General features: G+C 44.3%; 1 protein-coding gene across 1 annotated transcript; it reads left to right on the top strand.

Moving 5' to 3' along the window:
• The first annotated feature begins 59,907 nt into the window (after positions 1-59,907).
• Positions 59,908-104,124, top strand: MTDH (metadherin). Its single transcript, XM_077493075.1, has 12 exons — positions 59,908-60,469; positions 76,037-76,138; positions 77,882-77,966; positions 84,741-84,890; positions 86,836-87,051; positions 87,250-87,339; positions 91,580-91,678; positions 94,131-94,255; positions 95,515-95,634; positions 98,336-98,446; positions 99,637-99,790; positions 101,323-104,124. The coding sequence occupies exons 1-12, from the start codon at positions 60,104-60,106 to the stop codon at positions 101,391-101,393; spliced, it is 1,689 nt and encodes a 562-aa protein (XP_077349201.1). The 5' UTR covers positions 59,908-60,103; the 3' UTR covers positions 101,394-104,124.
• The last annotated feature ends 40,055 nt before the right edge of the window (positions 104,125-144,179 follow it).

The following is a 144,179-nucleotide window of genomic DNA, read 5'->3' on the forward strand; positions in this document are numbered from 1 at the left end:
CAAAGCATTGCATCAAAAATTGTAATTAAACGCCCCTGTTAAACAGGGGCAGAAAAATTGGGCCTTAGGCACTGGTGCTGGTGCCACCACACTACAACTTCTCCCATATACTCTAGTTTTATTGCAGGAATTAGCCCTGCTGCAAAGCATTGCATTAAAAATTGTAATTAAACGCCCCTGTTACACAGGGGCAGAAAAATTGGGCCTTAGGCACTGGTGCTGGTGCCACCACACTGCAACCTCTCCCATATACTCTAGTTTTATTGCAGGAATTAGCCCTGCAGCAAAGCATTGCATCAAAAATTGTACTTAAACGTCCCTGTTAAACAGGGGCAGAAAAATTGGGCCTTAGGCACTGGTGCTGGTGCCACCACACTGCAACCTCTCCCATATACTCTACATATCAGCGGAGGAGGAAGAGGATAGACAATCAACATAACAAGACAGTCACTCAGCATCAGCATAGGTAGTCTTGAAGGGATGTGATATTGCAAAAAAAATTATTCGGTTACATCAGCTTCAGGTGTTTGGTAGCTGTGGGTGATCCAAGACTGATTCATCTTGATGAAGGTCAGTCGATCAACTGATTCGGTGGACAGGCGCACCCTGTGATCGGTAACAAAGCCACCAGCAGCACTGAAGGTGTGTTCCGAAAGAACGCTGGATGCAGGACATGCCAGTAGCTCAATTGCATACTGTGCAAGCTCTGGCCAGTGATCCATCCTCAAGATCCAGTAAGCCAGAGGATTTTCGGTGGGAAAGGTGTCCAAGTCTGACCTTGCCCCTAGGTATTCCTGCACCATGTAAATCAGGCGCTGGCGATGGTTGCTGGAACCGATCATACCTTGGGGCTGCGGACTAAAAAATTGTCTGAAAGCATCAGTCAGACGGCCACCTTCTCCACCGCTCCTTCTGACCGATGCCTCAGCAACACGTTGTCCAGGACCAGGAGTTTGTAACCTCCCAGTCTCTGGGAACGCGTTGCACAGACCTTTCTGCAAGGCCTCCCGGAGATGTCTCATCCTCTGCTCCCTCTGCGATGGCAAGATAAGGTCGGCAACCTTACCCTTGTACCGTGGATCAAGGAGAGTGGCCAGCCAGTAATGGTCCCTCTCCTTGATCCGAAGAATACGAGGATCCTTCCGCAGGCTTTGCAGGATCAGGGAGGCCATGCAGCATAGGTTAGCTGAGGCATTCGGTCCGGAGTCCTCTGGGTCACTAAGGACAACATGATCCGCAGCTACCTCCTCCCAGCCACGTACAAGTCCATGTGTTTCTTGGGACTGTAAATCATCCCTACAAGACTGCTGCTGCTGATGCTGAGTGCCAGCCTCCACCTCCATGCTGACACAATCATCCTCCTCCTCCTCTTCCTCCTCCTCTTCCTCCTCCTCATCCTCTTCCTGTGTGATGGGTGGCACAGCAGGAACACTGTCTGGATAAAGGGGGCCTTGAGAGGCAAGGAAGTCCTCCTCTTCCTGCCTCTGTTCTGCCTCAAGTGCCCTGTCCATTATTCCACGCAACGTATGCTCCAAGAGGTGGACAAGAGGTACAGTGTCACTGATGCATGCACTGTCACTGCTCACCATCCTTGTGGCCTCCTCAAACGGTGACAGGACAGTGCATGCATCCCTGATCATGCCCCACTAGCGTGGTGAGAATAAACCGAGCTCCCCTGACCCTGTCCTGGTGCCGTAGTCGCACAGGTACTCATTGATGGCCATCTACTGCGTGTGCAGCCACTGCAGCATGGCCAACGTTGAGTTCCACCTGGTGGGTATGTCACATATAAGGCGGTTCTTGGGCAGGTTCAACTCCTTTTGGAGCTCAGCCAGCCGAGCACAGGCATTAAATGATTGGCGGAAATGCACACAGACTTTCCTGGCCTGCTTCGGGACATCCTGTAAGCCGGGGTACCTGCCCAAGAACCGCTGCACCACCAGGTTAAGGACGTGAGCTACACAGGGTACATGGGTCAGTTGTCCCTGTCGGAGGGCGGAGAGGAGGTTGGTGCCATTGTCGCAAACCACCATTCCTGGCTTAAGCTGGCGTGGCGTCAACCACCTCTCGGCCTGCCCCTGCAGAGCTGACAAAACATCCGCCCCAGTGTGGCTCCTGTCCCCCAAACAAACCAGCGCAAGCACGGCATGGCATCGTTTTGCCTGCGTACTTGCGTAGCCCCTGGAACGCCTACGGAGCACCGCTGGTTCTGAGGACAGAGCACTGGAAGAGGCCATGGAGGAAGAAGAAGAGGAGGGGGTGGAGGAGAGAGGTGTGTCACAACCAATAGTAGAATTTTGGAGGCGTGGTGGCGGAACAACCTCCAACACTACTGCACCTTGTCCTGCATCCTTCCCAGCTGCCAGAAGAGTGACCCAATGGGCCGTGAAAGACAGGTAACGTCCCTGTCCATGCCTGCTGGACCATGAGTCAGCGGTAATATGCACCTTACCGCTGACCGCCCTATCCAGCGAGGCAAGGACATTGCCTTCCACATGCCGGTAGAGAGCCGGAATTGCCTTCCATGAGAAAAAGTGGCGTTTGGGGACCTGCCACTGAGGAACCGCACATTGTACAAACTCACGGAAGGGGGCCGAGTCTACCAACTGAAAAGGCAGCAGTTGAAGTGCTAGCAATTTAGCCAAGCTAGCATTCAACCGCTGGGCATGTGGATGGCTGGGAGTGAACTTCTTTCGCCGGTCCAGCAGCTGGGGCAGGGACATTTGCCTGCTATAATCGGACGTGAGTGTACTGCTAGCAGAGTGCCCGGAAGCACTTGGCTGTGACACACCTAATTCTACACCTTCATTCCTCTCAGAGCAGGTTTCAGAGAGGACTGAAGGTCTAGTGGGGTTGGAGATGCCAGCTGATGAGGAGCAAGGAGAGGTCCGCTTTGTTCTTTGGTGTGGGTCTTTGAGGTACGCTTGCCAACGAGCTGCATGGCAGGTCAACATATGTCTGGTCAAGCATGTGGTGCCCAAGCGGCTGATGTTTTGGCCACGCGAGATACGCTTGAGACATATGTTGCAAATAGCAGCGGTGCGATCTGATGCACTCGTCTCAAAAAAGGCCCACACCAAAGAACTTTTAGAATAACGCGCAGAGGCAGCGCCCTGCAAAGGCGGAGCTCTGCGGTGTGATTCAGTCGGTGTGCTGCCCCTAAGCTGGCCCCCGGAAGGCATCCTGCCTCATTGGACATGTGCCTCCTCCACCTCTCTCCTACCAGGCACCCACGTGGAGTCAGTGCCCTCATCATCCCCTCCCTCTTCATCGCTGTAGCAAACCTGGCAATATGCTGCAGCTTGTGGAACATGACTGCCAGATTGCTGTCCTTCTTGAGCATCCCCTCTCTCTGCATTTACGCTACTGCCTTCCTCTAGCTGAGTGTCATCATCAGAGCCTACAAAACACTGGGCATCCTCATGGAGCATGTACCCAACACTGTGCTCAAAGAGTTCTGGAGACTCCTCAGGAGGACGTGGTGGGTCTAGGGAAGGAGTCACTGATGATGACATTGAGAGGAGGGAAGACGATGCGTTGGCAGCTGCTTTGCTAGTACCCTGAGACTGGGTGAGAGAGGATGAGGAGGATGAAGAGGGCTTGGTCATCCACTCTACCAAGTCATTGGCATGTTGCGGTTCAACATGTCCAGCTGCCGAAAAGAAGGACAAGCGTGTCCCATGGCCACGTGCTGATGACAATGCACCGCGTCCACGACCAGCACTGTTGTCTTTAGACATAGAGCCTGCTTGCCCTCTTTTATCGGCTTGCGCCTGTCTGCCTCTCCTTGCTGGCCTTCCAGACATGGTAATGGCCTGAAGGGAGTTGGGTAAAACAGCAGTTGGGTAGTGTATATTGTGCTGGAGGCACACAACACCCACTAACTCCTGCAGATGCCTTTAGTATAGAACACCAGAGATAAAGGGGTATACTGTAATGGAGTTACACAACACCCACTAAGCCCTGCAGATGGCTCTATTAGAGAACAGCAATAAAGGGTAGATACAGGTGTATATTGTGCTGGAGGCACAAAACACCCACTAACTCCTGCAGATGCCTTTATTATAGAACACCAGAGATAAAGGGGTATATACAGATGTATACTGTGCTGTGCTGGAGGCACACACAACTTCCAATAACTCCTGCAGATGGCAAGTGGGCTCAAATAGAGAAGAGCTATGTAGGTGGATATAGCGGTGTGTACTGGGTACAGAGCACGCAGACAGCACGCACAAGCTCCTAACACTACTGACTGCAAGCTCTATTATAAAAGATAGATCACTAGCTATATAGGTGAGGTGAATATAGCGGTGTATACTGCGGTCAGGGCACGCAGACAACAACCACTACACAACAGCAAGATCGAAAATCGGCCGATAACGATCGGTGTATACTGTGTTGAAGGTACACAGAACACCCACTAACTGCTTCAGACGCCAACACACTACACAAGGCCGCCGCGCTGGCGGCCTTATATAGTGTGGGGCGTGTACTACACAGCCTGAGCTATGTTTGGCCACAGGCATCCTGCCTGTGGCCAATCATGGCTCTCCTCGCTGCTGGCGCTGTGATTGGCCAAGCATGCGGGGTCACAGTGCATGCTTGGCCAATCATGAGCCAGCAATGCACTGCGATGACGCAGTGCATTGTGGGCCGTGAGCGCCACACGAATTTGGCGCAAACGGCCCATAATGTTCGGAATTCGCCGAACGGGCGAACAGCCGATGTTCGAGTCGAACGTATGTTCGACTCGAACACGAAACTCATCCCTATCGGCTAGTCTCGGCTACTCTCGCAGTCCTGCCCACGTGACTGTGAGCGGAGCCGAGACTAGCCGAGTGTACTCGGCTTTGTGTATGTTGGCGGTGCTCGCTCCGCTCCGCTCTGCTCACAGTCACACCCAGTCCCGCCATTGGACCTGTGTTATGTCCATCATATGGGCGGGACTGGGCGTCACTGAGCGGAGCGAGCCCTGCTGACATACACAAAGCCGAGTACACTCGGCTAGTCTCGGCTCCACTCACAGTCACGTGGGTGGGACTGCAAGAGGAGCCGAGACTAGCCGAGAACACTTGGCTTTGTTTATGTCAGCAGCGCTCGCTCCACTCCCAATCAACGGAGATCAGTGCCAATTTTAAATTCCTGCAATGAAGCTGCAAAGAGACACAGGGCTGCAAAGACACTGGGCAAGGCTGCAGATGGACACTGGGCAAGGCTGCAGATGGACACTGGGCAAGGCTGCATTGATGGGCATTTAAATGTAAGTTTTTTTTCCTTAAAATTCCCTCCTAAACTTGGGGTGCGTGTTATACGCCGACAGGTGTTCTACGCCTATAAATACGGTAGTTAACTTTAAAATTACTCACTGCTCCAAAACAGTTAAATTCTTTAATAAGGTTTGTTATGGTCACTATCGGGTTAGTAATATACAACAGTGTAGACTGACATTTTTTATTCTTTCCTTAACCCGAGTCCCTTTAATAGCCATATTTTTACGAATGTCTGTGGTCAAATGTTCTATTACTAACACATACTGTATAACAAAGGGAATAAAGGACATCCCTGTTGGGTACTGTTCAAACCATTATAGGGTCTGAAAGAATTCCATTTGTAAGCACTCTGGCACTCAGGTTATAGTAAAAAGCCATAATTTTCTGACGTTGAGGGCCTATTCCCGATTGATTCAGGGTCTCTTCAAGAAAACACTACCCCACCCTGTCAAATGCCTTTTCAGCATCTATTGAAAGAAGACCGGATGGGATGGAGTGTTTCCGAGCATATTCCATTAATATCCATTCAACGTATTATCTATAGCCTCGCAACTCATTGTAAAGCCTACTTGATCTAAATGAATATGGCAAAATAGGTGTAAGTCTATTTGCAATCATTTTGAATTTCTAGATATTTTCCAGTACTGTGACTGTGCTCTCCGTCCAAAGGCTGTTAGTCACAGATGTTAAAAAAGAATCCCAAAAAATGAATGACTTCATTAACCTAACAAAAATTAACTATATCTGTATCAGTAGAAAGGTTACCATTCTAACAAACTTTCAAACTCAGGGTTTCTAAACCACGGTTCCTCCAGAGGTTAGGGGTTCCTTGAGCAATGACCAATTTCTGTCTCTCAGATAAGTTCCCAATGACGCCATTGATATTTTTGTGCGAGAGGAGAGAGGAAAAGAAAGAAGGTAACCTTAATTTTTGGGTGAAGGTCTGCATTATGGCCCCTTGCACACAGGGCCATCCCCCTTCCGGGCATCCTTCCCAGCGTTTTAGTGCACCAGAGAGACAGGTGTAGCACCAAGCCCTGCTATCTGCAGGTGGTCAAACCGGCTTCTGTTTACATCATGTTTGGCTGCCATTGGACACAGCTGATCACATGGTAAAGGGCCACTGTGATTGGCTCTTTGCCCCAATCTGTGATCAGCTGAGTCCGAATGACTCAGCAATCACAGAGCGCACCGCCTGTGCACCGCAGGGGGCACAATCATGGAAGGATGTCATGACACTCTCTCGGCAAAGTAAATCTGCCCTGTAGCCGGCTTTCGGCTATAGCGAAGGCAGGAAGTGGCAATTTTTACATAGTTACATTGATCTAGCTTAGCACCACTACTACACTGATCTTCACTTGCGTCCAGGGTCCAAGCAGCTCCTCTGCTGCATTATGAATGCAGTAGGTCAATCGATTTGCATGGACTTCATTCAGAAATTCTCAGTGAAGACAAAGCATTCTTTGATTGGATGAGATGGAGGCAGTAACATCATGATCTCCACCTTGTTTATTCGGAGAACACTTTGCATTCATTGAGAAAATGCAAAGTGTTCCCTGAATTGCTCCCATACCAAGTTAGAGACCTCCTGTATTCAAGTAAGCAGTAGGACAGCCGTTTGGCACTGAGTCCAGAAGCTACTGGCAATCACTGTAGGAGCAGTACGTACTACAGTGATTTCCAGTCTCCACAAGGATCCCATAGACAGCATGGAACAAGGAATGCTAAAAAGGAACAGTCCCACATCCTTGCTCCAACATGCCCACTCTCCACCCCATCCACCCTTGGACATAAAAACATCTGGTGCATGTGCAATTATCTTTTAGCTGGGAGAAAGCAGGCAATTGGGCACATGTGTAGTGCAAATTCCATGCCAACCATGGACAGCTGGAGCACGGGGGAGGAAAATAGGCGCATGGCCGTAACCCATTCTACAACATGTATTAGAAGTGGAAGGGATACAGTACTACATTCCTCCCTAAACACTGGATGTACCTGTCCCACATTGCCCACAGGTACGGTTCTTACATACTTACATTAGTCCAAGCTGGACATACATAACAATGAAAAAAGTGCCATACCTAACCTTCAATTTTATGTGCAAATTTATATAAGTAGCAATTGACAGCTGGAATCTGATTGGTTCCCATGTGCAATATAGACACCAGTTGGGTCCAGTGCTCATACAATTATATAAAAAAATAGGCCATTTACTGTAAATACCTCATGAAGCCTGACTGGAAAACTTCCTGGATGTTGCTAAAGGAGGCCTAGCTATTACTATTCACCTCCACCATCATAGAGCTTATCACTTGTGGATGAATTTGATATCACTGCCCTTCTCGGTGGTGCTGTTTTGATTACCCTTCTTGAAGGATTATTCCTGTGTTTGTGATGTCGGGTCTGCCATGTTAAAGGAAGCACTTGTAGACCACTCTTATTAGGGTGTCACATCTGTTCCGGTAAGCAGAGCATGAGAGTGGACGGTCTTGAAAACGTATTTCTGTCACGGCTTGTGGGACTATAAATCTTTATTTTCGTCCTTTATATTTGGGCTGTTTCAGTTATTTTTTGGTCACATGTTTATAACCTTTTATGCAGTTTAATGTACTGATGTTTATTTTAACCACTTCAGCTCCGGAAGGTTTACCCCTTCATGACCAGGCCATTTTCTGGCATACGGCACTGCGTTATTTAAACTGACGATCGTGCGGCCATGTGATACTGTACCCAAATAAAATGTGTCCTTTTTTTTCCCACAAATAGAGCTCTCATTTGTTTGGATTTTATCATCACCTCTGCAGTTTTTATTTATTTGCGCTATAAACAACAACAACAAAAAACTGACAATTTTGAAAAAAAAACAATATTTTTTACTTTCTGCTATAAAACACATCCAATAAAAAATAAAAAATAAAATTTCTTCATGAATTTAGGCCAAAACTTATTCTGCTACATATTTTTGGTAAAACAAAAATCCTAAATATCTAAAAAAAAATGCACTGTCACTGTGCTAATGATACTGGCTGGGAAATGTTTAACTTTAGGGACAATCAAAGGGTTAACTGTGTGCCTAGCTTCTGTTTACTCACTGTGAAGGGGGGAGTGCTTTGACTAGAGAAAGGCAAAGGTCCATGTTCTTGCTTAGCAGAAACACAGTATCAGTACCTTCCCCTCTGACAGAATGACAATCTGCGTTTCTACATAGGCAGATTGCCTCTCTGTCTCAGTACTGTCTAATCGGTCTGTGCCGGCGGATATCGAGTCCATGGTATCCGCCGCTGGGCTCCCACTGTGTATAATCACAACAACATGCCGACAATTCATTATAGCCGCGAGTGATTTTAAATGACTTTATTTCCTGCAGAAATTACACTTTGTGAAGGGATAGTTCTAAGCACGGGAAACATGCGCCCCTTCACAGGTATACAATAGACACCCCCCAGGTATGAAATTTAAAGGAATATTACACTTTTATTGCATTATTAAAATCACTGCTCCCGAAAAAACTACAGTTTTTAAAACTTTTTTTTGCATTGATACATGTCCATTGGGGCAGGACCCAGGTCCCCAAACACTTTTTAGGACAATAACTTGCATATTAGCCTTTAAAATTAGTGCTTTAGATTTCTCCCATACCCGTACAGGGTGTTCCGTGGCTTTTCGAATTTGCCGCAAACACCCCAAATTGTTCACTGTTTGCCGAACAGACAATGTTCGAGTCGAACATGAGTTTGACACGAACTCGAAGCTCATCCCTACCTGGGACCAGTCTTCCATCACTTTCCTTGATGTGATCATCCACAGGGATGAAAATGGCCTACTTAGCAGTAGTTTATATAGGAAGCCCACGACCGGTGACTCCATATTACACGCCAGTAGCTTTCACCCACAAGCGTTAATTTCGTCCATCCCCTACAGTCAGTACTTGAGGATCAGGAGAAACTGCTCACACAATGAAGTGTTTAGGAGAGAGGCTGGTCTACTCAAAGGAAGGCTTCTAGCATGAGGCTATTCTAATACATGCCTGAAGAAAGCATTTAATAGGGCCTGCACCAGGACATGGTGTGACTTTCTCTATAATCCCTCCTCAAAAAAAAAAACAAGAAGAATCCAATTTCAATCATAACCAAATTTTCAAGTCAACATAAGACAATTAAGCGTATTGTAGAAAAATACTGAAATGTCTTGACTTTGGACCCCACTGCAGGTCCCTTTGTGCCAGACACTCCCTCCTTCACTTTCAGACAAGCTAGATCCCTCTGAGACCAGTTGGTCTCCAGTGAATTTAGGGCACATGGACGGAGAGATCCCTGCAAATGCACAGGAACTTTCACTTGCAGTGGATACAACTACTGCCAGTTTCTCAATACATCAAAAAATATTCTATTACCCAACGGTGAGCATTATAGAACACAACACTATGCTAATTGCCAAAACGCCCGGTTTGGTGTATCTCCTCCTCTGTGACTGTGCATGCTTCTACGTAGGCAAGATGAAACAAGAGTTCTGGCGAGGAGCCTATCACCATATTGCCTCAATGAGGGAGTGTAATCCAAGTCTCTCCCTTGGCAAACATGTTACTGACATACACAATGGAATTTTTCCCCAGAATCTCCTTCCTAATCCTCGACTGTATAAATCCAGGTATGCGGGGAGGGGATTGGAATAAGATTCTATTGCAACATGAACACAGGTGGATTTTCCACCTTTATGCCACCAAACCACCTGGCTTAAATGGATCTATTTTCTTCAGACCCTTCCTGGAGGATTTCTCTTCAGGGGGATCAGAGTGGGAACCAATTGACCCTATCTGATCAACGATTGGCCCCTTGGGATAATAAACTATTCAAATCTTGCAGTCCCTTAAAGCATAGCTTTCTTTGGCAATGCTATGTACAAATCCCTGAATTCTGTTGATTTTTATGTATTTCGTCCCTCCCCTTCAGCAGTGTTGCAAATTTTCTAATTTGTGTAAATTTCTCAATGTTTAAAGATGTTATTTGCCAGTTAATTTATGTTTAGGATTGTATAGCTAAATGATTCTGAGTTCTTTAACCACTACAATACAGGGCACTTTCGCCCCCTTCCTTCCCAGCCCAATTTTCAGCTTTCAGCGCTCTAGTGCTTTCAGTGACAATTGCGCGGTCATGCTACACTGTACCCAAATGAAATTGTTATCATTTTGTTCGCACAAATAGAGCTTTATTTTGGTGTTATTTATTCACGACTCCGTTTTTTTTTTTTTGCGATATAAGCGCAAAAATAGCGGAAATTTGGAAAAAAAACAATATTTTCTTTTTTCTATTTGAAAAGAAATCCAATAAAATCAAATTTTGTCATAAATTTAAGCCAAAATGTATTCTGCTACATGTTTTTGGTAAAAAAAATTCCGTTAAGTGTATAATAATTGGTTTGTGTGATCACGGACATATGTACGCAAATGATCATGTACATATGTGTGCAGGTGATCACGTACATATGTGTGCAGATAATCATTGGGACATGTGATTTTAGTGGGACATATGTGGGGGACATGTTTTTATTATTAGGGACATGTGTTTTTATTATTTGGGGACATGTATGTTTTGGGGACATGTGTGTTTTGGGGACATGTGTGGGGACTGTGTTTGTACTGTGTGATGTGTTGTGTGTTTACACTACACTGATGATCAGTGAGTAAAAAGCTGTAAAAAGCAGCCCATACTCACTGATCATCAGCCGGCTGCAGCGTTCTGCTCTCCTCTCCTCAGCGGTGACTTCCGTGTGAGGAGAGGAGAGCCGATTGCCTAGCAACCGGCTGTTTGTTTACATCACATGACGGCCGTGATTGGACACGGCCATCATGTGATCAGGAGGGCCAATCACAGAGCCCTCCTGCCGATCTGAGATGTGCCGTGTCCGGGTGACACGAGCACATCGGGATCGCGCCGCTGCGCGGGCGCGCGGGCGCGCGCGCGCGCGATCCCGCTACTCCTGAATGACGTTCCTGAACGTCCTATCAGGAGTAGACGGCTCCCACCCGGCCGTATATATGCATTGGCCGGGTGGGAAGTGGTTAATCATATTGTAATTTTTTACCATTATTGATCTATTAGCATATATGTGGTCCGTTGTCCTTTGTATTTTTTGTATATTCTGTTAAGTAGGGATGAGCCGAACACCCCCCGGTTCGGTTCGCACCAGAACTTGCGAACGACCCCCGCGTTCGGTACGAACGTTAGAACCCCATTGAAGTCTATGGGACTCGAACGTTCAAATTGGAAAGTGCTAATTTTAACGGCTAATATGCAAGATAGTGTGCTAAAAAGGGTTTGGCGATCTGCCTCCTGTCTCAGGGGACATGGGTCACTGCAAAAAAAAGTTTTAAAAACTACCGTTTTGGCGGGAGCACTGATTTTAATGACGATTAAAGTGAAAAAAAAAAGTGAAATATTCCTTTAAATATGGTGCCTGGGGGGTGTCTATAGTATGCCTGTGAAGTGCCACGTGTTTCCCGTGTTTAGAACAGTCCCTGCACAAAATGACATTAAACGGAAATAACACCATTTAAAACTGCTTGCGGTTTTAATGTTATATCTGGTTCCTGCAATATGGTTGAAAATCATTCAGAAAAATGGCATGGGTAGCCCTCCCTGCCCATTACCAGCCTATTTGGGTCTTGTACGCATATTAAGGGGAACCCCGTACCCATATTAAAAAAAAGGAAATGCGTGTGGCCCCCAGGCCCTATATACTCAGAACAGCAGTATACAGGCGGTGCAAACAAGACAGGGACTGTGTAGGTTTGTTGTGTTAAGTTGAATCTGTTTGTCATTTTCAACCGGTACATTTTTAAAGTGTAGCTCCAGTCCAAAAAAATATCTTTAAGCTTTTTGGAAAACATAGGGAAGGGTTATCACCCCTGTATAATTTGTTTTGTCGTCCATCTTTTTTCATCTCACTTGCTGTTGTCTCCTTCCGTTTGCAAGTAGGAGATGTTTGTAAGTTGGATGTTTGAAAGTAGGGGCCTGCCCTATATGCTCTGCAGAAATGGCGGAACAAGGTGTTGGTTTTGCAACAACATTGTAAGCCCTCAAAGTGACTCTTGGTGGCCGCTGGAGCGCCTTGCTGTGAACGATTATATCAAGAATTGTAATTACATGCCATTGTTGAACAGTGGTAGAAAAATTGACCTTTGGTGGTTGTGGTGCTGGTGCCACAACACTATAAGTCCTCACAGTTACTCTGGGTGGGCACAGGAAGGGGCCCTCCTGTGAAATATTATATCAAGAATTGTAATTACATGTCCCTGTTAAACAGGGGCAGAAAAATTGGGCCTTAGGCACTGGTGCCATCACACTGCAACCTCTGCCATACACTCTAGTTTTATTGCAGGAATTAGCCCTGCTGCAAAGCATTGCATCAAAAATTGTACTTAAACGCCCCTGTTAAACAGGGGCAGAAAAATTGGGCCTTAGGCACTGGTGCCATCACACTGCAACCTCTGCCATACACTCTAGTTTTATTGCAGGAATTAGCCCTGCTGCAAAGCATTGCATCAAAAATTGTACTTAAACGCCCCTGTTAAACAGGGGCAGAAAAATTGGGCCTTAGGCACTGGTGCCATCACACTGCAACCTCTGCCATACACTCTAGTTTTATTGCAGGAATTAGCCCTGCTGCAAAGCATTGCATCAAAAATTTTACTTAAACGCCCCTGTTAAACAGGGGCAGAAAAATTGGGCCTTAGGCACTGGTGCCATCACACTGCAACCTCTGCCATACACTCTAGTTTTATTGCAGGAATTAGCCCTGCTGCAAAGCATTGCATCAAAAATTGTACTTAAACGCCCCTGTTAAACAGGGGCAGAAAAATTGGGCCTTAGGCACTGGTGCCATCACACTGCAACCTCTGCCATATACTCTAGTTTTATTGCAGGAATTAGCCCTGCTGCAAAGCATTGCATCAAAAATTGTACTTAAACGCCCCTGTTAAACAGGGGCAGAAAAATTGGGCCTTAGGCACTGGTGCCATCACACTGCAACCTCTGCCATATACTCTAGTTTTATTGCAGGAATTAGCCCTGCTGCAAAGCATTGCATCAAAAATTTTACTTAAACGCCCCTGTTAAACAGGGGCAGAAAAATTGGGCCTTAGGCACTGGTGCCATCACACTGCAACCTCTGCCATACACTCTAGTTTTATTGCAGGAATTAGCCCTGCTGCAAAGCATTGCATCAAAAATTGTACTTAAACGCCCCTGTTAAACAGGGGCAGAAAAATTGGGCCTTAGGCACTGGTGCCATCACACTGCAACCTCTGCCATATACTCTAGTTTTATTGCAGGAATTAGCCCTGCTGCAAAGCATTGCATCAAAAATTTTACTTAAACGCCCCTGTTAAACAGGGGCAGAAAAATTGGGCCTTAGGCACTGGTGCCATCACACTGCAACCTCTGCCATACACTCTAGTTTTTTTGCAGGAATTAGCCCTGCTGCAAAGCATTGCATCAAAAATTGTACTTAAACGCCCCTGTTAAACAGGGGCAGAAAAATTGGGCTGTTGGCATCACCCAGAACCAAAAATGTTCTTCCAACATATCAGCGGAGGAGGAAGAGGATAGACAATCAACATAACAGGACAGTCACTCAGCATCAGCATAGGCAGTCTTGAAGGGATGTGGTATTTCAAAAAAAATTATTCGGTTACATCAGCTTCAGGTGCTTGGTAGCTGTGGGTGATCCAAGACTGATTCATCTTGATGAAGGTCAGTCGATCAACTGATTCGGTGGACAGGCGCACCCTGTGATCGGTAACGAAGCCACCAGCAGCACTGAAGGTGCGTTCCGAAAGAACGCTGGATGCAGGACAGGCCAGTAGCTCAATTGCATACTGTGCAAGCTCTGGCCAGTGATCCATCCTCAAGACCCAGTAAGCCAGAGGATTTTCAGTGGGAAAGGTGTCCAAGTCTGACCTTGCCCCTAGGTATTCCTGCACCATGTAAATTAGACGCTGGCGATGGGTGCTGGAACCAATCATACCTTGGGGCTGCGGACTAAAAAATTGTCTGAAAGCATCAGTCAGACGGCCACCTTCTCCACCGCTCCTTCTGACTGATGCCTCAGCAACACGTTGTCCAGGACCAGGAGTTTGTGACCTCCCAGTCTCTGGGAACGCGTTGCACAGAGCTTTCTGCAAGGCCTCCCGGAGATGTCTCATCCTCTGCTCCCTCTGCGATGGCAAGATAAGGTCGGCAACCTTACCCTTGTACCGTGGATCAAGGAGAGTGGCCAGCCAGTAATGGTCCCTCTCCTTGATCCGAAGAATACGAGGATCCTTCCGCAGGCTTTGCAGGATCAGGGAGGCCATGCAGCGTAGGTTAGCTGAGGCATTCGGTCCGGAGTCCTCTGGGTCACTAAGGACAACATGATCCGCAGCTACCTCCTCCCAGCCACGTACAAGTCCACGTGTTTCTTGGGACTGTAAATCATCCCTATAAGACTGCTGCTGCTGATGCTGAGTGCCAGCCTCCACCTCCATGCTGACACAATCATCCTCCTCCTCCTCTTCCTCCTCCTCACCCTCTTCCTGTGTGATGGGTGGCACAGCAGGAACACTGTCTGGATAAAGGGGGCCTTGAGAGGCAAGGAAGTCCTCCTCTTCCTGCCTCTGTTCTGCCTCAAGTGCCCTGTCCATTATTCCACGCAGCGTATGCTCCAAGAGGTGGACAAGAGGTATAGTGTCACTGATGCATGCACTGTCACTGCTCACCATCCTTGTGGCCTCCTCAAACGGTGACAGGACAGTGCATGCATCCCTGATCATGCCCCACTGGCGTGGTGAGAAAAAACCAAGCTCTCCTGACCCTGTCCTGGTGCCGTAGTCGCACAGGTACTCATTGATGGCCCTCTGCTGCGTGTGCAGCCGCTGCAGCATGGCCAATGTTGAGTTCCATCTGGTGGGTATGTCACATATAAGGCGGTTCTTGGGCAGGTTCAACTCCTTTTGGAGCTCAGCCAGCCGAGCACAGGCATTAAATGATCGGCGGAAATGCACACAGACTCTCCTGGCCTGTTTCAGGACATCCTGTAAGCCGGGGTACCTGCCCAAGAACCGCTGCACCACCAGGTTAAGGACGTGAGCTACACAGGGCACATGGGTCAGTTGTCCCTGTCGGAGGGCGGAGAGGAGGTTGGTGCCATTGTCGCAAACCACCATTCCTGGCTTAAGCTGGCGTGGCGTCAACCACCTCTCGGCCTGCCCCTGCAGAGCTGACAAAACATCCGCCCCAGTGTGGCTCCTGTCCCCCAAACAAACCAGCGCAAGCACGGCATGGCATCGTTTTGCCTGCGTACTTGCGTAGCCCCTGCAACGCCTACGGAGCACCGCTGGTTCTGAGGACAGAGCACTGGAAGAGGCCATGGAGGAAGAAGAAGAGGAGGGGGTGGAGGAGAGAGGTGTGTCACAACCAATAGTAGCATTTTGGAGGCGTGGTGGCGGAACAACCTCCAATACTACTGCACCTTGTCCTGCATCCTTCCCAGCAGCCAGAAGAGTGACCCAATGGGCCGTGAAAGACAGGTAACGTCCCTGTCCATGCATGCTGGACCATGAGTCAGCGGTAATATGCACCTTACCGCTGACCGCCTTGTCCAGCGAGGCAAGGACATTGCCTTCCACATGCCGGTAGAGAGCCGGAATTGCCTTCCGTGAGAAAAAGTGGCGTTTGGGGACCTGCCACTGAGGAACCGCACATTGTACAAACTCACGGAAGGGGGCCGAGTCTACCAACTGAAAAGGCAGCAGTTGAAGTGCTAGCAATTTAGCCAAGCTAGCATTCAACCGCTGGGCATGTGGATGGCTGGGAGTAAATTTCTTCCGCCGGTCCAGCAGCTGGGGCAGGGACATTTGTCTGCTATAATCGGACGTGGATGTACCACTAGCAGAGTTCCCGGAAGCACTTGGCTGTGACACACCTAATTCTACACCTTCATTCCTCTCAGAGCAGGTTTCAGAGAGGACTGAAGGTCTAGTGGGGTTGGAGATGCCAGCTGATGAGGAGCAAGGAGAGGTCCGCTTTGTTCTTTGGTGTGGGTCTTTGAGGTATGCTTGCCAACGAGCTGCATGGCAGGTCAACATATGTCTGGTCAAGCATGTGGTGCCCAAGCGGCTGATGTTTTGGCCACGTGAGATACGCTTGAGACATATGTTGCAAATAGCAGCGGTGCGATCTGATGCACTCGTCTCAAAAAAGGCCCACACCAAAGAACTTTTAGAATAACGCGCAGAGGAAGCGCTCTGCGCAGAGGAAGCGCTCTGCGCAGGCGGAGCTCTGCGGTGTGATTCAGTCGGTGTGCTGCCCCTAAGCTGGCCCCCGGAGGGCATCCTGCCTCGTTGGACATGTGCCTCCTCCTCCTCCTCCTCCTCCTCCCTCCTTCCAGGCACCCACGTGGAGTCAGTGCCCTCATCATCCCCTCCCTCTTCATCGCTGTAGCAAACCTGGCAGTATGCTGCAGCTTGTGGAACATGACTGCCAGATTGCTGTCCTTCTTGAGCATCCCCTCTCTCTGTGCTCACGCTACTGCCTTCCTCTAGCTGAGTGTCATCATCAGAGCCCACCAAACACTGGGCATCCTCCTGGAGCATGTACCCAACACTGTGCTCAAAGAGTTCAGGAGACTCCTCAGGAGGACGTGGTGGGTCTAGGGAAGGAGTCACTGATGATGACATTGAGAGGAGGGACGACGATGTGTTGGCAGCTGCTTTTCTACTACCCTGAGACTGGGTGAGAGAGGATGAGGAAGATGAAGAGGGCTTGGTCATCCACTCTACCAAGTCGTTGGCATGTTGCGGTTCAACATGTCCAGCTGCAGAAAAGAAGGACAAGCATGTCCCATGGCCACGTGCTGATGACAATGCACCGCGTCCCCGACCAGCACTGTTGTCTCTAGACACAGAGCCTGCTTGCCCTCTTTTATCGGCTCGCGCCTGTCTGCCTCTCCTTGCTGGCCTTCCAGACATGGTAATGGCCTGAAGGGAGTTGGGTAAAACAGTAGTTGGGTAGTTTATATTGTGCTGGAGGCACACAACACCCACTAACTCCTGCAGATGCCTTTTTTATAGAACAGCAGAGTTAAAGGGGTATATACAGATGTATACTGTGCTGTGCTGGAAGCACACACAACTTCCAATAACTCCAGCAGATGTCAATCGGGCCCAAATAGAGAACAGCTATGTAGGTGGATAATAGCGGTATGTACTGGGTACAGAGCAGGCACACAGCACGCACTATCTCCTGAGTGACACTGCTGACTGCAAGCTCTATTGTTAAAGATGGACCACTAGCTATATAGGTGAGGTGAATATCACGGTGTATACTGCGGTCAGGGCACGCAGACAATAACAAGAAAACAGCAGAGTTAAAGGGGTATATACAGATGTATACTGTGCTGTGCTGGAAGCACACACAACTTCCAATAACTCCAGCAGATGTCAATCGGGCCCAAATAGAGAACAGCTATGTAGGTGGATAATAGCGGTATGTACTGGGTACAGAGCAGGCAAACAGCACGCACTATCTCCTGAGTGACACTACTGACTGCAAGCTCTATTGTTAAAGATGGACCACTAGCTATATAGGTGAGGTGAATATCACGGTGTATACTGCGGTCAGGGCACGCAGACAATAACCAGAAAACAGCAGAGTTAAAGGGGTATATACAGATGTATACTGTGCTGTGCTGGAAGCACACACAACTTCCAATAACTCCAGCAGATGCCAATCGGGCCCAAATAGAGAACAGCTATGTAGGTGGATAATAGCGGTATGTACTGGGTACAGAGCACGCACACAGCACGCACTATCTCCTGAGTGACACTGCTGACTGCAAGCTCTATTGTTAAAGATGGACCACTAGCTATATAGGTGAGGTGAATATCACGGTGTACACTGCGGTCAGGGCACGCAGACAATAACAAGAAAACAGCAGAGTTAAAGGGGTATATACAGATGTATACTGTGCTGTGCTGGAGGCACACACAACTTCCAATAACTCCAGCAAATGACAATCGGGCTCAAATAGAGAACAGCTATGTAGGTGTATATAGTGGTATGTACTGGGTACAGAGCACGCAGACAGCACGCACTAACACTACTGACTGCAAGCTCTATTATTAAAGCTAGATCACTAGCTATATAGGTGAGGTGAATATAGTGGTGTATACTGCGGTCAGGGCACAGACAGTAACCACTACACAAGAGCAAAATAGTAAATCAGCCAAAAACGATTGGTGTGTAACTGTGTTGAAGGTACACAGAACACCCACTGCTTCAGATGCTAACAAACACTACACGAGGCCGCCTGAAAGGCAGCTTTATATAGTGTGGGGCGTGCACTACACAGTCTGAGCTATGATTGGCCACAGGCAAGATGCCTGTGGCCAACCATTGCTCTTCCCGCTACTGGCGCTGCGATTGGCCAAGCATGCGGGGTCACAGTGCATGCTTGGCCAATCGTGAGACAGCAATGCATTGCGCCATCGCAGTGCATTGTGGGCCACACGAATTTTGCCGCGAACGGCCCAAACGTTCGGAATTCGGCGAACGCACGAACGACCGATGTTCGAGTCGAACATGCGTTCGACTCGAACACGAAGCTCATCCCTACTGTTAAGGCTATTTTTATATCTCACTTAAATGATTAACGATACAAGAAATAAGTGATTAAACCTTTGTCTATATAAGAATAAAAACAAACGATAACAGTGCGAAAAGATAAACAATTACATTTATTTATACAGAAAATAAACTTTAGAATAATTAGAACTTATCATATAACTCAAGTGATGTTACAAGTACAGTGTTACTTAGGCTGAAAAGATAATTTGCCGTAGTCAGGGATTTCAAAAGTCAGAATAAATGATAAGCAGAGCCAGGGTCAGAAGCCAGAGTCAGTCTTGGAATGCTGCAACTAGACCACAGGCCTAGTGGCACCTTAGGCAAAACAGGAAACAATGAACTGAAAGCCCTCAGAGTGAGGCAGTGTTTTATACCTGGCTGATTGGATAAACTGCCTCAGCTGAACCAGGAAAGACAGGTACAAATTGCAACAAGATCCAGAGTATGGCCCTAGTATTTCATGCAGAACTAGGAAAAGCTGGAAAGCAAGGTGAAAGGAACTGAGGTGTGGCTCAGAGGCAAAGTAACAGGAGCCCTAAACAGGCAGTCATAGGTTTAATACCTCCTTGAGCCACTTGGGGTGTGACCACACCTGGCTGTCTGCATGGCACGGTAGTGACTGTGACACATGTGCATTGAGGGATACCAATGGTATATCATAGAATGACTTGACATTCTCCCTCTGGCCCCCCTCCCCTATTTTCATTTTATTATAAGTCTGGTATGCTTCCTTCTCGTGCTGTTGGAGTCTCTTATTGAAGCTAGTGGTTTATTACCACTATTAGGCCCGTTCCAGGTCCTTGAACTTCATAAGATTAGTTGGGTAGGTATATTTTCTGTTTTCTGCTCATATCTCATATACAGATCTAGCCCATTTTTTGGGGCTGACCCCTACAGATTTGGTTCCTATACGAGGTCAAGTGTTTTTTTTTTTCTTTTCTCTACAGTCATATCAGTTTCTCTGGGATATACAGTATCTCGCAAAAGTGAGTACACTCCTCACATTTGTGTAAATATTTTATTACATCTTTTCATGTGACAACACTGAAGAAATGACACTTTGCTACAATGTAGTAAGTGTACAGATTGTATATCACTGTAAATGTGCTGTCCCCTCAAAAGAGCCATTAATGTCTAAACTGCTGGAAACAAAAGTGAGTACACCCCTAAGTGAAAATATTCAAATTGGGCCCAATTAGCCATTTTTCCTCTCCGCTCTCATGTGACTCATTCATGTTACAAGGTCTCAGGTGCGAATGGGGAGCAGGTGTGTTAAATTTGGTGTTATCGGTCTCATACTGGTCACTGGAAGTCCATCATGGCAAAGGACTCTCTGGGGATCTGAAAAAAATAATTGTTGCTCTACATAAAGATGGCCTAGGCTATAAGAAGATTGCGAAGACCCTCAAACTGAGCTGCAGCACGGTGGTCAAGACTATACAGCTGTTTAACAGGACAGGTTCCACTCAGAACAGGCCTTGCCATGGTCGACCAAAGAAGTTGAGTGCACGTGGTCAGCATCATATCCAGAGTTGTCTTTGGGAAATAGACGTATGAGTGCTGCCAGAATTGCTACAGAGGTTGAATGGAGTGGGGGATGAACCTGTCAGTGCTCAGACTATACGCCACACACTGCATTAAATTGGTCTGAATGTATGGGATGCCTTTAATGCATCCTCCAGGGGTCACTATCAGACACTCATAGGCGGAGTCCACAGATAAATGAAGGCAGATCTACTTAGGGCAGAGATTAGGGCTGTCTCCCTGAAGCAGCAAAATTTACAGACAGGGGACCCAGAGCTTCACACTAAACTTCAAGACGGCACCAGGGAAGTTATGCTACTCCGCACTTCACTCACAAAAAAAGAAGATGCTCCAGCAGTCCCAGAGAATTTTTGAGGAAGGCGAGGGGGGCGGTAGGCTGCTGGCATGGCTGGTCAGGGAGCAGTCGGGCTCCATGAGTGTGTCCTCACTGCTTGATGGAGCTGGGGTCAGACCTCCTCAAGGGCGATCAGCGAGCGCTTTGCGTCCTATTACTCTGAACTTTATTCCACTCGAGTAAACTACTCTATGGAAGACCTCCACATATACCTCTCAGACGTTGACTTTCCTGTCTTGACTGATACATACAGAGCCCAACTTGACTCTCCCATTACACTCAAGGAGGTCCAGCAGGCCATCTCACTCCAGGCAGGGAAAACACCGGGCCCCGGATGGGTTCCCCACTGAATTTTATAAGATGTATGCTGAGGAATTAGCCCCCAAGCTTCTTTCTATGCTCCTTGCATCGCTGAGGGATGGGACCCTACCGAACTCTGTCAGAGGCAGTAATAGTGGTTATTCCTAAACCAGGGAAGGACCCTGAACTTTGCAAATCCTACCACCCAATCTTTTTGATTGGTGTGGATGCCAAACTACTGGCCAAAATTCTGGCGACTAGATTGAACAGGGTGATCATAGCATTGGTCCACCCGGATCAGTCAGGATTCATGCCAGGCAGGGGAACATATATAAATCTGTAGGCTATTTACCCACATTGATCTGGCGGGGGAGGGGGACACAGGTAAAGTTGCCGCGCTGGACGCCGATAAGGCATTTGACTCGGTCAAATGGCTCTATCTATGGGAGGTCCTGAAACGTTTTGGATTTGGACCCAGGTTTATTTCCTGGGTCCAACTTCTCTACAAGAATCCTACTGCCCGGGTCAGAGTGAATGATCTGTTGTCTCCCCCCTTCAGCCTACATAGGGGTACAAGGCAAGGATGCCCCTTATCCCCAGGGCTTTTTGCCCTGGCAATTGAACCCTTAGCGATCCTAATACGCCAGGACCAGAGGGTTGAGGGAATACGGGTTGAAGTACTACAGGAGAAAATCTCCTTGTGCGCTGATGACACCCCACTGTACCTGGCTGACGCAGACACCTCCCTCAGATCTGCACTTGAAATAATAGACCAATTCTGGAATTATTCTGGGGTTCGCGTCAATTGGGATAAGTCTGTCCTTTTTTCCCCTCCACCATTCTGGTCCCAGGACGGTCACTAACACGCCACTTCAGTGAGTGGACAAATTAAAATATTTGTGAGTAACTGTTAAAAACTCCCCTCAGAAGTATATAGGAGATAACCTTTCTCCCCTTTTTAATCCAGCTCGGTAGGAAATGCCAAATGTGGAAACCACTGCCACTATCCCCAGTGGGAAGGGTGAACCTGCTAAAGTATATGTTCCTAAATTTGTATACTTCTTTAGAAACACTCTGTGCCCGCTCCCTAAATCTTTCTTTCAAAAACTGGATTCTATTATCTCCACCTTTGTTTAGGCTGGGAAAACCCAGAGCCTGGCAACGCGGATGCTCCAGCTCCCCCTGTCTCAAGGGGGCCTGGCAATGCCTCACTTCCAGCTCTACTATTGGGTGGCAGTCCCGGTAAAAGTCTGGTGGTGGTTTGCCCAGCCCAGACAAAATCCTGCGGTGACTCTTGAAGCAGCCCTCCTGGGATCCTATGAGGCATTGACTAATCTACCCTACAGGGGACCCAAAGCCCACCCCCGAACGACGACACCAATGCACACGACTATACAGGTGTGGCAGAGGGCGAGGGCAATCTACAAGTCAGACTTAGTCATTTCACCCCACACCCCTCTATGGGGTAATCCTATGCTGCCACATCTGTACGGGATCCCTGATCCCCAACTGTGGGTGGCTAGAGGGATAATCACTGTCAGGCATATACTCGAGGATGGTTCCTTCTCCTCCTTCGAGACCCTAAAGGCTAAACATGACATACCGGCCACTATGAAGTTTAGATACTACCAACTCAGACATGCGACACTAGCCCAATTCCCGAGCCCCCTGACACTACAGACTGACGCGATTGAAAGGCTGCTCATTGCTAAACTTATGAACAAACCCCTGTCCTCCCTCTATTTTTATCTCTCCATTGCACATATGACGTCCCTGACGAAAGTCTTTAACAAATGGAAGGCTGACATCCCTGACCTGACTGACGAGAGCTGGAAAGATATAGTTTCCGATTACACCACAAACATGATCTCAGCAAAAGATCGTTTCATCCAAATCAAGTTTCTGCATAGGGCCTACTACACCCCTGTAAGACTAGCTAGCATATACCCTGGAGCGAGTGCTCTCTGCTCCAGGTGTGGTTCATCTCCTGGTACGTTCTTCCATATGGTATGATCGTACCCTGTGCTGCGTCCGTACTGGGAGAGCATACTAGAAGACCTGGGCACCTTTGGTGATTGGTCCCTTAGTGTGGACCCGGCCTTGGCACTGCTTGGGAATATGGAGAACATTGAAGCCTCAAGGCATGAAAAACTATTTCTGTTCTATGCTCTGTATTATGCTAGAAGAGAGAGTCTCCTCAAATGGAAACTGTCCACCACACACACACACACACACACACACACACACACACACAGAGCAAATGTGGAGAGCCATGATAAATTCTGTCTTACCTCTGTACAAGCTCACATACGAGAGTAGAAATTGCCCTAAAAAATTTGATAAGGTCTGGTCCCAATGGGTTGATGCACATGGATAGAGCCTTAGAGCTCACAGGGAACCTTGAGCAAATTTGTTCTTCCTTAGAGTGATCTCCTGGTTATAGATAAGAATGCTACTCTATTATGTGCCTTGGTGGACCCCCCTTTGCTTTCACTCCCCATCCCTATGTCCCTCCCTTTCTCTCCTCCCCCTCCCCCATTCTCTTTGATCTTGATCCAAAATATCATTAGTGTAGCGGCCATAACCCTTTGTAGGGCGGCCTTAACTTAACTCTAAACTCCCCTCCTCTTCCTCTCTTGTGGGCACCCACGTGGCATCACTAGACACGTCATTATCGACGTCACCTTCCCCACCGCTATAATTAGAGATCTCGGAGTAGGTAGCAACAGTGGGGACAAACCTTCTCCTTGGGCTGATCTGGGTACTGTCGTCAGACCGCTGAGCGGCAGTTGTTGCTACCTCCTCTTCCTGATCCAATGACAAGAGTGGCTGCGCATCGGAAATGTCTTGATATGGATTAGAAAATAATTCCTGTGACTCAAGCGGAAGGTATATGGTGGTGGTGGTGTTGGTGGTAGTGTCTTTGGGGGTGCACATAGCAGAGAGTGAAGAAGAGGGTGCAGATGGAGAGGATGAGGAGGGTGCAGAAGAGTAAGGCTGAGTGAGCCACTCGTGCGTCCTTTGACGTAATCGCACGCACCTTCTGCAATTTCCCACTTTGGCTCAAGTTTGTTGCTCTTGCCCTTCCCCTACCACCCCTGCGGAAGGGCCTGCCTCTTCCTCTGCCTGTCATTTTTTAAATGACCCTGTGACAAAAGTCTCTAAAGAAGTGCAGTATGTATGTAGAAGAAGGTATAACACCCCGCTTCAATCTGTTGTTTTTGGGGGCCACTGGTCTATCACACCAGTTATGACGGGGCCAGCGACGCTTCCTTCGCTAGTCCCGGCTACCTGGAGCCGCGTTCAAAATGAACGGACTTTCCTCCGTGTGTGTGGGCGAGTCCGTTCATTTCAAAAGTACGGCGGATAGTCCGGCGCAAAAAGTACTGTGTGTGGGCAGGTAGCTCATTCGTAAAGTCCGGCGGACAGTCCGACGGTTTGTCTGCCAGACTAAGTCCATCGGATAGTCTGATACGTGTGTACGCGGCATAATGGTTGTTGTCATCTGTTGTGTTATTGCATATCTCTATCTGCATCCTGAATATTCTATGTACTGTACATATTACTTTTTAACTTTATTCTATTAAAAACATTATATATTATATATATAACATTATATATAAAACATTATATATACCCTTTCAAAGTCCCATTAAGAGGAACAATTTAGATAACGATTTAGATAAGGTAATAAAGGAGAAATTACCTGATTTAGAAGTGAAGACAGCTTTTAAGGGAGGCTGGTACAGCAGACAGCTTTTAAGGGAGGCTAGTACAGCAATATACATTGCAACCTTGTTATAGCAGGTTTCTGAGGGATTTGCCACAATTCCCATAGACAGAAATCCCATGATGCCAATCACACAGCCTGGCACAGGGACTGCATATGGCCATGTATGTACTCTCTACCAGAACAAACCTTCTAAACACTTTAGTAATTAGGGGTAAGGACTTTCCTGACGCCAACATGGCAGTATACATGTGATATAGCTCCACATCCTGTATGCCTCCACAGGACCCGTTTAGATCTATAAAAGGAAAACTTGAGCAATCGCCCCCATTCTCTGTAAAAATGCCTACCTACAAGCAGCTTCCTATGTAAATTCCTTCAAGAGGCTGCTCATGTTTCCATCAGGCAAGTTCGGAGGAGGAACCTATAGCAAAACCTTGTCATCTTGGAGAGTAAAGGTCATCCAGAAAATCTACAGTGCGGTCGGGCAAGAACCTCCAGAAGCAATAGAGGCTCATTCAGCTAGGTCCATATTTACATCTTTAACGGGATAGTTTACCTTTACCAAAAAACTGCCTATGCAAATAAGGGGCATCTATAGATAAAAACAAACTATGCAGCTCTGACTAAAGTTGAATAAAGCCTTTGCTATAGGTGTAGGCTATTTACATACCTTATGAAACCTGATTGGAATACCCCCAGGACATTGCTAGGTACTCCGAGGACATTGCTATGTGAGGCCTAGTCGTCACTGCTCACCTCCACCTTCACAGGAGCAAATTCTGAGCTCCAAACTACTATATCAGGTGAGAGAAAGAGAGTATGTGAGGAGGTTTGAATCAGAGAAAGAGCTCACTCCTGTGATGGTGGAGGTGAGCAGTGAGGCCTCAGGCCGCGTACACACGGGCGGACTGTTCGCCCAACTTTGTCCGCTGAACAGTGTTTGGGCGGACAGTCCGCTCGTGTGTGGGCTTTCAGCGGACAGTTGGACGGACAAGGTTTTTCGGAAATTCCGAAAAACTGTCCGCTGAAACCTTGTTTCAGCGAACAGCCCGCTCGTGTGTAGGCTTGTTCGTCAAACAAAGTTGCGCGCATGCTCAGAAAGGATTTTCACGCCGAAAGCTATAATGCAGTGTATAGGACGTCGTATTTTTCGTCCCGTCGTACGTGCTGTTCACGTCATCGCGCACGGTTTCAGCAAACTGTTCGTTCGTCGTGTGTGGGCATGTCCGTCCATGCTAATTTTGAGCGGACTGTTTGCTGAAACTGTTGGACGGACAAAGTTGGGCGAACAGTCCGCGCGTGTGTACGCGGCCTCAGTTAGCAACATCCTGGGAGTACTTAGCAATGTGCTGGGAGTATTCCATTCATGCTTCATAAGGTATGTAAATGGCCTACACCTATAGCAAGGGTATTATTCATCTTTAGTCAGGGCTGCACAGTTTGTTTTAATCTACAAATATCCCTTACCTGCATAGGCAGGTTATTTTTGTAACGGTGAACTATTCTTTTAAGTTCGGGCAGCACATGCAAAATGCCTATGGAGATATCTGCAACGAAGCAGGCTTGTGGTGGGAAGATCCAAGGGCTTGTACACCAACGGACTTAGATGAAATGACGGTCTAGGCTTCCATGTCTATTGTAATAAAGTTTGATTATACATTTTAGCCCTCCCTGTTTAGCTTGTTATTTATCACATGTATGCTGCTATGTTAGCATCAAGAAAACAGAAAATTGTATCAAATACTTACCGTAATTTTCCTTTCCTGATGCCAATCCATGGCAGCATACGAAACCCTCCTTTTTGTGATCTTGTTATTTTTACGGAGAATGAGGGAGGTTGCTTGAGCTTTTCTTTTATAGATTTAAACAGGTCTTGTCGGTGGATATAGGGGAAAAGCTATATCACATGTATGCTGCGGTGGATTGGTGTCAGCAAATTAAAATTACTGTTATTTTTTGGTTTCTACACAGCAGGGTGGGCGATGGCCATACCCATGGATAAATGCAAAGATATGGTAGGACACACAAAAGTCAAATGATAAAATTAAATTGTGTTACCTGGATTTGAGGGTTCCTCAGTGGGAGAAAGCCACTAATTAAAATTCAAATACAAATATGTGAGGGCATCCATGTCAGAATCCCTCAGGAAGGTTTTGTGAGTCACTGATGAGGAACAAGCATGCAGTCAGTGAAGTGTTAAAATACCTGATCTCTTGGCTGGAGACCATTAACCTTTTTTTCCTCCAACCTTTAAAAACCTACACCTGTATTGGAGTCCCTCTTTACCCACCTTAACTTGCAGTGGATGCAGACCCCTTTAATTCCTTTTTTCAAAATTCAGGGGGCTCCCACAATCCCCAGGACCCCTTCACGCACCCAGAGGATATAACCTAAATTGTATCCCACCCTTAGCTGCTCAGAGACCCTGCACCTGTTGGGACAGCAGTGATAGGGGTGGGGGTCTGTGTTTGTTGTTCCCGGATGAGCAGGCTGCCAGATGAGAGCACAAGAGCACACAGTTTAATCTTAAGCCCCAGTTACTGTGGGGGGCACTCTAGCTGTGGCCCTAGAATACTGCCCTTTCAGTGGGGTGGGCTTGTATATTCAGTTGCCTCTTGTACAACCATCCCTAGGACTTCTAGCCCTGGAGATCCAAGGGCTTCCTGTGTTCCATTCCCTGGTCTTCCAAATGCAGCCATTCTCCTTGTGCGAGAGGTGTCACCCTCCAGGAACCACAGCAAACTGTGTTTGCTATAAACTTGCCTATACTGTGCTGTTACTTACTAGTGATTACGGATGAGCTGTGGTTTGATCTGAACTTGGGTTCGGATTTACCCCAGCTGTCCACTGCCACCTAATTAATGGTGGTCAGGGCATTCCCCACCCCAAAGCTGCCCTGGCAGTTGATTGGGTGCCAGTGAGCAGGATCAAAAGTTTCCTTCTGGGTTTAGTCTGAACCAAAATTCAGGCCAAACCTGAGCCCATCTTTACCAGTGATTTCTTCTTACACTTGGTTAGATACAATTTTTTCTGTATTGTGCTACCACCTAGTGGCATTTGTGAGAACTACTCCTAGACAGCCCTGTACAGAAATAGGTGCACTGCCTGTTATACTTTGTCTTATGTTTATTAATATATATCCTTTTACCATTTTATTGAGATTGTCAATGTATCTTGCATTCATACAGTAAAGTTCAAGTTGCGCATTGCTAATTGTATGATCATTTGTCTGATAACTCTACATAACGCACCCACTTCCAAACTGACATGAATAGGTAGCCAGTTGCAAGTCTACATACATATGAAAAAATAAGTAAGGATCCATGCCTTTCCTGTACATATAATTCCTTTTATAAAGGCTGTGGCACTAAGTGAAACGAAACTCTGGTTAAAAAAAAATATATATATATATATATATATATATATATGTGTGTATATATATATGTTCAAGTGTATTCTTAGTTCATAAAAGTACCTTTTATTGCTCCCCAGCTGCCTTCGAGTCAAATTTTTTATTTCTTTTTTTTGCTGCTGTGATCAGACTTCCTTTTAGAGGGTGGCTACAGTCATTCTCCGTGTTCCCACTGTAGGCAGGGCCATAACCACCCCTTTCTTTGCTCGCTCCCAAGATGAACTAAGGACTATGGACTGTGGGATTTGTAGTGTGCATAGAGCTATACACTGCTTGTCCCAAACAAAAGGAAGTGATGTTCAAAATTAAAGGTTGTGGAGCTCACTGGGAATATTACATGGAGGCAGAAATATACAGTAAGAAATTATTTAGCGCCCTTTCACACTGACAGCACGGCCGCGTTAGCGGTAAAGCACCACTTGTTTTAGTGGCACTTTACCATAGTTTTAGAGGCACTTTTCAGCTGCTGGCCGGGTGCTTTTAACCCCTGCTAGCAGCTGTGTGAAGGGTTAAAAGTGCTCGCAAATCGCCACTGCCGAGGCACTTTGCAGGTGCTTCAGCGGCGCTGCCCATTGATTTTAATGTGTATACACCGCTCCTAAAGCGCCTCAAAGATGCTGGTTGCAGGACTTTTTTTGACGTCCTGCCAGCGCAGCGCTCCAGTGTGAGAGCACTCAAGCTTTCACACTGGGACTGCAGATGAGGCATTTTTTAAGGCTAAAGCGCCTGAAAAACACCTCCAGTGTGAAAGGGGTCTTATTGAAAATTAGATTACTGGGCCATTAAGTAGGGGATGCATATGGATTATTGTTTAAGAATAAGACGTTTGTTTAGTGTCGCTTTTAGAATCACGCTTGAGCGGTATTTGAAAATACTCCCTGAAATAAAAAGAAAATAAACCAAATATAACCTGTGCCAACTCAGGGTACAGTCATGTGGCTTTTAAACCACACTGATCAATACCTTTAGGCCTGGTCCACACATATGCATTTTTCCAGCATGTTTTTTGGTGCCTTTTAAACGTGCGTTTTTGATGCGTTTTTGCATGCAGTTTTTATGCATTTTGTGTTTTTCTTTCTCTTTAACACACTGTGTATAGCTGGTTGCTAAGGAGCAGGCCAGGAAGCCGGCCGCCGCATCATTGACAACTGATGAGTCAGCTGTCAATAGAGGTGAATGTAAAAAATATTGGTAAAAAAATGGCATGAGGTCCCTCCAAAATCCATATCAGACCCTTATCCGAGCATGCAGCCTGGCAGGTCAGGAAAGGGAGGGGACGAGTGAGCCACACTAGGCCCATACCCTCAACATGGATCAGGAGCTTTGGGGCAGGGAGGGCCCTAAAGCACCTTGTCCCCATGTTGATGGGGACAAGGGACTCTTTCCCACCACCCTAGCTGTAATTGTGGGGATCTACAGGCGGAGTACTTATCAGAATCTGGAAGCCACCTTTAACAAGGAGGCCCCCAGATCCCAGCCCCCCTATTTAATGAGTATGGGGTACATAGTACCCCTACCCATTCACCAAAAAAGTGTAAAAGAAAATAAAGACAGTACAGGAGTTTTTTGACAAGTCCTTTATTTTAAAAAAATGTCCCCCGATGTAAATCCATTGTCATTGATGACCCACGACACCACTGCTGGTGTTCCGTCAGATATGGAGACCCGTCAGAATGTGTAACAGAAGTGACGTTCCGTTGCTGCCATTTTGCTACACCCCGCACTCCTCCACAGTAATGATACACTGAGAAGGGGGCAAGCGGACCTCTTGTTACACCCACTGGAGTTTTACATTTCACAGTTATTTTTACCAGAAAACGGAGCATATATGGTGAAATACAGTAATTAGAAATCCTACAGACTGTTTAGATGTTGAATTTTAAAAGCAGTGACAAACCTGCTTTTCTCACAGGTTTGCTAATGTGACAGAACAGCACTGCTTTTAGAATTCAACATGTAAACAGTCCAATGGATTTCCAAATACTGTATTTCATCATATATGCTCAGTTTCCTGGTAAAAATAACTGAAATGCAAAACTCCAGTGTGTGTAACAAGAGGTCCTACTGCTGAGGAGTGGAACTACCCCAATTGGAGTGACCATCTTCCTGCCAACCCTTAATCCTGAGGCGTTCGGGGTATACAAGCCTGACTGACCCACTACCGCTGGTAAGTGGGTCCACCCTATCCGGTAAGCGTACCCATCTACTTTCTTTTTACAGAAGATTTCCCTGCTTCAACAGATTTTTTGTTCGCATCATCACCAAATTTTATTGAGGACTCACAAGTCATGTATTAGATGGACACACTTCCTTAGGAGTTAATTTTATGTTTATCTAAATTTCACATTCACTGATTCATCCTGCTCAGACATGTACATTGGACTTACATTCTGCATGTTTATAATACATGTTTATATGTTTTCACATATTTATGATTTCAGTTTATTGCTGTCATATCATTATATTTAGTGCTACTCTTTGGTTTTTTCACAATTCTGATGGGTCGCCTAATCTGACGGAATACTGGACCTGCCACCGCCGGAGGTCACGAGGAATAACTTCCGGGACTCCCCTTTCATGCCAAAGCCTATTTCTGACATTTGTTGCTTACAAGTTAAAATTCGTGTTTTTTGCTACAGAATTACTGAGAACCCCCCAAACAATATATATATATATATATATATATATATATATATATATATATATATATATATATATATATATATATATATATATATATATATATATATATATATATATATATATTTATTTATTTATTTTGAAGAGACCCTAGAGAATAAAATGGTGATTGTTGCAATATTTTATGTCACATGGTATTTGCGCAGCTGTCTTTCAAACGCACTTTTTTTGGAAGAAAGACACTTTCATGAATTAATGGATTTTTGTAGAATGTCAAAGATGAGGTTAAACTGAGTAAATAGATACCTAACATGTCATTGCGCACATTTGTGGAATGGCGACAAACTACGTTACCTAAATATCTCCATAGGCGACGCTTTAAAAAAAATTTAATGGTTACCAGGTTAGAGTTACAGAGACGGTCTTTCGCTAGAATTATTGCTCTCACTCTAACGATCAGGGCCAAACCTCACATGTGTGATTTGAACACCGTTTACATATGCAGACGTGACTTACATATGCGGTTTCTTTGCTGCACAAGCTCAGGGGAAGGGGGCGCTTTAAAAAACTTTTTTTTTCTTCTTTTCTTTTTTTTTTACATTGTCACTTTTAAAAAAAAATTCTGATCAATTGTATTGCTTTCACAAGGAATGCAAACATAGCCCAGATAGCAAGGATAACTTTCCACACGTTTGTGGTAGTATTGAATTGTAAGTCTTGTGAATTTGCTGCACATCTCCCCTGGCAGGTTGTACACGCAGCAGAGCACTTAAAGCACAAGTTCTGGTTAACACTTTTCCAATTTGTAGCAAATTTTCATGGCAAGTCTCTAGCAAGAGCAAAGTTGCAGTGGTTAGTCTACAGCAAGAGCTCTGCAAGTCTCAGTTTTTGGCAAGAGAGAAAAGGCAAGCAGCGCAAATCTATAATCCCACAACCTGGTGATAGTGAACCCACTGCTATTAATCTAATCCCTTACTGTACACGTGTGAAATACATTCATGCCAACAATCATATATAATGATAAAACCTGTGTCATTGCATAAAATAATTCCTCTATCATACAAAAAGTATTTGTTTCTACAAAACAATCGCAGATAGCAAGTAATTGTGCTGCAGCAAGTCCTCATTGCATGACTCCAGATCAATTTTCTTTGCAAATATTCTGAAAGTTCTGGTTCAGTTATGTTGTGCAATAGTCATCCGACCACAGGGGTCACTGTGGCTGAATTTTCATCATTGCTCCGTGCTGTGTGTAAGGTTTTTTTTTTATTGGTGCAGGGGCAGCCATAGAATCTCTTTGGGAGAGGTGTGTGGTATCCATGAGATCTGATATGGAGTTCAGGAAGGTAGAAATCAAGGAGTGACTAACCTGATTATCTCATTAGTGGAGCACAATTTGGAATGTTTTTTATTTTTCCTTGTTTATATGCTAAAATTTATCAGAAAATGTGATTTAATAAGAGGTGGAAATATAAACCCCAAAGAGGACTACAAATCCCAGCAATACAGTAACAATGCAGAATACCATCAGCTATAGGGGTATAGGGTGTATATAGAGAGTCATGCATTGTATATAGAGAGATGACTGAACTGTGCTGTGTTGTAAAGAGATCCATGTACTGTACACTAGTGTTGCCACCTGTCTGGGATGCACCTGGACAGTTCGGGTTTGGAATCATGCGTCCGGGTTTCTGACTACCTGAAACCCGGACACATTATTCAGATTATGACTTACCATCAGGGTTTCTGGCTGCAGTTGTCTAAGCCAACAGTGTCTGTTTCACTCTCTTTCACACTGCCCAAAGTCAGCACTAACAGTTCCCCCATGCCCTCACACACTCCCTCATCCCTAATTTAAAAAAAAAATGCAATATGCAATAATATGTAAGAATATTGTAAAATATACGTAAACGGGTGACCCCGCCCCCTCTGACAACACGGCGAAAGCCATAGGGAAGTCCCCGTGCGTCAGAGGGGGTGGGGTCAGTGGGTGGCCCCACCCTCCGTTATATAAGAGCTGTCACCTGAACAGAAGCATCAAGAGGAGAAGAAGAAGCCGGAGGAAGATGCTGGACGAGAAGACCGGATGAAGAAGCGGAGGAAGATAGAGGAAGAAGCGGGGGAAGAACAAGATGGAGGAAGAAGAAGAACACCGAAGGAAGACCAGAAGAAGATGGAAGAAGAAGCGGGCAAAGAAGAAGACATTAATAAGGAATTATCAAAAACCGTCTATTGTCTTTCTTTAATATTTTTAACACTTTTTTGTGAAATGGTAGGAGTCTATTTGTACCCCATTACAAATTCACACAGGGGGGCCGGGATCTGGGGGACCCTTTGTTAAAGGGGGCTTCCAGATTCCGATAAGCCCCTGCCCTGCAGACCCCCACAACCACCAGGCAAGGGTTGTGGGGATGAGGCCCTTCTCCCTATCAACATGGGGACGAGGTGCTTTGGGGGGCTACCCCAAAGCACCCTCCCAATGTTGAGGGCATGTGGCCTGGTATGGTTCAGGAGGGGGGGTGCTCTCTTGCCCCCCCTCTTTTCCTGCCACCTGCCAGATTGCGTGCTCGGATAAGGGTCTGGTATGGATTTTGAGGGGGACCCCCACGCCATTTTTTTTTTACATTTTGGTGCCGGGTTCCCCTTAATATCAGGCCTGGTATGGAATTTGGGGGGGCCCCCACGCATTTTTAAAAAAAAATTGGTTTGGGGTTCACCTGTGGGGGAATCCCATGCCGTATTTATCAATGAACTTATGTGTATTGCCGGACTGACAATTCATTATAGCCATGAGTAGTTTTAAATTCTTTTATTTTCCTTTTAGAAATGTCATTTTGCTGTCAGACTGTTCTAAGCACGGGAAACACTTTACAGGCATACTATAGACACCCCCCAGGTACGACATTTAACCACTTTCAGACCGGACCAATTTGCTGGTCAAAGACCAGACCACTTTTTGCGATTCGGCACTGCGTCGCTTTAACTGACAATTGCGCGGTCGTGTGACGTGGCTCCCAAACAAAATTGACGTCCTTTTTTTCCCACAAATAGAGCTTTCTTTTGGTGGTATTTGATCACCCCTGCGGTTTTTATTTTTTGCGCTATAAACAAAAATAGAGCGACAATTTTGAAAAAAACGCATTATTTTTTACTTTTTGTTATAATAAATATCCCCCAAAAATATATAAAAAAAAAAATTTTCCCTCAATTTAGGCCGATACGTATTCTTCTACATATTTTTGGTAAAAAAAATCGCAATAAGCGATTATTGATTGGTTTGCGCAAAAGTTATAGCGTTTACAAAATAGGGATAGTTTTATAGCATTTTTATTAATAATTTTTTATTATTTTTTTTTTTACTAGTAATGGCGGCGATCTGCGATTTTTATTGTGACTGCGACATTGTCGGGACCCATCGGACATTTTTGACACATTTTTGGGACCATTGTCATTTATACAGTAATCACTGCTATATAAATGCAGTGATCCCTGTGTAAATGACACTGGCAGTGAAAGGGTTAACCTGTGGGTGGCAGTGTAGGGGTTAAGTGTTCCTAGGGGTGTGTTACTAACTGTGGGGGGGTTGGGCTTTCATTTAGTGTACACTGATCTCTGCTCCAATCACATGGAGCAGAGATCAGCGTCACTAGTTGCTAGGCAGAATGGGAAAATGTTGTTTATACAGCATTTCCTCCATTCGGCCGCTCCGTGAGACGATCGCGGGGATGCCCGCGGCGATCGAGTCCGCGGGTCCCGCGACCGGACTCACGGGGGTCCCGACCAGCGCGGGAGCGCGCCGCCGGCGGCGCGCTCCCGATGGCACGGCGGCAACGAATATTGGACGTATATGTACGCCAATATGCCTGCCCGTGCCATTCTGTCGACGTACATCGTCGTGCGCTGGTCGGGAAGTGGTTAAAGGAATATTACACTTGTATTGTTTTACTGTAATGTAAGTATTATTACTACTCCCGAAAAAATTTCTGTTTTTAAAACTTTTTTTTTTTGCATTGATACATGTCCCCTGGGGCAGGACCCGGGTCCCCAAACACTTTTTAAGACAATAAATACCATGCATATAAGCCTTTAAAATGAGCACTTTTGAATTTTCGTGTCCCATAGACTTTAACAGCGTTCGCATGTTTGAACAAATTTTTAGCCTGTTCGCATGTTCTGGTGCGAACTAAACTGGGGTGGGGGGGGTTCGGCCCATCCCTATTCATAACTCTCTATATACACCCCCTATAGCTGGTGGTATTCTGCATTGTTACTGTATTGCTGTGATTTGTAGTCCTCTTTAAAGTTTCTATTTCCACCTCTTGTTAAATGCACACATTTTCTGCTAAATGCATATAAGCAAGGAAAAATAAAACAAAAGAAAAAAGCTGCGCACATACATAAATACTGTAAATAAAATTAAATATAAACACCTATGAGTGATTAATTGGTTGCAATAGTAGTGAAAAAGGTTGATCTACCCTTCTAATGAATCAAACATACCATAATTTATAAAAATAATTATAAATAACAAGTGTTAATAATGAAATTCGAAAAATCCCATTGAAGTGATAAAAAAGTCCAATAAAAGAAAAATAGTCCAGTAAAAACTTAATAAATACCTAAATTTCATAAGAATTCATGGAAAAATAAAAAATATTAGATTAATAGTAGCAATAAAAATGAAATGTAAAAAATATATTTTAGTGATAATAATACAAAATTGGTGATAATATGATTGTAATAATAATGTAAAAATAAAAAATAAAAAGTGTTCAATCTTCTGTGCAACCAAAATACACCAAGGATCATGACCACCACCACACAAAATATGCGCTTACCAAAAGGCAAGCGGTTTCATGCCCATAGTCAATCTCCACAGCACCTCCTCAGACCATGATCACAGTAGGCTCCCTTATTGAATGAAACAGGCTGGGACCGTCAACAGCAGCACATGAAGCAGAAAGGCAGTACTCAGAATTCCAGGGAAATGGAAAGAAGAGTCACCATAGCATAATTCTGTATAACAAATTTAATAAAAGTAAAGAAATACACTTACAAAGAAAGCAGTAAAAACGCCCATAAAAAATGCCGGCCAGCATGCAATCACCCGTCCAACCTACGCTGTATCGCAATGACGTCAGCACGTCTGCCATCCAACGTACGTTTCGTCAGATTAGGAAAAATAAAACATTTCAAATTGTGCTCCACCAATGGGATATTAGGGTTAGTCACCCCTTTATTTCTACCTCCCTAAACTGCATAGCAGAGCTCATGGATACCACTCACCTCTCTGCACACCATACTCAAAGTGATTCTATGGCTGCCCCTGCACCAATTAAAGAAAACCTTACACACAGCAGGGAGCAATGATGAAAATTCAGCCACAGTGACCCCTGTGGTGGGATGACTATTGCACACTGAATCAGAACTGGCAGAATGTTTGCAAAGAAAGTTGATCTGGAGTCATGCAATGCATACTTGCTGAAATTGTGCAACAAACTTGTAAAGCTTGGCAAGTCTAGCAAGAGCTTAGCAAGTCATTATCAAACTTTCAGCTCAATTACTTGCTATCTGGGAGGTGGTGACAGGTACTGTTTATGGAGGGATCGGGGGGTCTAAAAAACCCCAAATCCCTCCTTTGCAATTCAAAGTATTCAGATCATCAAAAACAGTGATTCTGAATAGTGATGGACGAACTTCCGATGGGACGTTTCGCGAACGTGAACCGCGAACGCGGCCAAAAGTTTGCGAACTGCAAAGTTTGTGGCGGGCCCCATTGACTTTAATGGCAAGAGAACCTTAAAAACCTACAGGTCATATTTTCAGCCACAAAATACTTACTAGATGTGCACACATAGTCCCACCACATGGACACTGACATAACAAAAGTATTCTAAGTGAATCTGGGATCGACAAGACCAGCATTCTTTTTTTATCTGTGAAATTTTGACAATTCAGGAGCGCATGAAGGCCATGGAGGAGAGGAAAGGTCAGGGTAGGCTATGAAGATGGTGCAGGAGATGATCACCCGAACCATGATAGAGAGCACTGACACCAGCACAGTGATAGAGAGCACTGACACCAGCACCGAGATAGAGAGCACTGACACCACACCAGCACAGTGATAGAGAGCACTGAGACCACACCAGCACCGTGATAGAGAGCACTGACACCAGCACCATGATAGAGAGCACTGACACCAGCACCGTGATAGAGAGCCCTGACACCAGCACCATGATAGAGAGCACTGACACCAGCACCGAGATAGAGAGCACTGACACCAGCACCGAGATAGAGAGCACTGACACCACTCCAGCACCGTGATAGAGAGCACTGACACCAGCACCGAGTTAGAGAGCACTGACACCACACCAGCACCATGATAGAGAGCACTGAGACCACACCAGCACTGAGATAGAGAGCACTGACACCACACCAGCACCGTGATAGAGAGCACTGACACCAGCACCATGATAGAGAGCACTGACACCAGCACCGTGATAGAGAGCACTGACACCAGCACCGTGATAGAGAGCACTGACACCAGCACCATGATAGAGAGCACTGACACCAGCACCGAGATAGAGAGCACTGACACCAGCACCGAGATAGAGAGCACTGACACCAGCACCGAGTTAGAGAGCACTGACACCACACCAGCACCATGATAGAGAGCACTGAGACCACACCAGCACCGAGATAGAGAGCACTGACACCACACCAGCACCGTGATAGAGAGCACTGACACCAGCACCGTGATAGAGAGCACTGACACCAGCACCATGATAGAGAGCACCAGCACAATGATAGAGACTGTCCCTCAGTTCCTACACTGATAAAAGACAGCTGCAGAATCAGGCAGCAGTCAAGTATAATATTCTTTCTATATTTGAAAGAAAGTAGATTATACGTGTACAACCCTATATACTGTACACCTATACCAGTCCTTAAAAGGACCTTTGTGGACCTAGTAGCTAGTGATTTGCAGACTGTCCCTACACTGACAAAAGACAGCTGCAGAATCGGGCAGCAGTGCACTCAGCAATCACCAGCACACTATATACTGTACACCTATACCAGCCCTTAAAAGGACCTTTGTGGACCTAATAGTAATAGCTAGTGACTGTCCCTGCTCCACACAGCGCCCTGTCCCTACACTGACAATCACCAGCACAGCAGTGCACCAGAACCCTATATACTGTACACCTATACCAGTCCTTAAAAGGACTTTTGTGGACCTAATAGCTAGCGATTTGTGTCACTACAGTCTGTCCCTGCTCCACACAGCAACCTTTTCCTACACTGACAAAAGACAGAATGTAAAATGGCCGCCAGATCAGGTCTATTTATAAGGTAGGGGGAATGTCCAATTGTCCATGTGCTGAAATGTCTCAATTGGCTGTCCTGTACCCCATGATGGATGTGTCATCATGGGTCAAAGTTCTTTCACAATTTAAACGCATATGTCCGCCGGGCGAACAGCGCCAGAAGCCCGCCGGTTTGGCGAATCGCGAACACGCAAAATTTGCCGTGTACCGCACGCCAGGCGAACCTCAAGGCCATCTCTAATTCTGAATACTGTCATTTTTTTAAAATCAACACCAATGGCAGTTAAGTAAACCAGAAGTAACGTTGCTTCCATGTTTTTACGTAGGAGATTAGAACAAAGCCATTTCTGGTTTCGTTGTAGTCTCAGCCTACCTGGCAGAAGAGCCAGATCATGGATTGGTTCTCCCGGAGGGACGGGAGGCCTGGGAAGAGCGCCGGAAGGTGGTGGGAGAGGAGGTTGTCCCCTCCCTCTCCTTTAGAAAACCAGCTGAGCAGTTTAGGCCGCATCGGTTGTTATCCCTAAAGAGCCAACCGCCCAATCTGAAAAACGGTACCGGGGTTAAGATGGCCATGCACTACATCTGGCAGCAGCATTGATTGGCTGAGTGCACATGGCTGTGAAAGAGATATAAATATTGGCATGCACACCAATACCACATGACCCCTTGATAACATCCCATTCCGCCGGGGTGAAAGATTTTGGTGCTGACGTCATGCCGCTGCACAAAATCAGGCCGAGACAGAAGTACAGTTAAATCACACTTGTTTAACCAGTTCCCAACTGGCGCACGACGATGTACCTCGGCAGAATGGCATGGGCAGGCAAACTGGCGTACAGGTACGTCCAGTTGAATTTGCCACCCTGCCATCATATGCGTGCCGTCGGTGGCGTGCGCGCATGCCGCTCGGGACCCCGTAAGTCCGGTCGTGGGTCCCGTGGACTCGATCACCATGGGCATACCTGCAATCGTCTCACGTTCTGCCTAGCAACAAGTGACACTGATCTCTGCTTCCTGTGATTGGAGCAGAGATCAGTGTTCACTAACACACAGCCCAGCCCCCCACAGTTAGTGACATGCCCCTAGGACACACTTAACTTCTACACTGCCACCCCCTGGTTAAGAATACGTATCGGCCTAAACTGAGGAAAAAAACGTTTTTTTTAATATATTTTTGGGGGATATTTATTATAGCAAAAAGTAAAAAATAATGCGTTTTTTTCAAAATTGTCACTCTTTTTTTTGTAAATAATAAAATAAAATAAAATAAAAACCACAGGGGTGATCAAATACCACCAAAAGAAAGCTCTATTTGTGGGAAAAAAACTACGTCAATTTTGTTTGGGAGCCACGTTGCACAACCGCACAATTGTCAGTTAAAGCTACGCAGTGCCAAATCGCAAAAAGTGGTCTGGTCATTGGCCTGCAAAATGGTCCGGTCTGAAAGTGGTTAATAATAAAAGTCAAAACATAGCCAAAGTTCAGTAACCAGAATGGATAATCAGACAAGCTAGAAGGCAGGGATCAATGTAGTGGAACAGCAAGCAGGATCTGGAGCCAGAAGGGATGTTAGCAAAGCAAGTCTTGTACAGGATCACAGGAATTTTTCACAGTTTCTGTGATGTTGACCATGGCGAAGACAGAGATGCTCTGGACTGGACAGCTTAAGTAGGCAGGACTGACGAGCAGGATATCATCAACAGCCGAGTAACTGTGGAGAGATAGGAGCTGGCAATTAGCCGACAGCTGAGTGCCCAGCTCATAGAAGGAAGGGCTGAGCCCAGCCCTCACAGCATGCACCTTTTCTAAAATTCTTTCAGGGAAATTGCATGGTCTTTTTGACCATGCAATTTCTCTGCTGTTCCCGTACCCGCTCTCTAATTTTACATGTGTAGAGGGGTGCCATTCTAAATGAATGGCAGACCTGTGCGTTTCCACAGAGCAGTGGGTTTTCACTGCATGTGGTTGCGAGTGTCAAGGAATCGCTGCCATTCCCGCAGCCACACGCAGAAGTGTGTACCTAGGGTATATTTATAGGTACATAGTCTGCTAGCCTAGTATACTCCAAATTGCTCTTTTCATTTAAAGGCAATATAACTTTTTGCCATGTATTTGCCTATGGTGGGAGCATTCTTGAAAACAAGATCCCGCACACGGGGGAATGGAGCTATCTATTTAAAAGGGAAATACCAGATGCAGAACAATCTTTGATAGCGAATAGGCAAAGCTGATCGTTTCTGGTGCCCACAAAGGAATAAAACCTTTCATCAATGTTCATGATTTTTTGTGTAACTGTCACAAAGGAGCCCTTATATAGTAGTGCCAATGGAACCATTGGACCTACCTGTGTAGATGGAAATCTGCTTTCACAGTTTGTTACACTTTTATACATTGCATACATTAGCATGTATTACTGCAAATTTGTGCTAATTAGTGCGAATTACCGCAAATTTGCTCTAATTAGCACTAAAACGGTATTCACTATAGCGCTGGTGAGTAAACACTCCCAAAATCGAATTTACTATAGTTCCCTGAAACCAAATAGCACCCAAACCCTTACTCTGCTAAAACCTGGAGAGTTGCACATGGAAATATTGTTTAGAGCATGATATAATTGCCTAAATAGTACTGAAATATGTGGTATATTATTTAACCACTTGCAGACCGGACCATTTTGCTGGTCAAAGACCAGACCACTTTTTGCGATTCGGCACTGCGTCAATTTAACTGACAATTGCGCGGTCGTGCGACGTGGCTCCCAAACAAAATTGACGTCCTTTTTTTCCCACAAATAGAGCTTTATTTTGATGGTATTTGATCACCCCTGCGGTTTTTATTTTTTGCGCTATAAACAAAAATAGAGCGACAATTTTGAAAAAAACGCATTATTTTTTACTTTTTGTTATAATAAATATCCCCCAAAAATATATAAAAAAAATAATTTTTCCCTCAGTTTAGGCCGATACGTATTCTTCTACATATTTTTGGTAAAAAAAATCACAATAAGCGATTATTGATTGGTTTGCGCAAAAGTCATAGCGTTTACAAAATAGGGATAGTTTTATAGCATTTTTATTAATAATTTTTTATTATTATTTTTTTTACTAGTAATGGCGGCGATCAGCGATTTTTATTGTGACTGAGACATTGTGGGGGACCCATCGGACATTTTTGACACATTTTTGGGACCATTGTCATTTATACAGTAATCACTGCTATATAAATGCAGTGATTCCTGTGTAAATGACACTGGCAGTGAAGGGGTTAACCAGTGGGTGGCAGTGTAGGGGTTAAGTGTTCCTAGGGGTGTGTTACTAACTGTGGGGGGGTTGGGCTTTCATTTAGTGAACACTGATCTCTGCTCCAATCACATGGAGCAGAGATCAGCGTCACTAGTTGCTAGGCAGAATGGAGAAATGCTGTTTACTCGGCATTTCCTCCATTCGGCCGCTCCGTGAGACGATCGCGGGGATGCCCGCGGCGATCGAGTCCACGGGTCCCGCGACCGGACTCACGGGGGTCCCGACCAGCGCGGGAGCGCGCCGCTGGCGGCGCGCTCCCGATGGCAGGGCGGCATTGAATATTGGACGTACCTGTACGCCAATATGCCTGCCCGTGCCATTCTGTCGTACATCGTCGTGCGCTGGTCGGGAAGTGGTTAAAGATAATCTGCTTTTAAACTGTGTGAAAAAGTAATTTCTACACTGAAATATCTTTAAAGAGAAAATATAAATTCCCCATTTTTGTACAACTTTGTGCCAACACAACTGAGCATGCTCAGACCTGCAAATGGCTCTCATTTTAGCTCCAGTGTCTTTTTTAGCAAGCACTATATCAAATACCACCAAAAGAAAGCTCTATTTGTGGGAAAAAAAGGACGTCAATTTTGTTTAGGAGCCACGTCGCACGACAGCGCAATTGTCAGTTAAAGCGACGCAGTGCAGAATCGCAAAAAGTGGTCTGGTCTTTGACCAGCAAAATGGTCCGGTCTGAAAGTGGTTAAGTGGGTAGCAATTCTGTCTAGCAGCCCTGGGATTGCTGGTTCAATTCCCCAATATACTAATGCTTGTTTCAAAGTTTTATATGCTCTTCGTGTGTGGGTTTCTCACCACAATCCAAAGACATGCTGGCATTTTATTTGTGTCCTGTCAAAATAGTCTCTAATATAAGAAAGTTAGTTTTGGATTTTAGATTAGAAGCTCATTGCAGCCAGGGACTGATATTATTAGGGGTTATTTACAAAAGGCAGAGTGCACTTAAAACTGCAATGAAAGTGCACTTGGAAGTGCAGTCACTTCCAAGTGTACTTTCATTGCAATTTCAAGTGCACTTTGCACTTGTAGTTTGCACTTTTGGTGCAAAGTGAATTTGCCTTTCGTAAATAACACCCAATGTTTGTTAGCACGAATCATTCCCAGGGACTTGGACATTTAAAATTGTAGCATTTACAGAGTGCCTGTCACACTCTGAGAGGCTGACAGCTGTGGTGTCTGGACACTAAGAGCACTTTCATACTGCCAGTGCCTGGGCGTCGACAGTAAAGCGCCGCTATTTTTAGCGTCGCTTTACCATCATTTTTGCAGTGCTTTTCGGGAGCTTTTAACCCAAGCTAGCGGCTGAATAAAGGGTTATATGAATGGGCAAGGACGCTTTAGGAGTGGTGTATACACCGTTCCTAAAGCACCTCAAAGAAGCTGCTTACAGGACTTTTTTTGATATCCTGCCAGGCCAGCGCCCCAGTGTGAAAGCGCTCAGGCTTTCACAGTGGGATTGCAGATGAGGCTTTTTTCAGGAGCTTTACAGATGCTATTTTTAGTGCTAAAGAGCCTGAAAAACCACTCCATTGTGAAAGTGCCCTAAGGGCAGTTTACATCCCGGGATGAATGCTCAGAATGCAGACAGTCTATGTTCTGAGCATCCGTCTCTTAGGCTACTTTCACACTGGGGCGTTGGGGGCGTCGGCGGTAAAGAGATGCTATTTTTTGCGGTGTTTTACCATCGTTTTTGCAGGGGTTTTTGCAGCGGTTTAAAACCGCCTGCAAAGTGTCGCTGCAGCGGCGCTATGCCAGCGGTTCGGCCCATTGATTTCAATGGGCAGGAGCGGTGTATACAGTGCTGCAAAGATGCGGCTTGCAGGACTTTTTTTGGCATCCTGCCAGCGCACCGCTCCAGTGTGAAAACCCTTGGAAAATTAATGCATGTAAGTTGGTAAACACTGGTTTATATTATTTATCCCAAGATACATCACTTATACATTGCCTGTAGCTTCACATATCTCCCTCTTATGTAACCTTGGTTTTTGGCATGGCTGAAATATTCAATATTCAGCGCCTAGAGGCGATTCAGTTCGCATTATGCGCTATATAAGTATTTCATTCATTCATATTTTATTCTATAATTCAAAATAGATGAAAAAGATTCAATAAAAAAAAAAAAAAAAGAATCATTAAGGGCCCTTTCACACTGATGCACTTAAAAACATAGTGTGTGTGTTTTCAAAATGCATATCGCATTTTTAGTATGTTTGCAATTTGTTTTTTGTGTGTGTAGCACTGACCCCCAAAGGAGCTGCTGGTTTGATTGGGCTTACCATTACCTTCTCCTCCTCGATCTGTGTCTAGGGGTTCCCATGGTAGATGGCCCATAAACTCAGAGACTGACGACAGAACCGTATAAAGGGATTTTTATTTGCAAAACGTAGACAACGGACAGTCTCTCAAAATAGGATCAGTGTCAAAGTCAATAATGAAGAACTTGCTTACTTTGACTAAATCCAGAGAATAGCTATTCACAACTGGATCTTCACTGAAGTTGGATAGTCCCTCTCTCACAAGGCCTAGCAGCCAAGAAGGTGCTTTACTCAAGAACAAGTCTCTGCCACAGACCTTGTTGTAGAACATACAGGAATATGTCTCTGCCACAGACGGTGTTGTAGATTTCAGGAAACTAACACTTATGGAACACTCGTGTGATATCTGGATCTTTCAGCCAGCTTGGCAATACCCAGGAGACAGGATTTACTTGGTACTTCAGCCCTTTTAGGCTTTTGCTAAGAAGCCAACCCGTACGTGGCCTTCTTCATAAGAGTCCTCCCCTGCATAGCTATGAAGTTACTGGGCCTCTCCAACTACCGGACTACTGGAGACGGCACCGGCACCTCTCCCAGAAAGAAAAGCAAGAGTGACACTCCCACTGGGCAGGCTCCAAAAGAGAGTAAACTTAAAAAACCCAACTAGACTGTGGTTCCATGCCTGCCAGAAGAGATAGTGCCCCCTGTGGCCAGGCCAAACATCCCACAGTCCAGTCAGACTGATGCTGAGGTCCAAATTTAGAACAATTGTACCTGAACCAAACTGAAGTTCAGGTGTAACCTTAACTTTCAAAAAAGCATAGCACGTGCTCTTCAGGAGACGGCGCTACATACTTCCCCTGCCAATTTAGACGATGTCATGATCGCCTGGGAAGGACAGGGAAAAAAAAGCCCAGAGCCAACAAAAATAGCTGTATCAAAAATAGAGTACCTGAACTCTGGGGTAAGGATGGGGAAAAGGGAAAGAACAATAAACCTTTAAATATTATAAGGACATAGTGTAGTGACACAGAATTATCATGCATAAAGAATAGAACCCAAAACATGTCTACCTAAACTACCCACTCTCCAGCAGCTTGATAGATGTTCTGTTGTTGAATCCTAAAAAAGAAAAGAAGAAAGAAAAACACACAAACACAAGTTGCACATAAACTTATTAGAAGGCAGGGCTCCATCCCAATCTCAATGAAGCCCTCGCCCCTAAACTTTAAAACCTCTTCTTTTTTTTTCAAAAAGTAAAAGTGTTATTTACGCCGACTCATGCCACCTAGTGGTAAGAGTCACCAAGGTGCAGTCTTTTCCCTAAAACAGATTCAATAACCAATAAAGCAATCTTGACACGGCGTTCTGTTTAATTGGCCCTGTCTAACTACCCCATAGTTCCTGAATTTTTTTTTTCTCTGTTCAGGAAAGTTAGGTAAAGGAGGTAAAACTCTCCTCAAGTTCAAGAAACACAGTTCCGGTAGCTTTTCCTCCTACCAATAAAAACGTGAATCTGGCAATGTTAGGTCCTTCCCTCGTGCATCCACTGTGGTAATAAAGTAAACGGCACTGTCTCTGTCCGGGCGGCAAATTATAACTTTGTCCCCATAAATGTGTCGACCGTAACTCCAATCCTGCAGACATCTGACAAACCGTTCATACAGCTTCGGTAAAAAAGCTTTCTTGTGAAGTGGCTTTGGTACCTTTAAGTAATTCCAGACATCGTCCTCGTACCATGCCTCGCGGTTCTCCTCAAAGACATCCATAATGTACCTCGGGACATAAGGGAACTCAAGTCCATACTCGTTTGCTACCCTTTTATTAAGGAGCTGCTGCGACCTTGCAAGCCTTGGCAGTGTGCAGGCACTTCCCTCCCCGAGAGGTATGCAGGAGTTTGGGGACCTTTTCACCAGTGCGGCAGAGTCCTTTTGAAGTGTGGGCAAATTCACGGGTTTAGGGAGAGTCACATTTACCGTGATGGGGTTTTCCGCACTCTGCGTTTCACCCCCTAAAGTTAGGGATAACCAGCCCGAAATATCTGTACAAGTGGCGGCTACATCATCCCCTTTTGACCATACCAACTCCTGGGACAGCGTTTCAAGAATGTCATTGCCCCCAGTACCTGACAAGGACTCTAACTCTGAGTCCCGGTACTCTTCTGCTGGTAAATATTTACACAAAGTTTTACTCACAGTCTGACTTTTCCCCGAGGCAACCCTCTTCCACCGATTGGGTCCAGCCGGACTCGGTAACGGTCTTCCGTTGCGACTCTGGGAAGATTTTTCACGCCCCACTTTTTCCAGAAAAGGCATGGTGGCTTCAGTAACAGTAGTAGAAGCAGTGTCCATCTGCTCCAAAGTGGTCTCTTTCTGGCAGTGGCAGTGGTAGAAGTAGCAGCATCTCTCTCGGGGGTGTCAGCATCAACAGGTATCACCGCTGTGGAAGGCCTAACTGACGGAGCAAAGATGGCCAACTCCTCGGTCATCACGCCCGTGGCCCAGTCCATGCGATAGGCCCTTGGTAGCGCAATTGACTGCTCAACTTTAACCACTTGCCGACCGCCGCACGACGATGTACGTCGACAGAATGGCACGGGCAGGCATAAGGGCTTACATGTACGTCCTTGCCTGCCCGCCGGTCGGGGGCCCGATCGGGCCCCCGCCCGGTGCCTGCGGCGGTCGGTATTCGTTCGGGAGCGATCCCGGACGAGGGGACGGCCATTCATTCATGGCCACCCCCTCGCGATCGCTCCCGACGAATGAAAATGTCCGTGACATCATTTCCTCTCCTGTAATGTAAACACAGGAGAGGAAGTGATGTATTCTCTCCTCCGTGTCGGTATTTTTCGTTCCGGCACCGAGGAGAGAGGTTCGGTGAGTTGCACCAACACACCACACATACAGTAGAACATGCCAGGCACACTCACACCCCCCCTTTACCCCCCGATCACCCCCCAATTACCCCTGCCCCCCCAGTCACAGTGACACCAATTGCTTTTTTTTTTTTTTTTTTGCATTGGTGTCATTTGTGACTGTAATAACTGTTAGGGCAGTTAGGGTTAGCCCCCTTTAGTTCTAATGTGCCCCCCTAACCCCCCCAATAAAGGTTTAACCCCGTGATCACCCCCCGTCGCCAGTGTCACTAAGGCTGGGTTCACATTGCAGCGGTTTATGAGAACGAATGTGATTCGCACCGCACTGCAGTGCAAATCACATCCGATCTCTGTGCGATTCGAGTTCAGCCATACAGATAGTATGGCTGAATTTGTGTCGCACCCGCCGCAAATTCGCACGGGACCCTTTTTTTGGCCCGCAGCAGAATCGGATCGCATGGGTGTTCACACCATGCGATCCGAGTTTGCAGATCGCACTGCGATATGCGAACTGATCTGGGGGTGTCATTAACATTTCACTGACACTCCCAGCAGTTCGCATAGGGCAGTGTGAACTGCCGCCGGGAGGCATGCGATGCGGGAACCCGCCGCGGATTCATGGCGTTCCCGCATCGCTCCAGTGTGAACCCAGCCTAATAAGCAATAGTTTTTCTGATCGCTGTATTAGTGTCACAGGTGACGCTAGTTAGGCAGGTAGGTATTTAGGTTCGCCGCAGCTTTTTATAGCGCCAGGGACCCCCATATACTACCGCATAAAGCCCCCTGATTGCCCCCTAGTTAACCCTTTCACCAGTGATCACCATATAACTGTTACAGGTGACGCTGGTTGGTTAGTTATTTTTTTATAGTTTCAGGGCACCCGCCATTTATTACCTAATAAAGGTTTAACCCCCTGATCACCCGGCGGGTGTCATTTGTGACTGTAATAACTGTTAGGGCAGTTAGGGTTAGCCCCCTTTAGTTCTAAGGTACCCCCCTAACCCCCCCAATAAAGGTTTAACCCCGTGATCACCCCCCGTCGCCAGTGTCACTAAGGCTGGGTTCACATTGCAGCGGTTTATGAGAACGGATGTGATTCGCACCGCACTTCAGTGCAAATCACATCCGATCTCTGTGCGATTCGAGTTCAGCCATACAGATAGTATGGCTGAATTCATGTCGCACTCGCCGCACCCGCCGCAAACTCGCACGGGACCCTTTTTTTGGTCCGCAGCAGAATCGGATCGCATGGGTGTTCACACCATGCGATCCGAGTTTGCAGATCGCACTGCGATATGTGAACTGATCTGGGGGTGTCATTAACATTTCACTGACACTCCCAGCAGTTCGCATAGGGCAGTGTGACCTGCCGCCGGGAGGCATGTGATGCGGGAACCCGCCGCGGATTCGTGGCGTTCCCGCATCGCTCCAGTGTGAACCCAGCCTAATAAGCGATCGTTTTTCTGATCACTGTATTAGTGTCACAGGTGACGCTAGTTAGGCAGGTAGGTATTTAGGTTCGCCGCAGCTTTTTATAGCGCCAGGGACCCCCATATACTACCGCATAAAGCCCCCTGATTGCCCCCTAGTTAACCCTTTCACCAGTGATCACCATATAACTGTTACAGGTGACGCTGGTTGGTTAGTTATTTTTTTATAGTTTCAGGGCACCCGCCATTTATTACCTAATAAAGGTTTAACCCCCTGATCACCTGGCGGGTGTCATTTGTGACTGTAATAACTGTTAGGGCAGTTAGGGTTAGCCCCCTTTAGTTCTAAGGTACCCCCCTAACCCCCCCAATAAAGGTTTAACCCCGTGATCACCCCCCGTCGCCAGTGTCACTAAGGCTGGGTTCACATTGCAGCGGTTTATGAGAACGGATGTGATTCGCACCGCACTGCAGTGCAAATCACATCCGATCTCTGTGCGATTCGAGTTCAGCCATACAGATAGTATGGCTGAATTCGTGTCGCACCCGCCGCACCCGCCGCAAACTCGCACGGGACCCTTTTTTTGGTCCGCAGCAGAATCGGATCGCATGGGTGTTCACACCATGCGATCCGAGTTTGCAGATCGCACTGCGATATGCGAACTGATCTGGGGGTGTCATTAACATTTCACTGACACTCCCAGCAGTTTGCATAGGGCAGTGTGAACTGCCGCCGGGAGGCATGTGATGCGGGAACCCGCCGCGGATTCGTGGCGTTCCCGCATCGCTCCAGTGTGAACCCAGCCTAATAAGCGATCGTTTTTCTGATCACTGTATTAGTGTCACAGGTGACGCTAGTTAGGCAGGTAGGTATTTAGGTTCGCCGCAGCTTTTTATAGCGCCAGGGACCCCCATATACTACCGCATAAAGCCCCCTGATTGCCCCCTAGTTAACCCTTTCACCAGTGATCACCATATAACTGTTACAGGTGACGCTGGTTGGTTGGTTATTTTTTTTATAGTTTCAGGGCACCCGCCATTTATTACCTAGTCTCACTAGTGTACCCCTAAATTTAGGGGTGTCTACTTTCCAAAATGGGGTCATTTGGGGGGGTTTGTGCCATCTTGGCATTTTATGGCCTTCAAAACTGTAACGCCCTTAGAAAGCCTGAAGGCGGTGCTTGGTTTTCGGGGCCCCGTACGCGGCTAGGCTCCCAAAAAGTCCCACATATGTGGTATCCCCGTACTCAGGAGAAGCAGCAGAATTTATTTTGGGGTGTCATTTCACATATGCCCATGGCATGCGTGAGCTATATATCATTTAGTGACAACTTTGTGAAAAAAAAAAAAAAAAGTTTGTAATTTTCCCGCAACTTGTGGCAAAATATAAAATATTCCATGGACTCAACATGCCTCTCAGCAAATAGCTTGGGGTGTCTACTTTCTAAAATGGGGTCATTTGTGGGGGTTTTGTGCCATCTTGGCATTTTATGGCCTTCAAAACTGTAATAGGTAGTGAGGAGTGAAGTCAAATATTTACGCCCTTAGAAAACCTGAAGGCGGTTCTTGGTTTTCGGGGCCCCGTACGCGGCTAGGCTCCCAAAAAGTCCCACATATGTGGTATCCCCGTACTCAGGAGAAGCAGCAGAATTTATTTTGGGGTGTCATTTCACATATGCCCATAGCATGTGTGAGCAATATATCATTTAGTGACAACTTTGTGAAAATAAAAAAAATAAAAATTAAAGTTTGTAATTTTCCCGCAACTTGTGGCAAAATATAAAATATTCCATGGACTCAAAATGCCTCTCAGCAAATAGCTTGGGGTGTCTACTTTCTAAAATGGGGTCATTTGTGGGGGTTTTGTGCCATCTTGGCATTTTATGGCCTTCAAAACTGTAATAGGTAGTGAGAAGTGAAATCAAAAATTTACGCCCTTAGAAAGCCTGAAGGCGGTGCTTGGTTTTCGGGGCCCCGTACGCGGCTAGGCTCCCAAAAAGTCCCACATATGTGGTATCCCCGTACTCAGGAGAAGCAGCAGAATTTATTTTGGGGTGTCATTTCACATATGCCCATAGCATGTGTGAGCAATATATCATTTAGTGACAACTTTGTGTAAAAAAAAAATTTTTTTTTTGTCATTATTCAATCGCTTGAGGCAAAAAAATAAAATATTCAATGGGCTCAACATGCCACTTATCAATTTCCTTAGGGTGTCTACTTTCCAAAATGGGGTCATTTGGGGGGGTTTTGTACTGCCCTGCCATTTTAGCACCTCAAGAAATGAGATAGGCAGTCGTAAACTAAAAGCTGCGTAAATTCCAGAAAACGTACCTTAGTTTGTAGATGTGACAACTTTTGCGCAAACCAATAAATATACAATTATTGACTTTTTTTTACCAAAGACATGTGGCTGAATACATTTTGGCCTAAATGTATGACTAAAATTGAGTTTATTGGATTTTTCTAATAACAAAAAGTAGAAAATATAATTTTTTTTCAAAATTTGCGGTCTTTTTACGTTTATATCGCAAAAAATAAAAATCGCAGAGGCAATCAAATACCATCAAAAGAAAGCTCTATTTGTGGGAAGAAAAGGACGCAAATTTTGTTTGGGTACAACATTGCATGACCGCGCAATTACCAGTTAAAGCAGCGCAGTGCCAAATTGTAAAAAGACCTCTGGTCATTTACCAGCAAAATGGTCCAGTCTGAAGGTGGTTAAAGAAGTATTCCCCACAGGCAGGACAGCGGACAAATGGCCAGGGGTTCACGAACAGTCCTTCACACTTTACACATAGCATCCCCAGGGCCTCAACATCTCCAGATGCGTACAGGATGAACTGCCCTTGAGGGGCCAGGCGAATCCCTACATCTGTCTATAAGTAGCTTCCGGGAGCCTCACACCCATAAGACTTTCTCCTGACGGCATACGGAGTCCCATGCTGGGTGGCATTCCCAGAGCTCGGAACATTTCTGTGTAAAAAGTCTCTTTCCTCCGCGTTCAAACAAAGCAACCTGCTTTTTCCTTGCGGTGCCTCTGTGATGGATGAGAACTATAAATTAGTTCTTGGTTATCTGCTGCTATTCCTAATTAAAAGTATAAATGTGCATGCACATTAGAAGTAAACACTCTCTGAGATATGTTCAGTTCAGGCTACTTCTAAATACTGATTTATTCGTGGGCGGTGTTAATATTTTATACAGAAATATACGTCATTACTATGTCAGTCTAATTGGTACATCTTATTGGTTACAATACAAAAAAATGAAGAAACTTGATGCTTGAAGCTTGGTTGAAGCTGGTTCTGTTATCTCGAATGCATTCTTCTGCACGCGTGGGATGTAGGGTGTAGACGCCATCTTGGCTCCGCAGAACAGGGTCAATCTGTATACTTCATAATAAGTAAGGAGCATAGGAACATGTATACACATAAGCAAATAGACATTTTCTGATTATCATTATGTACATTGGATTCCTCAACACCTCGTGCAGGGAAACAAAACAGGCTAGACTCCTCCCACTGGTTCCTAGGGGCTGCATAACTTTGCTGGCTTTTTGGCAAGGGCTCCTCCCACGCTTATGCACCTCAGTGAAAGACTCTGTCTCAGTAAAGATGGCACTGACAGTTCAAAAACACTTCACCCTCTGTCCTATATTCACCACGTGTACAGTTCTTGCGAGAGGTAACGGTAAATCCTGGACTGCGAGACCCCACATGTAGCACTGACCCCCAAAGGAGCTGCTGGTTTGATTGGGCTTACCATTACCTTCTTCTCCTCCTCTATCTGTGTCTAGGGGTTCCCATGGTAGATGGCCCAGTAAACTCAGAGACTGATGACAGATCCGCACAAAGGGATTTTTATTTGCAAAACGCAGACAACAAACAGTCTCTCAAAATAGGATCAGAGGGTTAGGAAGGAAGTTCAGGTACTCCTTAGTGTCAAAGTCAATAATGAAGAACTTGCTTACTTTGACTTAATCCAGAGAATAGCCATTCACAACTGGATCTTCACTCAAGTTGGATAGTCCCTCTCTCACAAGGCCTAGCAGCCAAGAAGGTGCTTTACTCAGGAACAAGTCTCTGCCACAGACGTTGTTGTAGAACATACAGGAATAGTCTCTGCCACAGGCGGTGTTGTAGACTTCAGGAAACTAGCACTTATGGAACATTTGTGTGATACCTGGATCTTTCAGCCAGCTTGGCAATACCCACGAGACAGGATTCACTTGGTACTTCAGCCCTTCCAGGCTCTTGCTAAGAAGCCAACCCGTACGTGGCCTTCTTCTGAAGAGTCTGTCAGGGTCGTTACCTGGATGGTCGCGGTGCTGCCCATGTTGGTGTGCGCCGATGTCCTGCGGTGCGTGCTGGGGTGCGTGTTCCTGTGCGCGCGGTGTTGCGCGCTCCTGTGGGCGCTGGTGCGCGTCGGTGTGTGCCCTCGCGTGCCCCTGCTGGCGCCGGTGCGCGTCAGCGCGCGCCGGTACGCGCTGTTGTGGGCACTTCGGGTACCGCTGGTGTGTCTCCCGGTGTTCGGGTGCGCGCGCGCGTCAATGCGCCCGCGCACGTGCGCGGTGCTTGGCGCCAATCGGCCTATTTAGGTCTGCTGCTGACATCTTTCAGGTGCTGCCTGATCAACAGCTTCTCGGTTCCTGTCCCGTTGTCCGTATCCTGTGTTCCAGCTTGCTGATCTCCTGACGACCCGGCTCTCCTTAGACACCTCTGACCTCTGCCTGCACCTGACCTCGGCCTGTTTGACCTCTCTTTTGCCTGCTCCTTCTGTGCCTCTGCTGCCCGCCTGTTACCATACCCTGCCTGCACCCGGACCTGCCTGCTCTGCTCCTGCTCCGTACCCAGTTTGCCTGTGTCCTACCTACACACCTGCTGCTGCGTTCTGTACTCGTTTTGGGCACTTAGAGTACCTTGTCATGCCCTTCGGGTTGTGTAATGCACCCGCGACCTTTCAACATTTTGTCAGCGACATCTTTCGCGACTACCTGGATCTATATGTAATTGCATACCTGGACGATATCCTAATCTTTTCCTCATCATTGGAAGACCATCGTAGACATGTCCGTAGCGTGTTAGCTCGTCTCAGGGTACACGAAAACTCGAAAAGTGTGAGTTTGAACGCCAGTCCATCCAATTCCTGGGCCTGGTTATATCTGTGGAGGGCATCAAGATGGATCCCCAAAAAGTATCTGCCATCCTGGACTGGCCTGCGCCTGTGGACAAGAAGGGTGTACAACGCTTCGTCGGCTTTTCCAACTTCTACCGGAAATTTATCAGGGGTTTCTCTGCAATTATTGCTCCCATCACCGAACTGACCAGGCAGGGTACCCGGTTCTCTTGGACCCCTGAGGCTCAGCTGGCCTTTGAAAAACTCAAGATGCTATTTACTTCTGCCTCTATTCTGAAACATCCGGACCCAGCCTTACCCTTCGTTCTTGAAGTGGATGCTTCGGAAATCGCTGTGGGGGCGGTGTTATCCCAACGGCAGGGTGCCAAGGCCCTTCTTTTTCCGGTGGCGTTCTTTTCTCGCAAACTGTCGTCATCCGAAAGGAACTATGATGTTGGGGACCGAGAACTTCTGGCCATTAAGGCGGCTCTGGAGGAGTGGCGTTATCTATTGGAAGGTGCTGCACATCCCATCCTGGTCTACACCGACCATAAAAACCTGGAATATTTGAGAACTGCCAAAAGACTTAGACCACGGCAAGCCAGATGGGCTCTTTTTTTTTTCCCGGTTTCAATTCCACATCACCTATAGACCTGGTTCTAAGAACGTCAAGCCAGATGCCCTGTCACGTATGTTTTCTAACCCTGAAAAGACTCGGCCTCCGGATACAATTCTCCCTTCTGGGAACTTCCTGCTCCTCCAAGGGGACCTTATCTCCCGGATCAGACAGGCTTCTGTTGGAATGCCCTCGAGCCCTGAGGTCAGCTGTAGTGAGGGGTTGTTCTGGCATAAAGGCAAGATTGTGGTCCCTGAAGCCTTGAAGGTGAACGTGTTGGAACTCTGCCACGACCATAAGATGGCCGGACACTTTGGTACCCTGAAGACTGCCGAACTGGTTCAGCGCACCTTCTGGTGGCCTCAACTTCTTAAGGATTGCAAGGACTATGTGGACTCGTGTAGCACTTGCACCCGAAGTAAAAACAGCCGGACACGGGCTTGGGGTCTACTGAAACCTTTGCCTGTTCCTGAGAGACCGTGGAAAATGATTTCGATGGACTTTATCGTGGAACTTCCCCTATCCGAGGGGTTCTCTACTATCTTTGTTGTTGTAGATAGGCTGTCCAAAATGGCCCACTTCCTCCCGATGAGGGGCACCCCTTCGGCAATGGAGACGGCCAAGATCTTTATCAAAGAAATTGTAAGGCTGCATGGGATCCCGGCAAGTATTGTTTCCGATCGAGGCGCCCAATTCACCTCAAGGTTTTGGAGAGCGCTCTGCGGGTCTCTTGAAATTGAATTGGCCTTTTCCTCCGCTTATCACCCCCAGACAAATGGACAAACGGAGAGAACCAATCAGTCCCTGGAGCAGTACATCCGCTGTTTTTCTTCTTTCTCGCAAGATGACTGGGTCTCGCTACTACCTATGGCGGAGTTTGCATATAACAACTCCTTGCATTCCGCCATCAACCAAACACCGTTCTTTGCCAACTACGGCTTCCACCCAGCCTTTTTACCCAGCTCAGTCCCAGAATGCCTTGTTCCGGCAGTTTCCGAGACATTGGACTTCTTTTCTAAAAACAACCAACTCCTAAAGGAAACTATGGCCCGGTCCCAGGAATGCTATAAACGGGCGTTTGACAAGAAGAGACGTGGAGAACTCGTTCTGGCGCCCGGCAGCCAAGTATGGTTATCTACAGCCAACCTTAAGATGGCCTGTCCCTCCAGGAAGTTAGGCCCTAAATTCATGGGCCCTTTTTCAGTAAAGAGGAGGATAAATGAAGTTGCCTATGAACTTAACCTGCCTGACTCTTTTAGAGTGCACCCGGTCTTTCACGTGACCTTACTGAAACCCGTTACCCCAAATCCCTTTGCTGACCGCACTACTGACCCACCCGAACCTGTTATAGTGGATAATGAAGAGGAGTTTGAGGTTGAAGCAATCCTTGATTGTAGGAAGAGGGGTAATGTAACCCAGTACCTTATCAAGTGGAAGGGTTATGGACCTGAAGACAACTCCTGGGAGCCCGAGGGCAATCTGCATGCTCAAGAACTTTTGCGGGCCTTCAAGAACCGCCAGGTTTCCAGATCGGCTCACCTGGGCAGCCGGAGTCTGCCCTTAAGGAGGGGGCACTGTCAGGGTCGTTACCTGGATGGTCGCGGTGCTGCCCGTGTTGGTGTGCGCCGATGTCCTGCGGTGCGTGCTGGGGTGCGTGTTCCTGTGCGCGCGGTGTTGCGCGCTCCTGTGGGCGCTGGTGCGCGTCGGTGTGTGCCCTCGCGTGCCCCTGCTGGCGCCGGTGCGCGTCAGCGCGCGCCGGTACGCGCTGTTGTGGGCACTTCGGGTACCGCTGGTGTGTCTCCCGGCGTTCGGGTGCGCGTGCGCCCGCGCGCGTCGGCGCACGCACGTGCGCGGTGCTTGGCACCAATCGGCCTATTTAGGTCTGCTGCTGACATCTTTCAGGTGCTGCCTGATCAACAGCTTCTCGGTTCCTGTTCCGTTGTCCGTATCCTGTGTTCCTGCTTGCTGATCTCCCGACGACCCGGCTCTCCTTAGACACCTCTGACCTCTGCCTGTACCTGACCTCGGCCTGTTTGACCTCTCTTTTGCCTGCTCCTTCTGTGCCTCTGCTGCCCGCCTGTTACCATACCCTGCCTGCACCCGGACCTGCCTGCTCTGCTCCTGCTCCGTACCCAGTTTGCCTGTGTCCTACCTACACACCTGCTGCTGGAAGTTTCCTGCAAGTTCCTGCTCCTGGAGCCATACCACAGGCTCTCTTACCACTCCGCACTCTCAGCCACCTGTCTGCTCTATCAGGGGTTGTAAGTCGGACACGTACAAGAGACCACCCTCTGCCCAAGCGGACTCACCGGTTCGGTAAGTGCCAGCCTGACAGAGTCCTCCCCTGGATAGCTATGAAGTTACTGGGCCTCGCCAACTACCGGAGACGGCACCGGACCACCACGGAATCCTTCTAAGTTTCCTTGCCTCAGGCTAGCCAGCTCCGAGACAATAAGTCAGGTGGATCCGCACCCCAGGCCATAGCCTTCCTGGGGGCTGGTCAGGGGGACCAGGACCATTGACTCAGAACATCCTTCTGGACCGGAACCCCGAACCACGTGACATCCGCATCTTAAGTACCCTCTCCCAGAAAGCACAGTAAGAGTGACACTCCCACTGGGCGGGCTCCGAAAGAGAGTAAACTTAAAACACCCAAATAGACTGTGGTTCCCTGCCTGTCAGAAGAGACAGTGCCCCCTGTGGCCAGGCCGAACATCCCACAGTCCAGTCAGACTGATGCTGAGGTCCAAATTTAGAACAATTGTACCTGAACCAAACTGCAGTTCAGGTGTAACCTTAACTTTCAAAAAAGCATAGCGCGTGTTCTTCAGGAGCCGGCGCTACATGTGTTTTCTGGATTTCTGACTCCCAGCATGCATGGACATGTGACTCAAAAAATGCAGGTGTATTTTTGGTGGGTTCCCATTGAATTACAGTGGAAGGTGCCCTATGTGTGGGCTTTTCAAAAGCACACCAACGATGCGGCACACTGATGTGAAGAGTTACATGGGATTTAAAAGAGAATACTTTCCATGCGCTTTTGTCACACTGGAAGCCAGGGTGTGTTTAAGCCGGCAGTGTGAAAGGACCCTAAGGGCTTGCACCTATATCGTTAATGAACATTACTAAGTGAGTTGATAAGCATTTAATGGGTATAAAAATGCTCCCCCAAACACCTTATGCATGTTTGCAGCTATATTGGCAAGTATTTTTGCCATGGTAAAACCTCACCACAAAAGCCTACAATAGCAGGTTGTTCGCACTTCAGCCCCGGACCATTTGGCTGGCCAAATACCAGAGCACTTTTTGCGATTTGGCACTGTGTCGCTTTAACTGACAATTGCGTGGTCGTGCGATGTGGCTCCCAAACAAAATTGACGTTTTTTTCCCACAAATTTCTTTTGGTGGTATTTGATCACCTCTGCGGTTTTTATTTTTTTTGCCATAAACAAAAAAATAGCAACAATTTTTAAAAAATAAAAAAATGTTTTTTACTTTTTGCTATAATAAATATCCCCAAAAAATATATAAAAAAAATGTTTTCCTCAGTTTAGGCCGATATGTATTCTACATATTTTTGGTAAAAAAAATTGCAATAAGCGTTTATTGATTGGTTTGTGCAAAAGTTATAGCGTCTACAAAATAGAGGATAGTTTTATGGCATTTTTATTGATAATTTTTTTTTTCTAGTAATGGCGGCGATCAGTGATTTTTACCGTGACTGCAACATTATGGTGGACACATTGGACAATTTTGACGCGATTTTGGGACCATTCACATTTATACAGCGATCAGTGCAATTAAAATGCATTGATTACCGTGTAAATGTGACTGGCAGTGAAGGAGTTAACCACTAGGTGGCACTTTAGGGGTTACGTGTGTCCTAGTGAGTGATTCTAACTGTGGGGGGGGGGGAGGGGCTGTGTGTGACAAATCACTGATCACCACTCCCGATTACAGGGACCGGTGATCATTGACAGTGTCATTAGGCAGAACGGGAAATGCTTATTTACATTAACATCTCCCCGTTCTTCCTCACCGTGAGACGGTCGTGGGTTTCTCCGTGGACATCGAGTCCACAGGACCCGCAAACACGACCACGGAGCTCCTGGCGGGTGCGTGTGCCCGCAAGCCGCCTCTCAAAGGGCAAAGTACAGGTACGTTAATTTGCCTGTACATGCCCTTCTGCCGCAGTATATCTTCGTGAGGCGGTCGGGAAGTGGTTAAGGAGCAGGCCAGAAAGCTGGCCACTGCGTCCTTAACAACCAATGAGTCTTCAGCTGTCAGCAGGGTTCCCCACTGACAGTTGAATGTAAAAGAAAAGAATTGCCAGCAAGGAAAGAGAGGGGATGAGAGAGCACCCCCCCCCCCCAAACCATACCAGGCCACACGCCCTCAGCAGGGGGCCCCACCCCAAAGAAGACTTATCTGAATCTGGAAGCCCCCTTTAACAAGGTGATTCTGGTTCCCCACCTATGTGAATGAGTACTCATTCAACAAAGAAGATATTCACCTTGCAAAACGTGCGAAGGACACATGAACTTGAGTGATATAAATGCTGCTTCCCCAAATGGGATACAATATGGGAAAAGTCTCCCCCAATGGGGTTTTTCTGCAGCAGAATTACAGTCGTTGAAGGAATAATTTTAAAACGTTTTTTTATTGACAAAAGACACATAAACATTTAAAAATATGAGCTCTGGTCGGAGATATATAACACCATTCAAATTTCTACAACAATGTATAATTTACAACAGTACATAATTCAAACATCTGATGTGCAAATTTACGTGTTTCGATAAGCGGGGTCAAAGTCTTCCTCAGGGAATTTATTTGCTGTCAACGAATATATATACATTGTTTATATATGTTAGCATGAAAAATACACAATGGGGGTTATTTAGTAAAGGAAAATCCACTTTGCATTGAAAGTGCACTTGGAAGTAAAGTCGCTGTAGATCTGAGGGGGACATGCAAGGAAAATAAAAAACAGTATTTTAGCTTGCATATGATTGGATGATAAAATCAGCAGAGCTTCCACTCATTTCAGATCTACCCATTAGATTTACAGTGACTGCACTTCCAAGTGCACTTGCAGTGCAAAGTGGATTTGCCTTTTGTAAATAACCCTCAATGTATATATATTCTGACAACAAATGAATCCCCTGAGGAAGACTTTGACCATGCATGCCAAAACTAGTTGGAATTTGCACACCAGATGTTTGACTTAATATTATGTAAATTATACATTGTTGTAGAAATTTGAATGGTGTTATATATCTCCGACCAGAGCTCATATTTTAAATGTTTATGTGTCTTTTTTCTCTCAGTGTCTATGCTATGTTGCCATTTAAAAAAAAAAAACTTTTTAAAATGTTTCCTTCAACCATTGTAATTCTGCTGTGGAAAACCCCCAGTGGGGGAGACTTTCCCATATTGATATTCACCTTGCTTGCAAGCCGCTGATGTGATGAGGTGCATGTGCAGTGAAGGTCTGGCGCATCATGCAAGAACTTGCTGGAACGGAGGGCTCCGGAATTTGGCCTTAGGATTTCTAACTTATTGAGACAGAAACAAATGTGTCCACAACTACATATTTCAATAAAGTTTATTTTCAATAAAAAATTAAAAAAAAGACAAACGCCCACAGAAACCTTTTGCGCAGGTGCAGTACTTGGGGCACGTATAAAGACGCCTGTGTTTGGTCGGCCATGTTACATACTGGCAGTATAAAATGTTTTCACAAGCTAGAGAAAGTTACAAGCAGCCCTCGGCGGCGTATTACACACGTTCAAGCTTATACTTTTGCAGTGATCGTTGACATTTGATTACGGAGGTCTTCCTTCCCTCACACAGCACCGAGCTGAGTCCACGTCAGCAGTTGAGCAAAATCACGTGACCGGACCCCCTCCCAGCAAGCCCCAGCCTTCTGTTCGTAGACGTCTACCTTCCAAGCAGCTCTGCCTGGAAGGCGGAACCTCACGTGATCTCAGCTCATGTTCCCATTGGGGAAGGCGCCCCTTACCGTCCAATCAGTAGAGGGCGGTGTTGCCATGCGCCTTACCCTGTAGGCAGAGCCACCTGGCAGGCGTCGTGGGTCTCCCCTTCCCCTGGATGTGGTCCGGAGTGATGACGTTGCGAAGTTAGGCCCTGGGCGGAGCCGGCTTTTCTCCAGTCGTTCTCCCCTCCCCGGCTCTCATTCTCCGCTGCTGACACTCGCAGGAGTTCCCGGGGCCGGGCAGGAAGGAAGGGAAGGCTGCTCCTCACCCACCATGGTGTCTGGCTGGCAGGAGGCGGCGGCCCAGCATGCCGAGGAGGTGTCGGCCCGTCTGAGGCAGCTGCTGACCTCGGGCCTGGGCCTCCTCCGCACCGAGCTGGGAGTGGAGCTCGGCCTGCAGCCCCAACTCTACCCGTCCTGGGTGTTCCTGGCCGTGCCGGCCTTCCTGGCTCTGCTACTCCTCCTCCTGCTCCTACACTGCGCCTCGGCCCGGGGTTCCCCCACCAGGAGAGCGGCCACAGCGGAGGACACCGAGCCGGCCCTCCACCTCACCAAGGCCGCCACTCCTCTGCCCAGCAAGACCGGACGGCTGGAGGAGGCCAAGAAGAAGAGCAAGAAGAAGGCGGCCGACAAGGCCAAGGTGAGGGCCCTCTGTACCCCCTACATCGCCCGATCTGTACCCCCTACATCGCCCGATCTGTACCCCCTGTATGGCCCTGTGTCCGCCCTTACATCGCCCGACCTGTGTCCGCCCTGGCAGGCCCTTATATTACACAGGTGATGGGAGATCTAAAGCAGATTGTAACGTGTGGTGATCAACTTTCATCTGTTATGGAACTACAAGTCTCATCATGCCTCTGCCTTTGGGAGTCATGCTTGTAACTGTCAGTGGCGTGCAATGCTTCATGGCACTTGTAGTTCTGCGATAACTGGAGGACCACAGGTTGTGCACCGACACCTTAGCTAGTTGTGGTCAAAATAAAGCAGATTGTACAATCGGACTGTTTATAGCAATGGTCTGTCTAAAGCTGGCCATACACTGTACAATCGGCTTCATGGAGAACTATGAGGGGGAAAAAAGAAGTTCTGGATAGCCGCACTCCAGAATATAGCCTTTATTAGTAAAAGTCCAACAGATACAAGCCACAGTAAAAAAAAAAAAAAAAAAGGAAGGGGACCAATGAGCTGACGCGTTTCACACTTAACAGTGCTTAGTCATAGCTACGAATAATTACTGTTAAGTGTGAAACGCGTCAGCTCATTGGTCCCCTTCCTTTTATTTTTTTTTTTTTTTTTTTTACTGTGGCTTGTATCTGTTGGACTTTTACTAATAAAGGCTATATTCTGGAGTGCGGCTGTCCAGCACTTCCCTTTTGCCTCATGTTGCTATACGCTTAGCCGCCACCTGGTGTTCCAGTTCCGAGGAGAGTTCTATATCCACATTTTCACCTGGAGCGGTGATCCCTTTCCCTTCATGGAGAACTTTCTCACCTGATCCCTCCAGGCAATCTGCATCCCATCTCGCAGACCCATACATTACACCGATGTGCGGAGATCTACAGATACTCCACAATTATGGCTCATTTACACAAGCACCTGGGGGGGGCAATACAAATTGGCAAGTGAATCATCTCTTAGGCTGGATTCACACTGGTGTGTCGTTCACATCGAATGTGATTTGCACTGCAGATCACATAGGATGTCTGTGCAATTCAAATTTTACATGTGTACTGCAGTCAGTCCCACAGCTGGCTAAATGTCTGGCTTCTGTGAAAGGGGCATGACCGATAAAGGTATACTGATTCTCCATTCTGCTTTGGGGGAACATTACAAGAGGACGGGCCGGGAGTGCTGGTGAGGGACCCAAGAGGAGGTAAGGGTCTGCTTTGTGCAATAATTTGCTCAGAGCAGATAAGTATAACATTGTGGTGCTGTACCTTGCTATGAATGAAGCAAAGGTTTTGTACACGTCATACATTTTTTTTTTTCCCCAAAAAAAGGGGGGGGGGGGGCCTTGTGATGGGAACGGAGAGCTGCCGGAGCAGGAAAGCAGTACAGGGCAGCCCTGTTCCTCACTGAAAGAAACGAAGTTCATAGGAAATGAAAAGGTGAACGAGCGGTGGCCATGTGACTGCACTGACCAATGAAAATCTATTTTGAGCTGCCTTTCTTCCAGGACAGCATCCCAGAAGAAAGAAGACATTGTCATTGGTCAGCACAGTCAAGTGCCTGTGCTGACAAATCACCACTAGGGTTTGCAAGCATGTGACCTGTTTCCCCAGCTGGAAGGGGCATTGGGGGATGGGATTTATAGCAGCTAAGTACAGGGACCAGAAGAAGAGGGTGTTGTGAAAAAGTGAACCGATCCTTTAATTACATTTCCAAGAAAAAGAGCACCTTTCTATCATTCTTCCTTATTCCCTCCAACACCCCCCCCCCCCCCCCCCCAGGAGAACACAGTAGCTCCTCGGGATTCCCTCATAACACTGACATTGTTGATGGGGGAATCTAACAAATGGATTGGTTTAGGTAAAATCGGCCTGCCCATAGATGGATCGAATCTCAGCTGATCCCTGCTTAACTGGCTGAGATTTGAACTGTTTATGGCCAGCTTACAGGTCTGCATTGGGCTATTATTCTGAGGTGTGCATGAAGCCCAGCATTGGGCTTTACATGATAGCGAGCTTTAGGCTCGGTTCACACTAGTGCAGGCCGCCTTTGCTCGGACATGGCAACCCATTTATTTGAATGGGCTGCTGTGCTGAATGAATCGCAGACAAGATGCATGCACCTTTTTGAAAACATAGCTGCAGGAAAACCACATGGTCTTTTTGACCATGCGGTTTCTCTGCAGTTTCTACACCTGCAATTGTGCTGGGGGTTGAGATGCGTGGAAGTGTCATTCAGAATGAATTGTAGCCCCACACGTCTTGCAAGCGCAGCGTGATTCAGCTATGGGTGGTTGTTGGAATCAATGTGATTCACAGACCACACTAGTGTGAACTGAGCCCCTGGGTAAAAAATAACTGGCGAGCAGATATGTCAGTCACATTTATAGAAATATAGTGTTATTGTTGAGCTCCAGTCAGGATTTAAGGGACCCCTAATTAAGATTTTTTTTTTATGAACCTCCTATATTATGAAGTTTAGTGTATTTCTAATATTGTAACCTAAAAATCGGTCCACAAGTCTCGACATGGTGTATAAAACCCCTCTGGTCTTTATTATGACAGCCATGTGCAATGATCTGTCATTATCCAGATGGCTTTCTGGTGCAATCTGGTTGCTGTCCGTTCCTCTGCCGTGATCTGATTGCTGTTTACATTGCCCCGCGGTCAGTACTCTGTACATTGTGTCCTGTATACATCTACAGGGGAGGCTCTTCATTGGCTGGAACTTCTAAGCTGCCTGGTTCAGAGGAGGCCTCAGAATATTTAATAAAGTTTCTGAAGGGCTGAACTATTTAGTTCCACCAATAGAACTAGAGGGAGCTGGGTGTTTTTTCAGCCTAGCACTGTAAGGCCCCTTTCACACGATAAGCCCGCTCGGATCCGCGGGTCAGTTTTTCAGGCTGATTCGAGCAGACCATGCATTGACTCCTATGGGCAGGCGGATGTCAGCGGAGATGTCTGCTGACACCGGCCTTCCATTGGATCCTCTCAAGACAGATGTATGGCGATACATCTATCTGTCTTGGTGGATCAGATGAGATCTGATAAACGGACATGCTGTCCATTTTCGTACGATCTCCCCATAGGAATCCAGTGGCGCTCTGACAGGCCCCTCCCTGCTCAGTGAGCGGAGGCGAACCTGTCATCTGCCTGCTCAGCGGAGATCAATGGAGCGATCTGCTGAACTGGTGGTTTCCGCTAAACGGTTCCGTCCCATGTGGAAGGGGCCTGACTGTGTACCACCCATTCATCACTGTGCCAAGATGTTTTACTTGATGATAAAGCATCTCATAGATTATGTTCATCTTGGGCTTCGTTCACACACAGAGCGGTGATTGTTTTTGTTTTTTCATGGGATAAATGGTGGTTAATGCTAGGGCAAGATAAAACAATTGTTTCCCACAGGTCAGGTGGTGTGCAGTCAGCTGCAGAAATGCAGCATATTACCACAGTGCACAGGTAAACGCTGCAGGTCGCAGCTCAGCAGCACAGACACATAAAGGATTACTTTGTGCACTTCAAATAAAGCTTTTAAAAAAAAAAAACGCATCACTCTGCCTCCTCACCATAGTTAAATAGTAGGTGAGATTGAAAAAAGACACAAGTCCATCAAGTCCAACTTATGTGTGTGATTATATGTCAGTATTACATTGTATATCCCTGTATGTTGTGGTCGTTCAGGTGCTTATCTAAAAGTTTTTTGAAACTCTCGATGCCCCCCCGCTGAGACCACTGCCTGTGGAAGGGAATTCCTTTCCGCTCTTACAGTAAAGAACCCTCTGCGTAGTTTAAGGTTAAATCTCTTTTCTTTTGAGTGGCCACAAGTCTTATTAAACTCCCTTCCACTGAAAAGTTTTATCCCTATTGTGGTGTCACCAGTATGGTATTTTGTATATTGAAATCATATCTCCTCTCAATCGTCTCTTCAGAGAGAATAAGTTCAGTGCTTGCAACCTTTCCTCATAACTAATATCCTACAGTCCCTTTATTAGCTTTGTTGCCCTTCTCTGTACCCGCTCCATTTCCAGTACATCCTTCCTGAGGACTGGTGCCCAGAACTGGACAGCATACTCTAGGTGCGGCCAGACCAGAGTCTTGTAGAGCGAGAGAATTCTCGTCTTATCTCTGGAATTAATCCCTTTTTAATGCATGCCAATATTCTGTTTGCTTTGTTAGCAGCAGCTTGGCATTGCATATACCCACTGGTTCTCCCCCAGTGTATAGATTACATTCATATTTTTGCAACCAAAATGCATTATTTTACATTTTTCTAAATTGAACCTCATTTGCCATGTAGTTGCCCACCCCATTAATTTGTTCAGATCTTCTTGCAAGTTTTCCACATCCTATGGAGAAGTTATTTCCCTGCTTAGCTTAATATCATCTGCAGATAGAGATTGAACTGTTAACCCCATCCTCCAGGTCGTTTATGAATAAATAGGTTTGGTCCCAGCACAGAACCCTGGGGGACCCCACTACCAACCCCTGACCATTCCGAGTATTCCCCCATTTATCACCACCCTCTGAACTTGCCCTTGTAGCCAGTTTTCAATCCATGTACTCACCCTATGGTCCAAGCCAACAGACCTTATTTTGTACAGTAAACCTTTATGGAGAACTGTGTCAAATGCTTTTGGAAAATCCAGATACACAATGTCTACAGGCCTTCCTTTATCTAGATGACAACTCACCTCCTCATAGAAGGTTAATAGATCGGTTTGAAAAGAACGATTCTTCATGAATCCATGCTGATTACTGCTAATGATACCGTTCTCGTTACTAAAATCTTGTATATAGTGCCTTATCATCCCCTCCAAGAGCTTGCATACTATTGATGTCAGGCTAACTGTTCTGTAATTCCAAGGGATGTATTTTGGACCCTTTTTAAATATTGGTGCTACATTGGGTTTTCTCCAATCCGCTGGTACCATTCCAGTCAGTAGACGTCAGTAAAAATAAGGAATAATGTTCTGGCAATTACTTGACTGAGTTCCCTAAGTACCCTAGGGTGCAAGCCGTCCAGTCCTGGTGATTTACTAATGTTAAGTTTCCCAAGTCTAATTCTGTCCTCTGTTAATACCTTTGCCACCTCGCCATCCTTTGTAACCAGATGTCCTTCCTCATTCTTTATGGGGCCAATATGGTCTGTCCTTTGGTAATGATCCCTCAGCCTTGTATTTTTTCAAGGCCTTCTCTTTTGCTTTTATATGCATTTTAAATTGGCATTAAGCCATGCTGAACGTTTGTTTGCTCTTTTAAATTTATTACCCAATGGGATGCATTGGCTCATGCCCCTATTTAAAGCAGTTGTATAGTAAATTTTTTGACTATTACCTACAGGAAAGCCTATAATAAGACTTACCTGTATGTAAAAAAACAATCTCCTAAACCTGTCCGTTTTAGGAGATATTCCCCTCGCAATGCGCCACTGACAGCAGCGCATGCGCACAAGGGGATTCTCGGCTGAAAGCCCGGCAGATGCCGGACCCTGCCGGGATGAAATCTCCCGTGTGCATGTGCGGGAGTGACGATATAGCAGCTCCGGCCACTCACAGCGCTGGAGCCGCGATACCCGGAAGAAACGCAGAGGGACCATGTCAGCTCCCTCGGCGTGGATCAGGCCAGATGTCGGGGCCTCGTTCTAAGGTAAGTATTTCATAATGAGCTAGTATGCGGTGCATACTAGCTCATTATGCCGTTTCCTTTGCAGGTGGCAAAACAAAAAACACACAGCGGGTATACAACCGATTTAATATGCTCTTAAAGCAAACGCATCTCTCCCCGGGTTCTTTGTTCTTTGTCGGTAATCAATAGATCCAGTAACACTTTATTTCTGATTTGGTGTGTCTACCATATGACCCATGAAATTTTCCTGCAAGACGTTTTGGGACCTGGCGAGCCTTGGCTTGATTAAGCTTAACCTTAGCCAGATTAAGGGGACTATAGCATACTCCCAGTAAGGCAGTGCCTTGATGCGATTCAGTTCGCTTTGAGCGCTATACAGATTCTTCATTCATTCGATATTTCATCCTTTTGGAGCTCTACCCATAAGGATTCCACCTCCTCCGTAGCTCCCTTCGTGAGGTCATCTCTCACATTCGCTTGTACATTATTCTTGATATATAGGCATACCCCTCCCCCTTTTTTACCCTCTCTATCCCCTTGATAAAGGGAATATCCTTTTGAACCGTCTCTAATTCCTACAAAATCCAAATCCTCCTCGTACAACAGTATCTCTAGTTCATCCTCCTTGTCCGCCATGCTCCTAGCATTGGTGAATATGCCACATGCCATCCTTATTGGATGTTTCGAGATTGCTACTAGGACTTGTTACTATACTTAACTTGGGTTTATGTTCTTTAGTTAACCTACCACTAATGCCTCCAATACTACACTCTGGACTATGTTCTGCACTGACTAGCTCTACCTCTGGACTAGCTAATCCCCTGCCCAAGGCCCCCCCCCCCCCCCCCCCCCCAACGGGTCGCCTAGTTTAAAAACCCCTCTAACTTTTTGCCCATCTTTACTCCCAGAGGATCTGCACCCTCCTCATTTAGGTGCAGTCTGTCCCTTCTATAGTACAACTGAGGAATCGGCCCAGTCCTCCAGGAACCCAAACCCCTGCACCAACTATGGCTCTCTGCAGCCAAAAACTGAGAGCTGCTCAAACACTAAACTGGAGTATTTAGCATATGGGCAATTCTGACTGCTGTGAAGGTTAACGGATCTTCTATTCTGTACACAGAGGAAAGTTAAGTGAGACATTGCCCACATGCCAAGCCATTTGTTAGCTGGTGTGCTGACCACTCGTGTCCTATTGACCCCGAGTGAGACCCTCCCCTCCCCCAGTTATCTGCCACACTAATCATGTTTAACTCCCTAGTGACTGATCATACTGGCTTTTAGCCCAGGTTCACACTGAGCTGCGGGAATGAAGAACGATTTCACTCCTGCATGTCAGTCTCGATTTCAGCTGCAATTTCTGACATCTGTGCGGGTTTCTGCACAGATGTCCTTAACTTTCACTTAACAATGTAAATTGCAGTACAGAAACGACTTTTTGAAATCGGTGCAGCGCCGCAAATGCAGGGTCCCACCAATTGAGACGTGCCTTTGCCGGTAATTGCTGCCGATTTGACATGTGAAATTGTACCAATGTGAACCAGGGCTACGTGACACATAAATTAACACCAAAAACTTGACTGAACAACCTAAAGCCTCATGCCCACGGATGTTTTTACAGCCGCTTTTAGGAGCGTTTTTCATAGCTTAAAAACGCCTCTCCATATTAGCCTATGGCCTCATGCCCACCAAGGCGTTTAAGAGCTTTAAGTGGAATAGGCGTTTTTAAACTTAAAAAAACCTCCAAGACCAGTACGTTCTGAGGCTTCAGCTCTAGAGATGTAAAAATGCCACATGCCGTAAACGCCATGTATACACAGCACTTAGGCCCCTTTCACACGTGCGGACATTATGTCCGTATTTCATCCATCCGTTTGCGGATGAAATACGGACATACATGCATTCCTATGGGATAGCGGGTGTCTGCGGATGAACATCCACAATTGTCTGATTCTGCAGACGGAGGAAAATCCTATTTTTCTATCAGTCTGCAGAGCGGATCGGATGAACACGGACAGACGGTCCGTGTTCACCCGATCCCCCATAGAGGAGAGCGGAGAGCTGACAGGGCGGTCCCTGCAAAGTGTGCTGGGACCGCCCTGTTATCCGCCGGCTCGGCAGGGACAACGGAGCGATCCCCGCTGAGCAATCATGGGGCGGATCATTACTGATCCGTCCCGTGTGAAAGGGGCCTTAAAGTGGTTGTAAACCCTTACAAACCACTTTGACCTACAGGTAAGCCTAGATTAAGGCTTACCTGTAGGTCCAAGTAATATCTCCTAAACCTACACGGTTTAGGAGATATTTGCCGAAAGACAGCAGTTAACGGCGATAGAGCAGCGAGACCCACCGACAAGATGGACGCTCCGGACTACAGGGGACAGCGGTGACTTCGCTGGCTCCTGTGTCAGGTAAGTGACACATAATGGGCTACTATGCGATGCATAGTAGTCCATTGTGCTTTACCTTTGCAGGGAATCAAAGAGGAAGTAAACCCATCAGGGTTTACTTCCTCTTTAAGCCTTGTCCGGCATTTCTGTCTCTATTCGAAATCAGTGGTTCCCTATGGGAGCCCATTGATTTAAATAGAAGTCGCACCAAGATGATTCGACTTGCGGTGTGACTTATGTGCTGAGGATTTTGAAGGGGAACCCTGACAAAATTTTGCATTGTTTCCACCCCCCCCAGATCCATAGTAGACCTTTATCCGAGCACGCAGTATGGCAGGTAAGGGGGGGGGGGGGGTCAAATAAAAGTTGGTGCTTTACATCAACCTAGGAGGAGATCCACCTGTCTAATTACACACCTTTTGATAGAAAAAAAAACATTATAAAAGATATAAAAAACAAAAACATGATGTGACTGACTGAATACGGTCCATAAAGTCTGTAGAAAAGCACTTGAACGCAGCTTCGGTGGAGATTTAGAAGCAGTGGAATAGGAGAGAGAGCACAAATAAGTGCCACTCTAAGTGCAGTATTAAACACAATTTCAGCACAGGATATATTGTACTCACAAAAGTATGTGACAGGTAGACATATCAGCAAAGTCCGGAGGGGAGTCCATCGGGCATAGGCGGGGGGAACCGTGGAGCGGGTTGTGTTAGTGGATGCCAGCGTTTCCTGATCCTCGGAAGCACGGGATGCCGGTGGATGACTCCCCTCCGGTCGGACGAGTTTGTCAGTAGAAGGCGACGTGCGTTTGCGGAGCATGCACACCTTCAGGTGGGTGGGGGGGCGAATGAGCGAGCCCCCCCTCTCCTGGACCATGCCAGGCCACATGCCTTCAACATGGGGGGTGGGTGCTTCGGGCAAGGGGGGCCCTGCGCCCCCCACCCCAAAGCACCTTGTCCCCATGTTGATGAGGACAAGGACCTCTTCCCGACAACCCTTGCCTGGTGGTTGTCAGGATCTGCGGGCGGGGATTTATCAGAATCTGGAAGCCCCCTTTAATGAGGGGGCCCCCAGATTCTGCCCCCCCCCACCCTAGGTGAATGAGTATGGGGTACATCGTACCCCTACCCATTCATCTAAAAAAAAAAATGAACACTACACAGTGTGACCTGCGGGGCTGCGTCGGATAAGGGTCTGGTATGGATCTTTTGGTGCAAGGGTCCCATAGGGAACCATTGATTTTGAATAGACAGAGAAACTCTGCTGAAAGTTAGCGCAGCTTAACTTGCATTGATGCCAATGACAAACCCGGCTAAAATTGCATTTTTAATGCCGCTTTTTTCCTGGCGTCTGTAGTAGCTTTACAGCTCGTTTTTTAAAATACCCGTGGGCATAAATCCCCAGAAAAGGGTCCCAGCAGACAGTGCCCGAGTAGAGTTGTGGTCGGGAGCTGATATTTTATTTCTCTTTTTGTTTGCTTTGCCGCTTTTACTTGAAATGATGCAGCTGCCTGACCCCTGCACCTTTCCCACTGGAAATTTTGGGCTTAGAAAAATCTAGCAATAAACTTTTTTTTTTTTTTTTCTGTAACTGCTGCAGATAGAATTGCGACAGCTTCTTGTTTCTGATGTCCAGCCTTTCTAGATAGACATATTTATTGCCTTGGCTTCAGAAAGAACCAAAGTCCTGATCTTAATCGGAGAATAATTATGTATAAAGAGTTTGCTGGTAGAATAAACAAATTGCAGTACACCTTCGTTTTATCCCTTTTAAAGGATAAGTTCACCTTTTTGGAACATACTTCAGCAGCTGCAGATAATTGGCCTGAGCAGGAAGGGGGTGAAAGTGCCTATTAGGCAAGTGGTTAAAATAATGTGGCTTTGTCTGACCGGCCAAGTCATTCATTCAGAGTTCTGTGATTGATAAACTACAAGTACTAACAGTTAGGTAGCCCCATACATTAAGCTTTTTTTATTCATGTTTTTTGTTTAACTAGCATGTTGAACAACAAAAAAATGATCCGACTCTTCCCCCCCCCCCCCCCCCCCATCTACACATTCATAAGGGGATTCTTCACGCTATGGTATTGTATACTGACAGTGGGGAGCCTTCCCTGCCACCAGAATGCAGTGATTAGTGTTGTTGGCTATAACCGGCAGCACTGATCATTTTGGGAAAAACCCAACAGGCTGGTTGTACACAAGTCAATCGCTAGATCAACTAATGTACAACCAGCCTTGCCCATACATGGATCGAAATTCAGCCAGTCCCTGCTGAACTGGCCAAATTTCAATCCATGTATATCCAGCTGCCTTTATGCCAGCCATAGACTTTGTTTAAATGTCGTCCAGTTCAGCAGGAATTGGCCGAGATTCGAGCCATGTATGGACAGGCTAAATGTACCCAAGTTAATCGATCAACTTGTGTACAACCAGCCTAATGGATTTCACATGCGATCACGAGTGGCCGCTAGCAATAATCGCTGTTTTAATGGTGGTGATGGCTTCCCACATTAGGAGAACACAATGGCATGGCTGGAGGGATTCCCCCCAACAACGCTAACTGTGTTAATGGAGGAATCGAGCAAATTTCTTTGATTGCGTCTTATGGCTGCCCTTCATCTGTGCATCAGGTGAGTGAAGTTCCACTTTAATATTTCAGGGAGTTGCCGGATTGCAGTACCATTGCTTGTGGTTTTATTGGTAATCGGTGTGATAAGGAGAGATTTTCTTTCAGTAAAAGGGTTTCTGTTGTAAATGTGAGTTGTGTCCTTTTTTGTTTGGGGGACAGATTACAATCAGGACTGGTTCTAGTGACTTGCAGTGATCAGTAACTGACAATATAATATGTTGCTATGGACGGCACTTTTTTTTTACTTTCCTAAGAAAATTGAGTACTGTCCGTGATACTTTTTTTATTTGCACTAACATACAATTTTTCAGGACAAGCTTTCGGGGTATGTCCCCTTCTTCAAGGTCCAAGCAGTACTCAGTGTACTCAGTTGTCCTAAAAAATTGTATGTTAGTGCAAATAAAAAAAGTATTACGGACAGTACTCAATTTTCTCTGTCTCAATTGCACTAATACGGCTACAATCACATTAAGTTTTACTTTCCTAACAAAGACCGAATGTTTCTAATTGAATATGTTTAAATTCTCTAAATAATAATTCTCTAATAATAAATACTAAAAGCGAGGATGTGAGTTTATACAAGCATGAGATGGAAAAATACTTAGCCGTATTCTGAAATCCAGCCTCTGTAGCATCTCTACACATGGCTGAAGTTCAAACTTGCCTCGTACAGAATGAATGTGCCTGAGATGTCCTTGTAGCAGCTGAGAATTCCTGGTAGTGACATGCATGGCTGCTTGGTGTGTCAGCCTTTTCTGCTAGAAGAGACGGGATTGTCATGGGGGGGTCAGAGGTCTGATGCAAGACGTTTGCCGTTTTTAGGTACTTGGAAATGTGTGTACTGCTAATTCTTTCTATGTACTTTTATAGTTTTTTCAGAGAACATGCATCTGACACATTTAAAATTTGATTAGCTCAATGTCACTAATGGTGACATACATGCTTTGATTATTTATTTTATTTTTTATATTCTTTTTGCAAGTCAATTAAAACAGTCTATACTGCAAAAAATCAAATAGCCAGAACTTATGATATATTTAGATTCAGTTTTGATCAAACTGCATCAGTCAAGCAGGGCATAAAATTATTGATCATTTTGATTGATCAGCAGCACTGATACTTTTGTGAATATGAGTTGTATTTGATCAATCAGATTATGAGACTATATGATGCAAACAAATGTGATTGACTTTTGATAGGAAATTACTAGGGCTGCAACTAACGATTATTTTCATAATTGATTTGTTGGCCGATTTATTGTTTTCGAATAATCGGTTAATAACCTTAAAATAAAATAAAAAAGTCAAATTAACGTTCATTTTCAACCACAGTGACGGGAAAATTTGGAAATAGAATAAACTTCTTGGTCAAAGGAATTTTCAGCCAGTGTATGTGGTTTTTGTTTAGAAATTAAGTGAAAATTTCAAACAAAATTCTTTTATTCAGCAAATGTACAAAGATTTTTCATCTGAATCTTCTCACCTGAAAATTGATCCGTGAGGCCAGCATAAGGCTCTGTGCACACCTATGCAGTTTTTACTTTTTGTTGTGCGTTTTTGATTTTTGCGCACGTGATTTTACTGCAATTTTTTATTTTTTTTTGCAGATTAAAAAACACAAATTGCTGCAAAAACGCATTACATGCTTTTTTGCAGCTTCTCCGTTGAAGTATATTGAGCCAAAAAAAGCACAGTTTTGCGTTTAAAAGTCCCTGACCCTTTCCAAATATGCAGCGGCTGAAAAAAGCACAGATCTGAACGTGTCCCATAGGAAACCATGTAAATTAACTGTAGTGCATTCACCAATAAACAGATGTGAACCAGGCCTAAGATGTTTAGTAACATAATGGGGTTAAAAAGACTAAAATTATCCCTTTATAGTACAAAAAAGCAGATGATCACTACTGGAAGGGGTTCATTTTTTTTACTGTAGAACAGTGAAGGTAATATTTACAGTAGTGATTATATTGTTGTACTATAAGGCCGGGTTCACACCGCTGCGGTGCGGGAACGCCGCAAATCCGCAGCGTTTTCCCGCATCGCATTACTCCCGCCGGCAGTTCACACTGCCCTATGCGGACGGCTGGGAGTGTCAATGATATGTTAATGACACCCCCAGATCCGTCCGCATATCGCAGTGCGATCTGCCGACTCGCACAGAAATCGGATCGCATGGTGTGAACCCCCATGCGATCCGATTCTGTTGCGGACCAAAAAAATGGTCCCGTGCGAGTTTGCTGCGGGAGCGATGCGAATTCAGCCATACTATCTGTATGGCTGAACTCTCATCGCTACGGAGATCGGATGTGATTTGCAGTGCGAATCGCATCCGGATCTCCCCCCGCAGCAGTGTGAACCTAGCCTAAAGGGCTTGTAGCTGCTGACTTTTTTATTTATTTTTTAAAGGCTGGAACACTGCTTTAATCTGCCTCTGTATAATATAAATTTATCTACCAGAACGTGTTCAATTAACTTATTAAACCGGTTGTATACCCGTACAGAATTTTTTTATTTAAGAAAAAATCCTGTAAGGCAAAGGCATAATGATAGTATGCAAATTTTTTTTTTCTTCAAAAAAGTGTAGCACAGAGGGGGAAAAAAATAAAAATTTCCCCGGAGTTCTGCTTCAAAGTGGGAGGCTTTAGGTATGTTTATCCACACTTACCCTCTCTATCAGCTGTAATTATGCAGATCTTCCCGTGCTCATTTCCCCAGGGTCTGGGGTCATAAAGCCAGCCTTAGGTCACCTGATCCATAGCCGATCTGGATTGTGTCTTCGTTCACAGTGACTGAAGATGCTGTTAATGTCAACAGCTCCACATCCGCTTTAGGTATTGTGATACGGAAACTTAGTGTTTACCCTAAAAAAAAAAATATTTATATATATATATATATATATATATATATATATATATATATATATATTATTTTTTTTTTTTTTTATCCTGTTTCTTTAATGCATGAATAAGGGCACAGTGCATGTGCCATGTCATTTGGCCCTTTCTATCACCTGAAATACCTGGCTAATCCTGTCTGGCTATGCCCCTCCCTGTAAACTGACCACAATATATATCCTGGCTACTGAGCCCTGAAACTGTGGTCGGTTTATATGCCTCTGTCATCCGCAGCTCTCCTGTCTCTCCCCTGCTCCTCGCCAATACCTGCACCCTCCCCTCCTGCTGAAGTTACATTAAAAGCTTCATACCCTCCTCTGTTTACAGAATACTTAATCCCAGAGGGAAATTGTTAATCCTGTGTGCCCGTGTCTGTGCCTTGTAAAAAAAATAAGCCATTCTGTGCCTGATTTCAGAGCGATGCTAGGCGCTCACGTGACCGACCACCTCTCTCCTCACCTCCTGCCCTCCTGACATCAGAGGGGGTTTCTCGGCCTTGCCCACTGCTGTTGTCAGCTGGGGAGAGCAGAGAGGCGGCTGGTCACATGAGCGGTGCTCTGAAATCGGGTATAGAACGGTTAAGACACAGCATTATTAAATGAAGATGATGATCTAAACTGAATATACTGGCTTAACAACCACTTTAAGCACAGGATTAGTTATGAAGGTAACGGGTACTTTTTCTATACACTCTATTTCACCTTCCCTTCTACTGTCTTAAATATTTTCAGCAGACCAAAATCTTTTGCTTAGATAAGGTTCTATCCATTATTATTGAAGAACCTGCTCCCTTTTTCCCAGGTTGGGGAATAAGGTTTGCAGAGAAGACCAAAATAAGCAATCCTATTCTTATCGTTCCATTCCTTAGTGGATTCCCTTATCCCTTAAGACCACTAGAGCTAAATAAGTTTGTTAGCAATTAGTTACCAGGGAACGTGTTGCCAGTGACCACCATAGAAAGTCTGTGTTGGTGTCATTTTTTTCCATACATTTTGTAAATATCACCAACGCTACCCTATATGACATGGGGAATGGAATGCTTGCCTCTACCAGTAAACTGAAAAGTGTGGGGTTACCTTGCTGAGCTGCAGGGCTTGCAAGCCATTCCAGGATTAAGTAAGGCAGAGCGATCATTTATCCATTGCAGGTTGTAGATGGGACTTAACTACTCCAAAACGAGTACTGTCTAGTTATTGGTTGTCAACGGTTTTGAATACCTGGTATCTATATTCAGACTGGGAGAAAACAGTATATGATGAAGTGTGGGATGCTTCCTTACAGGTCCCACACTGATTTCTTTCACATAGCAAAGCCCTTTCTTGTGTTGCCTCCACCAACTAGGACTATTAATGAATGGAAACCAGACCAATGGAGTCCAATTGGACTGCTGCTGGACTTGTTGTTATTTAATCCCTGTCAACAGTGTGTATTGTGTGAACGGCACTATACAGTATGCTGATGGCTGTGCCTGGAGGTTATCAAAGCTGTCGGGGCCTAATGGTGCACCAAGCGGTACTTGCACTTAGGGCAGTTTGCACCCAGAGACAAATGCTTGGGACGCAGATAGCTTGCATCTGGGTATTCATCTTTGGGTAATTATTGCTCTAAATGCAAGTACTGCTCTGTGGACCATCCGGCTACAACAGCTGACAGCCTCTCTTAGACTTTTACAGATGGCCAGTAGCAGGGTTAGATGGTCCTCCACCGGTACCTAAACACTAGAACCTCATGTACTTTGACTACACTCCCAGTCCAATCAGTGCAATGATCAGGAAAAAAGGCTGTCCATGTAACCAGCAAAATTGGCAACAGCAGAGTAGAAATATAAAAAAAAGTATAATTTTTAGGGTTTTGAGGGCCATTTTTTCTGTCTTGGTTTATTGCCAAAAACTTGGGTTGTACTTTCCTTTTTTTTTTATTTTGTATCTATAATATCATTTTTTTTTTCCTTTTTTTTTAATTTAGTCCTTCATCATTTTTTGTTTTTCTTTTTGCAGCCTAACGGTCGCCCAGTAGAGCTTGCTGAGGAAGAGGTGATTGTTCCAGTCAAAAAAGAAAGTCCAAAGCAGCCTCTTGATGCTGACAAGAAGAATGAAAAGGTGACTTTATGTACAAGTGTTACATATTTATTTGGGTAAAACAAAATGTGCACTAAATATCGCAGAATACAAACACATTCCTTTTAAGTATTTTAATGAGCCGTTCAGTCCCCTTGATACGCTTGCTGCAGCCTGCTGTGCTGTTTTGTAAATAAAATTACCATTCATTTGCATGCCCATTTGTAGCAGCCTTGGCACTAAATGAGGAAAAGTTTAATTACTGATTTTCAAAGGCTTAACTGTTACAGGGATGTGGAATGCAATTTTCTGGTTTGAACCTATGCTATATCATTGTAAAGCCTGTCACCTCTAATCTTTCAGCTGGCTCACAGACTAATAATTGGTGCTTCTGGTGTGGGGGAGCAATAACTGCCTGTAAGCTCGAAGGCTAAACAGGAGCTTATACAGCTGGATAAAATTGGCTAGGGGGGGTTGGCATTTTAATAAACCTGTTGGGTGAAGCACAGGTTACCTTTTTAGGATGTTGGCAATAAACATATGACAGTAATTTGCAAAAACATTTGTGTGCAATAGAAATATTAATTACGCAGCCTATGGACCCTTTCACAGCTCAGCCTTGTGTTAGTATTACTAAAGCCAGAACCTTCATTCACTATATCTGTTCTCCCACAGAACACGGAAATCCAATTATTTTAGTAAATTGAAACCGCTAAATAACTTTCTCAACGGCAGTATATAGCAGCATTCATAGTAAAGCTTGTAGGAGGAGTTTTCATTCTCCCCTGATCCTCTGTCTGGACAGGGCTGATTGGCCCTGTGCTGATCACATGCACCCTCCCAAGAAAAAAAGCAACTGTCTAGCAATACACACCAAACTGAGCATGTGCAGCCTGTCCCCTGGCTCTGTAAATATCAGATTTTTTTTTTCAAGACATTGGAAAAAGAGGATCAAACAGCCCTTTATACACAATGCGGAGGATTACCCCCTTAGGTTCCACAGTGAGTATAACAAGCCTGTATTACTGCATATATAGACTGATTTTACAGTTGTGGGTTTAACACTTTATGGCAGTCCATGAAGTCTAAATGGACTCCCAATTCACCACAATGTAAGAGACCTAGCCTGCAGCAAACTTTAAATGCAATTAAGTGTGTGTGTTGCAAAGCACTGCAATGTAGTTTTGTTAGCCCTTACTGTATTGTGTCGGGGTGCTATATGAAAAGAACGACTATGCACCCCGCAGATTAGTGTACATGAACACCATGCATTGGTGTGAAGCCAGCCTTATCCCTGGTACACACGATGAGATTATTGGATGAACGATCGTCTATTTGTGTTTTTTGTTTTTGTATACCTTTTTTGTTTTTTGCTAGTCTCATATCAATGATGAAGAGTTTACTAAAGTTATGAAAATTCTCGTACGACAGAATAAAAATTCAGAAATGATGTAATGTGTTGTAGTGTATTTTATATTTTTTTTAGAGCGACAACTGTACTGATGAAACGAAAATCTTACAATCGTACAAGAAAAAATTATCATGCTTGTCCCATTGGATAATTTTGCATGAATTGTGATGGGCTCTTGAAAGCTCTGTACTAATGATCAGATTATCGTATGATCGCTGTGAAAGCGTTATTTCTCAAACGATTTTATGATCGTGTGTACAGGCCATAAAACAGCTATTGGAATGGAACTTGGTGACTACGTACACAAATGGTAAACAATGGCTTTCTATGGGATGCGTACATGGTTATTGAAGGTCCCCACTTTATTTTATTAGGTGAAGAAGAATAAAAAGAAACCAAAGGCTGATATAAAACAATCTCAGCAGTCGCCCAACCAGGATAAAAAGGAAGCAGAGGAAGGTAAACAATTCTACTCTCCTATTTCTGTCATTTGAATAAGTATTATCTAAATATTAAAGAATTCACCCAACATTTCCTGTAATAATTTGATTGCACAGGAGCAAATGCTGAAGAGATGCCTGGAAGAAAAGTGTGTTTTTTGTTTTTGTTTTTTTATGGCGCAGACTATGGGGAAATGGAAGCAAAAGTGTGGACTCTAGTTGTCAGAAATAGTACCACTTTATTTTTGTATACACGCACCAGCATAATCTACTTGGGTTGGATTTTTTTTTTATTTAATTATTGAGTATGACTATAGTATGTGTAGATAGTTTCTTTAAAAAGTTTCCACGCTTTGGGTAGTGGCCATAACCCTCAATAGGACGGCCTTGACTTTTGGGATTACCGGTTACCTCCGCTTGGCTTGTTCTTCCATGTGTAGGGGTTCCCAGGGTTAGTACCCAACAACTTTGGATGCTGACACCATAAAAGTCCTTCAGAAAGGTTTTTATTTGCAGGGGTAACATCCAACAAACAGTCTCATATGGGAACAAAGGGCAAGGGTGAAGAAACTCGGGCACCTTGAACTGCTAATCATCAGTCTCTAATACAACCCAGAGAGTAGCCACTCGCAGCTGGATGCTCCAAGGCTGAACAAGTCTGTAGCCAGAGATTATGCAGTCAGCACTCTGATCCAGAATTCTCCTTGGCAGTACTGGAAAAGCGTGAATTCGTTAGTGTCCTTGACAACCCAGCAACCAGGCACTTCTTGGGATGCCAGCTTGTTGGCCCTCCTCCGAAGAGTCCTCCCCCGATCGCTTACACGGGCTGCGGTACCCCTCCAAGGCAGAACTCTAACACAGCCCAGCCAAACTGATGCCAAAGTTAAACCTATACAATCAGCCCTCAGAACCCCTTTACTGTTCTGAGGCAAAAACTAAATTTGTACATGGCAGAGACCTTGTCCAAAGTGTGTGATTGAGATGTTATGTGTATGTATGTGTATATAGAGAGAGCTCTCAAACAAAGCTGGAAACTTTTTGAAGACCCCCCTCCTGTGTGTGTGTGTGTATACTGTCACCGGCCACTTATTAGGCATATCTGTTCAATTGCTTGGTATCACAAATTTCTAATCGACCAATCACATGGCATCTAGATGTGATGAACATGATTTGCTGAAGTTCAAACAGAGGATCAGAATGGAGAAGAAAGGGAATTTAAGTGAATTTGAGTGTGACATGGTTGTTGGTGCCAGGTGGGGGCTGATCTTAGTGTTTCAAAAACTGCTGACCTACTGGGATTTTCACATACAACCATCTCTAGGGTTTACAGACAATGGTCTGACCAAGAGAAAATATCCAGTGAGTGGCAGTTGTGTGAAGGAAAATGCCTTGTTGATGGTACACCGGGTGCCACTCCTGCCAGCTAAGAACAGGAAACTGAGGCTACAGTTCACACACTCGCCACATTTGGACAATAGAAGATTGGAAAAACGTTGCCTGGTCTGTTGAGTCTCGATTTCAGATGGTCGGGTCAGAATTTGGCGTAAACAAAAGCATGGATCCATCCTGCCTCGTATCAATGGTTCAGGCTGGTGGTGTAATGATGTAGGGGATATTTTCTTGGCACACTTTGGGCTCCTTAGTACCTGTTGAGCAGTGTTTAAATGCCACGGCCTACCTGAGTATTGTTGCTGACCATGTCCATCCCTTTATGACTACAGTATACCCAACTTCTGATGGCTCCTTCCAGCAGGATAATGCACCATGTCACAAAGCTCAAATAATTTCACCACTGGTTTCTTGAACATGACAATGAGTTCACTGTACTCCAATGGCCTCCGCAGTCCCCAGATCTCCATCCAATCAAGCTTTGGGATGTTGTGTGTGACGGAACCGATCCCACACTCCGATTGAGTTCTTCCGACAGTATACCGCTTCCCAAGTCTGAATATAGATATCTGATATTCCAGCCGCACACAAGCACAAAACAAGACGAGACTTGCTTAGCTGCTCAACATGGACTCCTTTATTAGAACCAAAATGCCAAGTATTTATAATGCAGTAGAAGACTAAAACCTAACCTAATTAACATTAGCTAATTATCTAAATCAACAGTCAAACTAGTTGACTGAGGGATAAGACTTTTTGGCTCCTAGCTCACTAACAATTCAATGAACATTTACATAAACACAGGGTTAATTAGCACAAACAACAATGTGTGAATACTCCTACAAGCCAGACTAGACTCATTTACACAACAGACAGGTGGCTGGAGTTTGACATTAGCATCTAACAGTTTGTGCCCCAACAGCATTATGTGTGTGTGTATATGTATATATATATATAGATATAGATATAGATATCTCTCATTGAATCTGACTAGCACAGATTATAGTGGGGTTCTCATTCACCCTGTGCCTCTTAAAATCCAGGGCCCATAATCGGTCGGCAAGAGGCTCGCATTCAGTCCTCTCAAAAAGCCTGTGTCCCGGTTAGGTCTGTCACATGATGGAACGGGAGATTTGGATCTTGGATGTCCAGCTGACAAATCTGCATCAACTGCATGATATATCGGTATGGACCAAAATCTCTGAGGAATGTTTCCAACACCTTGTTGAATCTATGCTGCAAAGAATATGGGCAGTTCTGAAGGCAAAAGGGGTCCAACCCGGTACTAGCTAGGTGTACCTAATAATAATTATGATAATAATGATAATAATTATTATTATTAAGTGTGTGTATTTTTAAAAGAGGTTTCACAACCCCTTTTTAAGGTTATTATCCAATCGGCCAACTAATATTGTGGGTGTTTTCTCAGAGAATATGAATAACCCTAAAACTTCTTTCACTCACAATGTTAGTGATTGGATGAAGCCATTTATTAATCAACTGTATTTACTCTTTAAATCATAATGAAAACGGAAACTACCCAAATGACCCTGATCAAAAGTTTACATACCCTGGTGATTTTGGCCTGATAACATGCACACAAGTTGGTGCACAAAGGGGTTTGAAGGGCTATTAAAGGTAACCATCCTCACCTGTAATCAACCAGATATTGCATAACTAGTTCCAGAAAAAAATATACTAATTATATGAAATAAAACGGTTTACAACCTTAGATTGTAACCTTAAAAACATTTCATAAACACTTTTATCATCCTGTAAAATACCTTTTTTTTTTATTTTTTTTATTTTTTTTTTTTGATGAAAATACGAGAGCCTTTGAAATCGGATTTATTAAAAGTTTGTCATTGTCGCTATAGTAACAATATTTGAAAAAAATAAAATAAAAAATAATTCCTGCAAGCCAGTGCAATGTTTGCAGATGCTGACAAGTTGCTCACGCAAGTCTCAAGGGTGGGAAAGCAAGGTTACAATGCTAAAACCCTTACAACAGAACTTGGTTATTTCTAAACCTGCATGTGAAAACCAGTGTGCCTGTCACTTATTCTCCTGAACAAGCTTGATAAAGGGTATTTTCAGTCGGTGATTATTTGGTCTGTCCTGCAAACCTCAGGAACTTCAGGCCATGTGCGCTGCTGGCCTCAGACCACACATTCCATAAATGCGTTCAGCGGCTTTCAGCAGGAATTGGCATGCCTAATAATAAATGGGGGATGCCATATGTGCCACCAGTTCTCAGTGAATGGAGGGAGCCCATGTGTGCTGCCACTGCTCTGTGAATGGAGTGGGACCGTGTATGCTGCCACTGCTCTGAATGGAGGGAGGCAGTATGTGCCGCCACTGCTCTGAATGGAGGGAGGCCGTATGTGCCCCCCGCTTCACTATGAATGGAGAGAGGCCGTACGTGTCCCCCGCTTCTCTATGAATGGAGAGAGGCCGTACGTGTCCCCCGCTTCTCTATGAATGGAGGGAGGCCGTACGTGCCCCCGCGCTTCTCTGTGAATGGAGGGAGGCCGTGTGTGCCCCCTGCTTCTCTGTGAATAGCGGGAGGCCGGACGTGCTTCCACTGGCTGCATTGGCACATAGTTTTGTAACGTGCTGAGGAGGGGGACTACGTTGGACCTATATTGAGACCATGTAGGGCAAGCATAACCACGCTTCTAAAATATAATGCGAGAGCCATATAGTTTATTATAAAGAAAATTATACATGCAGGTGCGGCCGTGACTATTCAAATATATTTGTGTGTGAGGTAAGGTAAGCTGTATTTTATTCGTGTTTAGCGATCCTTTGAGTGCCTTTGTTTTCATACAGCAGTGCTAGAGAAATCTCAGGAGCCAAGTTGCTGATGCTCTTTGGTCTCTTGGGGGAATTGGTTTCAGTAAAAAGTTGTGTTTTCATTAAGAAGTCGGGTCCACTGTGAGTTTACCTGTATTGACACAGCTTGTTAGAGTCACTGGTAATTGGGCTTGTTATAACTAACTAGCTGACGCATTGGACGCAGTTGTATGTCCTTTTTAATTGGCAGTTTCAGCCTAGGACACAGGCTCTTGCGCACAAGCGTACAGTTTGTTGCATACAGATCTTTAACTTGGATGGATCTGAACGCAGCAGTAGTGTATGCAATGGACCCATGCACAGTCATTCAGCATCAGCTGAGGTTATTCTGCGCATGCATTGCTTCATGTGACTCATTTAAGTGGAGATGTAAACCTCAAATGTGTAAGCGGTGGCACCGCCTGGCTACACGTTCATATTTACATGTCAGCCCTGACATGTACCTAATGCTCGCTGTAGCACAATAAAATACTACCTGCCTCATATATATATTTTTTTTCTCTGCATCTGTACTGCCACAATAGAAAACAAGGCTTTTTGTGTTGTCCATGCTTTGGGACCATGCATTTTAGGTAAAAGGATTTCCTAATACCATAAGGACCTTCCAGTATGTGGATGTTCCCTATATACAAAGCTCACCTTTTTGTTTGAGTCCAGCGTTTGGCAAAACATCTTTTCCCCAGTGCCACATCTACCCCAAAAAGTGTGCTGAGAGGGTGCTGGCAGGTGCATGTAGCTTTTGAGTCAAACTATGATTTCTGAAAACTTCTAATACACTGCCTCAGGCTACCTTTACGTTAGGTAATTGTTGGGTAATTGCCACAGTGTTACTAATACTATTTATTTTTATTAAATTTTTTTCAATAAAAAAAAAGTTGTGCAGTGATCTTGCACAGAGCTGCCCTGATCCTCCTTTTCTGGGGTCACCCACTGGCTGCTCCTCTTCATGTGTCCCCATAGCCAGCTGTTTTCTTTGGAGGCACATGGTGCCTGCTCGCTCCAAACACACGTGCTCTATAGACCCACACCAAGGGGCTCTACTTCCACCTCACTGCTTTTGATTGACAGCAGCAGTAGTCAACGGCTCCTGTTTTTAGTCTGTGTGTAGAGGCAGAGCAGATGTAGCCGTGCACAGTGCTGGATCTCGACTCCCCTCTTCCCATTCACACAGGGAAGGGAGGAGGACAGAAGTATCAAACCTTGCATTAAGGTAAAATCACTTTTAAAGGATAGGTTCACCTTTTATAAAAAAATAGTAGTTTTACCTGCAAAAAGATGTACATTTATTTTACACTGCAGCCTGTAAAGCATTGCACTAACAATCAGTAGATCAAAGGTGCAGTGCCAGGATCCTGCAGACCCTCAGTACACTGCCTGTCCCTTCTTACAGGCAGGTAGTTACTGAATTGTAGGAAGAATCAATCGGCTAAGAGGGCACTCGCTAGCGCCCGGGCAGTTCAATGAGAACTACAAGTTGCCGGCCATGGTGACCGATGGTACTTGTAGTTCATTCACAGAACTCTGAATGACGTGGCCATGTGTGCAGAGCCCCACACGGCCATGCTGTTTTTAAATTATGACAGTGAGTGCAGGGAGAGGATATCCCTGCACTCACTGGCGCAATTTAAAAACCGCATGGGGTGGTGTGGTCAAGTGGAGGCAGGAGCTGGAACATGTTTCTTGGTCCACCATAAGCAGTGATAGAATTTTTCCTCTTACATCCTTATAGGGAAACTTGTACTAAGAAAAATATCAGTTTGTATTGCAGAACTAAAAATAGTTGTTGCCTGGAGCTTTGGATGATCCAGTCAGTGGTTTCAGTACTTGCCTTGCTGAACTGGAACAAGTACTCTCACGTGAATTTGCCTGTGCACGAGTTCCAGAGTATTGAAAGAACTAAAGGTGGAGAAAGGCAGACATATAATAGAGTATGTAGTAGGTCAGCAATGGCAGCTTCTTGTTTACTTTGGGCCCAGCACAGTCCATTGTATGACTCCTGGCATTCAAGATGAAGTTTAATAGTTCTGTCCTCCGCAGCCAGTCTTCATTCCCAAATGGTGTCATGGGAGGTAGGGGAAGCCCGCATGAACGAGTACAAACCTTAGGAGGAAACCTGAGCGGCCTGCCAGTAGATGGGAGCTGCAGGGAGTGTGGAAAATGTAAACGGAAGCTGTTTAGTGTCCCTACTGTAGGACAGGCCCAATATAACCTAGGTTTCAATCGTTTCTTACCCACTGCTCTATACATACTGCATTCTGTTTGTAAAATATTTTAATGTAAATACTGGATTTAATCTTCAAATCAGTCACGTTCTCACTAAACTCTAGTTCTTTTGTCATTGAGCGGCTCAACGGACTGAATTCAGCCCCGTGATGTTACCCACTGGCTTCCACTGCATGGAGTGGAAGAGCATTTCAGGCATTTCTTCTTTCTTTTTTTTTTTTTCTTCTTTCTTTTACGCTCTGACCCCTTAATTACTCTGTTTAAATGGTGCACTTAAGGCCATATGTTCTCTCTAACAATTGGATTATATTTTCTTTTTGTATAGGAAACTGGGAAACGAAGATCAGCAACAAAGAAAAGAGACAGCAGCGCAAACGTGACAAAGGAACCGACTCCGACGTAACTGAGAACACTACAGCCACGGAGTCCTTCACAATGGTGTCATCTCAACCAACAAACCTCAGAAAATCTAAGGGTATGTTCATACAAATCTTTCACCTGCATGGCTTCTTTTGAGTGCTTACTTCTCCAGAGGGAGAGAGCACCTGAAAACAATGACCCTTCAACAGTCCAAAAACTTAAAATAATTAAAGGATAAGTTCACCTCCTCTGACAGCAGGTATCTTCATTATTCTGTGAATGGAAAACTACAAGTCCCGACAGTGGCTGACGGCTTGTCGTTCTCAATTAACTACCATGGTGCTGTGAGCTCTGTGGTAGTTCATTGATTCTTACTATCAGTGTATTGGCTTGCCAATAAGCCGTACAAGCAAGCTGATATACTGACAGGTGTGCATTGGTATCAACGATCTGCTGATCACTGGTGCATTGCTTTACAGGCTGCTACAACAATAAATTGTGCACATTTTCCTGCAAAAGTGCATTTATTTATTTTTTGTAATAAAGTGAACTTATTTAACCTGTGCCATGTGTTCATAAAGGTTTTAATGAGGAACTTTGCTCTAAAAGGTATTGTATTATAACTGTACTGGTTGTAAGAGCTTTTGAAATCTGTACATGCAGCTTTTAGTGGATTTTTGTTTTGTTTGCCAAGTATGCAGGTTAACCACTACGTGCCCGCGCTATAGCCAAAAGATGGCTACAGCATGACGCTCAATTGCCGGGAGGGTGTCCCTGGACGTCCTCCTGTTTCCCCCGAGGCTGCGCGCAGGGAGGAAGTAAACCTGTATTGGCTGTGTCCAAGGGACACAGCAAACAGGTTTCCCCCGATGCACACCCGATTAGAATGTGCTAAATGGCCAATCACAGCAGCCATTTAGCACTGAGTGTCCAGTGAGAGATGATCTCATATGTAAACATATGAGATCATATCTCATTGCCTCCTCTCCCTCCTTACACAGAGACCGCGTATGAGGAGGGAGAGCTTCTCAGCTGCAGTGCGAGTGAAAAAAATCATTACAATGCCACACTAACACAACACAGTGCCCACAGTACCTATTAGTGCCATCTGTCAGCGGTGCCACATCAGTATCGCGTGTCACGTGTCATTGTCCTGGTGCTCCAAAAGTGTAATAGGTAGTCAACAAGTTAGATGTGTAATTTATGCTCCTAGAACACGTGATGGTGCTCCCCGCATGTTGGGCCTCTCTATGTGGCCAGGCTGTGAAAAAGTCCCACACATGTGGTATCGTAATACTCAGGACGAGTAACCGAATGTATTTTGGGGCATCATTTGTGGTACACACACAGTGACAATTTTGTGGGGGGGGGGGGGGGGAGGGAATCTTCATTTTGCAAAGAATTGTGGGAAAAAATGACAACATCAAAAACCTCACCATACCTCTTACTAAATACCTTAGAATGTCTACTTTCAAAAAAGGGGTCATTTGGGGGGTATTTGTACTTTCCTGGCTTGTTTGGGTCACAAGAAATGATAGGCCACCAGTACATCTGGTGTGGTCAATTTTTTTATGATTTGCACCACAGATTGTAGACTCTAACTTTCACAAAGGCCAAATAATATCCACTAATTTGGGTTATTTTTGCCAAAGATATGTAGCAGTATAAATTGTGACCAAAATGTATGAAGAAAAATTTTGAATTTGAAAAACTTTATCACAGAAACGAACAAAAATGTGTGTGGTGTTTTATTTTATTTTTTTGTTTTTTTATATTTTTTTTTCAAAATTTTTGGAATTTTTTCATTTCTAGCACAAAAAAATTAAGCCAGACGTGATCAAATGCCACCAAAAGAATGCTCTATTTGTATGAAAAAAAGGACAAAAAAATTTATTTGGGTACAGTTTTACATGACTAATTGTCATTCAAACTGTGATTAGCACTGAAAATTGGTCTGGGCAGGAGAGAGATTTAAGTGCCCATTAGGCAAGTGGTTAATATGCAGTCCATTTTTATTTTTTTTATTTTTTTCTTATTCCATCTTCATTGTAAATCCCTAGGCCCAAGTGAGGTGTCTGCAGTAAATGGAGGTAGCTGGAATGAGAAACCTACTAAAATGATTCCCTCCCAAGTCGTAGAGGAAAAGTGGGTTCCCCCGGCCTCTACAGCTAGCAAGAAGAAAGCTGAGCCTTGTACATGGAACCAGGATGCGGTGGATACTAATGGAAAGGACTGGAGTGCCCCATGGAGTGAGCGTTCAATCTTCCCTGGCATAGGTACTGCACTGAAATATCTAGATTTGCTCTGGTTGTATCATCACTTTCTGTAATCCATTTTCATGCAACATATTAGTTTGCCGTAATGAACATTTTGGGGAATTCCATTATCTGTTGCCAATTCCTGTAATTTCTTGAACTCAGGCTCTAGTGAGTTACATCTTTATAGATTTATGTTCCATTTGGCTCTGTTTTTAGCTCCCTGGACAACAGTGGAAGCGAGGATCTCTTCATCAGAACCGAGACCACCCCCTTTCTCTACCATTGGATTAAACAATTCTGTGTCTGGTATGTGGTGACTAAGAATCTCTCTAGTTATAGCCTTTTAGTCCTAATGGTGGAGATTTAGTAAAACTGTTGCGCACAGAATCCATGGCAGCTGTGCATTGTAACCAATCGGCTTCTAACTTCAGCTTGTTCAGTGAAGCTTTGACAATAAAACATGGAAGTTGGTTGGCTACCATGCACAGCTGCACCAGTTTTAGTAAATCTCCCACATTGTGGATGTATTCAGTGTTTTTCATAGATTTTTGTATTGCTGCTCTTTTGCCAGATGTGTAAGTGCGTACACATGAGCAGCTCTCTTAATAGATAATAAAGGGAACTATCTTGATTTACAGGAAAACACTCAAAATGTGGAGGCAAAAAATGTATCCCTGAACATATCCTTAATTGAGCTGCGGCTCTCTGGGTTGCATTCGTCACAAATTTTGCTTATCCAACCTCATAATCTGGTTTGCGGACGTGGAATTAATATTGCCACTCCAGAAACAAAAGGTGAAAATCAACTTTCCTGTGCCGAATTCCCATTCTTTCAGTTCACAGAAATTGAGTAACTTGACCTAAAAGCCTTTTGTTCTTTTTTTTTTTTTTTTTGTTTTGTTTTGTTTTGTTTTGTTTTTTTAATACTCTTACTATTTTTGGTTCTCTTGTACTGCTCTGCATATATGGTGTGTGTGCCCCTACAGGTCTGTTATAAAATTATTGTGGACATGCATGTTGGTAATTGATGTAGGACTTTAACCAAAGGGGAAGCTCCACTTGTTTGCACCCCCCCCCCCCCCCCCACTGCCATATTTGGCACTTTTTGGGGTGGTGGGTCAGATCGCTTGGGCGATCTATTCGGAAGTTTGGCCCCTCCTCACCAGGCAAGTGCCCTTATATTAAGACAGCAGCTACAGTATTTGTAGCTATTGACTGACTTTTTTGGGGAGACTGGGTCTCCTCTTTAAAGTTTCCTGGCTAACATTCTCTTTATACAGCTGGCAGTATGTGCTGAAAGACAAATCGCTTGGTTACAGCCTAGCTAATGAAAAGGACTACACAACAGAACTGTAATGATGTCTGTTAGTTTTGTGGCCATTTTTGGAAGGCTTCAGTAGTCTTTCAAACACGACAAACCAGCACCTGCTGTTTAAGTGTTTCAGTTTCGAGAAACCATGTAATTTGTGGTGGGAATTGATGTTGCCTTTTGACTGGCATTGCAGAGGTTATTTGTCATCTAGATCTACCCTTAAAACTATTTGGTCACATGAAACCCACAGGTGGCAGATTGCTGCAGACTGTTCAGTTTCATACAATCACGCTTTCAATTAAGGTGCATGTAAAATGCAACAATGAACTTACTTGTTCCCTTTTGGTCTGTACAATATACCACTAAAGTGTTTTATGATTTAATAGGTGCAAAAAATACCAGTGGATCCTGCTAAACAACAATCCTGTGAGCTGATGACTTCCTTCTCTCTCCCTCTCCCTCTCTACTGTAGTATGCCCCCCTATCCCTCGCATATTCCAGAGAAAAGGGGATTATGTAGCACTTCCTTTTCCTATGGTTACAATATCGTTGATGGATACCGTGCATGTGCGTGTTGTCATCCTAGGAACAGTGTCTCTTGCTAGCAGGATCACTATGTGAAAATAAAGAGGGGGGGGGGGGGGGAGAGTCTGGCAGGTGAATTCTGCCACATTTACAGCTGCTAAGTTGTGTTGGGAACTCTTTAAGCTGATAGAAGGCTTCCACAGTTGTCCAGTGAATGGCCAATGTGAGTTCAAGCCCAGGAATATCTATCTAAAATTACCCATTTAGCTGTTGAATCACTGCAAGACTTGTATGTGATGTCCTTATTTTACCACTTCCCACTCAGCCTATAGCAAAATGACGGCCGGGCGGTGGTTCAGTTATCCTGACTGGAGGTCATATGATGTCCAGCAGGATGAGCCACAATCGCTTGCAGCTTGATGATCAGTGGTGTGGCTTATCAGTCTGACACACCGCTACACCGATCTCTGTAAAAAGACTCTGACGGAGGCTCTTTACCACTTGATCAGTCGTGTCCAATCACAGTGTAAACAGGAAGAGACGGTTATTGGCTTTTCCTCACTCACGTCTTACAGATGTGAGTAGAGGGGATCGGTGGCTATCCTGACGGGAGGTCTGTGCTGATTTTTTATTTTTTTTTGATCAGCGCAGCCCCCCTGGCATATGCCCACACTGGACCAGCAGGTATGCTACCATGACCACCAGGGATGTCCACCACACATTAAGCAGGTATATGCCCCCTATGACCACCAAGGATGCCACACAGTGCCCTAAACAATGCTAATCAGTGGCCACTATGAATGCCTGCCATATGTCTTCATCAGTGATGCCCAGCAGTGTGGTCCATAAGTACCCACCTGTGCAGCGCATCTGTGTCGCCTATGGTTGCCCGTCAGTGAGGAGAAAACGTACTCCTTTCCAAAATTTTATAGCAAACCTAGAAAAACTTGATCAAATGCCACCATAAGAAAGCTCTATTTTTGGGAACAAACTGATAAAAAAATGTGGGTACAGGAAGGGGCAAAAGTGCTTAGTATTGAAGTGGTTAAGGACTTGTCCACACCGTGTCCATTGAGCTATGTTTTATTTATTTTCCAATTTCTGCGTACCATCACATGTATGATGTGAGTAGGGCATGTAGATTTTTCTATGTGCTTTGTTCACTCCTTACATGTGTGTTGGTGTGAAGAAATATGCAGCACAAACATGGTGTGAGCAAGACCTCTGTGCGTATTGTCTTGTTGAGTAAGACAGGGCTCGACAAAACCCGGGCGCCAGGTCGCATTTGCCACTAGAATTAGCGACCTGGGGCATCACAGCTGGGGGTATCCCCCTCACCGCGGACCCCCCCGGCGTGATCGCGTCGGGCCGTGCCGCCGGCGGCCGGTAATTGAGCCCCCGGCTTTGAGGCCTTCTACGATCCTATGGTTCCTTCTGGAATCTGGCGCCCTCTTGTGGTGGCCGTTGGAATTACAACCAGCAATGCTAATAGGCTGGCAGGCAGGGGAAGCTCCATCTCCTTCCCTTTACTCAGAACCCCTAAACATTATATATATATTTTATTCTAACACCCTAGAGAATAAAATGGTGGTTGTTGCAATACTGTCTGTCACACCGTATTTGCACAGCGGACTTACAAGCACACTTTTGTGGAAAATGTATTTAATAACAAAAAAAATAAGACAACAGTAAAGTTAGCCCAATTTTTTTTTATATTGTGAAAGATAATGTTACGTCGAGTAAATCGATACCCAACATGACATACTTCAAAATTGCGCCCGCTCATGGAATGGCGACAAACTTTTACCCTTAAAAATCTCCATAGGCGAAGTTTAAAAAATTCTTCAGGTTACACGTTTTAAGTTACAAAGGAGGTCTGGGGCTAGAATTATTGCTCTCTACCGATCGCAGCGATACCTCACATGTGTGGTTTGAACACCGCTTTCATATATGCGTTCGCTTCTGCATGCAAGCTTGGCGGGACAGGGCGCGTTTAAAAAAAATTTTTTTTCTTATTTTAACTTTTATTTTTATTTTTTTCACTGTTCTTTTAAAAAAAGAACAAAAAAAAAGTGTATGTCACTTTTATTCCTATTACAAGGAATGTAAAAATCCCTTGTAATAGAAAAAAGCATGACAGGTCCTCTTATATATGAGATCTGGGGTCAGAGAGACCTCACATCTCATATTTACACTAAAATGCAATTTAAAAAAAAATTGTCATTTGAAAAAAATAGAATGTCCCTCCAAGAGCTATGGGCAATGACTTGGAGACAGGTGGGGGGCTGGGGGCTATCTTCCCCTCACTCGTCTCCATGTCAGGCCAGGGACAGGTCCAGATCGCCGGCATGGACCTGGCTCCTAACTTTTTTAGCTGGCTCCTAGATTCCAAGCAAATTTGTCAACCCCTGGAGTAAGATCTCACGTTTGCCATAACAGTCTTTAGTGTCGGTTTTCATTGGTTGCTGAAGATAACAGTTGTCATTGCTCCGGTGCCTTGGCGCTATAGCAGCCAGTCCAATTTTTAAACTTGCACTAAAAATGTCTGCTGGGAAATATGTTTGAATGTAACCGTTCTGAGGTCCATATTCTAATAAAAGACCAGATGTTTCTACAAGCTGTATGTTGAACAAGATTACAAAAGACCAGATTATTATTTACATTATAATTGCTTATCTGGCAGTGCTGAATTCTTTCTTTCTTTTTCAGCTTCTGTTGGTGATCCAGTTTCTCAACCCAGTGCATCTGATAGTCAGTGGGAGGCCACACCAACTGAGCCCAACATTGATGATGAGTGGTCGGGTCTAAGTATGTATGGAATTTATTGTTCCTTCCCTATTTAAATGAAAGCATTCAGTAATAATTGCTATATAAACACACTGTACAGCGCTAATATGTATAAAAACCAATACTAATGTAAATGTAAATATAAATCCAATAAACTATATATAGCAAAGATATCTATAATATGACACCATGCATTAACCGCTAGCCGACCAGCCACCGCAGTTTTACTGCGGCAGCATGGCTCGGCTGCGCGAATCGTCATGCTACGTCTGTAGCATAAACAGCCACTAAAGGGAGCTCGCTCCCCGAGCTGATGCGAGTGCCTGGTGGTCTCGATCGCCGCCGGGTTCCCACGAGCGTTTGGGGCACATGGAGAACTGGGAGCTGTGTGTATTATATTTTTTATTATCAGATTGGGGAAGTGTGGGTAGTGCGGGCAGCTGATTATATTATTTTTTGTATTTATTAAGGATATGTAGTTTAGTGTGGCACCTCACAAGGTTTCACCTATCGGTAATAGTAATTGTGCTGTCTAAAAATGAAAGTGGCTATAAACCCTTACATATACACAGTGAAAGGAAAGCCCTCAGGTGATACACAGAAATAAAACAAATCTGCCTACATAAGTTGTACCTGTTTATCTGCAGTCTTCTTTACTCAATCTGTTTTAAGTCTAGAATTTATAAAGCTTGTCTGACCTGTTGGAAAACAGGGGGTGGAAACTGATATCTTTGACAGCTAATTGGAGGGAAGAGACACCCCCTTCACACAGGAACAGGGCTGAGGCTGTCAATTTTTTATTTTTTTGCTAGTAATGGTGATCTGCGATATTTTATTTTTATGTTTAAGGACTGCAACATAGCAGCGGCCAGATTGGACACCTTTGACACTATTTATGGGACCAGTGACATTTATACAGCAATCAGTGCTAAAAATAGCCACTGATTACGGTGTAAATGACACTGGCAGGTAAGGGGTTAACATTGGGGCACGATGAAGGGGTTAACTGTGTTCCCTAGGTGTGTTCTAACTGTAGGGACAATGGGACTGACTAGGGGAGGAGAGAGATCAGTGTTCACACTTATTATGAACACACAATCTGTCTCCTCTCCCCTGACAGAAGCAGGATTTGTGTGTTTACACACACAGATCATAGTTCTTGCTCTGTCCCGAGCAATTGCGGGTGCCCGCTGGACACGCGGCGGCGCGTGCCTGCTGTGTCATCTTAAAGGAGCGATGTACAGCTATTTGCCCAGCCGAGTATAACTGCGGCGGCTGGTTGGCTAGTGGTTAATTCTACTTTAAAGGCCAGCTCCATCTTTTGCACAATGTTACACCTGTAGTTGGGTCTTGATCTCCATGTTTATGCCCTGCTGTGGGTGAAAAATGTTGAACATGACTTTGGGTGGGAGTGAGCAATGTGCTGCCATTGCAGGAAACCTCGGCTTGAGTTGTACTTTAGTGTGCAGCCCATTATTTCGATGATGGTGCAAATGCCACGCCTTTTTATATGCACAAAGTAGGTTGCCAATTGGAGTTTTTAATGTGCAGCCTATGATTTTACTGGTGACTCCACAGCAAGCTGCACCAGAACAGGATGTATAGTTACACCGATAGGCTGCAGTGTGTCAAACACATCTGACACTTCCAGGTTTGCCATACCAATTGCTTTTTAATGCAATCTTGAGAAACAGTAACTGTTTCTATGCTGTAAGAACAATAATCCAACAAATAACCCCAGATCATACAGTTTCACTAAAAAGTCCAATGATGGCCCCAAGTTTCTATCATTGCAGGTTATCTTCCTATTCTTGGCTTTTAATTTGCTGTGTATGCAGAGTTCTCAAAACTGCAAGAATTTCAGCTCTGTTTTTATCATATTTATCAGTGTCTGAACACTGCATCTCTAGGGAATAGCTACAAATTAGGGCTCAGAAGGCTGTGGAAATATTTGAAGACTTTATTTTTTTATTTTTTTCACTGTACATGGCCTGGCAACTCCAGAAATGTTTGTTTTTAGCTGTTTAAGTAGATGGATACTAAAGGGTCTATATACCCCCCAAGAATGTAATTGACTGTATATATTAATATTACAGCTTGCAAGTCTTCTCCTCTTTCACCTAGTGATGCTCTCAGTAATACACTTCTGTCTTAGGTGACAATGCTCATTCACTTTACTGTATCTGTGGAGGAGCCTAGTACAGGAATTGTTGGGTCCAAAGAACCCCTCTCCTCCTCATCTCCAATACCCTATGACAGGTGGGCTTCTGTAGTCCACAGACTCAGGGCAGGGCTGATAACTGTTGTGTTTTTTTTTTTTTCCACTGATTTCTGCAGATATAACAAAACGATTCCAATATTTATTGACAAGAAATCAAATAAGTTCATTAAAATTTACATACACCCTTTCTTGTTTAAATTTGCTTAGATGGAGAAGGGTTATTTTATTATATAATTATGTGCATTTTAATAGATGGTCCGAGTTCAGCTGACCCTAGTTCTGACTGGAATGCACCGGCAGAGGAATGGGGGAACTATGGAGAAGAGGAGCCAGCGCTCCCACCACAAATCGAAGAAACTGAGCAAGAGGTTACAAAGGTAAATTTTTAATCGCAGCTTCACCCAGTCTGTTTGGCTCAGTGTGTAGGACGAACGAATGGTATGGTTTTCTTCTATTTTTAATTTTGTGTGTGTGTATATGTGTGTGTGTGTGTGTGTGTGTGTGTATATATATATATATATTTTATAATTTCACACCATATGCGGTGACCTGTGTTTAAATATGTACAGATTAATGCAAGTTTATTGCTAGGCCACAGAGAAAACAGTTGATTTCTCTGTGCCCTGTTCACGCCACAACTGCCTTACTGGCTAAAGTTACCGAAAACCTATCAATAAAAATGGGCACAAGGAACATTACTTATCTCTTTATCTCTAGTGAGATGTGTTCCTTTTTGCTGCTCCATGTCTTTTTGAATAACTATACCTCTTCCAATCCCCCTCTGGTGCCATAACCTTGCTGTGGTGGGTTAATAAAACTTAACAGGCTGTGACAGGCTGTCATCAAGAGCATCCACTTTTTCTACCAGCTGCTGTATTCATAGAAGCTGTTACTACAGCCTCCATGAATGAAACGGGATCTATGAATAATAGGTAGATGATTGATATGTCTGGCACCTCCATTCATAGGTCGTGTTTCATTCATACATGCTGTAGTACCAGCTTGTATGAATATAGCAGCTGGCAGAAAAAGTGGGGTCTCTTGATAGCCTTTCGCAGTCAATTCTATTAACCCGCGCCACAACAGAAGATTATGGTGCAAGGGGGGATTGGAAGAGGTATATTTATTCAAAGGGAGGACCTGGAGAAGCAGGGAGGAAATGGCAATCTTAGTCCGGCACTCTTGATGAATGCAAATGACAGCTCCTTCAGTTCTATTCAACCCCGCCACACCAGAAGTTTACAGCAGCAGAGGCAAGGCATTGTAGGAGGAAGATTTTGGTGAAAGGAGGACATGTAAGCACAAGGACTCATCTCACAGAGTAAACAGTGTCCCTTGTGCTGATTTTCATACATTAGGTTGCAGTGCAACCCAAAAAATGCAAACAAGGTATATTTTTCAACGGCACACTAGAACACGCCTCATGGCACACCGGGCACAGTACTGCGATTTTTTTTTTATTTTTTTTTTTTTTATTTTTTTATTTTTTTTAATTGATGTTTGTGTCACCAGAGTGTATGTAGTATTATTTTTACAAATCATTGGACAGATAAACAGGTCCCATATTAGAAATGTATTTCACGGTTGAGTTTCCTTTTTTGGTTTCAGAGACTTTAGCAGCTTGTTTCTGTTTCAGGTTTCTGATGATGAAAAAGAGAAGGAGGAAAATGCTGCCCAAACATCTGCCAGCAGCAAAACCAAGAAGAAGAAGAAAAAGAAGAAGAAGCAGGGAGAGGAGTCTGGCTCTCCTACCCAGGTATTTGCTGCAAGAATCCTAGATACAGCTGAAAAAGTTAAACAGTTTAGGCAGAGCTAAGCCCACCAATTCTATTTTAACTCAATTTAAATAATAAGAAAGTTGACGTTAGAAATGTTCAATAAATGTTCTAGATGCCCGGTGTCATAGCTGGTCACATGTTCTTATAGTAGTAAGACATGCATTAGTAAGGGGGTGAGAAAACTATTCCTTTGTTTTTTAAATCTTTAGGTTTTCTCAGTTAAAAATAAATAAAAATGGAGGGGTAAAATGCACCTCTTTTCCCCGCCTTCACCTGTGATCATGTAAAAAAAGTTGATGTACGAGTTAAATTTATTCTGTGATTCATCCCATTTTTATTATGAGGGTTTTCAAGTGTTTACAATGGTATTTTCAAATGACATTAAAGCAGAACTCCAGGTAAAATTAAAAGCCTAGTAACTGTAAATTGCTGTCCTTCTGGAGCTATACAATTCCTTTCTACCACTAGGTGTCACTTGTTTTCTGTGTTGATTGAGAACCGCCATCATTTAACACGCTTCCTCTGAGCGGAGTCAGTAATGGATGTCCCTGGGGGGCATAGCTAACTTGGTGATCACATGACCAATTGTCAGCAGGGACAGAGCTACTGCTTACAGCTGGTATGAGAGGGAATTACTCAACACAATTCTTTGGCCCACTGGACTTTGAGGCATGTTGCTGAACAAATAAGTGAAAAACTACAGTCCTGTCCTTAGTGAAACTGTGTACACTTCAATCATTCATATATACAAGGCAAAATTCTGTGTGGTTTGTTTTTTATATATAATATTATTATTATTATTATTTTTTTTTTTTTTTTGGATTTCCCCAAAAAAAGTTAGAACTGTAGTTTCACTCTACACAAGCCCAACGGAACAGTAGAAAATTCTGGGATTCCCATTTGGATATCCAAATTATGCCAACTGCGTGTGGGCATTTGTTATGGAAGCTACGGTAACAATCCAATACGATTGTGGTTCCATTCAGAAGATGTTGATTGATTTATTTTGGTCTGTATATGATACAGAGCCCAGTGCCTGAATATACAGACAAGATACCCTGCCAACAGCATCCAATAAAAATAAATAAATAAATTATATTTATATATATATATATATATATATATATATATATATATATATATATATATTTATATACACTCAGCTGCTTATTTTGATTTTTTTTTTAATAAACATGCCTTTACTTGCCTGCTCTGTGCAATGGTTTTGCACAGAGCAGCCCCAATCCTCCTGGGGTCCCCTGTCAGTGCTCCAGGCCCCCCCTCTTCATCGGGTGCCCCCACAGAATGCTGCTTTCCATGGGCGCACCCGTGTGGGCTCCCAAATCCTGCTGCTTTGTCTATTGATGCAGACAGCAAGACTCGGCCCCGCCAATGGCTTCTGCTGTTATCAATCTGTGTCCAGTGAGGAGAACGACAGCTGGAGCCGCAGCGCTTATGCACATCGCTGGATTGGGCTCGGGTAAGAAAAAGGGGTGGTCTGGGGGGACCTGCAGCACAGGTATTTCACCTTAATGCATATAATGCATTTAGGTGAAAACCTTAACCGGTTCCCGACCGCCGCATGTATATATACGTTGAGAGAAAGGCACGCTGCGCAAATGGGCGTACCTGTACATCCCTTTGAATTTGCAGCTGTGCCATTGCGTGCGCACACCCGCTGCGAGCTCCGTGAGTAGGAACGCGGCTCTGTCTGCGGGGTTACCCGTGATCGTCTCACGAAGATGAACGGGGAAATGCTTATATAAACAAGCATTTCCACGTTCTGCCTAGTGACACTGTCACTGATCACAGCTCTCTGTAATCGGGAGCGGTGATCAGTGATGTGTCACATGTAGTAGTCCCTCCCCCACACAGACTCGCTCCCTAGGAGTAATTTAACCCCTACAGCGCCACCTAGTGTTAACCCCTTCACTGTCAGTCACATTTACACAGTAATTAATGCATTTTTCATCTCACTGATCGCTGTATAAATGTGAATGATCCCACAAATGTGTCAAAATTGTCTGTGTCCGCCATAATATCGCAGTCACAATAAAAATCGCTGATCACTGCCATTACTAGTAAAAATAATAAATGCCATAAAACTATCCCTTATTTTGTAGACGCTATAAAGTAAAGGGGGGGTGTACTTCCTTGCGCCAGACGAGGAAGGGGGAACTGCGTGCCTCTAAAAACTGGGTACCCACTCCCCCCTCCCAAAAAATGACATGCCAAATGTGTTATGTCGGGGTCACCAGCACTTAAAGCAGAAGTTCCATTTTTGGGTGGAACTCTGCTTTAAGGCTAGGTGCTAGGAAAAATGACAAAACTACCTTTGCAGTAGGGCTTCTTGCAGCAGTCCTGCAATGTAAGTAAGGATGCTGAGGGCCTGCTCATAACCCACAGCATTGGAGGGTAGAGTGGAGCACCGGCTGCCAGGGGAACAAGGGAAAAGGTAAGTAATATGTGTTTTAATGGTACCCTAGATGAGAGAGAACCTTGGTAGTGTTTTCCAGTTCATGTATCTCTTATGGTTATTACAAAACTTGGTAATTCAGTACTTTCTTCCATTTTATTCTGTGCATGCTGGTGGGCTGAGGTGGTTTCCATGACAACCGGCCCCTTGTGTTTACCAGTCTTAGCTAGGCTTGCTGAACTCATTACACTTTAATCTTTCAGGAAACAGAAGGCACAAGGGAAGCCTTGGATGATTATAAAGAGGATTCTACCCCTTCTCCACCACCTGTAATTATCCCATCAATCATTGGAAAAAGTCATGAACTGAAAGAGGTAACTTCATAATTGATGAAGGCTTTGATAAGGGTAAAGGAATACTTCCACTTTTTCATGTGAGTGGAAGTCACTCTTGGCACTGGGTTGCTTTCATTGGAGCTGCGTTGTGCTAAGACGCTGAGGACCACATCAACCTCGGATATGTTACTTTACACCGGGGGTTCAGCTGATTAGCAGCACACTGAGCAAGGCCCTTACCTCATAGGTGTACAAGAAACACTCTATTCATTTACACCGCTCTTGTCCCCACTTCCATATGTATAGGCCAGTCAGTTTGGCGATATCAGTTGGGTATGGGAGGTGAATATCAACTTGCAATCCATAATTGGATCCACGTGTGAAAATAAATGGGTCTCCAATAGTGAATTACCCAAATAACATCAAATTTATTAATACAAAATATGACTGCTTACATGTAGATGGCAGAAAACTAGGCCAGACTCAACGTACAAAGTGGCGTGAAATGGCGTTGTACTCCGTTTCCGGTCCATCGTAACAACCTCCGGTTTTGCGTCCTACGTGTTAAGTCGCGTTTTGTACCTCTTGGCTTCCTCGGGGACCCATTTATTTTCACATGTGGATCCAATTATGGATTCCAAGTTGATATTCACCTCCCATACCTAACTGATATCACCAACTTGACTGGCCTATACATATGGAAGTGGGGACAAGAGCGGTGTAAATGAATAGAGCCTTTCTTGTACACCTATGAGGTAAGGGCACTGAGAGCACAATAGTGGATTCACTCCTCACCACTGGAATTGGGTGTGAAAGGACCTATATCTTCATATATCTATACAAGTTCAGTGCCATCTGGCACTGAACTTTTTGCACTTTTTGCACTTTTAATTATTATTGCAGTTTGCACTTAATTGTTTGGTTTGCAGTTTATTATTATTACGCTGTATATTAGTGGAGTGCACTGTATATATTCAGACTATATTGGATGCACTTTATTTTTGCTCTTTTTTTGAAGTAATGTTTTTGATTTATACACGGTGACAGTAATATTTTATATATTTTATTACTTTTGTATTTTGCTAAGGAGCTTGATCACTGAGGTTATTCTCAAAGTCACGTGTGTGTGTATATGTGTGTATGTATACACTTTCAGATTGAAGTATTTGTTTAAAAATATTCCTGAAGATTTGTATCGGGTATAACGGTCTCTCATATTCCATACACAGACTTTGAAGGAGAAGCATGTGCATACAGTGTTAACTGAGTCTTCAATATCTCCTGCGCATAACATTTCTGAGAAGAGCCCATCTCTAGTGCAGCAGCCACAAGAGGCCAGCACTGCTGCTACCAAGCAGATCATCGTGCCCCCACCATCACAAGGTAATGTTATGTAATGGGTAATGTTGATAAATGGGAACCAGTTTGATGAGTTTGTGCACAAGGTAGTGTTTTCTTTTTTTTTTTTTTTTTTTTTAAAGTGACCTAAAGCTGAGCTCCAGCCTTACACTCGGGTCGCTGCACATTTGAGTGTGTATTAGAAGCTGCAGCAAGTCAGAGCCCACCTCATTTCCTGTCTGGTGGATGTTCAGCACCATTAAACCTTTCTTCCCCAACCTGATTGCCCCTGACCCAATCGTTTTTATGTATCCAATTAAATTTTTCTATTTATGGAGGCGTGGCATCTCATATCCTAGGGTGGTGTGCATGTGAATCCCCATTCCTTCAGACTGACATTACCCATCAAGGCATTTTTATGTTTGCATGACTCCTCATGAGCCAGCCTGCTACATACTTTAGGGCTGAGGGTTTATGAGAGAAGAACCGAGGCAAGGTACTGCGATGGTTTCGGGAAACCATGTACAGCGTTGCCCTGTCGCATCCCACCACCCATGATCTTTCTGAGCTGCAGAGGCCCCAGTGATATGACTGTGTGCTTAAAATAAAATTAGTAATGGGGGGGAAAAAACAATAAAATTATATATTATTGCAACTAACGATTTATTTTCATAATCGATTAGTTGGCTGATTGTTTTGATTAATTGGATAATAAACTTAAAGTGTGTATAATTTTAGTTAATGTTGTTAAAGTTTTAAAATGTCAATTTATTCCTAAATATCTCTATGAAGTGGTAAATTGTATTGTATTGTTATTCTATAGGATCTTTACAACATTAGGGCATTAGTATATCTCTTCTGTCTGTTATTCTCTGAGTGGATTAGAGATTAAATCTGGTAAATCTCATCAGACTCTGATTTTAATTTTTTATTTAAAGAAAATAAAAATTAAAGACAGGAAAAGATGGACCAAGGAAGCCAAAATGTAGCTATTAAAGTGGTTCTTAAAAAAAAAAAAAAAATCCTTTTGGGTGCAGCTGCCCCCCTTACCTGAGCCCTATTGCAGTCCGACTCTTCTCTCTCCCTCCAATCTTGACTCCCACTGCTGTCAATAAAATCCAGTGACTGGAGGCGGGACATCGGTCTGTCTATCCAAATTATTGGGACGCCTCCCTTTACACGCACATCACTTTTAATGGCATCCCAATCTTACTCCGTAGGGTTCAATATTGAGTTGGCCCACCCTGTGCAGCTATAACAGCTTCAACTCTTCTGGAAAGATTGTCCACAAGGTTTAGGAGTGTGTCTATGGGAAAGTTTGACCATGTAAAGGCAGGTGTCACAATACTTTTGGTAATATAGTGTGTACATTTTTTTTTTTTCCTCGCACACAAATTACTAAATCCTTCTATCCAGCAGCATTCAGTTATTATTCAGTGCAGTCCCTATCCCCTTAAATGCTTCATTTAACACAGCTTTTTTTTCTTTTTGATTTTGAAACCATGATTTCATGTGAAAGAGACGGCAACGTTTTTCAAATGATTTGTTTCTAACGAAACTAAAATGTGTGTTTTCAGCAAAGTCTGAAGAGAGCTGGGAATCCCCTAAGCAAGTGAAAAAGAAGAAAAAAGCCAGAAGAGAAACGTGATGCCCTTTCATCACTGAAACACCTGTTCAGACGCTCTTGAAGGTGATGCTGTTTATGCAATAATTTGTGAACTTGTACAGAATTTTATAAAGCGAATTCTGAATTTTTAAAGCAACTACTGTCAACGTGACCTCCCTGAAGACAGGTGGAAGAACACAAGGAACTCTAGGTTCACACACAAGATCAAGAACGTGGAGCAGCAAAGAAAAAAGGAAAAAAAAAAGAAAAGAAAAAAAAACACTGAAGATCCCGCATTTGCCAACTGAGAACGTTCATTTGATATACTGAAACACAAGACTTTAATTCCTGATTTTACAAAACAGTGATCTGTTTACATTCATTTTGTGCCCCACCTGGCCTCTGAGATGAACAAGCTGGGTGACTTTTTTTTTTGTGACGTAACATTTCTGCTATCATCGTGGAATCATCTTTTTATCTTGTCATTTTAATATCACAGGCTATTGTTATACAGTAGCACAGCACATTACCCCATCATGTGCAGTGCAAGAGAGTCATGTAATGTTTGTGTGAACCTTTAAGCACTGATCAGAAGAATGGATTGTGAACTGGTGAATGTATGAATCATTGTCATTTACATCAGGATGTCTGCTCCACTAGCATTGTCGTCCATTTTTGTATTTAGGATGTATTTTTTTAAAGAAAAGAATCCTTGTCGCCTTTGCAGGGGGGCAGCTGTTTTGTTGATGGATGTAGTAATTGGGAATCGTAGCCTATAGATTCATCACAAGGCAGATGACCGAATTCTGATTGGCTGACTTGGTGCAACACATACATATGGCTGTTTCATACCTGCGTGCGACAGGTACTCTTTAAGGCGTGGCATTATGTGATTTGTTTGTCACTTCTTATTACTGTGTTATGTTCCTAATGAATTTTTAATACTTGCACTCTAGCCGTAGTGTGGCTAACCAGTCGTGTTTCATGTGAGGGCCATCAGTCAGAAATCCTCCTTGACTTGGCTCTAAAAAGTTGATTATGCAGCCATTTTTAATTAACATGAATTATACAGTTTTTTTGTTTTTTGGATTTTTATTTTTTATTTTGGATGGTCATGGTGGCTTTGGACAGCTTTAATTGATGTTGAGACCTTCAATAATCAGGAATCCTTCTTCCTTTTTTCCCCCCCCCCCGCCTTAAACTCTAGTATTTAGACTTCGTGACCGAAGTTGGTGTTTTTATAATAAAAAAAAAAAACATCTGTAGTTGTAAGAAGTATTGCCAGCTTCAGACTATGTTGATTTAAAAAAAAAAAAAGCGTGTGGTTTTATCACCATTTGCAGGCAATGTTATTTCATTTTATTAAACTTAGTTAACTTTGTATCTATTCCTTCTTCTGCATGGTAAGTCAGATTTTGTAAATAGCCTTACCAAATGTTCTTTGAAAAATCAGCATCAATTTAGGTAAGTGTGGACAAAAAAGCCATGTAATATTGTTTGTCTCTTTACAGTATTGGACGATGGGATATAACATGCTCTGTAACGGTTATAACCAGTGGTACTGATCAGTGGCCTAATACTTATTTTTTTTTTTTTATTTAACTGTCCCCTTTCTAAGGTCCATCAATATTTTTTGGGGGATATTCTGGACCTAAAAGGTTTGCCCATTTAAATATTGAGTGAGGATGGGTAAAATAAGCCCTTTTAAAAAAAAAAACTGTCACCACTGGCAACAATAAAAAATAAATAAAAAGTTGTCTTGTAAAAGGAGGTTACTTTCCCCAGACAAGGTTCAAATTCCTCCCTCCCTCCCTTCCTTCCTTTTTTTTTTTTTTTTTTTTTCCCCCCTCTTAAGCCATCACGCAACCCTCCACAGTGCCTCTATTGGGAGTGGAGACCAGTGAACCAATAATGCAGTCTGGGCGTGCCTCTGACCTGTCTTGCTGCCCTCCCCTCTGTGACATCACACCACTGTATTCAAGTCAGAGAGGGCCCCACCAATGAAAGTTGTCTACATTGCCCAGGCAGAGACTTCCTATAAAGACCCTCTCCACTCTGCAGTAAAGATGAAAAAAGACTCAAGTATTTGGGACTCCAGGCTGTTTTTTTTTTTTTAAATTGTGCCTGGGACCTGAGAAGTCGGATAGCAGCGACGCCCAGAGCTCTTCGGTATTGAAAATTTAATGCACTACAAGCTGGAATAAGTATAACCCAACCTTTACATGGTTGGCTTCATTTAACTTTAGGTGGCAACAAGATCACTTTAATGTTGAGCCTTCGCCAAAGAACAATGTGAGCTGCCATTTTCTGGGACACAACCAACAATCACAAGGTGGAGACTGACTAATAACTGGAGTTAAAGATGGTTCTAAAAAAAAATTGCTTTTCATTTCTAACTTGCACTAGAAATAAAAGGCATCTGGAATCTGGTTATTATGAGGAAGCAACTCCAGTCAGTGTTTACTGCCCCTCGAGTATTATTCAGTACTGTTTACAGATCTACCAGAGTCTTGATGGGTTTAATGTGAGTTTATACCCATCAAATGCCAGTGTTCATTGTGTGCTAGGTACAAGTCCGCTGTATTTTTTTGGGGGGGAGGGGGGAGATTTCCTGATTTAAATACTAATTTTTACACAGATGTATTAAAACAAAAATAGAGATTTTCAAGAACATGACAAGTAAGTTTTTACATGTTCAGAATTTTTTTTTTTTTTTTGTTTAATTCCGTGATATTTCTAAGTTGATTTTGTTTAAATAAATCTTGCAAATTAAGCATGTGTCCACAGATTCATTCTGGCAACAGGGAATTTATTTTAAATTATTATACAGCATGTATATAGCACCAGCTGTTTGCGCAGTGCTTTACAACATGAGGTCAGACAGTAATGTTACAATACAAGACAAATAAAGAGGACCCTGCTCAATAGAGCTTACATTCTAAAGCCCCATACGCACTATTAGATTTTTTGCAGCTTTTTGTCTTCAGATTTACCAAAACCATATAATATGAGGTCAAACCTTAAAAGTTTAAATTTGTATGCAATCAGGCAGACCCTTGCACTACATGGTTTTGGTAAATCTGAAGACAAAAATCTGCAGAAAATCGAATAGTGGAGCTTAAGAGTGAGGGCAGGTGATAAAGGTAATAACTGTGGGGAATGGGCTGATGGAGATAGTGTAAATACAGCTGTTGGGTGGAGACGGGATAGGCTTCCCTGAGAAGAAGGGTTTGCAGGGATCACCTAAAAGTGGACAGAGTAGGAGATAGTTGGACAGATTGGGGGTAGGGCATGCCATAGGATGGGAGAGGCACGGGAGAAGTCCTGGGAGGTGAGCGTGGGAAGAGATTACAAAGTAGCTACAGAGCAGGTCTTGTGATCGATGTGAGACTAGGTCAGTGATGTAGCTGGGGACAGAGTTGTGTATGCCTTTGTAAGAAGTTGTTAGTATTTTGAATTTATTGGGTGAGTGGCAGCCAATGAAGTGATGACAGAGGGGTAGCAGACGCTGAGCGGTTTGTAAGGTGGATGAGTCCGGCAGCAGCATTCATGATGGACTGAAGAGGGGCTAAACGTTGTAAAGATAAGCCAATGAGGAGGGAGTTTCAGTAGTCAAGGCAAAAGATAACCATTGAGGGAATTGGGAGCTTAGTGGAGTCATTGGTTAGGAAGGGGCATATTTTGGAGACGTTACAGAGGTTGAGACAGCACGTGATTGGATGTGGAGCCAAAAGGAGAATTCAGAGTCCAGGATTGCACCTAGCATGGGGTATGGGTTGATGGTTGTGCCATCGATCTTGACAGAGAAGTCAGGGGAAGGGGCACATGGGGGAGGAAATATTATGAGCGAGGTTTTTGATAGATTGAAGTGGCCTAACATCCATGGGGGGGGGGGGGGGGGTTCTCAGCAGTCCTAGGAAATCTACAGGTCTGCTAAATTGCTGCACAAGCTCTTTTTAAATTTAAAGTGGTGTTAACCACTTGCCGACTATCCATAGTCATTATACTGCGGCAGGTAGGCACAATCCCGCAAATTGTCAGATGTATTTCGGCTCCTTTAAGCAGGATATCAGGCGACCACAGCAGGGGTGCCCATGATTGTGACCAGCAGTCGCAATGATTGCAAGGGGCAGAACAGGGACTTGTGTGTAAATGCACAAATCCCTGTTCTGCGAGGAGATGTGATGCAGATCGTGTTTTCCTAATGGCTAGGAACCACGATCTGTCATCTCCTATAGTCAGCCCCCTCCCCCTACAGTTAGAACACAGGTAACCCCTTGATTGCCCCCTAGTGTTAACCCTTTCCCTACCAGTGACATTTATACAATAATCTGTGCTTCTTTTTTTTTTTTTATAGCACTAATCGCTGTGTAATTGTCAGTCATCCCAAAAATGTGTCACGTGTCCGCCATAATGTCGCAGTCTCGATGAAAACTGCCGCCATTACTAGTATAAAAATAAAATAATGCCATAAATCTATCCCGTTTTGTAGAAGCTATAGCTTTTGCGTAAACTAATCAATATACGCTTATTGCAATTATTTTTTTCCAAAAATATGTAACGTACATTCTCGTCTTAAACTGGAAAAAAATGCTTTTAAAAAAAAATAAAATAGGGATATTATAGGAAAAAGTACAAAATTTAATTTTTCAAAATCGTGTTTTTTTTTTTTTGGTTTATAGCGCAAAAAATAAAAACTGCAGAGATGATCAAATACCACCAAAAGAAAGCTCTATTTGAGGATAAAAAATGATCAAAATGTCATATGGGTCCAGTGTTGCATGACCATGCAATTGTCAGTTAAAGCGACGCAGTGCTGTATCGTAAAAAATGGCCTGGTCATTGAGCAGCCCAATCTCCATGGGCTGACGTGGTTAAACCCACAACAGTAAAATCAGTCTGTATATGCAGTTAAACATGCTTGTTATACTCACTGTGGAACCTAAGGTGTTTCCTGTCCCACTTCCTCCTTCTGCCCATGGACTGCCACGGTGACTCCTTTCGCCTTCGGCAGCCCCTCCTTCTAGACGATCTCTTGGGACACATGCCAGGTCCCAGGAGATTGCCTGTCCACGCTGGGAGTGCAACGCGAATCGTGCGTGCCCGGCTGTGAAGCCGAAAGCTGTCACAGCCGGGTGCCCAGAGTGGCAATGGAGAGGAGCTACGCTCCATTCAGCTGTTCCACGGTCCAGCGATGCGGCTAAGTGTCTGTTTATTAAAAGTCAGCAGCTACAAAAAGTGTAGTTGCTGACTTTTAATAAATATAAAAAGCCTAGAACTCCACTTTTAAGCACAGGTCACATCACTAACCTCATACAAAGGGCTTCAGAAATATGTGTGGCGTATTGTTGTATGGAGTTGTTGGGAAGGCTTTGGATGGGTAGGCTGTGCCAATGTTAGAATAAAGCTGCTCTATACCCCTAAAGACATCTTTGAGCTGACTGCTTACATTGCCATATTACTGGAGCTAATATGTTGCTGTCTAGGTGGTGCACATGAGCAGATCTCTCCAATGATTATGAAGTCAATTTGGCACCAAAGCTTAGCTGTGTGATGATGCAAAAGCGTCATACTTTGACCCCTTTGCTTCCATATGGCAAGTGTCTTTTTACCTTTTCTGCCTCCTCAGCATTGTGCAAACTTATGTTCATCTTTTTTGTAACTCTGTGATTGAATGAATGTAATGCAAAACTCCATAATACAAAGTACCAAAAATGGTCTCGTTGGTTGGAGACTGTAAAACAAATGTTTCTGTAGAAAAAATGGTTTGCACATTACCCAATATAATCCTGTCCTCATGAATAGGCAAAAAAGGTGGTTTTATTTTTTATTATGAAAAGGAAGAAATATTTTTTCATATTGGAGTAATAAGTGTAATAATCCACAGAGATGTTTTAAAGAAAGTTATGCAATGGAACAAAGGGAAGGTACTTTTAAGCCTGCATATCTTAAGGCATGTGCAAGGTCATTGTTTCCAGACAGGACTTGGTTTTTCCTGATTGTCCATTATTTATTAAGGATTTGATTTATCTAGCAACATACACTATATTACCTAAAGTATTGGGACTCCTGCCTTTACACACATGAACTTTAATGGCATCCCAGTCTTAGTCTGTAGGGTCCAATATTGAGTTGGCCCACTCTTTGCAGCTATAACCGCTTCAGCTCTTCTGGGAAGGCTGTCCCCAAGGTTTAGGAGTGTGTCTATGGGAACGTTTGACCATTCTTCCATAAGTGCAATTGTGAGGTCAGGCACTGGTGTTGATTAAGAGCCTGGCTCGCAGTCTCTGCTCCAACTCATCGCAATGGTGTTCTATCAGGTTGAGGTCAGGACCCTGTGCAGGTCAGTCAGGTTCCTTCACTCCAAACTTGCTTATCCAAGTCTTTATGGACCTTGCTTTGTGTTGTCCCAATACTTTTGGTAATAGTACCTGGATCTGGCTCTGTACTATAACAGCAGTTGCCAACCAGACATGCAGTTTACGCCGGCACTAGACACCCCTGCTGAGGTACTGCCATAATTTTCTTGCCCCACCCTTATGCTGGCCATACATTATACAAAAAATCGGCTGAAATTTGGTCATTTACACAGGTTGGTTGTTTTTTTGGCCAGTTAATGGGCACAAATTGGTAATCGGCTGGGATGTTTTTGAGCCAAAAAAAAACTAAGGACAAGTTTGGAAAAAAAACGATAAATTGAAAGGTTGTGTTTCCCGTCCAAACTGTTTGCACTAGGTATATGTGAAGAACAAACAAATGGATTCATTTATGTCCATTGAATAATTTATCAGTCATTACATGACGGCATTATTGTTTGCTCTCTCGCGGCCGAATGTTTGTTTTTTTAAAATTCAACGGGTTCAAACGATTTTTTCATATAGTGTATGGCCAGCATAACACTAGATGGAAGAAGTGTAGGGGCTGTACCCAAGTTGCAAAAAGCATTCAAGTCCATAAGTCCAAAAAACTGAAAATTGTATACTCTCCTTCCGTAATTTTCCTTTCCCAACGCATCTTCATGGCAGCACACACTGGGTTGTGACTCCGCCCCCATGACCTGACAGGATTGGATTAACTATAAATTTGAAGGGGAGACCCCCTGCTGCATTCTCTGTACATATCATCACAAAGAAACAGGGTGGGAACTGTATGCTGCCATGAAGATGCGTCAGGAAAGGAAAATTACGAAAGGTGAGTAACATTTTCCATTTTCCTGACGCCTTCATGGCAGCACACACTGGGAAATAACTCGCCAGTCGGGTGGGTGCAAGTAAAAATAAATGTTATTCCTCATAATGCGGAAGAATTGGCTCTAATGATGGTTCTGCCGAAGTTGGTCATGGACAGGTGAGCAGAGTCCACCGTGTAGTGGGAAATAAAGGTATGCCTGGAGGACCAAGTTGCTGCTCTGCATATTGTCTCTGGAGAGACCCTGCAACATGCTGCCCAGGAGGTAGCCACTGCCCTAGTTGAATGAACCCTGATGTCTTCAGGAATCGCCATGTGCTGGGTGGAATATGCATTCTTAATGGTTCTGACCAGCCAGGATGCAATGGTACGTGAGGAAGCTGCTTGCCCGCATTTGGTTCCATGAGGGATGATCAAAAGAGAATCTGTCCTTCTAAAAGAAGTGGTAGCAGTTAAGTAGTTAATGATGGTCGTCCTCACATCTAGTGGATGTGGATCTCCCTGATCGTTAGAGAAGGATGGAAGGATGATGTCCTGGTTGTAGTGGAAGGAAGTAGCTACTTTGGGTATGAATCGTTCCGAGGGACTTAGAACCATTCTGTCGGGGAAGAGAACCAAATGAGGCTCTGAAATCATTAATGCTTGGATTTCTGACACTCTACTTGCTCATGTAATTGCAATGCGGAAGGTCAGTTTAAAAGTCAAGTCCCATAGGGAGATTGTTTCAAATGGAGGAGTAGATAGAGCATGGAGAACTACTGACAGATCCCATGATAGAAAGACTAGTTTCCTAGGGGGTTTGATCTTTAGATCGGCCCTCAGGAATTGGATTACTAAAAGATGGAATGCCCACTTCGTATCTGTTTTGGCTGACAGGGCAGATACTTGAACTTTGAGGGTACTTAAGCTCAGACCCTTGTTAACGCCTGATTGGAGGAATTCCAGAACATGCAAAGGTTCTGGAGAAATGCTATTCCATCCCCTCTGTTGAGCCATGGAGCAGAATCTTTCCCAAATTTTAGAATAAATGGTATTGGTAGTAACCTTCCTGGCTTGCATCAGAGTTGATATAACCTCCTGAGAACAGCCCTGAGCTCTTAGCCCCTGTACACACGGTCGGAGATTTCGACAACCAAATCCGTCGGATTTTGTCTGTCGGATCTTGTCCGAAACTGTTGCATACAAACGGTCCGACTAAGTTGTCGAAAAATCCAATCATTCAGAACGTGATGACGTAATTTCGTTACGATGGGACTACGTTCAGGCTAGTAGCCAATAGCTGTGATGTAGGAATTTGATCTGAGCATGCGTGGCACTTGGTCCGATCAAGATTCTCTACACATGATCGGAGTATGTCCGATTGAACCAGTTGGTCTGAAAATATTTCCAACAAGTTGGAAAATTGGGTCCGACGGCATCAGTCCGATTCATACCACACACAGTCGGATTATCCGACACCACGGTCTGATAGGACACATTCCGACGGATTCTCCGACCGTGTGTACAAGGGCTTAGTCTAGCCCTCTCAATCTCCAGGCCATCAGGTGCAACTTCTCTGGTGCTGGATGCAGGAATTGACCTTGAGATAAAAGATCCGGAGTTATCGGAAGAGGAATAGGCGGTTGCAGACTGAGCTGTAAAAGTGTCGTGAACCACGGCCACAGTGATTACTGTCACTGAGGATCTCCGGAGCCTGGACAGGAACCTCGCAATCAAGGGAGTTGGAGGGAATATATACCCCAACCTGAAGTTCCATGGGTGACTCAGACAATCCACCCCCTCCGCTGATGGAAACGAACCTCTTCACAGGAATCTGTGGCACTTGGTATTTATTGTGTGGCTGCTAGATCTATTTCTGGCATTCCCCGGACTTCTGCAAAGAGAGAGAAGACCCGAGGGTTCAAAGACCACTCGTTGGATAATGTTTCTCGACTTAGGTAGTCAGTTAATATGTTCTGTGTTGCTGGGACATACACTGCTTTCAAACTCGTAAGATGTATCTGGGCCCACTCCAAGATTGGCCGAACCTCCTCCATCAATGTGGAACTCCTGGTACCTCCTTGCCTCTGAATATAAAATACTGCCACTTTGTTGTCCATGCGAATAATCACATTCTTGCCTCTCAGGAGTGGTGCAAACGCTCTTAGGGCATGGAAGGCTGCTCTGAGCTCCAGTATGTTTGAGACCAGGCCTAAGGCCTGAAAATGCCACTGCCCCTGGGCTGCCTGATCCTGAAAGTGGGCTCACCAACCGCTCTGGCATGCATCCGAAGTGACTACTTCTGGGTCCGGAGGAACTATTGGTCTGTATCTTTTACGAGATTGTTCGGGTGTGTCCACCACCATATCGATTGCTTCACCGATCTGGAGATAAAGATGGTCTGACGCATCGATACTCCATCCCACTGCCTGAGAAATTAGTTCTGTAGAGTTCTCATGTGCCACTGTGACCATTGCACCATGGGTATGGTTGCGGACATGGACCCCAGTACACTCAGACAGGCTCTGGCTGGCAAATGATTTGTTGATAACAGTCTCTGCATCTTCCGTATTAGAGGCTTGACTTTCTCCTGTGGGAGCTGTATCTTGTTTAACCCGTGTGTTTAGATCTGCTCCCAAAAATACCATATTTTGTGTAGGTTGTAGACTGCTCTTTTTCCAGTTGATTATCCAACCGAACTTCTGAAGCATTGTAAGGAGAATCTCCTGGTGATGGATCAGCGTCTCCTGATCCTCTGCTAAAAGCAGGATGTCATCTAGGTAATGGTGGATTCGTAATCCCTTCTCCCTGAGAAATGCCACTAGTGGTAACAGAACTTTGGTGAATGTCCTGGGAGCCGAGGAGATGCCGAATGGGAGACACCGGAATTGGAAGTGATGCTGGTTTATGGCGAATTACAGAAACTTTTGAAAGGCCGGATGAACTGGCACATGAAGATAAGCGTCCGATAAATCTATTAAAAGCATCCAGTCGTCCAGATTTATTAGCAGAAGAATGGACTGTAGACTTTCCATTTTGAAAGCCTCCACTTTGATGCCTCTGTTGAGCCGTTTGAGGTCTAATACAGGTCGCAAGTCGCCTGTCCTCTTTTTCACCAAAAACAGGGGGGAGTAGAACCCTCTCCCTTTTTGGTATGATGGAACCTCCAGGATTGCTCCTTTCTTTTTCAATTCTGCTATGTACTTCATTAGCAGATTTCTTTTGGATAGTAAGGATGGAAGTCTGGTTGTCCGGAAGTGATTTGCTGGGATTCTGTTTTTGAACTTCCATCTGTGACCGAATTTGATTGTGGATAATGTCCATAAGTCCTTTATGTGGACCAAATTTTTAAGAAGTTTTTCAGCCTGGCGCCCACCTGAACTGGGTGGGCGGGCGAAATTTCAAAACGATTTCTGCTGTTCCCCAGCCGGGGTAGCCTTGGACTTCTGTATCCTGAGATAGGAAGGTTTTATGTTCTTTCAGTCCCTTCTAAACTCCCTACCCGGACGGTAGGATCTGGATTCCCTGTATTTATCCAGAAGATTGCGTTTGTAAGCTGGTCCTTTTTGTGTTCTGGGTCTTCTATCGGAGAGGATCAGACCTGATTTCCCTCCTGTTACCTTGGAGATGGCAGTCTAATTTGGCACCGAATAGGTTCGAGCCATCATACGGAATCCTGCACCAATTCGTTTTGGATGCTGCATCGGCCATCCACGGTTTGAGCCATAAAGCCCTTCTTGCCGTTACTGAAGCCAGCATTGACCTAGCTGAAGACCTTATAATCTACCGAGGCCTCTGCTACGAAGTCTCCTGCTAGTCTGACCTCTTTCAGAGAGGATATTATCTTCCCCATCTCTACGCCATCTTGTAGGTCTTTCTCTATTCTGGATGTCCATCCCAAGATGGCTTTGACCACCGCCTCTGTGGTAATTTCTGGTCTGCAGGCTACTCCAGCCGTGGAATATGGTTTCTTCAATTCCAAATCCATCTTGCGATCGAGTACATCCCGAAAAGAGACCGCATCCTCGATCGGTAATGTAACGTGACGGGTGAGACGCATTAAAGAGGAGTCGACGATGGGAGCATTAATCAAGGATTTCACTTTTGATTCCTTTAAGGGATACATCTTGGCCAATCTATTGGTAAGGCTAGACCTTTTATCCAATCTCTCCCACTCGTCTTTAATGATATCCTCGAGTTCCTCTATGAAAGGAAAAGATTCTGGATTTCTTTTCAGGTTTGGAAAATATTTTCGTACTTTTGGGGGATTCGTTGCGTCCTCTCACCAGCCGATTGCCTCTTTGACAGACTTCGCAAAGGGTTCTACTAGGGAAAAATCAAAGCCGGCTGACATTTCCTGACCTTCGCTTTCAGAGGAAGACTCTGATGCCTGAGTGAGATGAGGGTCCGCTGAAGATGTGCTGGGAACTGCTCTATCCAATGCTGGTGCTGTCGTTTCCAGTATGGACTCTTGCACTGACTCCCTTATGAGGTCTGTAGCTATCCTTGCATCCGCCTCTTTCTCTTTGGTAGCCTCATTGAAACAAGAATGACAGGCAAGTTTATCTGGCAAAGCCGGAGCGCCGCATACCCAGCAAGCGTTTGTTGCAGGTCGGGTAAGGCGGCTTCGATGGTGCGAGGAAGGAGATCTCCTGCGACTTGACCGACTAGGGCGTGAGTGGCTATGCCGTGAATGGCTGTGCCTTCGGTGATGTGAAGGAGATCTTGAGCGGCTCCTGCGAGATCTTCTACTTGAAGTATGGCTAAACCTTCTCCCATGCCTGGAACTTGCGGCTCTTGATTTAGCTGGGCTGCCAAAAGAGAAAGGCAGCACTAAGTGTCTGGCACTCTTTTTTTTCTATCTCCCCTTCAATACCTACCTATGTCCGGTATAGCCTCTTACCTAACTTGCTGATGGTGGTCTGTGTGGGCAGTGGACTCCATAAGGAAAAAAAAAAAAAATGACAGGACAGTCTGGGAAATGTAAGAAAGATAAATGTGTAGGTAGATGATTGCTATAGCCTTCTACTCCTAATTCCATATTTATTTACAATTTTAACTAAATTATTATTTATTAAATATTTATTTATTATTATTATTTATAAAAGAAAATAATAGCAGCAATCAATATATAAATAAGAATCCCACAGGGGCTTACCTTGTAGCTTGATATCTGGATCTAAATTAGAGCAGAAATTTGCAGCTGTTCCAGCAAAGAACAGAATACAGAGAAGAGTCTGTGTGTTTAAAAATGGCGCCATAGCGGCAGCCAAACGACGCTCCACGCATGCACGGAAGCGCCTCGAGTGTTCTCACGCCATCTTGGAAAATGGAACAATGCATAGGATCACAGATAGGAAAAAAACCTAGCTCTGCACGTGTGCAGAGCGGCGAAAAAACGAACGGCGGCCATGGATAACAAGTACCAGCCATCCCGAGCAAGAATTTTTTTTTTTTTTTTAAATATATTAAAGGTATAGGAAGGAAAGGGGAGTCCACTGCAAGAAGAGAAGCTTCTTTAAAGCTTATTATATGCCATAGCCTAGATGTCCCTTGAGACCACCAGAGCGGGGGCTTCCTCCATAGAAGCTCCTTTAGAGACTGTACAGGAGGGTCTTCCAAACAGGAGAGGCTTGAACCTGCTGGGGCAAAGGGCGGCAAGAGGCTTATTCATCTGTAAACAGGAGAAACCATGTCCATCCAACCTGTCGGGTGAGGATAAAAAAGAGAATGCAGCAGGGGGTCTCCCCTTCAAATTTATAGTTAATCCAATCCTGTCAGGTTGTGGGGGTGGAGTCACAACCCAGTGTGTGCTGCCATGAAGGCGTCAGGAAAACAACCATAGGTCCTCTGTATTCAGGAAACAGAATGGCAGCCTCTGATAGTATTCCTCCTATCTATATTCATTAAGACCCAACTGCATCTGCTAAGGGCCTCCTGGTGCATCAAAACAAAAGGCATATAAATGCTGAGGGGATGTTCACGTCGCTGATAAGTTCGGATCTGTTTTTTCAGGTGGACCTGAATAGAAGCTTCATGTAGCTCTATTGCAGTTGGATATGTCTGTTTAATATTTTATCACCTCTTGCTACATTTTGTGAGAAGTGAAGCACTCGCCTCAGCTGATCCTAGTTAGGATGTGTGTATGTGAAAGCATCAGTCAATACCGCTTCTCAGATGTGAAAAAAGGTGAATGACCTCAAATTACACTGCAAAAAATCACATGTGATTTGAACAGGAATGTGGTGTGATTCCTGTCTGAATCACGTGATTTCCCACACCGCATCAGTGTGAACCAGGACTTAAAGTGGTTGTTAAAGTGGATGTAAACCCACTCTGTGCTATGAGACCCAAAAAACTGCAGATTTTGTGGGTGGATCTGTTTTCCAGGGCTCAGTGGGTGGAGTTGTGATGTCAGTAGACTCCCCACCCACATCTACACTTCCCTTATCAACATGCATTTTCTCCTGTGTATTTCTTACATTGAACGTCTGCTATGATCACTAACATCCAGTCAAAACTCAGAACAGTCCCCACATGACGTCAGCGTGCCAAATCATGCTGAGGTGTGGAACAGCCAATCCTTGCAGAGCAGCAGCAGAAAGGAGTGGGAGGGAATTCAAAAATAATGCATGTCTCTTAGGCTAGTGCACAAGATATGTAAATCACCTGTCACTCACAGCAAGGGGGAAGATTTGACAAAGTTTTTCTGTTTGTCAAGATTTATCTCACTGATTGCTCATAACTGGATTAACTCTTTGTGGCAAGACTGAGCTCAAATGATAGGAAATCTTATACTCTACATCATGACATCAAAAAAATTATAATTTAGGGTTTACATCCACCTTTAGCCACTTTATGCTGTTTATACCTTCCTGTCTGTACAATACTCCTATGTGCCCCTGTGATTTATAAAAATAATTTATTTATTTTTAACCCGTTCCCAGAGTGGCGATCACTGCTCACATGACCCACCGCCTCTCTCCTCTCCCCGTCTGACAGCTGAAGTGGGCAGGGCTGAGGATTACCCGCTGACGTCAGTCAGGAGGAGAGAACTGCCCTGTCACGTCAGTAGGTAACTGGTAAAGAACAGCTTTTTTTTTTTTTTTTTTTTTTTTTTATATAAAACAGGCACGTGGGAGTATTAGACAGGATGGTATAAAACTTTAACTGAAACTTCAGCAGGGAGCGGGCACTGACAAAGGAGCAAGGAGGGGAGAGGACGGAGGAGAGGAGATCAAAACCTGTAGCTTTCTTCTTAGTAATCTGGCAAAAGGACTATAATGCAGTCACTTCCTGATGCCTCTCTTGTTTAAATAGGGCTCTGCTACTATGAAAATCAAATCAGCTTTGTCACATCAAACAGATAGCACCACTCTCATGGCTGCACTAAAGTCAACTCCATTGCATTGCTATTGTCTTCCTATTGGTTGCAGAGTGCCAATGATAGCCTTACTGGGCAGTAGGGAGTTAAAGAACACAGGAGAGGACAGACTACTTTGCAACCATTAACCTGTTTTTAAGCGCCAAAGGATTTGTTAAGCCTGGGGCAATATTCAGGTACATCCAGTCACCAAGATCTTCCTGCAACTATCCTGCCACCATGTTACTTTGTATGAGAAGGCCAAAGGTTTTCTTTAACACAAACCTGATACTGGGAGTCACCTCTAGTGTGACCTGCAAGTCTGTACCAGCTGTTAGACAGGATTTGTAAAATGTTTGACACAGCAGTGCCTATTCACAGGATCTAGGGCAGTGATGGCGAACCTTGGCACCCAAGATGTTTTGGAACTACATTTGCCATGATGCTCTGGCACCTTGCATTGTAGTGGAGCATCATGGGAAATGTAGTTCCAAAACATCTGGGGTGCCAAGGTTCGCCATCACTGATCTAGGGAATATGTTTCACAATATGTGTGTGGATCTTTGCAAAGTAAGTTTACAAACTTCAAGATCTATTAGATCAGGGGTGTCCAACTGCTGGCCCACAGCGCCCTCTGATGTTGCCCGCCACCTCCTGTTCTGGGATGGCTAGTCGGCAAGCCTGGATCATGGATTCCTGACCCGCCATCCCCAAGCATCAGTATGAAGAACGGAGCCAATGCTGTCACAAGCAGAGTGCTACCAAATGTAGCCTGTCCATTATTCAGGTGGACACTCCATTCACCTCTGTAGAGTGGCAGATGTAAACGGACTTGTGTCCGTTTACACCGCCTATCTCCAATCTGATCCTTCTGTCTGGGCGCATCGGAGGGCCCGTAGAGTGGGCTGTGTCTGTCCTGCATATGCAAAGGGGACATGGACCTGTCATCTGTCCGCTTTGCGGTTACCAAGTCGCTAAAGTGGCCCTCACTCCCCAAAAGGTTAGGCACACCCGTTTTGGATTAATAGATGCTGGCTAGAAATAATTGCAATACAATGTGGAAATGAATATATGATTTTACATTTTATAATTAATCATTGTATTTGATACAATATACTATTTTTACATTTTGATCATGGATATGTTTTTAGATAACTGCACTGTTCTATAACAAAAAAGGTTACATTTTATATTGCTACAATAAATACATGTGTAGTGTGTTCATATTTATTATCCACAGGAATATTTTTTACAATAGAGGACCAAGAAACCAGGACAAGGCTAAAGCAGATTACTCCCTAATCCCCAGACAGTTTAAATCAGACATGGCATGTTATTGGATTAGAGTTGTTTATAGACAAGATCACAAAATGCAGGCAATGAGGTTGTAGTTTACATTCTGTTAGATGACGTCATAAAGTACTCCTCAATTATTAAGGTGCTGGGTGAAAAAAAAATTGTTTTTTTCACAGCAACTAATCGGATCCTTTCAAATCTTAACTTGGGGAAAAAAAAAGGACAATGAAAATGTGGCTGCTATGGTTAACTCAGACTGTGGGGTTGATTTACTAAAGGCAAATACACTTTGCACTACAAGTGCACTTGGAAGTGCAGTCGCTTTAGATTTAAGGGGAAGATCTGAAATGAGGGGAAGCTCTGCTGATTTTATCATCCAACCATGTACAAGCAAAAATGCTGTTTTTTTTTTTTACTTTGCATGCCTCTGCCCCCCTCAGATCTACAGTGACGGCACTTCCAAGTGCAAAGTAGATTTGCCTTTAGTAAATAAACCCCAATATTCCTACATACAGTGTGATACTAAAAATCATCAACATTAAGGCAAGTGCAAGCTGCTCTGTATCTGTGATTTTTTTTTTAATCATGCACGCAAGTAAAAACCACAGGTTTAAATTAATGTTTTTTTTTGTGCTTTTATCTTTTTATATGCAGTCATTGTATGTGATTGCAACTAACAGAGTGCTGTACAGACTCACAGTAAATGCATCCATGTGTAATGGGGATTGTGGGATATTTAACTCACTGCTTGGAGACAAATGGTTTAGATCAAATGCGGTAAGGCTGGGTTCACACTATTGTGAATTGGATGAGGGTTTCCCCGCATCCAATTCACATGTCAGGAGTTTGTGATGGGTTCTCTATGGAGCCCGGTTCATACATCTCCGGAGCGGCTCCGGTGTGAATTGCACAGGAGTCCTGTGCGTCTTCTGCTTTGTTTCAGGTCCAAATTCAGCCGAAAATTCGGGCGGAAATCGGACCTGAAATGGTGAACAGGGATGCACTGGACCCCTGCTGTGAGCTGCTCTGTGCTGCGATGTGAACCCAGCTAAGGCATGTAGGACCGATATGTAAGCATTTGGGAAAAATACATGTTACTGAATGCATTTACATGCTTCCAAAAAAGTGTGTGTGCTGAGCTTGAACTGAAATGGCTAAAGTAGAACTCTAAGCAAATCGCTAAATACTGTACATGAGTGGACTACAACTATGTTTACTGTATGCCTGTCAAATGGTTTGTAATGCTGACTTGCTACTGGCTGGCTACACCCACCTCTACTGGTCAAGAAGATCACTTTACCATTGCTATTTACTGGGTCAGTGTAAAGTAGGAACAGGTAGTTTCACTGTAAATAGACCGAATCAGGCACATTTGTAAAATATGGTGGGCGTCCTTCTGCTTAAGGTGACTGTGGGGCATTTAGTAGCGCACATGCGTATGTCAGTGTACAGCCATGGCCAAGACTTTTGGAAATGACACAAATTAAAATTTTCACAGTTTGCTGCCCCAGTTTTTATGATGGTAATTTGCATATACCTACAAATGTCAATGTAAAAAAGAGAGAAATAATTCCACAGTAGAGCATTTAAATTAATCCACAAAACTCCTAAATATTAACAGTGTGAAATGATTAACATAAAACACCATTACATAATGAAAAGTGTCCATATGTCATATCCAAAAAATATATATGCTAATCAATATGGTAATACAGTTCAACTTAAAGTGATGAAAAAAAATAGTGAAACAAAATGTTGTTGATCCACAAATATCCTTCAAAGTGACGTGTGCCAATTCCACGCTCTTAAAAATAAAGCTCACCAGATGCTGTTGCCATTATCTCCAAACATGCCACGTGACTCACTGTTGCGATCTCCTCATATCTCCCTTCATACACATGGAGTCACCATCTCAGCGTTGCTATATAGCCAACTCTGACGCATTTCATCACTTCAGACTTCGTCACAGGGGGTGGCAATACAGCATGGCAACGAAGCTTAAGTATCTTTCTACTCATCATTTTAACTCATAGTGAGCAAATTTGGTGGACTTTTAAGTCAATGGACCTGGACCACAGCAATATTGTCCATCTGTCCTATTAACCCACCTTCTGCCAGTTAAAATTGTAATTATAAACTTTAAATGATAAAATCAGGACATGGCAACGCTGAGACGGTGACTCCATGTATACAAAGGAAGCTATGAGGAGATTGCAACACTGAGTCACCTGGCATGTTTGGAATTTTAACAAGGTGACTATGAATCTTTTATGATGTAAGTGCATTACTTTTAACCACTAAAAAAGAAAATATAGATAAAAGAAAACCACCTATAGGTATAGAGCTGGAAACCTTCGCCGCATCCCAGTACAAAAGAGAAAATTGCAAAAGGGAGTGCCCGGGCATTTTATGGGCAAAGGATGTTAACCAGAAAAGGGAGTAAGCATATAAAAATATACTACATTTATTAAATACAAAACAGGAGTAAAGTAAGTGCATAGGGTATATAAACAAATAAGTCAGACTGGATAGTTACATAACAGCTATATGCCAAAACACAGTTGATCTCATAGTAGGAGGTCAAATGGAGTGCGTGTGCATAGAAATCCCAACTTGTTTTGGAATACAGGTATGAGTAATAAATTCCTTCTTGCGGGCTGATTAGAAACAAGCTGTTTTTTTGTCACAAAGTAACAAAGACATCAAAAAGATGAGAAAATGAACAAATGTACAAATGTAAGAACACAGTAGGTAATAGCATGGCATGGCATATATATATATATATATATATATAGATATATATATAGATAGATAGATAGATAGATAGATAGATAGATAGATAGATAGATAGATAGATAGAGCAAGTAGTAAAGCAAGTGATACTTACAATATAACTATCTTTAGCAAATTAAAGTGCACATCAGGATTCACATAAAGGAGGGGCTTCAATCCCTAGAATGCCCCATCGCATAAGAGAATGCTCTGGATATTGGCTGGGGGGCTGGGTATGCGTCCCCACAGCACCGATGATGTACAGTTGCTGGTGCCAAAATGATTGAGTTGTATGGCGTGAGATAAAAATCATCCCTGCTGGCATAGGAAACACCAGGGCCCACGAGGATCGATCACAGATGTGGGGACGAGTCTAGCACAAAAAATATGTATGTGTCTGTATGAGAACACAACATATTCAATTAAGGGGGGGTAGCAATATGGGAGTGTAGGTGAGTCGCCATGTCATGCAAGTGCACACACGGGGGTACAACAAACAGTCATAAAGGGTATCATAACAGGGGCATACCATTCCCAAAAGGTCAGGTGGTCTGCACAGTAGGATATGCAAGAAGCGAGAGGGCAACAGGACATAAAGTCCATCATAGTACTTACTCACAATGGCCGTTTGGCATAGGTATCTCAAGCTTGGAGTGCCGTGCAATCCTGGCTGTGTAGCAGTAAAAGACTAAGCTTACCTGGCTTATAAGGGAATGGGAGGTCATGTGGTAAGCGCCCATAGTACAAGCAGAGTCCAATAAATCGGGCAGATAGGTATCAGGTGACTGGGGGGCCCATCAAGGGTGATGAGTCTTACCAATCACCTGTATACCTGATGTGTGTTAAGGCTCGTCTCCCAAGTGATCCCCCGGCAGAGACGGTGTCCGGCGTCACCGCACATTGCTGCGTCAGACGTCACAAGGTTGCCGACACACAGGATGGGCGATACGTCTTATGTTGGATGGCAGAGACCCTTCAGCGCATGCGCGAACCGGTGTGAAACGCCGATCCACAGCACGGCAGAGAAGGCTGAGCCCAGAGGGAAGCCCTGAGGTGCAAATTGCATCAAGGGGAGCCCCAGCGCTCACAGGCAGCAGATATGGTATACGTAAAAATGAGATCACTCTGTAACAAACACCGAGACATATGCGATAGAGCATGGACAGAGAAAATGAAGCCCGACCTGTACAAAAAATACAATGTACAGACAAGTTAACGATGTAGATAACAGATATATAACTTGATGAGAAATCACTATAACATGTATGTTACACATAGATAATTTGAGAGGGGAAGGGAACTATCGGGGAGCAAAAATAGCCAAAACGATAAAGGAGTCTGTAACAATAGAATAAAGAAATATCCAGAGTGGATAATGAAAAGTGGGGGAAAGAAAAACAGGAAGATGATGGAGGGGAGACACGGGGAGGAAAAGGGAAAAAGATGGGGACCAATATGGAAATTGTACCTCTGTGGTCAGTTGAAAGGACTAGTTACTATTCCTGCCCATATGTATGGATGGGTGAATTGTCAGTATATCTACATAGGTGGGTTGTTTGGGGATATGTCCCTTTGGAAGCCTCCAGAGGAGAAACCCTGTAAAAAGGACTTCAGATTGAAGGCCTCATTGAGGCCTGGTGGAGTGGTGGCATTTAAATCAGAAATCCACCTCAGCTCTCTTTGTAGGAGTAGCTTTTTAAAGTTCCCTCCTCGTGGACTGGGGTGTATCCGGTCCAACACCAAGATGCACACCCTGGGAAAATGACCACCGTGGGTTTGTGCCACATGTCTTCCCAAACGGGAGTCAGGGTTACTGGTTTGCATAGCCCGAATTTGGCGATAAATTCTTTGCCATAATTTCTGTATGGTTTTACCTATGTAATAACAGCCACGTTGTAGGAGGTATAAAACAACCATAGTCTGACAGTTAGCAAAGTGTCTGGGGGCAAAAACACAACCATTGGGCAATCATATGTTTTTTCTGGCGTCCATGTATTTACAATAGGCACACGATCCACAAGGGAAAGTGCCAAAGAGTTTACATGAATCACCTCGGGTGGAGCCCCGGAATTCACTTTTAGTTAACAGATCACCCACAGACAAACCACGTCTGTAGGTGACTAAGGCAGCAGGAGGTACAAATGGTCCCACACTGGGATCAAAGGTCAGGAGGTGTCAGTATTTTCCAAAAATTTGTTTCACTTTGAGGTGATCATTTGAATAGGTAGTAATATTCCTAGTACCCTCATTATTGGTAGATTTATCCTTTTTGGAAAAAAGAAGGTCGTGCCTATGAATGCTTTTTTGAGGCATTTGTGACTGTAGCCTCTCTCTAATAGGCGTAGTTTTAGGCCTTTGGCCTCCTGCTTAAAGTCTGAATCATTAGAACAGTTGCATTTTATTCGCAAATATTGGCTGTAAGGTATTGAGTTGACTAGGGGCCTATGATGAAACCTGGAGGAGTGTAGAACAGTGCAGTTGACTTCCTGAATAGCTTACAAGAGAGCATGTTTTGAGTATCATTATAGATTTGGACATCTAAAAAAGTAACTTTGGAGGTACTGTGGGACATTGTTAATTTCAAGTTAAACTCATTGTGATTCAAAGCAGCCAAGCACTCACATAGAAGGTCCTTGGGTCCATCCCAAAGTATGAAGATGTCATCTATGTAACTGTGCCACATAACAATGTGGCACAGGTACACGGAGAGATCCTCATCTTCAAAGATGGTGCGTTCCCATTCCCCCAGATACAGGTTGGCATAGCCAGGGGCACAGCAAGTGCCAATGGCTACTCCCTGTATCTGAGACATCACTGTGTTTATTTCTTCCTTACAGCTTATTGATATACCGCTTTATTTGGCCTTACTTACATTTTTAATAATATCGCTTATTTATTTTGCCCGCAGGCTCCATCTACATTGTTTATGGTCTTATGAATTTGCACAGTATTGGCTGCTCTGCAGTGATAGTGAAATTACGGTATCATTGGTTGTAACTAACAATGGGACACTACTGATATTTCTTCCTCCAGGTTCCATTCATTTGCACATTCACTGCCAATTAGGTATCTATGGTTGTATTATACACATTTGTGTTGCACTCTTGTTAATTCCAACCCATGCATGCAGGGTTTGTCACTCATTATTTGACACTCACTGCTGGTTATGCACTTGGTTCTTTCACGCTATCTTTAATTCATTGATCCTTACACTTTTGCTGTTTCCTTATCACTATTCAAGCATGTCCACTGGTGTGTGCAGTATTTATTATGGCTGCATCATCTTTTTCTTTCTTCCTCTCATCATTATCATTCTATTTCTCTTCCTCCTCCCTCCCCCCTCCTTTTTTCTGTCCCTCTTCCCCTCCTCCCCCCTTTTCTTGTTTCCCCCCTCTCCTCCCCCCTTCCTTTCTTTCCCCTTCCCTCCCCGTCCCCTCTGCCCTTCTTCCCCACATCTGTTATTTTCCTCTTGCATCCCTCCTACTTTATGTCTGTCATTTTACATTTTATTTCTCTATTTCCCCTTGTTTTCACTTCAGTCTTTTGGTCATCTACTTGACTATTTCATTGTTTACTTTACCGATTTGGGGTCTTGATTTCGGTTCACGTTCAGTTTTCTTCACTTCTCACCATCACTTCTATCACCTTGGCAGATGCCCTTGCTTTTGGCACTGATCCATGATTTTTACCCGGCATTTGAATGTGGGCTATTACTTCATTCAGACATTGGCCTGCTGGTTTTCCAGCTGCGGGAGGCTCTGACCGTGTACCTGTGAGGCCCCTTTTGTTGCTGGAGTGTGGGTAAGCAGTTTTGATCTGCAATTTTTTAACTCTCCCCCTCCTCCACTATACCTTTTTTATTGTTTCATTTAACACTGCTTATGTCTTACTGTTTTGGAATTTTTATATATATATTTTTTTCAGATGTTTTTCCTGATGAAGCGGTTAACCCGCAATACTAGTAGAAATACCACGCCATTTGTAAATTTTATAGAATTACCCTAATGTTGTTTTTGTATTAATAAAATGTTGTTGAATTTTAACTTGTTTATTAATATCTTTGTAATTGTTTAAATTGTGTCAAGATAGTCCGCTTGCTTTTTTGTTCTTGATGGGTCTTGGTTAGGGTCCAGACTCTCAAACCCCTAGTTTACTCCCTGTATCTGGAGGAAGTGTTGTCCATCAAATTAAAAAACATTGTGTTGAAGTATAAATTCAAGAGAGAGTAGTATAAATTAAAATATTCTGCATGATGGCTAATTTGGGATAGCAATCTACGAATGCATGCAAGTCCTCTAGAGTGCAGTATTGAATTGTAGAGGGCCTCCACATCTATGGTGGCCAAAATTATTTTTAAAAGATGGATAGTGTCACGGACATAGGCGGATAGGGCAAGAATGAATGGTCTAATGTGTTTGTCCACTAATCTAGACAGATTCTCAGTGATAGCACCATTGCCCGATATTATGGGCCTACCAGGGGATCTAATTTGTTTTCATGAATTTTAGGGATTGAGTAGAAGGTAGCCGTTCTACGAAAGGAGGTACAAACAAAGTTCCATAGTTGTTTGGAAATAACATTATTGTAAAATGCATTGTCATTGAAACTATCAATGATTGCTTTTCCCACTGGTCGATACCAATCAGTGTGACTAAGGATTTTGGTACGCATCTGTACATATCTCTCATTGTCCATAAGGACAATGTTGCCCCCTTTGTCTGAATGCTTAATGGTTAAATTGTAATTAATGAACAGACTTTCAAGGCTTACAGTAATGTTCCCTAGGTGATTGGACAATAGATCTAAGGCTTTGATCTCCTGAAAAGTGAGTTTTAGAAAGGTGGCTATTCCATGGTTAGAGCTAGGGGCAGGGTACATATACCATTTTTTCTTTAATGAGGACTTAATACTTGTTGTGATAGCAGGGCTCAAAATTTCTGAGCTACTAGCCAGGCCTTAAGGCTTACTCACCACCAGTTGCCAAACCCAACCCCTACCATGCCCCGCCCCTAACCCCGCCCATATGCACGCCCTCATAAATTCTTAACACTTAAATATTTTATGCATAATTAAGATACACATATAAATATTAACAACTTTATCGCCCATCAATGCAGGCTCACCCATGCCCATCAACGTAGCGTGACCAGTGCCCACTAATGCAGCCTCACCCGTGCATCCTCACCTGTGCATCCTCACCCGTGCAGCCTCACCTGTGTCCATCGTGCAGCCCCACCTGTGTCCATCACTGCAGCCTCACCAGTGTCCATTATTGCAGTCTCACCCATGTCCATCGTGCAGCCTCACCAGTGTCCATCATGCAGCCCCACCTGTGTCCATCACTGCAGCCTCACCAGTGTGCATTATTGCAGCCTCACCCATGTCCATCGTGCAGCCCCACCTGTGTCCATCACTGCAGCCTCACACGTGTCCATCATTGTAGCCCCACCTGTGTCCATCATGCAGCCTCATACGTGTCCATCATACAGCCTCACCAGTGCAGCCTCACCTGTGTCCGCTATTGCAGCCTCACCAGTATCCATCATGCAGCCTTACCTGTGTCCATCATGCAGCCTCACCCATTAAGCCTCGCCTACGTCCATCATGCAGCCCCACCTGTGTCCATCATGCATCCCCACCTGTGTCCATTGTGCAGCCGGATCATTATAGCAGAAGAGGAGATCTGGCTTGATCACAGAGCGGGGTTTACCTGCTATAACAGCTTTACATTACAATTGAAGTCCGCACGCCGTCACACACAGCCCCGCCCGCCCCTGTGTGTGACCGCGCACAGACTTCAATTGTAAAATGTAAAGCTGTTACAACGTGCAACCCCCGCTCTGTGATCAAGCCAGATCTCCTCTTCCTTTCTTCCGCTATAATGATCTGGCCGCCCCCTCTGTTCCTCCACACCCTCTCTGGGAGAACGGCTCCCATTCATCCCCTCCTGATGGTGGTGCTCGCCCTCCCCCCAACTCCCAGGCAGCCCAGCTCCTCGCCAGACCTCATTTTCCACTCGGCAAGTGGAACATTTGAGGGCTGGTAATAGTATTGGCGGATGAATCATGTAGTTGTTTTAATATTGATATTCTAGATCAATGGTGTCGATCAAGTCTCTGGAATCACTTTCCTCTAATAGGGAGTTGAGATTCACCAGGGCTTGTTGTTCACTAAAAGTACAGCATCCTTTGTTTTTCTGGCCTCTCTTTATCAAACATGCTTCTCAATAGAAGCTTGTGTATGTATAGGTGTAGGTCTTTAATCACTTCAAATTTGTCCAGCTTGTGATTGGGGCAGAAAGTAAGTCCTTTAAATAAAACTAAAATTTTGTCTACCATGAGGGGATGAGATGAAAGATTAATTATGTTGAATTGTGGGCGGAAATAAAAGATGTGCGTGTTTATAGTGGTGTTTGGATCGGGGGAACCAGAGGATTCACGTTTTTTTTTGAAAATTTTTTTTTTGTGTGGGAAGGAGTGAAGGAGTGTTGGCTACAGTGGCCAAAGGCATTCCAGTGTTGGTAGTCTCACCTCGCACTGGTGCTAGTTTGCTTCCGGTATTGCCAGAGGGAGTACGGGTGTGATGTTCCGAAGGGCGTTTGGTCGGAAAAGTTGTTGAAGAGGTTTCGCAGCCGCAACGTCTTTTAGGTCGTCTGGTACATCTATACTGCTTAGAGCAGGGGTCTCAAACAGGCGGCCCGCCAGCTGTTGTGAAACTACAAGTCTCACGAAGCATTGCAAGGCTGACAGTTACAAGCATGACTCCCACAGGCAGAGGCATGATGGGACTTGTATTTTCACAACAACTGCAGGGCCGCCAGTTTGAGACCACTGGAAAGGTGGAAGATATTAGAGGATATAGAAGAGGTATCCGACATGTCAGACTGCCTGGAGGGCTGAACCGGACCACGCTGGGCACCCCTGCTATTCACTTTCTGTTGCCATTTATAGGCTCTGCCTTCCTGAAAAGTCTGTTTGTCCCTCAAGAATTTATTTTCCTTCCTGGAAAGTATTGATTTATTAAAGAACTCTATGTGAGTCTTTAATTTTTCATTTAATTCCACGAAGGAAGAGTGAGCCTGCAGTGGTTTAATCTGTAGATAAATTGTATTTATATTAATATCAATTTCAATTAGACGTTTCTGATATTCATCAATTAGGAGACTCATCATTTTAGTAGAACACAGCTTGAGATTACTCTCCCACACTATTTCAAAGGTGGGGTCATCAAAAGAGGGGAAAATCTGTACATGAAGCCCCAAAGGATTTAGGTCCTCCCTGATATATTCCTCGAATGTCTTAATGTGCCAATACACGAGGGATTTTTTTCCCAGCCATTTGGTAAGGCCAGAAAATAAAAACGTTGAGATTCACAGGATTCGTTCTGGCCATACCCCCTCTGGAGTTTGGATGCAAAGTCATCCCATGCCTGACCGCAAAATGTGATGCAATAGGGTGGCTGCCCTTAAGCTGCTCCCTAGAGGATATCCTGCCTCGTTGGAGTTGTGCCTCCTCCTCCTCTCAGGCACCAAAGTACAGCCAGTGACCTCATCATCCCCTTCCTCCTCATCACTGGAGCAAACTTGACAGTATGCTGCAGATGGGGGAACATGACTGCCAGTTTCTTGTCCTTCTGTGGCATCCCCTCTCTCTAGGCTCAGGTTACTCACTTCCTCAACCTGGGAACCAACAGGTGCAGGGCGCTTCTGACTCCTGCTGACTTTTAAAAGTTCCTTGGTGTGGGCCTTTTTCAACACATGTGCAGCAGATCACACCGTTGATGTCTGAAGCGGATCAAGCGTGGCCAGAACAGCAGTGGCTTCAGCACTGCATGCTTGACCAGACATATGATGACCTGCCATGCAGTCTGTTGGCAACAGCACTTGAAAGACCCACATCAAAGAAAAAGGCGGACTTCTCCTTGCTCCTCATCTTGGATCTCCACCCTACTATACCTCCAGTACTCTCAAAAACCCGCACTGAGAGGAATGAAAGTATAGCAATAGGTGTGCCAAGTTATTGCAGCCAATCTGCTAGCAGTACACCACCAATTGATTTTATCAGGCAAATGTCCCGTCTCCGGTTGCTGAACCATAAAATGAAATTTGATCCTAGCCACCCACATGCTCAGTGTCTAATTGCTAGCTTGGCCAAATTGCTAGCACTGCAACTGCTGCCTTTTCATCTGGTAGACTCTGCCCCCTTTTGTGAATTTGTGGAATGTGCTGTACCTTAATGGCAGATTCCAAAATGCCATTTCTTTTCACAGAAGGCCATTCTGGCTCTCTACCTGACATGTGGAAGGCATTGTTTTGGCCTCGTTGGACAGGGCGGTCAGCAGTAAGGTTCATATTACCACTGACTCATGGTCCAGCAGGCATGTGCAGGAAAGTTACCTTTCCTTAAAGGCGCACTGGTTAACCCTGCTGGCAGCTGGGAAGGAGGACAGGACAGGGTTCAGTGTTGTTGGAGCTTGTTCCACCACCATGCCTCCAAAATGCTAGTGGTGATTCTGCCACAGCTCTCTCCTCCTCCCCTTCCTCTTCTTCTTCCTTATGGCCTCTTCTGCAGATTTTTCCTCTGAACCAGCATTGCTCTGTAAGTATTCAGGGGCTACGCAAGTAGTCAGGCTAAAAGATGCCATGCGCTGCTTGAGTTGGTCTGCCTAGGGGACAGAAGCTACACTGGGGCAGAGATTCTGTCAGCTCTGCAGGGGCAGGCTCAGAGGTGGGTGACGCCATGCCAGCTTCAGCCAGGAATGGTTGTATGCAACAATGGTACCAACCTTCTCTCCGCCCTCTGACAGGGACACTTGATCCATGTTCCATGTTTGGCACACGTCCTGAATTTGGTGGTACAGTGGTTCTTGAACAGGTTCCCAGGCTTACAGGATCTCCTGAGGCAGGCCATAAAAATCTGTGGTCATTTCCAATAATCATACAATGCCAGTGCTTGACTGGCTGACATTCAAAGGGAATGCAACCTGCTCACCAACCGCCTTATTTGTGACATGCCCACCAGGGGGAACCCCACATTGGCAATGCTGCAGCGGTTGCACATACAGCAGAGGGCCATCAATGAGTACGTGTGCGAGTATGGCACCAGGACAGGGTCAGGGGAGCTTGGCTTCTTTTCGCCATGCCGGTGGCTACTGATCAAGGATGCATGTACTGTCCTGTCATCATTTGAGGAGGCCACAAGGATGGTGAGCAACGACAATGCATGCATCAGTGACGCTGTCACTCTAGTCTTCCTGCTGAAGCAAACACTTTGTGGAATCAGGGACAGGGTACTTGAGGCATAACACTGGGAGGAAGAGGAGGACTTCCTTTCCTCTCAAGGCCCCCTTTATCCAGACAGCTTTCCTGCGAGCCCACCAAACACACAGGAAGAAGAGGAGGAGGATTGTGTCAGCATGGATGTAGAGTATAACACGCAGCAGCAGTCTTCTAAGGGTGGTTTTCAGTCTCCAGAAACCCAAGGAGTTGTGCGTGGCTGGGAGGAGGTAGTTACAGATCATGTGACCCAGAAGACTCAGAATCAAATGCCTCTGTAAACGCACACTGCATGACCTCTCTGATTCTGCAAAGCCTGCAAAAGGACCCTAGGATTTACCCCATGTACAAAAAGTCTTTTTACAAAAATCTTTGCACTTCTGTTTGTCACATAATTATTTCTGGTATCAGAATATGTAGTTTGGCTAGAAAAGCAGTGTAGCTATGGGCACTAAATTTGCCCTTAATCTTGCCAATGTGGGAGGATTGTTTTGCTGTTCATGAATCTCGACGGGAATTACGATTCTACGGGATGTTCATTGAAGATTTGCTATTAATCTGGGAGGGCATTGAACAATCACTTCACCAGTTTATGCATCATCTTAACAATAATAAGAACAATATTAAATTAGACTACCAGTACAGCATAGATACCATCAATTTCTTGGATCTGGCTATATAGAAAAGATGATTTTTTAGCCACAAAAGTTTATTTTAAAACTACAGATAGAAATAGTTATCTATTAATTAGCAGTGTCCATCATCCTATGTGGTTGCGCAACATTCCACGGGGTCAGCTAATGCGCATCAGAAGTAACTGCACTTTTGACAGTGCATTTCTAGAACCAGAATTCAGATACCATAAAAAGGAAATTTATACAGAAGGAATATTAAGAGGTACAGATAAATCAAGAGATTCAGAGGACATCCCGAGGGACCAATCCTTAGAGAATAGGATCCAGATTGATAAAGATGATAATAAGCAGTGGTGTTTCATCTCCCATTTTAATTACCAGTATAAGGAAGTCGAAAACATATTCTCTAGATATTGGCATAGTCTCGGGATGGATAAGGTATTAAAATCTGTAATCCCCCCAAAAAAGCTCCTTTATTTTTAGGAGGACTCTTAATTTTGGTGACAATGTAGTTCAAAAAATTCTAGATCCTCTGTCCAAACTATCTTTCTGTCAGGGTCGAAAGAGTTTTGTAGCCTGCAGGAAATGTAGAGCGTGTCAGTTTGCAAAAAGCAATGTAAAGAAAAGATCCACATTTTATTCAAACGCCACAGGTAGAGAGTATGAGATCACTGACCTCATAACAGGTGACACTACTCATGTCGTATATGCATTAGTCTGCCCATGTGGACTGATGTATATTGGACGTACAAAAAGAACTCTGAAAATAAGAGTAGGTGAACACATAACCAATATATTAAAAGAATATACAGTGGTGTGAAAAAGTGTTTGCCCCCTTCCTCATTTCCTGTTCCTTTGCATGTTTGTCACACTTAAGTGTTTCGGAACATCAAACCAATTTAAACAATAGTCAAGGACAACACAAGTAAACACAAAATGCAATTTGTAAATTAAGGTGTTTATTATTAAAGGTGAAAAAAATCCAAACCATCATGGCCCTGTGTGAAAAAGTGATTGCCCCCTAAACCTAATAACTGGTTGGGCCACCCTTAGCAGCAACAACTGCAACCAAGCGTTTGCGATAACGTGCAATGAGGCTTTTACAGCGTCCTGGAGGAATTTTGGCCCACTCATCTTTGCAGAATTGTCCTAATTCAGTTACATTAGAGGGTTTTCGAGCATGAACGGCCTTTTTAAGGTCATACCACAACATCTCAATAGGATTCAGGTCAGGACTTTGGCTAGGCCACTCCAAAGTCTTCATTTTGTTTTTCTTCAGCCATTCGGTGGTGGACTTGCTGGTGTGTTTAGGATCATTGTCCTGCTGCAGAACCCAAGTTCGTTTCAGCTTGAGTACACGAACAGATGGTCGGACATTCTCCTTCAGGATCTCTTGGTAGACAGCAGAATTCATAGTTCCTTTTATCACGGCAAGTCTTCCAGGTCCTGAAGCAGCAAAACAGCCCCAGACCATCACACTACCACCACCATATTTTACTGTTGGTATAATGTTCTTTTTATGAAATGCAGTGTTCCTTCTACGCCAGATATACTTGGACACACACCTTCCAAAGAGTTCCACTTTTGTCTCATCGGTCCACAGAATGTTGTCCCAAAAGTCTTGGGGATCATCAAGATGTGTTGTGGAGAAATTGAGACGAGCTTTGATGTTCTTTTTGCTCAGCAGTGGTTTTCTCCTTGGAACTCTGCCATGCAGGCCATTTTTGCCCAGTCTTTTCCTGATGGTGGAGGCATGAACGCTGACCTTAACTGAGGCAAGTGAGGCCTGCAGTTCCTTGGACGTTGTTGTGGGGTCTTTTGTGACCTCTTGGATGAGTCGTCGCTGCGCTCTTGGGGTAATTTTGGGCGGCCGGCCACTCCTGGGAAGGTTCACCACTGTTCCATGTCTTCGCCATTTGTGGATAACGGCTCTCACTGTGGTTCGCTGGATTCCCAAAGCTTTGGAAATGGCTTTATAACCCTTTCCAGACTGATAGATCTCAATTACTTTCTTTCTCAATTGTTCCTGAATTTCTTTGGGTCTCGGCATGATGTGTAGCTTTTAAGGATCTTCTGGTGGACCTTACTGTGTCAAGCAGCTCCTATTTAAGTGATGCCTTGATTGTGAACAGGTGTGGCAATAATCAGGCCTGGGTGTGGCTAGAGAAATTGAACTCAGGTGTGGACAACCACAGTTATAGTATGTTTTAACAAGGGGGCAATCACTTTTTCACACAGGGCCATGATGGTTTGGATTTTTTTTCACCTTTAATAATAAACACCTTCATTTACAAATTGCATTTTGTGTTTACTTGTGTTGTCCTTGACTATTGTTTAAATTGGTTTGATGTTCCGAAACACTTAAGTGTGACAAACATGCAAAGGAACAGGAAATGAGGAAGGGGGCAAACACTTTTTCACACCACTGTACATATTATAGTGTATCAGAACACAGGCGTTATCATGCAAAAGACCCCTCTTCTCTCCAATTTTGGGGAGTGGATAGGGTCCTCCCCGCTTGGAAAGGCTCTAATAGAGTTAGAGACCTCTCCAGAAAGGAAACTAAGTGGATTAATTTATTACAGACAATGAGCCCTGAGGGGTAAAACATCAAACTGGACATTAACTGTTTCATTAGTGATTATTAATGATTTATACTTATTAGTCGAGTTCTAACTGAATACTTTGAAAATTTTTTAAAGGGTATACCTTATTTTAGTTGTTATTATTCATTTTTGGAGATGAGATAGAGATTATATATATATATATATATATGATTCAGGGATATTTTATATAGACTATAAATTAAAATTGTAATCAAGCTTGTAAAAGCAATAGCATCACTCCTCCAAACCTTAAATTGGTAGTGGCAATGTATCTGTGATTCAGAATTTACCATTATTTCATTTTATGTATTGCGTGCTGCGTATTTTTTTTTGAATTGGAGAGACTATTTTTCTTCTCCTGCAGCATTTAATGGTTATTTAAAACTCTCTTAGTCAATGTGGGGTTAATAGAACAGGTGGACGGTTAGGTCAGTCCATTTTAATTACCACATGAGTAGTGTGTTATATTGGTGGAGTTTGATGAGACACAGTAATGTGCATGCCGTTGTTAATCATCTATGTGGTTGTGAATATTTTATCATTTATAGTTTATAATTACCATTTTAACCGGCAGAAGGCGGGTTAATTGGACAGATGGACAATATTGCAGTGGTCTATGTCCATTGACTTAAAAGTCCACCAAATTTGCTCACTATGACTGTTAGTGATGAGGAGGGAGATACTTAAGCTTCATTGCCATGCTGTGTCACCACCCCCTGTGACAAAGATTGAAGCTATGAGGAGTTTGCAACACTGAGTCACCTGGCATGTTTGGAATTTTAAAAAGGCGATTTTGAATCTTTTAAGATGTAAGTGCATTACTTTTCATTATGTATGGGTGTTTTATGTTGATCATTTCACAATGTTAATATTTAAGAGTTTTGTAGATTAATTTAGTGCTCTACTGTGGAATTATTTGTCTCTGTCAAGGCATTAACTATACCATGGAGACAATGAAGACAGTCATCATCAAGTGGAAAAAATATGGCACAACAGTGACATTACTAAGAACTGGACATCCCTCCCAAGTTGATGAAAAGACGAGAAGAAAACTGGTCAGGGAGGCTGCCAAGAGGCCTACAGCAACATTAAGGCTGGGTTCACACTAGTGCGAATTGGATGTGGTTTCTTCACATCCAATTCGCATGACAGGAGATTGTGACTGGCTCTCTATGGAGCCGGTTCACACATCTTTGCGGTGGCTCTGGAATGGTTTGCACAGAAGTCCTGTATGTCTTTGGCTGTTTCAGGGCAGAATTCAGGCAAAAATTTGTCCCTGGTTTGTCCCTGAAATAAAGAACAGGGACGCACCGGGCCTTTGCTGCGAGCTGCATCCAGCATCAGTGTGAACCCAGCCTAAAGGAGCTGTAGGAATATCTGGCAAGTACTAACTGTGTGGTAGATGCAACAACAATCTCCCGTATTCTTCATATGTCTGGTCTATGAGTGTCAAGACGGAGGCCTTTTCTTATGAAGAAAAACATCCAAGCCTAGCTAAATTTTGCAAAAATACATCTAAAGTCTCCCAAATGCAGGTGGGAAAATGTGTTATGGTCTGATGAAACCAAGGTTGCATTTTTCAGCCATAATTCCAAAACATGTTTTTGGGTCAAAAACAATGCACATCACCAAAAGAACACCATACCCACAATGAAGCATGGTGATGGCGGTGGCATCATGCTTTGGGCTGTTTATCTTCAGCTGTAACAGGGTCTTAGTCAAGGTAGAGAGGATCATGAACAGTTCCAATTACTAGTCAATATTGGCACAAAACCTTCAGGCTTCTGCTAGAAAGCTGAACATGAAGAGGAACTTCATCTTTCAGCATGACTACGACCCAAAGCATACATCCAAATCAACAAAGGAATGGCTTCACCAGAAGAAGATTAAAGTTTTCGAATGGCCCAGCCAGAGCCCAGACCTGAATCTGAAAATAAGAGGTGATCTGAAGAGGGCTGTGCACAGGAGATGCCCTCGCAAAGAAGAGTGGGCAAATATTGCCAAGTCAAGATATGCCATGTTGATAGACTCATACACAAAAAGATTGAATGCTGTAAAAAAAAAAAAAAAAAAAAAAAAAAAAAAGGTGTTTCAACAAAGTATTAGTTTAAGGGTGTGCACACTTATACAACCATATTATTTTATTTTTGTATTTTTACTTCCCTCCACCTAAAAGATTTCAGTTTTTTTTTTCAATTGAGTTGTACAGTTTATAGGTCACATTAAAGGTGGAAAAAGTTCTGCCCATGCCTTGGTTTGATCACTCTATTGGAATCATGTCTTGTGAATTATTTGACATAGGCTTGAGCATTCAACTCCAACCCTGTCTCCTATATTCTGTAAAAAAAACTGGTTGATCCTGATGCTCTCTTTCTCTATCTAGCTGTGGTGGCAACTCTGCACATGCTCAGTTTTCAGTGAGTTTCTAGCAGAGGACTAGGACTGCCACTGTTTCCCTGCAGACAGGCTTGGAAACATCTTTAAAATAATTTACATCATCCATGTACAGAAAGAGAAGGGACAATGTAAATTAAACAGTGTGTTTAGTATCACTTTAAGTTTCAAGGTATCACCAACACACTATTAATATCAAAAATGTATTTGCCCCATATAAAACTATGCAGTGCCGAATAAATGTTTGCTTTTGCTACAATGGTGTGCTGGTGATACCTTGAATCTTTGGACTATTTTATTGACACTGACAGCACCAACCATCAGTTCCCATAAACACCTGCTTAAAGTCCATGGGTGTAGGGACTAACATCTTCAGCGGAAAGAATTTGTCTTAATTAACCTTGTAAGGTACTAATCATATTCATTAATTACCTGTAAGCCACCCAGAACCTGTAATGGGAAAATCTAATGATTCTGGATAGCTGCCTGATTTTAAAATAATAGAAAGCTTGTGTGTCTGCTTTTGATCTAATTTATTATTTATTATCACATTAAATATGAATTAGTAAGGAATACATGTCACTAAAAATTGTAAAAGTTAAAGCATACTCGAAGGTAAACTTTTATATTGATGATCCCTAAAAGATGATACATTAGGTTTCAGAGACTGAACATTTGTGCTGGTAGTTCTTCAAACAGAGGACATACCAACTCCCCCCCCCCCCTTAACACTAATGCTAACCCTCCCTGTGCCCCACCACTAAATGTCCCTGTATCCATAAAATAAATAGTCCCTGTAAAAAAATAAATAAAAAAAAAATAAAAACAGAAAGGTAGTGATGCGCAGTACTATGACAGGGAATTTAGCCTAAAGGCTAATAAATTCTATGGGCACTAAAATTATTAGGTGATATATATATACTACCGCATAAAGTAAAAAAATTGTGTGTAAAACGGTATGCGTGTTTTATGAGGGGATAGTTGGGGACCCTCACCACTATAACATTGTAGCATTCAGGATAAAAATCAAATGTATATACAGACAAAAAGAAAAATAATCACAGTAATTAAAACTAGTGATCCCCAATGCGATTTGTTAAAGCTGACAAAATCGCATTAAAGTGCCAGTGCTAGAAAGTAAATAAATCTGTGCAAATATCTTCTACACCATAAAGTAAATTAAACAGTATACATAAAGCAGTCACCAACTCGATAAATCAATTGTGCAGAGAGTGGTTGGTTGTAACTGACAAAATCGCATAAGGTGCCAGTGCCAAAAAAATACAAAAATAAATTTGTGCAGGTGTCCTCTACACCATACACTAATCAAAACAATATAAATGCAGCAGTAAGCAGCTCAATAATTCAATTGTGCAAAGAGTGAAAAAAAAAAATCAAAATAAACGCATAAAAGTGTTGGTGCTAAGGGAATAAAAGCAAAATCCCTCTAGAGTAATAAAGAAGCTTGTGCACAATACCTAAAATCTATGCAAACAATAAAATATATAAAAATTGAAAAATTACATTTATCGGAAAATGTCCATTCTACTTGTGCGACAACCAGTGGCGATTATATCAAAAAATCGCATAAAGTGCTAGTGTCTAAATACATGTGCACTATAAAAGAGCAATGTAATCGGTGATGGTAATGGTGATGGTGAATGTATCCCTCGTGGTCCTGTGTGGTCGAAGTATGGGTGTCCCCTTACCTTACAGCTGTAAGGTAACAGCATATAATATATATATCCTCAGGGTCCCTGGTACTCTTTATCCTTTGAGGTCCTGTTCCGGTATTCCCAGATCCTGGCGTCCGTATCCTGCCTATTGCGTTGTGTTGGTCCCTTTAAATAGTCACTCAGCGTGGGGGGGTACCTCGGCAATTGGTGTGTATGTAAGGGATTAAACAGATGAGGAGGAAGGGAGCCCCATAGTGTAGTAGTTTTTAACCATATAGTATTTTATTACAGTAAAAAAATTAGGTACTCACAAACAAACAAGTTTCTCATGTAGTGTATAAACGAGCCTCGAGCTCGATTGCGTCACTTCCGGTAATAGTCTCTGTAGCCCCTTCATGTAAATCTAGCCATACCACTAATCCTTACTTTAGCTCTCTCTGTAGCTCTCACACTAACTCCTTCTAACACCCACACTATTCATCAATGTAAGATGAAGGGCATCTCTAGATAAACATAGGCTGTGCATTATTCAACTTTGGTCAAAGCTTTTACAGTTTATTATCTGCATAGGCAGTTTTGTGGTAAAGCTCAACTAACCCTTTAACTCTCCTGACCACCCTTCTCTGTAACTCTAATGCCGCGTACACACGAGCGGACTTTTCAACATCCAAAGTCCGAAGGACTGAGTCCGTCAGACTATCCGATCGTGTGTGGGCTGCAACGGACTTTTGACTCGCCAAAGTCCGAAGGACTTTAGAATATGGAACATGCTTCAAATTTTTCCGAAGGAACTCCGCCGGACCCGGTCCCCTTCGAAAAATCCGCTCGTGTGTATGCTACTCCGACGGACTAAAACCGACGCTAGGGCAGCTATTGGCTACTGGCTATGAACTTCCTTATTCGAGCCGAGTCGTACGTCATCACGTTCGAATCCGTCGGAGTTTAGTGTGATCGTGTGTGGCCAAGTCCGCTCAGCCGAAAAGTCTGTCAGAACTCCGTCGGAATTCCAGCAGAACTCCGACGGAACTCCTTCGGAAGTCTGTCGGACATAAGTCCTCACGTGTGTACGGGGCTTTATCCTAGCAATAACCCTCCCTGTAACACCAACATTCTCCTTAACCACTTCAGCCCCGGACCATTTACCTGGCCAAAGACCAGAGCACTTTTTGCGATTCGGCACTGCATCGCTTTAACTGACAATTGTGCGGTCGTGCGACGTGGCTCCCAAACAAAATATAGCCTCCTTTTGGTGGTATTTGATCACCTCTGCGGTTTTTATTTTTTGCGCTATAAACAAAAAAATAGCGACAATTTTGAAAATAACGCATTCTTTTTTACTTTTTGCTATAATAAATATCCCCCAAAAATATATAAAAACTCTTTTTTTCCTCAGTTTAGGCCGATACGTATTCTTCTACATATAATACCAACGTTTATTGATTGGTTTGCGCAAAAGTTATAGCGTTTACAAAATAGGGGATAGTTTTATGGCATTTTTATTAATATATTTTTTTTATTAGTAATGGTGGCAATCAGTGATTTTTATCTTGACTGCGACATTATGACGGACAGATCGGACACTTTTGGCACAATTTTGGGACCATTCACATGTATGCAGATATCAGTGCAATTAAAAATGCATTGATTACTGTGTAAATGTGACTGGCAGTGAAGGGGTTAACCACTAGGTGGCGCTGTAGGGGTTAAGTGTGTCTTAGGGAGTGATTCTAACTGTGGGGGGGAGGGGCTGTGTGTGACACAACACTGATCACCGCTTCCGATTACAGGGAGTGGTGATCAGTGACAGTGTCACTAGGCAGAATGGGGAAATACTTGTTTACATCAGCATCTCCCCGTTCCTCCTCTCCATGAGACGGTCGCGGATATCCCCGCAGACATCGAGTCCGTGGGACCCGCGATCACGCTCAGGAAGCCTCCAACAGCGCGCACCCACACGCAACCCGCCTCTTGAAGGGCAGCGTACAGGTACAGCCCTTCTGCCGCAGTATATCTGCGTGAGGTGGTCGGGAAGCAGTTAAAATTAATCTGTAACACTAACCCTCACTGTAACATTAATTATATACCTATCACAATTCTTCATGTATTCCTAATGCTAATACTTTCTGTAACTCTTAGCCCTTGTACACACGGTCGGACATTCCGACAACAAAATTTTGTCTGAAACTTGTGTTGCATACAAACGGTCGGACAAAGTTGTCGGGAAAATCCGATCGTAGGTAACGTGATGACGTTATTTCATTACAACGGGACTACATTCAGGCTAGTAGCCAATAGCTTTGGTCTAGAAATTTGATCTGAGCATGCGTGGCACTTTGTCCGATCGGAATTCTCTACACACAATCGGACAAAGTCCGATCGGATCATGTTGTTGGAAAGTTTTCTATCCCTGCTCTAAAACTTTGTCCGTCGGATATTCTGACGGAAACAGTCCGATGTAGCACACACACAGTCGGATTATCCGACAACACGGTCCGATCGGACATTTTCCGTCGGAATGTCTGACCATGTGTAGAAGGGCTTAAACTATCCCCCCACCCCTCTTTCTAAACATTCAAATTAATCAGATTAAACCTCTCTGTAACCCTTATACTAACCCACCCTGTAAATCTAACCTTACCCCCCCGTAACTCTAATGCCGTGTACACACGACCGGACTTTCCGGCAGACTAGGTCTGACAATCTTCCTGGCGGACTTTTGGCGCCGTTCCGGCGGACTTTCTGGATGAACAGACTTGGACACACACAATCACACCAAAGTCCGACGGAATCGAACGTGATGACTTACAACCGCACTAGAATAAGGAAGTTCATAGCCAGTAGCCAATAGCTGCGCTAATACTAACCCTCCCTGTAACCCTTACACTAACCTTTCCTGTAATTGTCACACTAACCTCCCTGTACAGTATGCCTTGTTATCTAACACCCTAGCCCTGACTTATGTGAACAACTTGGGGGTTAGTTACTAAAACTGGAGAGTGCAAAATCTGGTGCAAATCTACATGGTCACCAATCAGCTTCCAGGTTTTATTGCCAAAGCTTAATTGAACAAGCTGAAGTTTAAAGCTAAGTGGCTACCATGTACAGCTTCTCCAGTTTTAGTGAATCTCTCCCCTTGTTCGCACACTCACCTCTCTTACAATGAGCTGCTTGCCATTAAATGCCCACCTTCTTGCCCCAACACCTCTTGCTTCACCTATAACTTCTATTTTCTAGATTTTCTCCCATCCTAGAATCGCTGTGAATGTTAATGACTATCCCGCTCTCACTTTATGCATATCATGTTATTTTTGGTTTTGAGGTATGACAGTCGGTTCACATCTGCATATTTCACATTGGCTTAGTGATTATCACTTTTCTCCCACTCCAGAGATGTGATAGGTTCATTGGCGTCTTTCCATATAGACCTTTTATGTGTATTTATGTGAGGTGGAGACCATAGATTGCAAGCTTCTTGTGGGCAGGGATTGGTGTGAATGTAAAGTGCTGAGTAAACTGTCAGGACTATATAAATACCTGTAATAAGAAAAGAATCACTAGCCACAAAGATTAAACCTTCTGTCCAATCATCGTTGTACAAGGCAGCTCCCCTCCAGCAGGGGCTACACAGCACCTTTGCAGATGGTGTGCACTTAATCTTGTAGTCAGTGTGTGATGTAATTAGATTTCCACCGCCATTCCCTACTGATTATGAATATTGATCTGGTGCAGAAACAAAACAGATAGTCAAAGTAATAGTGTACATGCAATCTCCCATATCTTTAAAGCGGTATTAAACCCAAACCAAAAATGTAATATATTGCAGTTTACCAATCATTAGATGTGGTGGCTGCATTCTTTATTTTTTCTTTATTTAGGCTTTTTTTCCCTCTGTTTTTACCTGGCGATCTGGTTAGTAACATACCTCCTGTATTAGAGTACCTCCACTCTGGATGAAGGAGAACAGTGGACACAACAGACAGCAGCATTGTCAGTCTGGGGGAGGGAATGTTAGCTGTCCTAGCAGATTTCGGTACACTAACAACTGAATACAAATTCCAGCTCACACTGCAGTTACACAAGCAGTTACAGCATCTGTTTTTTTTGTTTTTTGTTTATTCTTGTTGTGGGATAAAGGTTTTACATGAAGAAATAACATCTGATCTTTGTAAGCACTCCTGTCAGTGTTAAATAGTTTTTCTTATCCCTGTAACTGATAAATCTACAAAAGAGCTTGTTCTTTTGAAAAACAAAAGATTTAATGGCCCCATCACAGGGTGAAACTAAAGATAAGAAAGGCTAAGAAATAAAACGAATACAGCCGTCACATCTAAAGCGTTGTACCCACGATTCGATTGTCGTACGACCGAGTGTATAATTTTTGGCAAAAACACATGTGCAGGATTTTGGCTAGCGTACTAACTATCCGCAAATTGTTCGGCAAACAGGAACGCAGTGACATACTACAAGAATATAAACAGGAAGTTCATTTCTCGAGCGCCACCCTTTGGGCTCCTTCTGCTAATTTTGTGTTAGAAGTTTGGTGAGCGTTGATTCACGATTTTCAGATCGTTCTTGATCGATCGTTCGTCAATCAGCCATGTTACAAAATAACAGAAGAGAACGTGCTATTATTGGGCTAGAAGTCATTGCTTTGAACCTTTCCAGGAACAGGAGGAAGAGGAGTCCTTGGACCAATAATTGGTTGATCAATCATGAGCAATTATGTCATATGCCTTTGCTGCAGGAGATCCAGGAGAATAATCCGGATGATTTTTGGAATTATCTCCGGATGATGGATCTCTGCTTTCACCACCTCTTGGCATTTGTGACCCCCTATATCCAGAAGCAGGACACGTGTATGCGGCTTTCCATCACTCCTGAACAAAGGGTCATAGCCACCTTTGCGGTACTTGGCAACGGGGAGAATCCTTCAGGATCTGAATTTTAGTACTGGGATCTCACCCCAGAGTCATTATTCCAGAGACCTGCTCAGCCATCATTCAAGTGCTGCAGAAGGATTATATTAGGGTAGGTTTGTTTATTTAGGATCACATTCTATGTATTTCTGTTTTCTAATGTTTTTATTTTATTTTTTGATTACATAATTATTAATATTGTAATATGCTGTGAATGTCCTCTTTGTCCTCATGCGTGCTGTAAGCTTTTCCAGCTCCTTTTTTGGGCTACATGCATATTTTCCTACAATAACCTCCCCAGCATGCTATTCTGGGCCCATACACACCTAGCCTGGTAACTTAACAATGTTTTTTGTCAGCTACATTTTGTGGCTTACCCCAAATAACCCCTAAAATGTGTTCAAATGAGTGCAAGCGGCCTTATTATTATGGCCAAACTCATTTTGAACCCTCCCTCCCCTCTTAAAACGCTAAGCCAGAAAATTCAAATACTCTGCTGACTTTTAAAAACCCATACACACTATCTCTCTTTTGTGGACAAATTTCATTATACATTACCCAAACCATGTAGTGCAAGGGCCTGCCTGATTACTTACAAATGGAAACTTAGTTTTCTCTCCTATTATATTGATTGGTTAAATCATAATTTAAAAATGTGCTGCAATTTGGACAGTGTGTATCCAGATTTAGATTATGACACTTACCTGTCCACTGGGCTGGCAATAATGTGAGTAAGGAGGGGCTAGTCAAAGTATCACTGATTATTTCTGCAATCAGCTCTTATGGAAGTGGAGAGGGTTACCTGTCCAAAACAAATAGCAAAGTACACACCAAGTTCTCAAGTGCTAAAAGCTGTCAGCCCAATGTGTAAATATAGTACCAGGATAAAAAGGACAATAAACCAGTTCAGCTGCCTAACTACTGGAGAATGGAAGACTAGAGGTAAAAAAAAAAAAAGCAGCGCTCTATGGGTAAAGTCATAATTGCATGAATTACATCTAGACTGGTAAGTAGATGAAAAAAATATATATATAGTTTATTGCACTAAGAAGATAAACAGTCTCTGCACAGTTCTCTGTGGGACTGTGGGATGTTGAAACATATGCAGCAAACAGTCACTGAAAGCATCAAAACGAGTGAAATGTTAAAAATGTTTAAAAAAACAAAACAAAGCAGTACCACACTTATAAACTGGGTAAGAGAAAGGTAGGTAGTATAATCCAGGTGGCTTGCTGGTGAGATGTAGGAAGTAAATACCTTGACCACATGAGAAGCGGTGTCAGCCCTGTGGGGAAAAGATGTTGTACCACCCGATGGCAGCACATAGGAGACCAGGCTCTGTGGATGTGCGAGATGAAAGTCGCACTGACGTTGTTGGCAGCTAGTGGAGAGCTGGAGCTGGTCACGGGGCATAGCCGTGCCAGATGACAAATAGTGAGCAGTGTAGCGGTGTGATCCCCAACAGGATGATGGAGACGGGGAAGCCAAGCTAAGCCACGAGACTCAGGTACACTGGATGACGTCAGAGCTGTGTCCAGATGTGAAGGGAAGGAGAGTGCTTATGGACTGGTGAACCAAAAGCTTAGGTTGCCGTGACTGACATGTTTCACGTCCATGCGCTTTGTCAAAGTTTTGACAATCACACTTCTACGCTGCTCACTGTCTGTCATCTTACTTTAAAAAAAAAATTAGTTAAGTTACAAATTACTTCTCCCAAAAAGTAATTGCGTTAGTAACTCGGTTACTACATTGGAAAAGTAATTAGTTACTCAGCAAAAGTAACTGTGATTTTTTTTTATATTCTATAGACAGGACTAGCGAAGGAAGTGAATGTCGCCGCCTCCATCGGTGAGATTGACACCTCGTGAGTCCTGTCGCCTGGTATGGATTTAAAGGGGAACCCCTACGCTGAAAAAACAGAGTGGGGGTCCCCCAAAGTCCATAGCAGACCCTTGTCCGAGCACGCAGCCCAGCCGGTCAGGAAAGGGGGTGGGGACAAGCGAGCGCCCCTCTCCTAAACCGTACCAGGCTGCGGACCCCCCACCCCAAAGCACCTTGTCCCCATGTTGATGAGGACAAGGGCCTCTTCCGGACAACCCTGGCCATTGGTTGTCGGGGTCTGCGGACGGGGGGCTTATCAGAATCCGGGAGCCCAGCCTATGTTAATGAGTAATAAGGAGGTCCCCAGATTTCGGCCCCCCACCCTATGTGAATGAGTATGGGGTATGGGGTACGATGTACCCCTACCCATTCACCTGGGGAAAAAAAGTGATAATAAAAAAAAAACGTGTTTTAAAGTACTTTATTAGACAGCTCCGCCAGGCTCCTCCGATATCTTCTGCTCTTTTACCGCTAGCTCTTTTACTAGCAGAGGAGCCCGGCTTTCTCCTTCGTCGCCGCCGCCATCCAGGGGTCTTTTTCCAACTTCGGGGGTCTTCTTCCAACTTCGGGGGCCTTGTCCCGCTCTTCTGCCGGGCCTCCGCTATCTTCTTACAGGTCTTTTACTAGCTTTGGCCTGGTCTTGTCGCTGTTGCCGCCGCTGCCGCCTTCTTCTTCTTTCTTCCGATGTTGACACGATGCTCTCTCCGGCTGTAATGGCAGGGACGCATTGTGCGGAGACTTATATAGGCATAAGGGGCGGGGTCACTGGGTTATGTCACATGGTGACCCCGCCCCTTATGCTGTCACAGTCCTGGGGGATGCTGGGACTGTGACATCATAAGGGGCAG

This window comes from Lithobates pipiens, unplaced genomic scaffold (genome assembly GCF_037356315.1).
Source record: "Lithobates pipiens isolate NorthernLeopardFrog02 unplaced genomic scaffold, aLitPip1_a1.2 Scaffold_19, whole genome shotgun sequence".
In the NCBI taxonomy this organism is placed as follows: domain Eukaryota; kingdom Metazoa; phylum Chordata; class Amphibia; order Anura; family Ranidae; genus Lithobates; species Lithobates pipiens.

What these genes read in the sequence shown, in the direction of transcription:
- MTDH (XM_077493075.1), top strand. Translation starts at nt 60,104, where the DNA reads ATGGTGTCTGGCTGGCAGGAGGCGGCGGCCCAGCATGCCGAGGAGGTG. An exon ending in TTCAATCTTCCCTGGCATAG is followed by an intron (nt 87,052 to 87,249) that starts GTACTGCACTGA and finishes CTCTGTTTTTAG; the next exon opens with CTCCCTGGACAACAGTGGAA. An exon ending in AGTCTGGCTCTCCTACCCAG is followed by an intron (nt 95,635 to 98,335) that starts GTATTTGCTGCA and finishes TTAATCTTTCAG; the next exon opens with GAAACAGAAGGCACAAGGGA.